The sequence below is a fragment of the Chanodichthys erythropterus genome, chromosome 11 (genome assembly GCF_024489055.1).
Source record: "Chanodichthys erythropterus isolate Z2021 chromosome 11, ASM2448905v1, whole genome shotgun sequence".
Taxonomy (NCBI): Eukaryota; Metazoa; Chordata; class Actinopteri; order Cypriniformes; family Xenocyprididae; genus Chanodichthys; species Chanodichthys erythropterus.
Window position 1 is genome coordinate 9201639 of NC_090231.1, and position 144179 is coordinate 9345817.

Genomic DNA, 144179 nt, shown 5'->3' on the forward strand with positions numbered 1-144179 from the left:
TGAGGGACTCAAACACAACTATTAAAAAAGGTTCAAACATTCACTGATGCTCCAGAAGGAAATACGATGCATTAAGAGTCGGGGGTGAAAACTTTTGCACAGGATGAAGATGTCCAAATTTTTCTTATTTTGTTAGATTTTTTTTTTCCTTTTCTTTTTTTCATTTAGTACTGCCCTTCGGAAGAAACAGAAGACACTTAAATGTTTGCCAGAAGACAAAGTAAGTACAATTTACCTTGATCTTCAAATTCAAAAGGTTTTCACCCCCTGACCGTGGAAAGTGTTCAGATCCCCTTAAATTTTTCACTCTTTGGTATATTGCAGCCATTTGCTAAAATCATTTAAGTTCTTTTTTTCCCTCTAATGTACACACAGCGGAAAGTGCAGCAGAATTTTTTTTGTAACCTTGGCCAGATCTGTGCCTTGCCACAATTCTGTCTCTGAGCTCTTCAGGCATTTCCTTTGACCTCATGATTCTCATTTGCTCTGACATGCACTGTGAGCTGTAAGGTCTTATATAGACAGGTGTGTGGCTTTCCTAATCAAGTCCAATCAGTATAATCAAACACAGCTGGACTCAAATGAAGGTGTAGAACCATCTCAAGGATGATCAGAAGAAATGGACAGCACCTGAGTTAAATATATAAGTGTCACAGCAAAGGGTCTGAATACTTAGGACCATGTGATATTTCAGTTTTTCTTTTTTAATAAATCTGCAAAAATGTCAACAATTCTGGGTTTTTTTGTCAATATGGGGTGCTGTGTGTACATTAATGAAGAAAAAAATGAACAAATGATTTTAGCAAATGGCTACAATATAACAAAGAGTGAAAAATTTAAGGGGGGTCTGAATACTTTCCATACCCACTGTATATAATGTATCTGCAGTATCAGATGTAGTGAACATTAATTCAAATAAATTACATTCTTTTGAACTTTCATTTAAGAAGTTTTCTTGAGCAGCAAATCAGCATATTAACATGATTTCTGAAGGATCATGTGACTGAAGACTGGAGTAATGATGCTGAAAATTCAGCTTTTCCACAGGAATAAATTCCATTTTAATATATATTAAAATAGAAAAGTTACAAGTCGTAACAATATATCTGGCTTTTTTGCAAATACAGTCACTTTGAGTCATAAAAGTCAAACACTTACAGCTTGTTAGATGCTGGATTTGTGTTAGAGAAACAGATCCACATCAACAGTGGAAGCACAATCTTTGCTCATTGAGCAAAAAATTTATTTCAAAATATATCTTGAACAACTGACAGGCACAAAGTATAAAAGTAAGGAATCTCGATGCAAATAAGCAGCTGCAGAATAGAAAATTGAGAAATTGAGTCAGATACTAGTCCTGACTGTGTAGATGAATATTAATAGATGTACAGAATAGGCAGCCAAGATAAAATCTGTTAAAAATGTCCTTTATTAAGAAACCGGTGAGCGCGAGCGTTAATTCCATTTATTCACAAGGCATTCATTCATGGTTCAGGTTAGAGGCTTGCAACCATAAATTTTCTTCACAAATACAGACAACAAAACAGAGACTGAGACAGAAAGTAAGAATAAAAGAACTTACAAAAACCGACCCAAGCAAAAATGGCAAGAAGAAATATAACATACCAGATCAGCACAAACAACCACTGATAAATCATAAAAGTAACAGATATACACAGAATCCGTCCATCACTACGACAACGACTGCTTACAAAAAAAAAAACAGCACCATATTTAATAGAACTTCGCAAACGTTACATGGAACTGTGAAACTTTCCCAGGCATGTCAGATACAAAAACATGCAAGAAAACAGGTACAAATTAAAAAGCGATCAAAAGAAAATGGAGTTAAATCCATCACATCTCTTGGTCCTAGGTTGAGCATCTCAATGCAAGCGTACAAAAGACAGTTCAGGAGAGACTGGTATCATAAGATCATCGACTTCAACCAGTGCTGTGTGGTTCATGGAGCTCACGGGGAAACCAAAGGCAGTTGCAGATGAAACGTCAATGGTGAGGGTGTTTGATTCGGGTTTAGTTACTGATTAAAGGTTTCACCGACAACCGATACAAGCGTTCTAGCAGACTTGAGAGAGTTGGTGTACAAGCACATCCAGACATGTCTGATTCTTTTCCCCCAATGATACATATTTTAAAAAAAATAGTGACTGCACACTAAGTGGCTACGCTCAAATAATTCATACAGAAGTGAAAAATCACATGTCGTCTCTGCGTCAAATCACACATGGTGACCTTCAGAAGAGTAGAACAAAGGGTTAAATAATCTAAACCACATTTAGTTACTTAGTAACTAATGAAATCAAATTGAATGCCTAGCCAAATAGTACAGGAATCACCTTAAATGTCATGATGGGAATAGCAAAGACCAATTTAACCTTTTATTAAACAAAGATTTGCTGTAAAGTTGGGGGAAAGGACCACCAGATTGAAGTTGTTGCTGTACATCCTTTTCCACACATTATAACCAGCTCCACGTACACTGTTTGGACAACTTCAAAAACAGAAGATTCACAAAGAAACATTGGTTGATTTTGCAGTTTCTGAGTCCACTGTCAAAAAGTGCTACAAAGAAATAATCAGGTGGTTCCTGTTGCAGTGAAACTCGTGCAATAAATTCAACAGAAATTACATTGACAGACGCAAAAACAACACAACACGGCACTATACAATTTTGACCAGGTATTTAAAACGTGCGTTCATTAAAAACCCTGCATTATGGGCCGTGAGGCAGGCATGAAGTGCAATTTCAAGAGGCCAGAGAAGAGCAAACAAAAGAACCGCACATCAGGTCATCCAAAATGACCTCGAGAGCAATGATCTTCCTGCTTGGGATTTAACAGGGCTTCAATCTGATGAGATGGATAAAAAAGTGAAACAAAACAAAAAATAACCAACAACTCAGGAATGAAAATGGACTTTATTTATGTCAATGAAAGGCAGACAAAAAGTTAAAGAAACAAAAAAGTTAAACACAATCCCACAATTTCTGCTTTTAATTTTCACCATGCTGAATAAACTCCTTATGGTCTGCATAAATAAATTACAAAACATACAGTGAGGAAATCAGCATAAACATGGAGGTTCTCTTTTTTCTTTTTTTTTGGCATTTTATGATAAATAGATAGAAAAAGTTGCTGCTTTGCTCCCCTGGGCTGATATACGGGGATGATGGCACTTTTACTGTGTACGTACTTCGAAATATACTGCATATAATTCTGTAACAGAAAAATAAGGATAAAAGATGCTAATGTGAATGTAGCAGACAAAAAAAAAAAAAAGTAATTAAAGCGCCAGGACAGCTCCATGACTACACAATGGTGAAAGGGAACCTGAACACCAAGCATCCCCACTACAGATGTGTGGTTCACGCTGACACATCCGTTTCTGAAAGGCCGCTGCTGAGCCGAGTTTTCCAGGCCAACTAATGAGATGAGCCAAGACGTATAAAATCAGGCTAAGTAGTTCACAAGTACTCTTGATTTGGCTGCTCTTCAGTTTGGCTGAGTGCTTTAAAATAAAGGATGAATGTAGAGTGGGGAGTTCAATACACTCAGACATTTGCTTTTTGTGCACAACAGTCCCATAAACACCAAACAAAAGACTCGGGTCACAATCTAGCAGCTGTTTATGTGAAAGACACACAATTACCACAAGGGGGAGCTGTGAGAACAAGAACGTGCTCTTTCTTCATAGCAGTGACCTTAAATAAAAATAAAATGTTTCTTTACTTAGTTAAACCAAGTATTTAAAAAAAAAAAAAAAGTCTTTGGTGGGTCTTCAGAAAAGCGTTCATGACTCAAAGCTGATTGGGAAAAAAAAAAAAAAAAAAAAAAAAAAAAACACCAGGCCTACAGGTTATCCAAAAGCAATATTATCACAGGTTGCCAAATAAACTTGAATTTTAAGATGCATTCTTCACCAGAGGCAGGGCTGCTAATGCATGCAGAGCTTTTAATTATATTTTAAAAAAGACAAAATATGGCCGAAAGAAAAAAATTGGAAAAGCTGTGCTAAGCAACCTGTGCCAAGGACCAGAAACTGGAGATTACCATGGAAACCCTGACTCATGAATGATAGAACCTTAGCACATCTTGAGATCTTGTGCTCCTCCTTGAAGCTCACAATCATACATTCACTCTCTCGCTCACGTACACACACACACACACACACGCAAAGCCTCCGGTGACGGGATAATAGAATAGATCCTAATTAAACAGCATCGCACCTCAATGCCCCGTTACCTTGCAAACCCAGCGAGAGTATCAACAGAGCCTGCATATAAAAAGCATTCAGTCTGAACCAGCTGGACCCTCTGACAGCACTCAAAGGAGAATAAACTCACAAGCTTGTTAAGAGTCGCTCAATAAGGAATTAGTAACCCACTCACACACAGAAATAAGCAAGCAGAGAAACATGGTGTACATTGTTTCTACAAAAAGAGGGCAGGCATTCACACAGCACGCATTACAGCAACCTGTGCTGTCTTTAGCAACACACACAAACAATGACCACACTTGAACTGCTGAAAAAAGGGATAGTTCACCAAAGAAATGAAACTTCTGCCATCGTACTCACCCTTATTTCATTCCAAACCTAATGACCTTCTCACAAAAGAAGATATTTTGAAGAATGTTGGTATTGACTATCATTGTATGAGCCAAAAAAAAAAAAAAAAAAAAAGTAAAAAAATTAGATGCATTAATAAATGCATACAGATTTGAAACGACATGAGGGTGAGTAAATGATGACAGAATATACATTTTTGGGTGGACTACCCTTTTAAATTTGCTGAACCTGGTTTAAATACATGGCAAAAGGAGGCGTGTCTTATGTTTATACATCACAAAAAACATTCTGATTGTACACTAACAATGTACACATGACTGACTGTTATAAACATGTCATAACTGCTCTATAACATGTCTTAGAGGTGTAAAAAGGAGTGACTTTTTAACACTACAGAAAACTTTTATATAGTGGATAGTTCCACTGTGTCTGCTAAACATTGCTTAAGAACTACGTTGTTTGGCGGAAGGATTATTATTTATCAATAAATTAAATGATTGCTGCGATGTGTTGATTTTATGAAACCAGCTATATGCAGTAACGGTTTTATAAAAGCAACAAGCCATGTGAATCCATGGTTTACGGTGATTTTAGAACAGCGTTGTTTGAGATTGTAAACCACTGCTTTCACAGGGCTTATTGCTTTAATTTACCATGGCAAAAAACGCAACCACACTCCCGTTCCATCAGTCCATGCAGAATAAAAACTAAACGGTATTATTGAACAAAGCATGAAGAAACAAAGCAGGAATTATGGGATGATGTGAAGGCTGGACTGGAATCCTGCTCTATAAAGGGTTAAAGGGATTTCAGGAGGATCAGAAATGCTTTGGCTGCACAAGCAAAATTAAAGGATACCCTGTTAACAGTACCCCACATTGCACGAAAACAGACTTAAAAGTAGATTTTAGCTATTGATTTTGGTTCCAAAGTTGGCAAACACCGATACGCACGTCATTCAGAGAACGAAACGTGATGTCAGGTGCTGGGTACAGAAGCTAGCTTATGGCATTTTTCGAATCACATATGTATGTAATTTGGCAACATAAAACAGACCATGATTCATGTCATTCTCTGAAATAATAATGAAAATATATATATTTATAACATGCTTTCTATGAAAAAAAAAGATTAAAAAACAAAGGGTTAAACAAAAACCCTTATTAGAAACAGATTTTTCAAAAGGGCCATTCACCCTGTACCCTTCCCCGATGCTTCCGGTCACTCGCTCTCAGGGTGGGTGGTACATGTGGGAGTGGTCTCAAAGTGTGAGATGTAGTCGTAAATACATGATATGTTTGGTTAACACACAGAAGAGCGGGAGCAGATATGTTTATCAGTGTCCTGGAAGTGACAAAACAAGATGGGAGGCCAGTAAGAGGGAGCTCTTCATGTGGCTCACGTAACACCAGTTTGTGTGTGTGTGTGTGTGTGTGTGTGTGTGTGTGTGTGTGTGCGCGCAAGACCACCATCATGTCTGAAACGACAACCCTTAAACCAGTAAAAAAAAAAAAAAAAAAAAAAAAAGACTGACGGGCTATTTTGAACAAAAGCCATCAGTAAGACATGGTAAATGTCAACATTAGCCTACTAAAGTTCTAGATATAAGAGACAAGCTCAATGTTGTATATTATGTTACACATAAATGCATGTGTAAAGTGCTTGGGGGTGCACAACACCTTAAATAAGGGGTCAAATTCTTTCCTTGTTCTGAAATGAGAAGCCAAGGCATTGTGTTAATGAACCATATTTTTTCTTTGGTGACACATGCTGTTTTCCTGAACTAAGCATGGGCATCTTCATAACAGAGCAAAAGATGACAGTACTAGGAAGTCCACTGTGATGGGCTTCAGGTTTAATTAATATTAATTGTGATGTTAAAAAAAAAAGCAGAGTGCTCAGTGCATGGTAATTTAATACCGGCAATAAAATCCACAATTACCATGATGTATCACACTTGCCAGTAGACACAGTGCCCCAGGAAAGAAATGAACTTGAAAAATGAAACACTGTGCGCACGCTCATTTGGTGTGTGTTTGTGTGTGTTGGGTGAGTCGTTTCAGACATTGAGGTAAGCATTCTTGACAAATACATTTCTCTTTATATGCACACTCTTTCTTTTTATCTGGCCCTCCTTTTATCTGGTGGTAGTTGGATCTTCTACTTGCTTGGTGTTCCTCTTAGCCGTCTTGTTTGGCGCTCTGCTGAAGTGTTGCTGCTTACATGAACTGCATCTGTAGACACAAAGAGTTATACAGTAAATGAAGAAAATGGCATCAAATGGCTCAGTAATGACCGTGTGAATGAAGCAGTACTGAATGTCTGTAAATGGAGCATCGGTGTACTTGCCAGAGTCATGGAGCAGGGGGGGGGGGGGTTATAATACCAATGAAAATGGATCATTCTGAATACTACAGTAAAAACTAATACGCTATTTAACAATGCTTAATGTAAACATTTAAATATCAATATAATATTAAGGGATGTCAATCAATTAAAAAATGCATTATATTGCATAGATTTCTGTAATTAACTGCTATTCAATCTCACCTAACATTAAAATTTGTGATAAACATTTTCACATTGAATCTCCAAATTAATATGGAAGCAAACATAAAGATGGTATGTTAAATATTTTAAATATTTGTTTAAAGGTGCAATAGGCAATTCTCTACAGAAACATTTTTTGTTATACTGATTAAAAGTCTCATATCCTGATAGCAATCACTATGTTAAACGGTCTAAAAGTATTTTTATAAATATACATCCTCTGTGGAGGGCGTAGGACCCTAAAATGTTCATTCGATCTTTATATTCGGTCCGAATGAAATGATACAATATCCTACCTGCCTGTCAGCGTATGTTTTCACATACCCTCGCCAACCCTGTTTGCACAGACGTCATACGTCATCAGCGCGTTTCATGCTATGCAGAGTTTATACAAGACCAGAGCACCGCAAACAAAGAGCAGCCACCATTTACAGTTCCAACCAAAACAAAACAACGAGTTTATGCTGCATTCACACCATAACTACCGTAATTGACCCTTCGCAAAGACCCTTAGTTACTTTTGCTTTGTCCGACAAGCCGTGGCGCTGTCACGCCACATGCAGTGAAAAATAAATCGCAGAGCAAAGAGGATACTGACAACACGTCGACAGACAAGACAGAGCAGGTTACTTATGATATTAAACAAAGTCCCAGCTTTCAAACCGTGTAACTGTTTAAGAAATTCAAACGATAAAAACCGTTTTGTAGTTCTTTAATGTGTCGTGACAGATCACTGTAGCGCCTCAGCTCAAGAGGCCCATAAACCGATCATCTCTTCCTACCAGTTAATTTATAGCATCAAATAAACATGAATGAACATGAGAAAGAATGTTGTTTCAAATGCAGAAAGACGTCAGTACACACCATTTTTCAGTCCACTGAGGTTAACCTTCTAACTCCTGACTGCTTTGTCGGACAAATTGGTGGATTCGATCTAACGTTCTGATTGGTTAGATCACTTGTCAATCAAACTCCCGGCAAAGGGTCAATTAAGAAATGGCAACCCGTGACATTCTAAACGGAGCTGTTCACATCCTCATACTCGGAATACGTTTCCATGTCAACGGTATCAACAACGAAACGAATCTGCAGCAGTCAGGTACAAGCTCTCCAAGTTGTTTACGTTCATTATTATTGTAATGTTATGTGCTTTGAGACATGAGGTAGTTTAATGCCATCTCTTGTGACGCTTTGTCGAGAGTAGCTGTGTGTGCGCGCGCCTTCAGTGTTTTGGAGTAGGCGTGGATTTGGACGGCGATTTGCAGGGAGGGTGGGATCGAATGCTTTCAATGCAAGCAGGCTAATGTTAGCATTTCCCAAATCACCTACTGCACCTTTAATGGCATCTTTTTACTAAAGCTGAGCACACATTTAACAAATAGCTAAAGCATTCTAAGACTGTGCTCAACATACAGCGATTGTTTCCTGCGATTGAAGCAGATTTATATACTTATACATGGAATTTGAACACGACTGTAATCGCAGACTGAACGCAACTGGCTCTGAATGGACGCATTTTAGCGCGATCAGTCATAGGTATTAATTTACATTCATAATCGGCCTTACAATCGTTAAGTGTGTGCACGGCTTAAGTACTATAAATGAAGGCCAGTATCACTGATACCAATACCTCTATTAAATGGATTTGTTTTCCATTTCTGTTTATAAAATGAGTTATTACAGACATTCAACATTACAGTATAATTAAAAGCCAGACCTACACTGCAAATTATCAAATTGTTTTCATCAATTACAGAACAATATTAATAAAACTTTTAATTCAAGTGAACTAATCTGCTCTCTCAGTTTCAAGAGTTATCAGTTCATTTTTCTCACATTAAAGTTTGTTTTGCACATTCATTTTCACAATACATAATTAATAAAGACAAATACATAGCATAGCTACTTCAGTTTTATGGATGCGTTAATTGCTATAATCAAAGCTTGACATTAACTTTTTTGCTCCACCCCTGTGGTTTTCCAAAATTACTAGCCACTCAGCATTTTCATTGGCCACAATTTTGCCGTTGGGAAATTACATTTTATATGGTTTTCCAATAATTTTATATGGTTTTCCAAAATCACTAGCCACTCACCATTTTCACTGGCCACAATTTTGTCATTGAGAAATTAGATTTTACATGATTAAAGTTGACTTTGGCATGCTTAAATTATTTGATTGTGAGTCATTTTACTTGATTTAGAAGATTTAAAACCCTTTCAAATGCAGAGTGATCACCCAAATCAAAACTACATTGTATATCAGCTGGTATGTACAGGTGGGCAAGGGGTGGGCAATATGAGCATAGGCTAATATGAGAAATTTTATAAGTTATTTTTGTTAGGCTATATAAAAGAACAAAGAACCAAATTAGCAAAGATACAGTAGGTTTATTTAAAATATTTTGTTTTATTTAACATCTTTACACAAGCTTATAAACATCTTTTGTTGTTTGATTAACATTAATGACAGGTATTTAATTGGGCTGCTGAATGCATGGACACAATATACTGATACACATCCAATTATTACCCACCTGTTTACATCCACTTAAGCCGTAACAGACTATATTCACAAAAGATACGCCACACGTTGGACATTTGCAAGGAGAACTGATCACGCACACGACATAGAGAGCGCTTCTGTTGTGTCTCATTCAACGCGATTCCACCTATCCTGCCTTCACTAACTGCAAGTTAATTGATAAAGAATTGTAATTGAATTTTGTGACACGACGACCTTGGCATTTCATTTGGCTTTAAGCTGAAATTAAATTCAACCCGCCAAAGTGGCAAGTGGGAGTGGCTGTCTTACCCGCCACAGCTGAAATATATCCACATTTAAAAAGTCTTAGTTTCCATTAAAAACAATACAATGAATACTGATTCAATCCTGCTGGAATTGTTTGTTTATTATTGATGACATACTAAATAGACAGTAGAAGGTCTTTTAGGCTTTTCAACATTAAGTTTCAGTCTGTCGTTCAACTGAGAGATAACAAACGATAGTTGAAAGTTTGTTATATTATAGCCCTGATGTATGGATTAAATGCATGGGAGGCCAATGTGTGTTATAAGTGGCTTAACTGGTATGTGTTTGTGTGTGTGTGTGTACCTGGGCTCCGGGGATGGGGGTGAAAGGGTTAGTGGGTCTAAGAACAGGCTGGTTGTACAACATGGGTTGTTGGGTCATCACTGGAACCCCTCCCATCTGTCCCAACTGAGGAGGGACCTAAATCCACCCAAACATTACATTCAGCGTTATTTTCTTTTCAGCTATTAACCATTTAATTAATCTACATAATATCCATGTAACCACTGTGAGGTCACAATGCTCACCATTCCATACACAGGCACTTGAGGTGTTGTCATGGAAAACGCCATGGGAGCAGGAGCCTGTGTGTAAAAAGTCACAAATCATCCATCAATGTGCTGACTGATCAAACAATGGTGCACTGATCAAGCGAACAATGACATACTGATTAAACTACTGTATACTCATTCAATACCTTTGTGCTCACTAATCATGTCTGGTTCATTTAAAGATCTGGTTTACTTAAACTCTTTTGTAGTTTAATTGTACTCTTTTGAACTCTCCTGCACAGTTGCCTGGACTGGTTCATTCAACACATGCAAAACTGGAGTAAAAACAATTAGCTCAAGGATTTGAAACGTGCCTACTAATGGCTTGACGGGTAAATTTTTTGTGTCCAAAGGCCTTAATAATAATAAAAAACAAAGATATGACATCCAAAGTATTTATTGTTTTATTGAATCCCAAAGGTTTTAATTACATTTTGCTACATATAAAGGTATTATGTGTATTTATCTACACAAAGGAAATTATGTGTAGTCATTTTGTTATGAGAAAGAATGTCTGGAAAAATGAATTTCATTGATGTCATTTGGAGTAACCAATATAAAGGGACCATTTTGGATCAAGTCATGCAGTCAATATCATGTGACGGGATGTGCCATCAGTCAGACACCTGCAAAGGACCACATGATCATGAAGCAAAGTAACTTACTCTCTCTTAACTATTTGAAAAATTCATTTTTTCACTTGCTTATATTCATGTCCCGAAACATCAGGTCATTTGGTACAACCAAACATGTCAAATGTTTGCCAAGTCAAACATGGAAAATGTTGTAATATTTTAAAAACTTGTAATAAATATAAAATATTTATCTTTTTTCCAGCTATGTAGCAAGCTAACTAGCTAGCTAGATAGATATCAGCCTGTTAACACTGTTTGAAAATATCGTCATTCGGTATAACTAAAAGTGTAATTCGGTAAAATCTAAATTTTAGTTAAACCGAATGACTTTTTGGTGACGAATTTTGTCCATCTTATAAAAAAAGACAAAAGCAGTGTTAATTGATTATAAAAACCACAATCTCATTTTTAACACTTAATAAAACTTCAAAATTAATTATATCTCTATTATGTTTTTTTTACACTTATAAAAACCTTATTCGTCAATGACCCACATACTATACTCTACATTCAAAAGTTTGGGGTCAGTGTAAAAAATATATATATATAAAAAATAAATAAATAAATAAAAAAAACTTACTGACTCCAAACTTTTGAACGGTAGTGTATGACTTGAATAGTTTTCCCTAAAACACTGACTTACCTGAAAAACTGTCATGCACTTAAAAGCCTAACATCTTATTTGACACCTTATTCTGAACACGGCAAGTATTGATTTTTACTCTTTGGCGCATAGCATGTATTCATCAGTTTTGAATCATAAGCAGGTTACATAAAATGCAGCCCCAAAACACAAACATTTGCACAGGTCTGGTTTGCAAGTCAAAGCTCCAAAAGATGAATGCATCAAATGCTACAGAAAGGGCACAAGAGACCGAACAAACATTTATATGTCACAGGGAAATCAACATATGACATTTTCTGTGTTTATCAGGCATGAAGTGGAAAAAAGAAGGAATTCAGAGTAAAGGCCTATTCACACCAAGTATCAATTTTCAGCCCATTTTTTCTTTGGGTCATACAACCTGGAACCAGAGTTTCAAAGAGACATCAATCTATTGTTTTTTTTTTTTTTTTTTTTTAAATTATTTTTAAGAGAGCATGAAGCATAAAAAGCCACTGTGGTAAACAAGCTCAAGCAAAAAAAAAAGTCATATAATACACATATACATTATGCATGATAGTATTGATGTATTAAACTGACCAAGCACCATATTATAACAGCTTTGCCATAATTATTATTATAGTTAAGGATGCACCAAAAATGCTGTGATAAGGTTTGTCTTATGTCACGCTTTTGCTTTAATCTATACAAAAATGCAAAAGATTTTGTCTAAATATATATAAAAAAACACTAAAAACTAAAAGCTACAAGTGATTTTAGGCATTACATTATAATCTGACAATAGTTTGTATGTTGCTCTTCAAAGCACAGAACAACAGTGTTTTTATTTTCATTCAGATATGCAAGCTTTTCTAAGTAACTGACCATTTTCACCCACTGAATTCATTAGACTTAACAGGTTTAGATTGAAATAAAAAATAAGGCGTGGAGAAGGAGAGTGTGAAAAAGAGGGAAATGTGAGGGAATAAGAAAGATTGTGTGTGAGAGAATCGATCCCTCTTAAATGATACTCAAGATAATAGAACTTTCAGTTATAGGTGGTACTTACATAACTAGTATAGAACATTCCAGTCTGCTGGGTTAAGCACAAGGAAGAAGATAGAGAAAAAGACAGAAACATACAGAGCGAGGAGAGATGAAGACGTTAGACGCGGGAAGAAACAGGCAAGAAGGATGCCGACCACATAAAAGGTGGAGAGAGACAGAAAGAGAGACATTGAAGATTAGTCATTCACAGACTCCTGCTCTCTCTCAACTCAGGCAGTTCAAAAGTCATTCTACACTGAACACCCTGAGTGAGTGAGAGAGAAGAGAGGTCAAAAACACATGTAAACAGCTAAATCATATCATCTGCTTCCTGTCTCTGAAGACACTAACACCTCACCTGCCCGATTGGATCAATACACACAGCTTGAGAACAGGAAGAAAAAACCCTCACACTTATATTTCCTGAAGATACACAGTACAATAGCAAAAAGAAATAGAAACTGCCATCACAATACTACTAAAATCTAAATGAAATCTGGATATTTGCTGTGAATCGAGCTATCCAACAGATGGATTCCTTTGTATTTTTAAGTTTAAGAGTAGTTGAAATTATTTGTGTGTGTTTACATAAGCAAGAAGGCCTGTATATATTAAGTAATGGTTAAATGTACAGTCATCCGGTCTCAGGGTGATCAGGATATCAGGAAGGCCCCTTGTTCTGAAGTGGTTTATTTTGCTATGAGCCTGCTTACATAGTTACATACTAATAATAAATGGAATATTGAGTGGAAATTATTGTGTTATGTGGGAAGAAATAGACAGAAGAGAGACAATTTAACCAGCAGAGATGTAAGAAATCAGTTGCCTCATAAATTATACAGTTTAGTGTCCTTTGTCTAAAACATTCTGAATGCAGAAATAGATTCACTACCATTCAAAAGTCTGTGGTCAGTACAAAGTCAACACTTTCATTTAGAAAGCATGCATTCATTTGATCACATGTGACAGTAAAGACTGTTATAAAAGATTTCTATTTCAAATAAATGCTTTCCACTCATCAAAGAATTCTGAAAAAAAAAAAAAAAAAATGCATCATGGTTTCCACAAAAATACTAAGCAGCACAAATAATTAAAGGGTTAGTTCGCCCAAAAATGAAATTTCTGTCATTAATTACTCACTTTCATGTCATCCACACCCATAAGACCTTTGTTCATCTTCAGAACACAATTTTTTTGATAAAATCCGATGGCTCGGTGAGGTCTCTATTGCCAGCAAGATAATTAACACTTTCAGATGCCCAGAAAGCTACTAAAAACATATTTAAAACAGTTCATGTGACTTCAGTGGTTCAACCTTAATATGACAAAGTGACGAGAATACTTTTTGTGTGCCAAAAAAACTAAATAATGACTTTTCAACAATATCTAGTGATGGCCGATTTCAAAACACTGCTTTATGAAGCTTTACGAATCTTTTGTTTCAAATCAGTGGTTCGGATTGCGTATCAAACTGCCAAAGTCACATGAACTATTGACATTTCAAAACACTTATGACGTAATGTAGCCTCGTTTACTGAAACCACGTGACTTTGGCGCTCCAAACCACTGATTCGAAACAAAAGATTCATAAAGCAGTGTTTTGAATTTTTTTTTGCAGCACAAAAAGTGTTCTCGTTGCTTTATAATATTAAGGTTGAACCACTGTAGTCACATGAACTGTTTTAAATATGTTTTAATAGCTTTCTGGGCATCTGAAAGTGTTAATTATCTTACTGGCAATAGAGACCTCACTGAACCATCGGATTTCATCAGAAATATCTTCCAAAGATGAACGAAGGTCTTACAGGTGAACGACATGAGGGTGAGTAATAAATGACATAGTTTTCATTTTTGGGTGAACTAAACCTTTAATAAGAAATGTTTCTAGAGCACCAAATCAGCATATTAGAGTGATTTCTGAAGGATCATGTGACTGAGTAATGGCTGCTTCAAAATTGTACAATAATTCAAAAAAGAAAATTGTTATTTTAAATCATAATAATATTTCACATTATTACTGTTTTTACTTTATTTTATCAAATAAATACAGAGACTTCTTTCAAAAACAAAAAAATATCTTACTGACCCGAAACTTTTGAACAATAGTGCAACTATATTTAGATGGCTGTATATTAGCGTGTGTGTGTGTTTGTGTTAGTGTATTTGCATGTGCGTGTTCTCACCATGTGTGGCACGGGCATGGCGGCAGGTGGCATGGCAGCAGGTGGCAGGGGGGCGGGGCTCCAGGCAGTGGTGCTGCTCATTGTCTTTGACTGCCAGTTAGTGCCACCAGTCAACTTCTTCTCTCCAGGCTGAGTCCACTGCATATCAGACCTGCATGCAAACACACACAGAGAGTCAGAGAAGCTAGACACTGCCTCTTATTATAGATTGAAGCACACAACCAGAAATGATTCAGAAATAATTAAATGTAAATCCTCACTTTTTGCCTGGTGCTCCCCCAAACTGCAGGTCTAAAAAGAGAGCACGAGAAAGAAACAGACTGTTAGAACAGCCTCACATCAGCGTAATATTGGAAGACTTACAGCAGTGGAGGCATCAGAGACCTATTCATTTCCCCTAAGCTAGGTTTAATTCATCTCTGTTCAACACGCACACACATAGCGTCTAGCACCATATGGCTGCTGACTCTCTGTTCAGTAGAGTAGCACAAATGCAATTTGAAGGTCAGGGACTTCTGACCAAGTAAATAAAGAAAGCTTCACAAACAGACCAATAATGCTGCGAGGGAAAGGGACTCACTGCCTACGAGGTTGGCTAGAGACGAGTCCAGGTCATTGGCCAGCAGTTTACTGTCTGTATGATGTGGCATGACCGGTGCCTGACTGTGAACTGTCACCGTGGGCTTCAACAAGTCTCCTAATGCATCATAACCTGAACAAAAAAAAGACAGATTATTCCATTGATGAATCCACCGAAGTATTATGAGAGTGACAAACCACTTATTTTTGCTGCAGACAGGCACCAAACCAAAAGCGACATGTCAAGCGACCAGCAATAAAAGCTATTAAGGACATTTTGTCATATGTTTGTTTTCCATTTCTGCGGTGTTGAATTTGTAAAATTAATTGGGTATCAGTTAAACTTGACTAAACCAAATTCGTTACTGTGTGTTAGTCGTAGTTGAGACGATTAAGCTCTGAAAAGGATAACATCAAATTTGTACAGCAGTATCAGATCAGTATTCTGAATTGGCAAGTACCAGTTCAGGTATTGGTCTTTACATCACAGCTCAATATAACTGTACACGAAACATCAAATACACTCTTAATGAATGTGATGCTATCAATGTGGACACACAAATTGCTAGTCGCTGGAAACTTGTCGCATTGGGCTGGTTACAACATAAGTGTTATAGAGCAGAGACAGGAGTAAGACGAGAGAAAATGAGCTGAATTCCTGCTGATGTTTATAATAATGCGAGCAGCGGGGATGAGCCTCTGTGAGGCCACACATGGCATGACAAAAAACTCACAGAGATGTAGAGTAGAGCATGAGGTCAGGATGGGGGGAACCACACTGAGATCTTAGAGGAAATAACATGGCAGGGGTCCTTAAAGAAACTGGAAATCTATGTAATCCTCTTTTTGTCTAGTTTTTCTTCTTACCGAGGCATTAAATTCAACATGAAAGCAAAATATTTAATTTCTTAATACATGTTTCTGGTCTTATTGTGCATGATTAATCAGTGCAAGTAATTTCAAAGAGAAAAAAACATTGTCTTTGTAATCTTTCATTAAAATCTCAGAAATTATTTTCCCTTTTTTTGGCTACTGATTAAATGCCAACCAATGGCTATTTAGGCTATGTTTTGGACTTCTGTTGTAGGTAATGAAGCCTGAACTTGACCTTAGGCATCCAATTTTTTTATCCTTTCTACAGTTGACTGCAAACTATCAGCTCTGTCTCCATTCTTGTACAGAATGCCCACTTTTCACAATGCAATTTATCCCAAAAGTCTTGCACTGACTATTTTAATTATTGTTAAAGCTGCAGTCCACAACGTTTGTGTGTTAAAAATGTACAAAAATTATATAATAAGAATATACAACATGAATCCACTTTCCAAACTGTGTTTTTGTCTTATCCTGAATCATTATGGTACACTTATAATAAGTGTTTATATTCGGACTATTTCAGACCGGACTGGTAGGACTCGCCGCAGAGTATCACAGTAACTGCGTGACTCGCCATAGACATACACGGAGAAAAGTAGCTCCGGCTACAATGTTCCTCCGCAAGACGCGTGCAGTTCTGTTTATTAACCGCTAGAGGGCCAAAAATCACGGACAGCAGCTTTACTTAAACTATTATTATTATTATTTCGGTAACTAAAATAAAGCTGAAATAAAATAAAATATGAATATTAGATGATAAAAGTTTAACTTATTACATTTTATTGGAAATAAAAAACTAAATTAAATTTAAAAAGTTTAAACTAAAATACTAAAATTAAAGCTGAATAGAAATATTATAGAATATAAATTGAAAAAAGGAACAAACTTAAATTAAAATAAACTGAAAATATAAAAATAAAAGCTAATTCAAAATAAATATTCTACTATATTAGTATCTATAGCAATACTAAAATAACACTGTTGTGAATTCATCATTTCATGTTGACTTTTAAACAGCTGATTGGTGAAGTTCATTAATTGAAGAGGCCTCTGATGGTTTTCAAATGGTAAATGGCACAGGGAATTTTGCTAATTCTTTCAGTAAATGAGAGAAAGAAAGCAAGAGAGAGTCTGCTGACACATGCCATATTTACACAGTTTTACTTCCTGCTTCGCCAGCAGGAACAAGGAGGCCATGACAAAAAAAAAAGTAGTAAACTCACCACATCAGATCAGCCATCACAACCCAGGAAAGAGAGCAAAAAAAGAGGGAAAAAGGGTGGGTGGAGACAAAAAAAAAAAAAAAGGCAAAAGGTAAGAAAAAGGACGCCAAGGACATAAAAAAGGAGGAAGGAAAAGGGGCGAAGAGAGAGAGAGTATACTGGTGAGTGTGTGTGCGTCTGTTCTGTGTTCAGATAAGGAGTGTAACGACAAGCGATTAACAGATGGAGAAAAATGCCAGTCAGCACCCAGCCTCCACTAACACACACACACACATAGTGGATGGATGAAGGGATGATAACAGACTGTCCACAGCCACAGAGCAGCGAAGTGAGCGAGTAAGTGGGGAGAAAAAGCAGGAGTGATTCCCCAAAGAACATTCCCAATCTCTCCAGAACCGAGTCAGGCGGGCAGGTGCTGCAGCCAGCTGCACAATTTGTTTCAGCGTTCCAGCAGCAAAGCTCCACAAACTCACCATTACAGCAAAACCAGCAGAAGAGTTTTATTTCAGGTGAAGGTTACTAAGTTTTGCAGATATTAAGCGCCACAGCAAGGATCAAACCTTTAAAGATTAATAAGCGCAGTTATTAATAAATCACACTCGTGATTTACCAGGCATTTTACCAGCTGATGGCTTCACATCGCTATTGGAAGATTTAGTCCCAAATACAGCATCAAAATCTACATTCATGGTGGGAATGGAAGCCATGGGATGAAGAGTGCTGCTCTCTAGACCTGAGAGTAACACACACACACACACACACACACACACACACACACACACACACACACACACACACACACACACACACACACAAAACATGTAAAAAGGAAAGATGTCACAACACAATATGATTGTTGCGCTGCAAAATACTGTTCCCTTATATTTTGACCACTAAACTCCCATGACTTTTTCAGGCGTTTGAGATTATTGGATGAAAACTGATAAAGTTGCTCACAAAGAGCAATTCACTATCAAAATTTACATGATATTCTATTGATTTTCATGGCTTTTTCTCAACCTGGGAGAATAAGTCAATTAATCAATCACAACTGCACCAAAATTAAAATTGTTTAAATTCAAGTTCAAATTATTATAAAAAATTATAGTATAGGCAACATGAGCATGTCTCATTTGTATATACTATTGTTGAAAAGTTTGGTGTCAGTGAGGGGTTTTTTTTGGAGAGAAATTCAAACTTTTATTCAGTAACGGTGCATTAATATTAATAGTGGCACATATCTATAGTGATACAAAAGATATTTCAAATAAATGCTGTTTTGAACTTTACTCATCAAAAAATCTGGAAAAAAAGTGCATCACGGTTTTCACAAAAAATTAAGCAGCACAACAAAAAAATAAGAGACATATTAAGGGTTTATACAAATTTTCACCTATACATTTCCATGACTTTTGAGGCAAACATTCAGGACCTAATGTTCCATGAAAGTATATGTATACATGTAAAATAATAATAAAAAAATAAAAAAATCAATGTTCAAATTTATCATAGCGTATTGAACTAAAATTAATGACTATAAATGCTATTTGTTTGCTTGCTATTTGTTTTAATAAAAAGTTGTGACTGTGCCAGACATTACGTGACCGAATGCTAAGTATTGTAATTTGTTTACCCAACATTATCAATTAAAACTCATGGCCAGAATTTTGTTTTGGAAAATAGGAGGGAACTTCCCATTAAGTAACTCTTATGTATTTGTGTTTTTAGAATGGGGTCATTTTGTTGTGCAATAGCTTACACATAAGGAAGCTTGATTTTAAACACTTCACTGAACTTACTAACAGTCAGAAAAATAAGAATAAATAAATTAAATAGTAGTAGCACAAATAAATACAACATAATAAAGCCACAAATTAAAGTATTTAACAGTAAACTGTAAATTAAAAACAGTAAATTCACTGTATATTAAAAACAGATTAATACTTAAAATGAAAGTTACAAATGTTATTCAATCAAGAGCAGTGAGTGATTTTCTCTTTGTTTTGTTCTTTGATTAACATTAATGAAATTAATGACAGACAGCAGCAGGTTTATTATGCTGCTGTCATTTTAAGACAGAATGCACAGATCCAATATACAATATATGTTTTCTTTCTCAACCATTTAACCGACTTAGTTTACGAGGATACTCACCAAGATGGGCATTTTGACAAGACTGTATGTGTATTTGGCCACGGTGCAGATGCTGTGTGCTTAGGGATGGGCAATACCACTTATTTTATTTTCGATACGACGATACAATACTTCTTAAATTTAACATATATTCTATTATACAGATATTTGTGAAACATATTTTCATGGCTTTTCCAAAACTTTCTGGTTTATTTATTTTCCCAAAACTTTTCCAGTCCTGGAAATTGCTATTTTAAAATTCCACGATTTTTCAAGGTTTTTCAAGCCCGTACAAACCCTGCTTATTACTGTTCCCAACCTTTTAAACGGTAGTGTACATGTCCACTTTTCTGGCAATATATCACAGATGATCCATTTAAATTGATTCTAGAGCTGCACAATTCATCAAAATAAATTCTGAGAAATGAACTGGCCTATAAAATCGCTGGCCTTTTAATCTAAAATGGCCTATTAATCTTGTTAGCTTGTAGTTTTTGCACATGCTATTTTAAATGTGATTCTCTCTTTTTACTTGGATATCTAAACAACAGCACAATGAAATGTTAAATGTTCATCATATCACAATTCAAATCGCAATGTGTGTCATAGCCCCAAAATATAATTTTTTGAGGCCAAACCATGCAGTTAAACCTGGACCATTTTACATGTATACTTTTTCCTCTACATTAAAGTTTCTGATACCAGTTTCCATCTATCAGAGAATGTTGTTAAAAGCCATTTTTGGCTGTAAATTTAATTAAACACCATTTTCAGCTGAAGTACTTCAGCCAGCTGAATTTTTTGTGGATTACTATTATTATTGCACAATTTCTAATATAAATAACAATATACAGCTTAAATCTGTGCCTGTTTTTTTTTATCACTCCTCTCCTCATTACTCAGCAGTCTTTCTTTCTTTTCTTTTTTATAAACACCTCATCTCTCCATCTGCCTACATTGGTGTGTCTTTGCACTGTTAGTAGTATATGTGGGTCTCTAGAGGCCTGAATCTAGCTGTGCGTCTGGCTAGCCCTCTGCGCACCTGCCCACTAGCTGTAAAACTCACGCTCCAAGTGCATGCTGTGACCTACAAATCCTGGCATAGTTAAGAGTCTGGCAGTATGTCTACATTCTGTACCTTGTGTCCTCAATTCACACTACCCCAGCAGATGTGCTGAACTGCTGAAATGAACCTCTGACACCAAGCACAGCTCCCAACCACAGCAATAATTCCTCAGCGGAATGGTACCCAAACTTGTCACGCTTCAGAATATCTAGAAAATGTTGTTCTAAACTGACACAATAGGATGGATTGGTACGGAAAATAAAAAAAAAACACAAAACATTGGGTCGGGTTGTAAAACCTAGCCAGCTGCTCATCTAGACAGCCCTGATATATAGTAGTCAACATTTGAAGTGGATCAAAAACCTTTCATCAAGTTGTCCTAAAACCTTCTTTTTGGGATAAATGAATTCTTAGGACAACTTTGATTAACTTTTTTGATCCACTTCAAATGTTGACTACTGTACTTCAACCGAAATCGAAGTTCATTTTGTGAATGTTTTGAGAGTTCAAAACAGCTTGCCAAAATGAACTTTCAGGAAAAGTTTGCTCCGGCTAGTAAACACCTACGAACTACCATTGGTCTGTGGCGATTACGTAATAGCTAGGTGTGCACTGAGGCTCCACCTTCTTTTAGGTGGAAATCTCCTCCAGTTCATTTCTTTTGTTCGGAATATTTGCTAACTGTCGCTGGTCACGTATTTCAAACTTCTTTTTACCCCTAAGCAAATAACGAAAAAGAACTTCACCGTGAGTTTATCGGGGCCTTAAATTATGTACTTGATGTGGACTTCTCTCAAGTGTGTTTGTAAAGTCCAGAAAATTGTTGGGTGTCTCGCAAACACCACTGCAAACTACTACCCAACAGTCTATGCGCTATCACACTACCTGTCAAAAGACGAATAATTAAGAGTTATGTTTTCTCTTACTTGCCAAGTCTGCATTTATTTGATCAAAAATAATACAGTATAAAAAAGGCTATTATTATGAAATTATTGACATTAATATATTTTAAAATGTAATTTATTATTTAAAAAAAAATGCTGTTCATTGAACTTTCTACTCAAAAGAAAAAAAAATAAAAATATTACGCAACAGTGTCAGAGTTAACATTGATAATAATAAGAACCATTATTAATAACTGAGCACCAATAAATTATTGGTAATAACTCATAATAAGCATATTAGAATGATTTCTGCAATAAAGGTTGCTGGAATTCAGCATTGCCATCACAGGAATAAATTAAATTTTAAAATATTCAAATAGAAAACTTACTTTAAATTGTAATATTGCACAATAATATTGTTTTACTGTATCATATAATATACTGATCATATAAATGCAGCCTTGATGAATATAAGAGACTTCTTTCAAAAACATTTAAAAAAAAAAAAAAAAGGCAGCATTTGGGGCAGGGCTTACATTTGGGGCAGGGCTTACAAATAAAGCTTGTGATGATGTGAAACAGACAATGTACATAGGAATGAACTAGCATGTAAACAAACAAATAATTAAATGAACATTTACAGAAAGTTAACAAAGGATTGATCTGTTCTAATGATTTTTTCTGAGACTAAATTGAAGGTCAGCAATCTAAAGTGGTAAAGCGACAGAGGCGGCATTAGTGATGGAGTGTATGTGTGTGGGTGGAGTGGGCCGCACCTCCCCAGGCACTGCTGCTGGTGGAGATAGGAGTGCTCTGCACAGCAGGAATGAAGGCAGGCTGGAGGTCAAACAAGTCACTGGTGAGGTTTGGCATGCTGTGCAAAAAAAAAAAAAAGAGAGACACTTTAGTACAAAAGTAATATATTCAAATACTACCACAGAGATTGTGCATATTTTGTAAATATATTGCAGTATTTTACGCTATTTTACAGAAAAATTTAGTATTGTGTGTGAAAATATTTAAAGGTTTTGAAGTACGTTTAACAAACTTTAATAAGAAAAATCACAAGAATGCAAAATTAAGACACACTGCCTTTCAAAAGTTTGGGGACAATAAGGTTTGTCTTTCTGAATTCTTTCATTCAGAAAGCAAACATTAAACAAATGTGACATTAAAGACATTGTTGATTTCTCTTTTAAATAAATGTTGTTCGTTTGAAGTTTCTATTCAATCAAAGAATCCTGAAAAAAAGTATCCTGATATCCACAAATAATAAGAACCAGTAATAATAAGAATCATTATTAATAATTGAGCACGAGTAATTATTGATAATTACTGAACACCAAATTAGCATGATTTCTGAAGGATCATGTGACACTGAAGACTGGAGTAATGGCTGTTGAAAATTCAGTTGTGCCTTCACGATAATAAAATGTTATAAAACATTAAAATAGAGAACAGTTATTTTTTATAATTACAGTTTTACAGTATTTTTGATAAAATAAATGCAGCCTTAGTGAGTATAAGAAACTTTTTTCAAAAAGGTTTATCAAAAAAAACAAACTTACTGGCCCCAAACCTTTGAATGATTGTATATGTATACAGTGCTCCCCCAGTTTGAGAAATTAGAAACTAGATCATTGTACAATGTCTGGTAGAACTTAGTCAAAAGCAACTAGACTATGGTTTTTATTGGTTTCAAGACATTGCACCACAAGGCTGAGTGGCTTCATCAATTTACTCGAGAGAGGGAGCAAATCGAAACAGCAGGTATTGATGTGTGTGTCCCTTTTCTGTAGAAGTTGACATCTAGTACTCCCTGTTCTCTCACGCATACTGTATAGCACCATCTAAAAATGTTTCTTAATCTTTATATGGTTCTGTAGGGGTGGGGTCCCAAAAAAATGGTTTGATCTTTAGAAGATGTCCCGGTTCTCAAAGATGGTACAAGACTTTTTTTATTCTCACCAATCATGGCACATGGCACATTTGGATTATACCACTGAGAAGAGTCCACAGCCAAAAAAAAAGAGCAAACACCTCCAAAAAGCATTAAAAGTCAGACTGGGTAAAAAGATTGGGTCGTGACCACCTGTCCACATCTTACGACAACCAACTTGCATCATCAGCGAGGCAACTCCTACAACAATCTCGAGATTCATGATGCCAACAGGGGTTTAAAACCAGCAAACAACCCAACAAGAGCCGAATGCATTGAATAAGTTCAACCACACATCTTTTAGTTTATTCAAAATCACTTTTTGGACAATGTGTACATGTATTTTTAATGCGTTCATGCTGTGTGTCATCTGGGGTAGTACATGTTGTAGAGGTATTGGGTTTTGTATGGTAATGTATATCATATGGTAAAATATCTACTGTAGTCATGTCAATATCTACTTATGTCAATGACCTGTTTGTTGAGGGTGGGCTTGTGGTGTTAGTGAACAGGTCCATGCCCGCACTGTGGTTGTTGGCACTGCCCATAGACTGTGTGCTGGGGGAGGTGGAGGGGGTCTGCATGCCAATCTCCTTCAGACGCTGGTTCTATACAAACACAGGAAAAACATTGGTCACTGTAGACAGGGTTCCTACACATTTTCCATTTCAAAATTCCATACTTTTCCAGACTCAAATTTCCAGACCTCCTTCCAAACGTTTTTCTGCCATTGGTTAGTCTCTGTCTCCTTTTCTATGTTTTCTCTGCTTCATGTTTGTAGTAGGGTTCTTACAGACTTTTAGTGATTTTTAAATCAGTGTTTGATTGTTGAAATAAAGTTTTGTATATAGTATTTACGTCTAGGCCCTTCTCTTCTTAAAACTACGTTGCTGTGTGACTTCTGTTGTGGATTAATTTACAAGTACTAATATATTCCCTGTTTAAAAGGGTAGTGACTTTGTTTCCCTTTCTGACCATACCACTCGCTACATAGGCGTAAATATTTAATTTGTTTAACATTCTAATAATTCGACACATTTACTTCATAGACATCCTTCTCTGATTTATCCATTCTGTCCTGTTGTCAGTATTTGTTGGAATCAAAACATTTCTATAGAGTAGCCTACAAAAGCGCAGTATCAGTTTTAGAAATGTTAGAAATATTTTAGAAATTCACAAGTTTATAAACATCTGCAAAGTAAAAAGAGTTGTAAAAGGTGATGTGTAGGGGGGTCTGGGGGCATCCTCCCCCAGGAGAAGATTTTTGTGATTTTAACATGTAAATGAAGCATTCTGGTGCACTCTGACAACAACATAAATGGGAAAACTAACATTTCCTTCAAGTAAAAAAAATAAAAATAATAATAAAATGACAGTATGGCTGAGAATTGACACAAATTTCACAATTGAATGCGATTTTGATTCAGAAGCTTGCTTGATTTTGATTTTGAAAATTTTGATTTTGAAAATTTGATTTTGAAAATTTGATTTTGATTTGATTACCTTCGATTCAATATTGATTCATTTGCGGCCTATCAGGTCAAATACTGTACATGGCAAATTTCCGCAAAGAAAAAAAAATTCAACTAATGCTGTAAATTATACAAGGAACCACAGCTGGTACATCATTATAATAATTGGTTAAAACTGATTTGCAAGCTACTTTCATGTAGGCTAAATTACACATAAGGAAGTTTATATAAATTTTTAATGACAATTATTTTTCTCTTTTTTTTTTATTATTTAGGCCTAAACATTTAAATGGTGGCTGTCATGAAACAGATTTATACATTTAATATCGAAGCACATGTTAAGTACAAATACAATGAATATGCAATAGCCTATAGTGCATATATTTAGAAAAATGCTCCTCTTGAAGTTCATTTTTGTAGCTGAATAATGAGTTTTTGGCCATTGAACGGCTTTTCTGAGGTAGGCTAAATGTGATATTTTTACATGATGACAGTTTTATTGATGCCTTTCTGCAGTTGAAACAATGATTGATCGATTGCATGTGATACAGAATTCAGTAAGTTGTACTTTATCTTTCAACATTCCTTCGGATGTTCAATCATGTTTATTTTGTGCTGTAACTAGTAAAGCAGAAGAGATGGTCGGTTCACGAGCACTACAGCGATCTATCACGCCACAGAGCACCAAGAAAGATCACGACTCACTCCAGTCTATGGGAAAGTAGCCCATTTTCGATTCTTGTGAGAATCCTGAGACACGCACTCGCCCTGAAAAAAACCTCTTCGGATCTACACAATTAACATAAATTATGTATTTTGATTCAAAAGAGCTAATTTCGCTGTAAAGTGTCTAGTTTGCAGGTATAATAAATTAGAAAACTGAATAGAGACAACAGTCTGGAAACACAAATATTTTTCCATACTCTGATTTCTTTTTTCCATACTTTTCCAGACCTGGAAATTACTCAAATCAAATTCCATACTTTTCCATACTTTTCCAAACCGCGTAGGAACCCTGTGTAGAGCAGGACAGCACAGAGCAGCTACCTTCAGCTGAGCTCTGTGAAATCAGACAGATTACAGCAACTCAGGCAGCTGAAGTGCCAGTCAGCTACAGCTCAGAGCTTCTGCCTGTGTAGGTCTGTATAGTGGCTGTATTCACCTTTTTCTTGACAAGCCTACTGCATTTTGAATTATGGGAAGCACTTCCGGTTTGGGGAACTTTCACTCAAAAAGACTAACAAATCATAAGGTTGCACTACAAATAATCATTATCAGTCAGTTTGACTGAATGAGGCATCAATTTATTTCTTTAGCAATAGTAGTTATTTAGCAATAATAATAATAATAGTTATTATTATTAATTATGGTCATATTGACAAAATATTTGGACAAATTGTGCAGCCCTACAAACAAGCACAACAAACCTGTAGCTTTATTTATTTCAAAACTCATTTTTAAATCACAACCTTTAATAAGAAACCAGCGTTTTTTCTTCAAATTGTGCAGCTCTTAATTCTACTTTCTAAAGAGAGAGAAAGTAGGTTGCGACATGTTAAGGTTTTATGCCTTTCGATATGCCTTTTACAACACTGAGAAAATGTGAGAAAAGAAAACAGAAAAAGAAAGCGGTAGCTAGAAAACATGCCCCTCCAGGAGTGCTGAGAACACAATCACAAAGAAGAACCAGTTCAATTTCACACAAAATTATTCGAACATGGGCTGTGTAAATATTTTGATGTTGGACTTTGAAATTGCTCTGAATGTTTGAACTATTCAGATACGGAGCCACGGTGCATCTGGGGATACATTCCACACCACTGACGTTCCTGTCATTCAGTTTGTGTGTGTGTGTGTGTGTGTGTGTGTGAGTGTGTGTGTGTGAGTGTGTGTGTGTGTGTGTGTGTGTGTGTGTGTGTGTGTGTGTGTGTGTGTGTGTGTGTGTGTGTGTGTGTGTGTGTGTGTGTGTGTGTGTGTGTGTGTGTGTGTGTGTGTGTGTGTGTGTGTGTGTGTATTTGTGTCACACAAGGTATGACCTCCTGATGGGGACAAAGAAGTTTGATTAACCTCGCTCACCATTTACTGCTGGAGGCTAATCACTGAATGTACAAGGGCGTATTGTATAAACATGCATGTATGTGTAGGACACAATGTTCTTAGAACAGCATCTCCAATCCTGCCAATGTTGGTTGGGATATGCCTATACTGTATACTCTTTTATACATACGCACACACACACACACACACACACACACACACACACACACACACACACACACACACTATATATATATATATGTGGTTTTAAGTGAGGTGAGGCTTAATTATTTCCATAGCTGTATATATATATATACATATATATAATATATAATATATAAATATATATATATATATATATATATATATATATATATATATATATATATATATATATATATATATATATATATATATATATATATATATATATATATATATACATATATATAATATATAATATATACATATATATACAGCTATGGAAAAAATTAAGAGACCACTTAACATTGATTTTTGAACTTGAAGTGGTCTTTTAATTTTTTGCATAGCTGTATATATATATATTTATACAACAGTTCTGTCTGGTTCTCGAATCTGATTGGCTGATAGCCATGCGATATTTCAGTGATAACAGCACTCCTACTGCCTTTTCACCGTTTGTATCACTCCGCTTGAAGTGACCGTCATGGCGGCCAATCAAATCAACCGTAATTTTTACAAATACTACTTCTTGTACCACGAACTGTAGTTTTAATAGTTTTTTAGGCGAGAATGTAGTTGTTTATACCTGGAATATGTGACTCATATTTAATAACAGCGCCTATTTTACAATTTGTTTTGACGTTTTCGGAGATGCGAACTCGAGTGCGTAAGCGGCCGTTCAGTGCTTCTGTGACCGCCGAGAACAGCTTCATCTCGGCCAGTGCCTCGGGGATTTGCCGCTGGCTCTTATAGTGGTTAAACACGAGACATAATTCAATTTGAGTACATAGAACAGGCAATCTTTGGTCTTATTAATCTATTATTTGTTACAGAGCAAGTCGAATTGTGCTATATTAAATTTGATAATAATAAACGTTACGTTACACCCTTATATAGCACATTGACTACAACTAGACAGGACATATCAGACTCTTCTCCGCTTCAAATATGTAAAACATTAAACTTTATAAACATATGTTTTTTTTTTTGAGTAAAGAAAACGCTTTACAATTTTTTTTTTTCAAACATCATATCTTTATTTACCTTTGCATTGCACAGAGGAGATGTCCAAACTGCATGCGCACTTCATTCAGGAGGTGAGGCAGATTAATGAGGTTTGATTGACAGTTTGAGGATCCAATGGAGTTATGAGGTTTTGTCACAAGCTCTTTAAAATCCTTTTCATTCGTTAAATATTTGTAAAACCCATATACAAGCGTAAATGGTGACCTATTTTTATTTTTTTTTAATAACTAGTGCTTTATGTTTGACTGAACTGTACAATTGTGCTTATTTGTTGTTCAATAAATTTTATTTTATATAAATATGTCCATTAAGTAATATGGATTGAGTTTACATTAATACGCCATTAGATGGCGGCAACACTTTACAGGAGAATTAGTCAGTGAAGCACAAGAGACTTTTAAATTGAAAGGAACTTTTGCAAAAGGAAGTTGTTTTAGCGCTGTGGTGCTATGGAAAATTCCCAAAGCTGTAAAAAAAGATCGCTTTCCTCAGCGGACATTCAAACGGACTTGTATAAAGGATATAATATTATGGACATCGACTTGAAGAATGAATGTAATGCAATATACCAGACACAGGTAATAGCCTACTCTCTCTCTCTCTCTCTGATACTGTAGAAAATTCAATGTGTTTCAATGAAGCGACTCAACGTTCCTTCGTTACTAGTTCTAAAGTGACGTTTTAGAGTTAGCAACGGATGCTTGTTCCAACTGTCAAATTGAGATTTTAATCCGTGGCGGAAGGAAGTAGTGCTGCACAAAAGAGGGTTTTAAAGACACTCTGTTGTTGTTCTTATTTATTTACACACTCGTGCCGTCGAACTGTTGTATAAACGCAATATCACACTCGTAGCCGTGAGATATGGCTGTATATCAGCACACTGTGATTACCTACGGCACTCGGCCTGCGGCCTCGTGCCTACGGACGAATCACAGCGTGCTGATATAACTGTTACAGCCATATCGCACGGCTACTCGTGTGATATTGCTCATATATATATATATATATATATATATATATATATATATATATATATATATATATATATATATATATATATATATATATATATATATATATATATATATATATATATAGTGCTCAGTGCTCAGCTAGAATACAGTAACGTTACACCCCCTTTGAAAAGTAACATTTTAAACAATATCTAAATGAACAATTTCTCAGAATCTCAATTTGGAAACATTTTCCAAAATGTTGACAAGACTAAGTTTAATATAACATCTGTTTAACTTATAACATGAAAGTAAGGTTAATAATATAACTTAGATTACACATTTTTCAGTTTTACTCAAATTAGGGTGATGCAAAAATGAGTACACCTCACAACAAAAACTACTACATCCAGTACTTTGTATGTCCTCCATGATTTTTAATGACAGCACCAAGTCTTGTAGGCATAGAATGAACAAGTTGGCGACATTTTGCAACATCTATCTTTTTCCATTCTTCAAGAATGACCTCTTTTAGAGACTGGATGCTGGACGGAGAGTGATGCTCAACTCGTCTCTTCAGAATTCCCCATAGGTGTTTGATTGGGTTCAGATCAGGAGCCACTGAAGTTTTTCAGTCCATCTTTTTTCAATTTTTGTATCACTTTTGCTACAGTATTCTGACTGGTAAGTAAAGCTTTGCTGATCCTCTTGTAGCCTTCACCTTTCTAGTGTAAAGAAATTATTTTCTTTCTCAGGTCTTGTGACATTTCTCTTCCATGTGGTGCCATTGCTGACAGCATGAAATGGGAAGGGGTTTTAACACGTTTTTATTGTCAACTGTCTGCTGGACACCTGTGTAATGAATAATTAGACTCACCTGTGGTTAAATTCTTGTTAAATTAGATATTTGTAGTCTAAAATTTAGCTTTGCTCCAGAGACTTTCAGTGGGGTGAACTCATTTTTGCATCACCCTAATTTGAGTAAAACTGAAAATTTTGTTCTCTAAGTTATATTATTAACCTTACTTTCATGTTATAAGTTAAACAGATGTTATATAAAACGTAGTCTTGTCAACATTTTGGAAAAAATGAAAATCAGAATAACATCACCTCCTGTCTACAGTCCAAACTGATTAGCAATTAGAACATTTTCATTTACATAATGGGAGAGATTGTGGTCTACCTTGAGTGCTTGCAGACGGGCTTGCTCCTCCTCCAGTGCCTGTTGCTTCTCCTTCTCGTCCATCCTGCTGGATGAGAAGGAGAAGGACATGCCGGTGTTGGACAGGGTCGACACCGCATTGGACAGAGTGTTGGCTCTGCAGACAAAAACACAGATCCACATAGAAGTGAGATTTCATTTCATTTCTTTGAGACCTGATAAATTCAACACTGTTCACAACCCCAAAAATAAGTATGTGGCTATTATAAATCTCTTGCTAATGGTTTGTTGTTGCTGCATCAAGTGCTTCAACATATTGTGCCATAAAGTGCTGTAAGAGGTAGCATATATTAGTAACTTGCATTTGACTACATATTTTTTTTTAAATGATACACCGACATGAGATGAATAAGAAGTCATTAACCTAATTAAAAAATAAATGAATCACATCATAAAAGCATTTTATGTTACACAAAATGGGTCGCTTATGATGCCCACCATATGTTGTTATATGACCAGCCACTCAATTACTCTTGTTCAATCACGTGACTTTATCCACTAATTCGCCATATTTATGATCAGTATCTAGGCAATGTAATGGGTGAATACAAATCACATGATACCAAAAAAACATTTTGACAGTTTAAAAAAATAAATAAATAAATAAATAAAAAAAATTATATATATATATATATATATATATATATATATATATATATATATATATATATATATATATATATATATATATATATATATATATATATATATATATATATATATATATATATATATATATATATATATGTCAGTGAACATTAGATTTGGTAGGGTCTAAGCTAACTAGATCTGTAATATGGATCAAATCCAATGATCAGCATTTATCTTGTTATCTCTGTTCACTACTACTAATTTGTCCCATTTATGGTAATGCAATCCTTTTTTTCCTCATCTATTGATAAATATGATAAACATGGAAGCTCAACTGTGCTTGCTTGATGCGCTAGAATGAACCTCATTGGTTCTCGCCCATCATGTCAGCGCAGTTGAGCATCTGTTTCCCATATTTGATGAGCTCTAAGTGAGTTATGTGAATAAAAGCCTAAATTAAATCCGTTCATCATGTAAAGCAATCATGATTGTTCAGAAGAATTGGATTAAACAGCTCAATTTATATGGATTTATTTTACGAAGTCTTTATTACTTTACAGACACATGCCCAAATGGGGCTTTACAGTGTGACGCTGGATTGTATAGATCTCTAGGGTTTCGCACCTGTTGTCGGCAGAGAGCTCCTTGGTTTTCTTTCCCTCAAGAGAGGCCAGGTGCTGCTCAAGAGCCTCCAGGAGACTGCTGGGAGCCTGCAGGAGAAAGAGACGAGTTAAGAACTTAACAAAAACATATAGCACCAGTTTAAAGAGTACACACTCACACAGTCAAACACACTTAACACACATACACCCACTCAATCCACCCGAGTTTCAGAAAATAATAACAGGAGCATGCTTTAAGGTTTTGTGAAGAGGCGTACAGGCAAAGGATAAACAAGCACAGAAAACAAAAGAGAGGAAGAGTACAAGTATATAAAGAGAGGAAGTGACATGCATACTTGAAGATCCAAACCTCATGACAGACCCGTGAGGTCACTAATATAAAAATCCATAACATTAAACTCTTTACAATGGCTTTTGGAACTAGTACTTAAGGGTTTCTGCGAGACATTTTTGTGTTTTGAGTCGCAAATCTAACTAAAACCTTCCTCTGAGCCCTTTATACCGATCTAGGATTTGTTTCCTTCAAAAATAATTATCTTAACTACAAGCATTACACAGATCCAGATCAGCAAACACAGGATGTGTATGTTTGCACCTAAGAGCACACACACCTCATGCTGCTTCATTCAAATGAGAGCAAATGTTAGCACAAGTCAGAGCTCATGGTTGGTGAAAAGAGCAGGTGCTTTGTGCCAACTTTCCAGAACAGACAAATCATGTATAAACTGCTCTTACAGACTAAGGGTAAGGTAAGCTCTTTGACTGAGCCTAGCTGGCAGCGCTGGCAAACATGTCTGGATCTGATCTAGGTTGGCTTTTTCTCCACATCGCTGAGAGGGCAGTTTGGGCCTAATCCATCCCACAGAAAACAGAAGCCAAAAGAGAGGAAAAAATACATATGCAGCAATCTACAATTCAAATAGAAGTAAAAAAATTCAACTAAGCTGGAAAACGTATTACTTCCACAGAAGTGAGATAAAAAGAAAGATGAAAGTGACAGCTTTTAATTTGCTTCTTTCCTGTCTGATTTGATTCCCTTAGAGAAGAGACGGCGAGAACAGGCTTTTGATTAAATGGCTACATTATAGATGTGCGTGCCGGCTATGCAAAGGACAGTGAGGTTACATGAATACTTCATCACAGTCCTACAAACGAAGGGCCGCTGGGGCAGTTTTCTCACGTAAAGGAGAAACCGGTCATGGGGAAAAACATATAGCTCTCGTTCTGTGCTCAAGAGCTCCACCTCCTACTTTGATGGCCAGGGGGTTTGCAAGCATGAAGCCGTCATGCAACCCAGCAGGAGATTTGCTTTTATGCTGATCTGAGTCAACGATTTGATCAAACCATAAAGAGACAACTGCACGTCTGGCCTCAGATCAGCAGAAAAAGCGATGTACAGCCATGCCTGCAAAGTGACAAGGCAGAAGAAGGCAGTTTGGGCCACATTTAATCAGTTAGCCTGGTTTTAAATGGATGAATCTGCTGATGCAGTCATGAACAAACTAGGGCTGGGAGATATAGCTAAAAAAGTTAACTCAATATTTACTTTTTAATGATATAATAACACATATTTTTATATATATATATATATATATATATATCAGAGGTGGGACAAAGTCATTGTTATGCAAGTCACAAGTAAGTCTCAAGTCTTTGCCCTCGAGTCCCGAGTCAAGTCGAGTCAAAGATGAGGCAAGTCCCAAGTCGAGTCAAAAGTCAAACCCAACAAGTCTCAAGTTGAGTCCAAAGTCCTACCATTTTAGTTTCGAGTCATTTCAAGTCCTCTTACCACAGAAATAAAATTTATACAAATCATGTATGTCTGTAAGATTTGTATTTATTTAAACTTCTTTTTATACAATGACATTAATCAAATACAGTAAAAAAATTTAAAAAAAAAACATAAAATTTTCATTTTCACAAAAAATAGGGGTGCTAGGGGGGCCATGGCAAGCTGGCATGAAAAGTACAGCAAAACAAAATAATTGAATGAATTAAATAACTAAAGTAAACCAAATTAAAACAAAAATAAGCTAAACAATATTCCCATTAGTTAACATTATTATACAAACGAAGTAAAAACGATTGAGCCTATTTTGCCGACGTTGTGCACTGGGTGGGGGTGAGACCAACTTCATGCAGTGATTGACGGGGCGGGACGGGCACATGATCGGCTCAGAATGCATTTTCAAATTGCACATTGAATTTTGCTACATTCATTGCGGGACACTTAATGGAAAGGCAATCAAAAGTGTCTTACCTGTGACTGTGAGTGTAAATACAATTAAGAAAAAAAAAAAATTTAAATTACAATTTTGCTACAGTTTTTGCTTGAACATGTTAATAATTTCTGTGATACATTTTAATTTTAATTTTGCAACTTATAAAGCGTTAAAATTATTATTCAATTTACATATTAAAACTAGTGTATGAAATGGCAAATGTAAATTATATAATTGAATTTTCATTTTCATTTTCCACCACACATTGCACAAATGTATGGGAAAATTCAAATTTAAATACAGAAATGCATTGCCATTTTGCATATTACATTTCAAATTGAATATTGCTACACATAAGCTTCCATACAGTTCAGCTTAGTTGTGATTAACCAAAATTAAATAAACGACCTCAATGAGGCAGCACACCAGCAACTCTGAAACTGAATAATTGAAAGACTAAAACTGGAAGGCCTGTTTTTGTCAAATTGCAACTCGTTTTTTGTCGACTACCTCATAATTGTTATAGCTGTGACAAGAAGGGCGGGCGAGAGCCGTGAGGGAACGGCGCGAGGCCGGTGGCGCGAGTGATAATGAGCATCACGGCGCGCCGGCCTCGAGTCTCTCACGGAGGAGCTCCGGAGGCATAAAAGGAGGAGCGACGTCAGTGAAGGACGAGAGAGGACCAGGCCTGGACTTTATTTTATGTTTTATTATGTTTGTGTGGCCGGCAGATGTCCGCGAGGGTCTGCCGGCATTACTTTCGTTTTGTATTTGTTTATTTTGGTATTAAACTTTTGTTGAACGTTCGCCGGTTCCCACCTCCTCCTCCCCACATTTACGAACTATGTTACAATAGCCAAACGAGACCCTATTGATCATTTTGCCAACTGGCGCGTTGTTGCTTGTTGCGCTTCAGTGGTTGTCTTGCAATGTGCCTGCTTAGATGCTGTCGAATCAAACCAACCTGGGACTACAGTGATTGGATGTCGTGCAGGTAACGCTTGTGCTTTCTGCATGCACATAGGTGGTGCACATTTTTTTTTTCACAGATGCAGACACACTGAGAGCGGCGCGGCCGTATTAACATTTTTTTCCCAGGTTTTCATGGGAAGTAGCAAGTCTTCTCGAGTCAAAAGGCGCAAGTCCAAGTGAAGTCACGAGTCATTGATGTTAAAGTCCAAGTCGAGTTGCAAGTCTTTGTACATTTTTCCGAGTCGAGTCTGAAGTCATCAAATTCATGACTCGAGTCTGAAGTCATCAAATTCATGACTCGAGTCTGACTCGAGTCCAAGTCACATGACTCGAGTCCACACCTCTGATATATATATATATATATATAGCAGTGAGCAGTGAGTTTCTCTTTTGTAGTTAGATTAACATTGAGGACAAAAAAAGCAATAGGAATATTAGGTTGCTGTCACTTTAAGAGCTACACGTATCCAACATACTGTTACACACACGTTTTCTTTCTGAACTGTTTACGTTCAATTAAGACATAACTGACTATGTTTTACAAAGGTCCTGTTTCCACCTGGTATTAAGATGTGTTTTGGTCAATCGGATCACAAGTGGACGATGCTAAATACAGATGTAAACGGGGTGTAAAACGTTTTGAGCTTGTCCACTTTCTAGGGGTGTAACAATGCATTGATATAGATCGATACATCGATCTAATGTCTAACGATCCGATGCATCAATGCAATGCGTAAAAACATCGATACCTGTGGGCTAATTAAGAGGCACCTTTGTTTTAACACTCTCCACATTTTCACACAATATCAGTCTATGCATTATTGCCAACGTGTGTATTCTCATTTAAACTACCTCTCAGAACTTGTGAAAGACACTCGGGACAGTTGATGGAACTGTCACTGAAAGAATATGGTCAATAAACATAGGAGCGCCGCGCGCTGTGACTGTGTTACTTCAAGCACATCATTCTGCACACGGGATGTACGCAAGTGCTTTGTGCCGCTCTGTATTAGAGCCTTTATAATAAATTTGCACAATGAAAGAATATTAATAGCCTGTCTTGTTTTGTCCTACCTATAATATGTTGTTGCCTGCGCTACCTGCGCTATACATTAAAAAGAAATGTCTTTTAATTATGTGTGTGTGTGTGTGTGTGTGTGTGTGTGTGTGTGTGTGTGTGTGTGTGTGTGTGTGTGTGTGTGTGTGTGTGTGTGTGTGTGTATTCATTGTTTATCCGTTTTTTGACATTACACATTTTAGCACAGAACTAAAATACTTTGACTGTTGTCATGTCATAAGCTGTCATTAGATTACTGTGCGAATTTTTTATTTGTGGATGTCCCAATCCGGGTTCAAGATGTGAAATTTTGAAATAAATGTTTGTTATATATTTTGTTGCAGTTGTGAGTTAATAAAAATTTAAAATATCGAAATATAGATCGAATTGAATCGTATCATAACCGTATCATAGAACTTTTTGAGGTTTCGATATTTTCTGATTCGCTGGCTATGAGAATCGATATTGTATCAAATCGTGATGAACTGTGCGATTTACACCCATACCACTTTTGACCACTTCCAGAGATAGTCGAAAACACATTCGACCGGATTGTTTTCGTAGTGAAAATGCTAATGTGGCTGAATGTGTTCGAACAACCACAAAAGATGGCCTACTCTCCACCATAAAACTTTGAGCGGTGTCTGTAAAAAATGGATGTGATTGACAAGCTCACGCGTCTGCGCCACGGCATGCTTAATCCACTCTGCACGCTTTGCAATCAGCTTGTGCACACCAGCTATAGGGTGAATAATTTGTTTAATATTATGTTAATTTGCTAGTTAATTTGTTAATTTAAAAATTTACTTAATAGACATCCTTCTCTGATATCTCCATTATGGTCTATGTTTGCTCTGTTGTTGTGTTTCTTTGTCTGAACGCAAACACTACACAAACTGGCATGGTATCAGAGTACGAGTATGAGTACATGAGCGCAGTATCAGGCCCGATACAGATATCAGTGTATCCCCAATAATAATAATAATAATAATAATAATATGCATTTATATTATATCATTTATATATAAAATAAATTATTCTTGTAATTTCAATAATAGTATGTGGAACAGCACAACCATAATAGTAATAGACAATAATAATTACACATATTTTGCAAAAAAAATGAAGGCATATCAGTTTTAATTTTTATATGCCCCAGGTTTAATTCAAAAGATGGTTTGTTAAAATTTTCAAAAATATGTTTGTTAAAATTTTAACATATTTCTGCTGGGACACACTCAATCTCACACACATTCCTATGGCCAATTTTGCATATCCAATCCACCTAACCTGCAAGTCTTTGGACTGTATGGGGGAAACTGGAGCTGAACCCGGAGGTGACGCAGGAAGATCATGCAAACTCCACACAGAAAGGAATCCTAGCTCGAAATGGGGACCTTGCTACCGACAGTGGTACCCATAAAAACATGAGGTATTTATTCAAACGTACATTAAATATTGAAAAACATAAGTCAAATAAAGTTAAGTAAAATACAATTAATATGCAATATAGTGCATATATTTAGTAAAATGTTCCTCTCTGGAGTTCATTTTTGTGGCTGAATAATGAGTTTTAAATTGCTTTTCTGTGGTAAATGTAACACTGCGTGACAGTTCACAAGCCGTTTTATTGACGTCTTTCTGCGGATGAAACACTGAGCGATGACATGTGACATGATATGGATTTTGGTAAGTTGTACTTTATCTTTCAACATACCTTTTGATGTTCATACATGTTTATTTTGTGCTGTAACTAGTAGTAAAACGGAAGAGATGAATTGCTCACATGCGCTCCGTGCTGCCGCTTCGCTTGAACCGAGGCGCTAAAGGGATATTTTACGCCACATTAAAGAGTACACATTCAAATTGTACAAATTTTGTGATAAAATTTACAGAATCTGAAAGCTGAGACTTTGTTTCATACCATACAAAGCACAAAGCTTATTGCCATTTATTGGATGGGAGACATGCTAAAAACATTTGTTCATTCATCAACTGAAAACAGCATAGACTGAAAGATCGATTCTTGGGATTTAAGAATTTATATTGGTTCTTCAAAATGAAAATCGATTCAAATCGAGTAATCAATATTTTTAACTCACCCCTATAATAAATATCATTACAATATTAATGATGCAAGTTAACAAAATATTGAATATATCACCCAGCACTAGTATTAGCAAAGATTATGTCAAATACAAGCAGTGCATATAACCCACCACCTACAAGGTAAGATCCTCTAGTCGTCTGAAAGGAACAATAAACAATGTGTTACCACAGGAGAATAACCTTTCAATTCAATATAATGCGTTAACCCCACTCTGTAATGTCAACAAATTCAAACACATATCAAATTTACAAAGTGCAGATCCATAAAGCTATACTGAAATAGTGTGATCATCACTAAACAAGCATTTGAGAGGGAACAAACAGAGAGAGAGAGCAGTGTTTGATATTTGATCTAACTAATGTCTAAATAAATAACAGTGAGCATGGGTAAAAAACAGCACATCAGACAACAAGAGAGAGGACGAGGACAGGGGGAACAGAGAGAAAAGAAAGAAGGGAGAGCAGTGGTACGATGGACGACACAGCAGCAGCGTTGTGAGAAAGAAGAGGAAAAACAGAAAGTGGAGATGAAATGTACACTGACCTGAGTGAGATCTGGGATGTCACCCTGATCAATCCCAACTTGCTGTGTCATAAACAAAAAAAAAACAACAAAAAAAAAACAGTAAACAAACAAACAAAGAAACGAGGGGGAGGGGAAAAATAAGAAAAAGAACAAACATAACGGATCATTACCTCATGCAGTGACTAAAAATGAAAGAAATAACAGAGGTGTGGCATGCCAAGAGCCACAGAGGACCAATGGGAACGGACACAGACATTGATAAGGTCTCACACAGCTGACTGTGGTGTGTGGAGTGATTAACATTCAAAAACAATTTTGACAAATGATGACTTTTAAATGAGACCCAATGGGGGTAAAACAGCAAATTAGACAAGCATCTTACATGGTGATGGACACTGTTCTCAGACTCATTTTCAAATCAAATCCCTGAGATATTTGTTGCATCAGAAGAACAGCCAGTCTGGAAATAGACCAGACAGTCTAACGGCTGGCTGAATGGACGGAGGGGGGAATTGTGGGAAAGGAGGAGGCAGCATGGAAATTCATCAGTGTCAGAGAGAGAAGAGGGAGTGAGAGTCCTATTAACACCAAATACAGATCTTCTTCTGGGCCAGAAGGAGAGAGAAACAGGACTCTGAAACTTTAAGGGTCTCAAGCCGCGTGAATCCACAGTACGAACAACAGCCATTAACGACTACAGTATGAATGACAGGAGACAAATGACAAATCTTTCCACACTGTATACAGCAGTCTTAGTGGGGTACAATTCATGTGAAGTTTTCCTGCACTTTTGGACTAATAACTTTCGATAGATTTTAGATAGCTTTTACAGTCATTCATGATTACTGGATAAGGATTATTTTGTATCATTGTAGAGATTGCTGGGGGTAAATTCACATATGCACATTGCCATTATGGGGTTTTTGAAAGTTTCTTATGCTCACCAAATCTGCATTTATCAGATCAAATATACAGTAAAAATAGTTATATTGTGAAATATTACAATATATAATAAACTGCTTGTATTTTAATATATTAAAAAGAAAAACTCCTGAATGTTAATGTATGTCAAGTAATACTCAAACTATTAAAATTTAAACAATTATACCTGGTGTACAAATGTACTTAAATGAGACCCTAAATTGATAGACTGATGCTATATAATGCTGATTTCGGTCTCTTTTTATCTAATGCCCATTTATCCTTGATTCATACGAAGATGAAAAGCAGTGATGACCAAATCACTTTTGGTAGAGAAGGCACATGTATATGCTTATGGGCACAGTCCATGAGGACTGTGCAATGCAGTGCCAGGACACTCAATATGGTCTATCTGCATGCATCTATCCAGTGAATATGAATGCCAGAGCATCATGGGATAGAGAGATATATATGAGAGAGAGAGAGAGAGAGAGCGAGAGAGAGAGAGAGAGAGAGACTGTCAGACCTGTCATATCAAAATACCCTTGATTGTGTGTGTGTGTGTGTGTGTGTGTGTGTGTGTGTGTGTGTGTGTGTGTGTGTGTGTGTGTGTGTGTGTGTGTGTACACACTGTGTGCAGAATTATTAGGCAACACTTCAGCTTGTGATTCTTATTAAGTGGGGGTCATTTTTTAGGATCCTTTACCTAACCTAAGCCTCTGAGATCCTGACACCTTGCACTTCTGGAGACTCCAGGTTGGTTGCAGTTCAGGAAAATGGTGGCACTGGAGACTAAAGCGTTCCTGATGGTTTCACACTTAATTCTTCACCTTAACTCCTTATTCTTTTGCAGTTAACCTTTTTCTTCACCTGTTTTTGTATGACCCTGCTGACCCCATGAGCGTTTTGCTGTCCAGTGGTCATGCTTTAACTTTGCAATTTCTAGTATTGCATTAGTATTGCATCCTTCTCATGAGCATTTAATAGTTTTTGACATTTCAGTCTGTGTTCAATCTTTTTGGCTCATTTCACCTGTAAAAGAAAACCTGTCTAATAATTATGCACACCTAAATAAAAGGGTTTTTTCATTTCCAGCCTTCATGAACAATTATATATCACTTATAAATGATTAAATACAGATTAATAGTAGTTATTAAAATTGATGTGGTATGGATTTGGTCAAATTTGTGTGTATATTTTTTTATATAATATATATATATATATATATATATATATATATATATATATATATATATATTTATATATATATATATATATTTATATATATATATGGGTGTGTGGGTGTGTGTATGGCATTGGTACCTCAGCCACTTTAAGGAACTCTGACAACTTTGTCATCCTGTACAGAAACTTCTTATAGATGTCCAGAGCATCTTTACACTGGTTTTTCTTCATATCAAAGTATTTCTCTGAAAACGGAGGACAGAGAGAGAGAGAGAGAGAGAACAGAGAGAGAGCAGAACGATTAGCAGAGTGACTCAAACAGATAAAGACTGCAATTACCCATCAGAGGACTGTCAAAACACTCCTGGCTGACAGAGACAGGGGCATATAAAAGCTGCTGTAATGGTTTGCTCAAGGACAGCTAGCACTCTAATGCATTTTCAGACCATCAACCTAAATGGCGTATGTTACAACATAAAAAAAAAAAAAAAAAAAAAAAAAAACAATAAAAATAAATGAATAAAGGAAAAATGACTGGCTTAATGACTGAATAATTAGTTTTAAAAAAAAGTTCAGAGTAAAAAGCAGCAGGGACTAAAAGGGAATTATATCTGCTAGACTATTAAGGAGGTCACACACTGGAAGACAAGTGCCACATAGGGTCACAGGCAGGACAAAGCACAAGTATTTCAAATAGAATGCACCATTTTGTTTGTGAAAAAAAGGATCTTCACCCTTTAACAAAAACTTGTGGGTTGGTCTGGAGTGACATATTTTACAGCAGGTTTAGATTAGGGATGCACAGATACCACCTTTTCCAGAACGAAGCCGATACCAAAGCTGTCATTTTTGGTACTCGCTGATACAGATACCTGTATTTTCACTGCATTTGTAATTTTTAAATATAAGTTAGAGAAACCAAAAGAATATGAATCATACTCGTTGATTTAAATTGTTGAGCAAATTTATATTATCTTCAGTTATTTTCATGCTTGATCATGCCTGTTGAAATGTATTGTACAAGCCTCTGTTACTTTCATTGTTCATTTTATTGCTCTAAAATATTTTATCTTTCATTTATTAGTACAGCGCATATTTAGAGCTGCTTCAGCAGGGCTCCATGCCAAGTTTTTTTTTTTTTTTTTTTTACTGGCCTGGCTGGGTAAGTAGTTCAAATATTTAGATATGTACCAGTGAAATATCACAATTCTCTATTACAATTTTGATACTACAGCAAAAGCTACTAGCCTAACTAATGTAAATTTAAAGCACCATGAAGCCCTAAAACACATTTTTTGAGATGTTCAGAGATATGTACATGTTGCACATCAATGAAAAAAACAATAGTACTTATGTTTATTATTAAGTGAAAAGTGGTTATTATTTTTAGTTTTTCCTGAACTATTTCATTCTTCCAATTTAAAAAAACAAAAGTTAAACCAATGTCAGTGAGTTTAATTTAAAGTGCTGATTGGCTGCTGTGGCTGGATAGTACGAATGTACATTAGCAGTTTTTGAGCTTTTCTCCATATTTATTTCATGAGAATGAACTTGTTTAATTCAATCACTACGCTGTATTACGCATCTCAGTGGAGGATTAAAATGTCACGAAAGACCGTTTCAGTGCTGTTCATTACCTCTCCTGTTCAGCTCTGTGCTCGGACACACTTGTCGTAAATGTGTATTTCCTCAGTAACACAAAAGTTTAGTTTGTATTTTCCCCACAATGCTGTCAGAGCTGGAGTTTGACCATCAAACATGTGGAAAATATGACTCTAAAAATATATAAGAACACACGGAGTACACAAGATCGCTTTCTGCATGGAACGCCACGATGAGTTTAACAGCGCTTGCAACGTGGATCATATATTTCATATAGTGTCCGAAGCAAGCGTTTTTGAAGTTTTCTGGACATATTTCATATACTCTAGAGCTCTAAACATGAACCAGCACCGTGTATGTGCACATATTTAATCATATTTGTCTTCTTCAAATGAAAATATATGTGCAAATAAGGACAACAGTATGTCTGATCATGAACGAGATGATATGGTGAATTATTCTGATACCGAAAATACAAAGAAGAATGGACAAAAAAGTAACTATGCCTTTATTCTTTCTGTTAAACTGACTGCAGTGCTTGTAAATGTAATGAAAACTTAGACCTTTTTATTGTTTTGTTTTTTGTTCTGCGTTTCTCTGACGTTCTTGCTCTTGTTTGTTGTCATATAGGGTTATATTTTTAAAATACATCAAGGTGCCCTCAACTCTGTGTTTTTTTTGTGGTCATATTTTAATATTCATTTGTCTGAATAATGAGTGCGTTATAGGTCTGTGTTTTATTGGTTGTCTTCCCCTTTTCCCACCCTCTACACACCCACTTTTTCACAGCTTTACACACCCATTTCACATCCACTTTTTCAACTCTGAGGTGTGAACGGCCAGGCTAAAACGGGGGTTGGTTCATGACACTTTAAAACATTATTAATGACAAGTAAACAGTCAGTAATAAAATAAGAACAAATAATCCACTTACAAATAAATACAACAGAACAAAGACACAAATCAAATAAACAGTGCTTTTTTTAGATGAACACATGAGTCTTTATTAAGTTACTGAAGTCATTTTGTCAAAAGCAGTGAATGATTTCTTGTTAGTGATTAACATTAAAAACATAGCAGCAGGTTTATTAAGCTGTTGTCCCTTTAAGGCCAAATGCATGGATCTAGGGCTGTGCGATATGACGATATATCGTTACCACAAAATAAAATGTCTATCGTTAGAGATTTTGCTATATCGTAGTATGTAGATATATTTCACTATTGACACTTCAGAGTGATGAAATTCATGAATGAGAATATAAAGAGCAGGACATGCTTGATGTTAAAAATTGTTGTAAGCGCAATATATCCTGAAAAGGAACTGAGTGCAGCGCTCGTGCTGACTGGCACACTGCCAAAGTGCACAATAAGTAGGGGTAGGTGATATACTGGTAGACACGATTAGCCGGAAGAAATTAGTCAACTGGTCAAGATTTTGGACTATCGTCTCTCTCAAGGTTACGCTCACGTGAGGTTGCTATGCTGCGCGGTAACAAAAGATTTGTATGAGTTTAAAAAAAAATAAAAAAAATTGTTTTTAAAAACAAGTGGTTTTAAACTGTTTAAGTGCAATTAGCAGCAAAAGACAACTCATTTCAGCATATGCAAGTGCTATCTGAGAGCATAGACGCACGACGAAGCCGCTGTTCATAGAGCATGTGAGGACTGAACTGCGTGCTTTTTGCAGCCTATTTGGGCTTGGAACGGTTAACTACACATAGCTAAAGTGCCCACTATTTGGAAGTAAACAGAGACATTTATGTCTTAAGTGAATGTACAGTTCATTAGCCTCATAGCATAATTGCCCAGATCATATTTCAAAGGCAGATATCACAATTTGGCCAAAAAATTACTTGGGCAATTATGCTATGAGGCTAACGAGTTGAGAAAGTCAAGGTTCGAATTAATGGATAGGTGCAGTCAGCCTTAAAGGGACAGCATCCAAATTTACCTGCTGTCATATTATTAATGCTAATCAAACAACAAAAAAAAGAGAAAATCGCTCACTACTTGCTTTTGTAACTTTAATAAGAATAAATGTATATTTAATGTACACTGTAAAGACTATGCATTGTTTTTTATACCTTTACTTTATACATTTTCTAGTGTTTGAAGTCTTTTCATGTACGTCTATTTCGTCTTCGTTCTATTGTAGTTTGTTTTCTTTGCTCTTTCTTTATCACAGTGTATTTGTCTTCAGTAAGCTTGAGAGTTATTTTAGGTTAGTATTAATTTTTTTTTTTTCATCATATTGAAATTGATGATTAATTATGAAATTTCAATGATATGGAAAAAACCTTATTTAAAGCAAAAATAACTATATCGTGATATATTGTTATCATGATTAGATTTTGGTCATATCGCCCAGCCCTACACGGATCCAATATACTGTTACAGATGCATTTTATTTCTCAACTGTTTATGTTCACTTAAGACATAACCAACTATGTTTACTCACAAAGATGGGCGTTTTTACATAATTTTGTGTGAATTCATCAGTTCAAGTGCAAGAAGATGTGAAAGAGAATTTAATGCAGTATTCAAGCGCTGTCTGAGACGCGGCTTTCTGGGCACGTGTTTCGGAAGTTTGCACACAGTAAACTTCTTGTCCTGTAAACATTCTGTAATAATGTAAGGAACCACTCGTTATACATAAATCACATAAGAGTTCAAGTTTTTACATGCATATAAGATTCAGTTTTAATCAAAATGATGAATGTGTGCAGCATGCAACAGAAGTGTGTGCTCTCTCTTTTTACCATCAGTTAACGTTAGTAATATGTGCCTCGTTTTAACTTCTTTGGTATTGACATATCCGAACGAACTACAAATTTTCCAGCGATGTCTGTGAAAAAGGGATGTGCGCTCGACAAAGTCACGCTTCTGTGCCGCTGATGTGTAACAGATGTGTAATGTATTTGACTAAATATAACTAGTTACTGTACTTAAGTATCGTTTTGGCTATCTGAGTATCAAATATATTAGCAACTTTTACTCTCTGCTTGACTACATTTTTGAACAAGTAAATGTACTTTTTACTCCAATTGTGATGAAAAATGCAATTACACATTACATTTTGCATGGCACCTAACTTTTTCTGCAGCAGTTTATTTCTGCTATAAAGAAGCGATATCGCCATCTAAGGGCATTGAAGATACTGTTGAAGATTGAAAATCTTGTGCGTTTTGCCTTTACTCACCCAAACTTGTTGACAATGCTACTTCACGTGAATGTGAGTGCATTAGCAGGTAGTTTCTGAATCGCAGGTGTTTGATTTGAGGTCATGACTGCAGCGGGTGAAGAGGCTGAAAACCCTTTGTAGATTTTGACTTTCTTTGAATTATTTTATTTATCCACTATATTGATAAGACCTTTTTGATGGATATTGATTGACTTATGGCCTCTTTGTGCACTTGAGCTTAACTGAGACTCGAGAGTTAAGTTTGTAAACGTTCAAGAGGTTGTTGTGTCGACCTTGATTTATTGCAATATTGAGGTGATCAGTTTCATTTTGATTTTAGAAAATAAACATGATTTCTTGTCTAACAATCAACTGTTTCTTATTTTCATCGGCACGTCTCTCAGGTGTTGAGGACTAGTACATCTCTGAGCCTACATTCAGCATGAGTAAAATACTCAAGTACTGTTAAAATCAGATACTTTAAGACTTTTACTCAAGTCGTACTGGAATTGGTTACTTGTAACAGTCATTTTCGACGTAGCGTATCAGTACTTTTACTCAAGTATGGTTTTCAGGTACTCTTTACACCTCCAGACCCCAATTCCATTAATTTGATACATTTACTTCATAGACATCCTTCTCTGATATATCCATTCTGTTCTCTGTTTGCGATGTTCAAAATGGACACATTTTCTATTAACCACAGGATTGATTTCAAAACGTTTATTTGTGCTACAGTGATCCCATTCAGCTTGCTCCTGTAATAAGCAAACTGCAGTTCATTTTGGATAAAAGTATTGCAGATTAGTAATTAATATGTATAATGGACAGGAAGACACAAACTCTTGTGATTCAACTGTACTGTTCTTTCCACAGAAAGCAATAAGACTTAACGCCATAGCAGAGCATGAGAGAAGGATGCTTTCCAGAGTAAGAGGGAGTGGATTACTCTTACCCAGCAGGTTGATGACGCCCTCATTATAGGCAGCAAACAGACGGATGGAGTCTTTGAAGAGCAGCATGAAGGCAGCGTTGATCACTCCGTTAGTGAGCTCATTAGGGTTAGCCTACAGACAAACACCCACACATCCACACAAGAGAGTACACATCATACCAAATAGCTTGGACTGAATCAACTTCAATGTTGTTCTGTTAAAGTAGGTTTTTCCAACCTGGGGCTTAGGGGTCACCAATCTTACTTGAATTTAAGGGAACTGATTATCACTTCAATCACAAGAGCAATCAAATAATCTGTGCTGTAAACACTGGCCCATCTTTCCAAGCAGAGTGAAAAATCACTTTCATTAAAAGAAGGGAATAAGAAGCTTTTCACACTGTACATGTTTATGCATTGTGTCTGCACAGGTTGTAATTGTTTACATATGCACTACTTTTCAAAATTTGGAGTCAGTTAAGACTTTAAAAAATCCCCAATCTTTTGAATTGTAGTGTATGTAATTGTTTTTTTTTTTTTAAATAGGGGTAATGAATCATGATTTAGGCAGTAAAACAAAGACAAGAGAAAATAATTGGGAAGTTTTAAAGAATGCATGCATCACAAACCTGGAAATCCAGCAGCGCATCCAGCTGGTTTTGAATGATAGGCAACGTTTTGATCAGCTTCTCCGTGTTCATGGTGCGCATGACTCCATCAATACTGCACCACAAACAGATAAACAATCAGAACTCGCCACTTACTCGCAATCTTAATTAGTGCTTAAAAAATTAAGCTACTTAATCAGCTTTTAAAAACAACTTAATTATCGGCATAATGAGCTAGCATGATTAGATTGTGTCCTGCTGAGGCAATGTGTTTGACTCTAGGCAGACCATTTTATGGAGGCAGAACTGAGGTGTACCTACCCTCTCTTCATCTTGGTGAAGTCCACAGCCACTAGCCTATAGGAAAGAGCTTTCTCGTTGAGATATCTGCTGTACCGCCTGATGAATGTGGACATGTCATAACCTGAGGGACAGAACGAGGGGTTTATCATCAGTGTTTATGCGTACAATGCTTTAGAGAGAGTAAAGGTGTTTCTTACATACCTTGTAATGCACCTTTATCAAGGAAATTGTTCAGATTGAAGAGTGTGTTTCTTGAGGCCAGATACTGAATGAAACGCTGCAGGTACAGAGAAGAGATGACACAAAAGTGTAAAGTTATATACTAGATGTGATTCTGCAGCTCTTAATCTGTCAGTTTGCGGGAGCGACTTCATCCCTGACATGCGGAAATCCCCCACTGCTGAATTTGCAGTACACTTTGTGAAATCTAGACCTGTGTACAAGACCAGACTCCTCTGAGCTCTCTTTGAGCTGCCAAGTATGTCTGCTGCAGATCCCTTCCTCCGTCCAGCCCAATCCCACCAGCTCACACAGCTGTGGGTTGAGAAAGAGAGCAAAGAGAAGCACACAGCATTCTGGATGCTGTTGTGAACGGACATGATGGGAGTTTTGGGAATGCAGGAGATTTGCACCAAGATATGATGCGTTCCAACGTCATTCATGCATGTAGTGGACATGACGGATAAACAGAAAGTAAAACAGACTCTTGAACGTTCGTTGTACCCTAACACAGACCTCAAAACCATCTGGTATAAAGATTGTTTGGATTTGATCACAAGTAGTTAGTGATGAATAGAAGAATAATCATGTTCTATCAGGGAAATCATATTGTAATATAGCTGTCAATCAACCACTTTACTAAAACAAGGGTTTAAAGTCGTGATGTAACGGAAGTTGCGGCAGATCTTTTCTGCCGTATTGTGACATCCATATGAGTGAAACAGATTACAGAAAAAAAAGTGTAGGATGAGGACTTTGTTCTTTTCCATCGGTTGTTGATTGGATGGAGGGATATCTGAAGTTGATTGTGAGAAAGGGTTTAAGCTGAGAATTCCAACATAAGTCACCAGAGAGAAACATGACAAGAGTATCAAGTTACAGGAATATCAGGTTAAAAAGTTAAAATTAAAAATTAGAAGGTCAAAACAAAATAAAGTGTATGCATGGATGAGTAGTACACAATAAGATCAATAAGTGATTTTTCATTTAATGCTGACTTTAACCTTTACTTATTGTGCATCTTGAACACAGATTTTATTAACCGGGGCATATGAATAAAACAAATAGTTTCTCCTATACTGCATTCGTCAATGTCATTTTTGGGACACTAAAAAGTTATCAGCCACCAATGCAGTAAGTGTAACCTTGATCTTGTTTTGTAAATCAGTGCACCAGTGAAATAGGAAGGAAACATACTAGTTTTTACGTAGGGGGATGGTGCCTTAGGCTTGTTTCACCTCAGGGGAGAACCAGCATGAGGACCTGGTGACAGGCCCTCCAGTCAGGCAAAATCTGCTTGGTACAGAGGAATAAAATGGTCCTGGCAGGGGCCATTTCTGCCTGTGGCAAAAGTATTCAAAGGTCGAGAGTCACTGAAATCACTGAAGGTTCCTAAAATGCCTCTGAAGGAAAGCGAGGTTTAAAAAAAACGCTGCATTCCTAGGGCTCTGCTTAAGTTGGCAGATAAAGATTGGACAGTTATGTGTGCAAATAGAGGGAAAGAGGCCACCCACCCTTTGAAAAAACCAATGATCTCTGATCTCAAAGGAGCTCATGGTGCCTGGGGTGGCCCTGGTCATGTGATTATGGCTTTGAGTGAGGTTCCTCAATCTCAGCCTGTAAAAATTCAGCTGCATTTTACCAACATACTAATGTTAAAAAAGGACAATGGGGGATATACTGATGTAACACTTGGCGTGCATGGAAAATATCAGCAAAAGAAAGGTTAAAAAAAACTGCAAATGTAATATAAATGTCGTTTATAATGATATCAGCCATAGTTTTAACAGCAGAAAATGAATAGAAATCTGCATTAAATAGAAATCCATTTAAATTTTGCAAACAAAATGTCATAAAATGTCACTATTTTACACAGGATAACATTTCCTTTATAAAAGAAAATATATAGTGTACCTGTCAATCATTTTGGAAGGGAGTCTCTCATTAGCATCTAACATTTTGAAAATCCCTGATCTAGCAGTGTGTTCCCAATCATTCTCAAAGAAAGCTACTGACATACTTCTGCTTTACACCCGACCCATTCCTCAAATGCTGGTCTACCCATAGGGATAAGATGAGAAGCGGAGTGAGGCAGACCACATTCAGACCATGAAGAAAATCCCCAGGAAAGCAGCTGTGCAGAGCTCATGCTCTAGCTCTCTCTGGCACCATGGCTTAACCTTGGAGAGAAACCTCTTGGAAAATGCATGGCCGAGCCAGCACCAAAATGCAGAGAATATTGCTCCATTCCGGAGAGTAGATCAATATGGATTACTAATTCAGTGGAGTCTGCAAATCCACGCTCGCCTGCACCTCTGCATGAAAGCCTCAATCTCTTCTTTTTTTACATTGCTTAGGTAATTCAAAATGGATGTCAGAAGTAAGGATGACAAATATAGATTGATAGGCCAGGAAGGTTCCTGCATTCTCTTCTTAGCAAATAATTAATGTGAGAACAAACCTCAAGTAGTGTCAGAGTGAAGCATCATTTATTATTAAGGCAGGAGGCACTTCGGCAGGGAGCTTTCTCTCCCAAACAGAGCAGCTTCTATTAACACAGCAGCTGAGGGAAGATATCAGCAATCTGGCAACAGGGATTGCTCATGTTTTAGCCACTGATTTTGCATGTGCGGTCGGGAACTGATCCAGAAGCAGCGCTGGAACTGCTGTTTGAAAACTGTATGTGTGCGTGTTTCTGTGCGAGAGAACTAACCCTGCAGGGAACATGTGTAAATAGGCTGTACGACGATGCCCTGATAATGTGCCGGCTGCTGGTCTTCGCTCTCTCGATCCATACGTGTTCTGAGGTTTCTATGGATACGGGCTGAGCAATTACTACAGTTAGAAAAAATAAAAGCTTTAAAAAAAACAGCGAGCACAAAAAGATGATGACAGGATGTGAAAGGAATCGCTTAGTTCAATAGCGATTATTTTCAAACACAAAACCCATTTTGTTTGTAAAGTTAAGAGATGGAATTGCATCTGATTCACAATGAATGACTGAACTAGAATGCAAAGTGGAAAAGGGTGACCAAAAAAAAACAAAAAAACCACCAAACTTTATGCACCATACAAAGCTATGTATTGCTATGTTTCACAATCAAAAAAAGTAAGTTATGTAAACCATTAAAATGAAGAAATAAAATTGACCCTCCCACACACTAATGTGGGCAACAGTTTCTTATAGCAATGAAGGAAAGTGACAAAGCATCATGGACAACTGTGCGTAGGAGCCCAATGTCATTGCCACTATGTCTACTACCACAGGAAAAAAAAAAAATGTTAATGGTCCAATCCAAAAAAGGGAGTAATCAATTCCCACACATACTTTATTCATACTCCCTACTTATGAATTACTGATTACTAAGAAGCAGCTGTTTGTTTTCAGCCAGATTTGCCATTCCTGCCTGCAGGGAAGAGAAGGAAAAAGACATCAGGGGAGGGAGAGGGTGTTTCATAAAGGTAATAATTACCTTACCTAGCGCACATCACTCACAAACAGTGTCCATTATGCAAACAGATCCCACACAGGAGAGACCTGAACTCCGAGTCAGCACATGACCAGAATGCTAATCAGCCCAATTCACAGCTACGTCAGAAAAGCCTTGAAAGTCAACAGCATTTGTAGTCCATTTTACTTTAATAATGAGACACATTTTCAAATTTGTATGTATGTGTGTGTGTGTGTGCGCACTTGTTTTATAAATAAATTTGTATAATGACATGCGTATTACACTGGTATTACAACGTAAATATGAAATAGGAGTCCTCATATTTAAAATAGCTTTAAAAACATACTAAATGTTTTATTTTAAATTCAGAATGTTTCTGTGATGGGTAGGTTTAGGGGTAGGGGGATAGAATGTACAGTATAAAAACCATTACGCCTATGGAAATGTCCTCACTAAAATAGCTAAACAAACCATTGTGTGTGTACATGTGTTAATACTTGGTCAAGTGATAAAACAGATGCAATGTCTTACACCCAATTACAAGCACTTTTGAATTATGAAGCTAAGCAAGATCTTGCAACTTCCCTAACTCCATGGATTATACATTGCACAACTGGTACTGCATTATATACAGCAACAAATTCATTTAAACCATCACACACAGCAAGGCTGAACTGCACCTTTTTTCTGCATTTGAAAGCACACTATGAATCAGAGACTGTTCTCTATAATTCTTCAGAAAAATGCACCAGATGTCAGACACAGAATCCCAGAACACGAGCTGAGCACCTGTGTTCACGCTCGCAGAGCATTTTCAAGACTGACATTTACATGGATTTATTAAAAATAGCTCTTTAAATGCTGAAACTTGTGTTGACATTAATCTTCTGTTAACTATCAGCAAGATTTCAGAAAGGCTGCATTAATTACAGCAATAGCCTAAAACAATGCCTACAGCTATTTGGCTATTGATTAACATTATCCAGGAGCCCGTGCAACCTATGTGACATGAGCTGTACAAGAAAGGCGTTTCAGATGTGGAAGTTAATTAAATTTCGATGTAAGATAAGAAGACTATTTTTCTCCCTTCTCTGGACTAATGCGCACTTTATAATGAGAACAGTAAATAAAATGGAGTCAATTTTGATTTTCTATAGACACAGCTGCATGAACAGTGATGAGACAACAACAGTGAACAGATCAACCAATCGCACATTGCCTAATGTTTTTTTTAATGAAGCAAAATTATTAACTGTAAGTGATAAATGTCTGATGTTTGACAATGTTTATAGCACATTCATTAATTCCATTCAATCTTCTGCTCAGTATTTGTGTATTTCCATTTATTAACAAGTTTTTGTTTTGTCTATGGGGAAATTTGTCTATTCCACACAAATAATCAATGAGGAAAACATGGACAGAATCAAGGAATCCAGTCATAAAAATGTACAGTATAATGCGAAATGTCATCAAATTTGGCAAATTTTGATAAATAAATCAAAAGTAGGAATGCACATTCAAATCACGATATGGACTATAGTTTCTGTGAATATTAAAGTGCAAAATGGCTGCTTTTTAAATCTGAAGTCTGCATGTTCCCTGCTGAATGAGTGGCGCAGTTTCGTCAACTACACATACTGAAACAGGTGTGACGCTCGTTGTGTTTTCAGCATCTGCTGTCTCACTATAGGAAGACACTCCCCAGAGCTGAATTTCCACAGCTTAAAAAAAAAATTATACTGTAAATGTTTTATGATTTCAATTGATTAGAAACGTTTTTTTGAAATTGAATTTGGGAAAAAGCAGAATTTGGTGGGTGGGTGGGGGGTGGGGGGGATAAAATTAATTTCATAGGGCTGTAATTTTTTTTATTTTTGTTTAACTTTTAATACATTGTTGTTAAAGTCAAGTCACCTTTATTTATATAGTGCTTTTTTTACAATGCACATTTTCAATGCAGCTTCATAGTGATAGCAGGAAACATAATTTTGGCTGCATAGCAGCTCTAGAAAAAAAAAATAGTCATTGTCCCGCTTCAGAAAGTTCATTACTGATTCATTTTCATCGTAAAAAAAAAAATCATTAGTTATTAATTTAGTTCATTTATCTGTATAGCAGCTCAGGAGACAGTGATGTACAGTGATGTCATCATCCGGCTCAGTTCAGTTCACATACAATTGTGTCAATGCAGGTAGAGCAGTAATGTTGTTGAATATTAGGTGTCCTTGACTAAGCAAGCCAAAGGCGACAGTGGCTTTTAGACATAGGTGGCATACAATTGTGTACGTTTTATTATTTCAATTAATTAGACATGCTTTTTGAATGCTACAATTTAATTTAAACATTTAATTTAAACAGAATCCAGCTTAAATGAAAAAAAAAGAAATCCACAAAAATTAAAACTGAAAAAAACATAATATTCTGTCAATACTTTTTTTATAGGGGAAAAAAAACATAATATTCTCTGTTAATACTATTTTTATAGGGCCCAAAAATAGTATTGACAGAGAAGTTAATGATGAAACCAAAGAGACAAAAAGTTCTCAGAGAACTGAGGCAGGTCTCATTAAATACAATCTAGGGCTGGGCGATATGACGATATTATCGTATATCGACGATGTCTTGCAAGTATCACGACGTCGATATTAAAAGTCAGTTACAGACGATAATCGCCAATTATCGAGAAAAAAAAAATAACAGTCCTGTAGTTACCATTCACATATTTATTCACATTGCATAAATGAAATATTTAGTAGCCTATAGTAGCTAGCTAATTAATTAGGAATAAAAAATCTATTCTGGAATCACATTTACTTATAAGGCCAGGAATCGAACAGGCCTAGGCTACTCTTTATAAAAGTAACATTTTAATTTTTCTTATTAACAATGCAGTTTTATTTTTAAAACATTCAAGCATTCCCGTAAACACAGTTTTGTCACGCATGTGTGTGTAACAGACTATACTGGATTTGTGTATTATCAATACCCACGGCACCAATAATGTACATTTCTGTTTAAACCGACAAGATTGTTAAATTCAAATTAAAAGGCTAAATTAAATTACAAATTAGGATGCATATCCTAAATGTCTATGACTCGTTAAAAATAACCACATTCGTTTTCCAGTGGTTTCGTTTTACACACGCAAACGACAGAAAAGGAGGATTCACATCTGCAGTGCAAAATAAACTCATTTAGCCTAAATAAAACGAATAAATACACAAAATATATTTACTTAACGAAACAAAACGAAAGAAAAAAAATGAAACCATATGCTGTTTTAATTTATTTATTTTTTTGCTACGCTTTCCACACAAACACGTTCAAAAGGAAACTAAGATGGAAGAAAGTGGTAGGCATTTTTTTTTTATTGTATAAAAACAAAATGTTTTGTTTTTGTTGTGAGTGTACACAGATTTGATTGAACTCTTTACAGTTTATGTATGACCAAAAATTTGTATTTTAAGTTGTTTTCACTGGTGGAAGGAAGCAGTTCAAGTGATCACGCCGGTGCCTCGCGCACACACTTCAGTAGCACTGCTTGACATCGCAGCCTGTTTATTATCAAAATAAATGAAACATAAAATTTACAAACAACATTTGTAATTATTTATTTTCCAAATAAAATAATTTAAATCAATTAAATGTAGCCTATCATCATGATATGTGTCTGATGTTTCTCTTCCAAAAATGAAAGAGAAACATCGGACCTTAAGAAAAAATTGGCAAGACACATTTGACATCAACATGCATCATTCTTACAATCACCACCAGAATGTCCACCTTCACAATGAACTCCGTTAAACTCAATTCAACAGTTCTCTTCACGAAACGAAATTAATTTCAAACACTTGATAAGAGCAGTGTGGAAATGATTAACAACACTAACATAACAACAAAGCTAATGTTTTATATTAAAGAACAAAGAAAGAGAAGAAAAACAAACCTTTAACCTTTAATTAAATTAAGTTTATGTCTACTGATTTGCAGGCTATTATCAGATCAAGTGCAAACAAACTGATGTGTGTTTACAGTACTTGTCGGCTATGTTGTCTCCGACGAGGACGGGGCGGACGGGGCAGGGCTCGGGTAGGCGATATTATCGGATATCGCAATAATTTTTAAGGCAATTATCTATAAAATATTTTTTACATATCGCCCAGCCCTAATACAATCTTTATTAAATTAACCCTTATTTGCACCTCCAGCTTTAACCAGATCCACTAAACTTCCCTCACACACACAACTCTCTCAAGTATTAGCTCACTCGCACACCCAGTCTTCCTTCGGTATCCAAAACCAGCCATTCTAGATGGACAGCAGTGGCAGTGGTGTCCCCATACAAGGTCAAGCAATTTGTCTACTGTGTGACCCCACATGAACCGGCTGATTAAAATTTCACCCGCATCTCTCGCTGTCCCTTGCCTTACTCTCTTTCGCTTAAAGTTCCTTATCCATAAAGTTATCTTAACCTAGATGTTTTTTCAAACCCCCCTTCTCTCCTATCTCTACTCTAGACAAGATGCACTCCCAGTGACATCAGTCACGCCACTATAGCGAATTTTGCGTTCGGTATCTGGGCCATCGGTGAGTGACATCGCCCCTTTTCTCTCCTATTTCGCACAAATGCATGTGCAAACGCCCTTATCAACACCACCTTATCTGTGGCCCTTCCTGTGCCCTCTTACAGGGATACTGCTGACAAACAAATGTCCTCCAAATGTCTCAGTTCCTCGACAGGACGTGATTACCATGTTATGGTATTAAAAACACACGGTTGGTTAAGGATTAAGACCAGTCCTGACCTGGACCAGACGTTCAGCTCCGATAACAAAAACTACCCCTGTCTGATTAGTGCCCCGTCATGCAGTAGAACAGGGTGTGCTGAAGGACAGTCCTGCGTGTTCGCTATCTCTGACACTGGCGAGCACAAGACGTATAGTGAAGGGCTTTTTATTTTATAGTCCAAGTGAATGAACAAGGACACATATGAGAGTCACTAGCACTGCCATTGTTTTTGTGTGAGTGTGTGTGCCATTGTTTCCTGCAGAATCTATAGTGCCAGAAAAAGCAATTATATCCATCCCAAGGTGTGAGCTTGCAGTCTAAATTGAATGTGATGAGATAAAAAGGACAGTGTACTGCGAAATAATGCCAGGGCAATACAATAGATGGCTTTTCTTTACTGGCTGCATTTAAAAACAAACATATAGAGCGACTAGTGTAGAACAATTCACAAAGAAACTTCTGATTCACGGAATCCCACAAGTCCTCTAAACCTGACAAACCCTCCCTTTCAGGAAATTTAAAAAGTAAAGGTGAAAATCAAGAGCCAAAAATGTGTTCTTTTAATACTAAAATGACAAAATTTGCATTTTGATGTAGTGTAGTAGTAGAAAAATTTCATTATTTACTCACCCTCATGCTGTTCCAAACCTGTATGCCTTTTTTTTTTTTTCTTTTGTGGAACATAGAAGATATTCTTCTATTCTTTTTTTTCATACAATGGAAGTCAATTGTCACCAAAACTGTTTGGTTGCCAACTTCTGTTCCACAAAAGAAAGACATATACATTTGGAAAGACATGAGTGTGGGTAAATGATCAGAATTTTCATTTTGGGGTTTAACTAAACCTTTAAAGGTCTGTAATAATTACAATGAGCTTTAAATAAAAAGAGAACAAGTATCCTCATACTGTAGCTAGGTAAATGTGTGCATTTCTAGAGGATCTTATGTACTAGCAATGCATTAAGTATGCGATGTGCACATCTAGGTCGCGTTCTACTGTATATATCATTAATGTGTGTGTGTGTATGTGTGTGATGTTCTCACCTACCCGCTGTTCATCATTAGTGGACTACATGTTTGTGCCTGTATGCAAGTATCTATTTCTATCCAACTGTTGTTGCTGTTCATAAACTGTGCACTTTTAAAGACTACACTTAAAGAACTTTAATGATGTCTTTGTTACCTTTCTGGGCTTTGAAATTTGGAATGACATTGTTACGTATAAGGAGATCAGAAACCTCTCGGATTTCATCAAAAATATCTTAATTTGTGTTCTAAAGATGAGCAAAGGTCTTACGGGTTTGAAACGACACAAGGGTAAGTAATTAATGACAGAAATTTCATTTTTCGGGTAACTAACCCTTAAATACCCATCCCTAATGGCAACATTGATAATGACAAGAAATGCTTCAAATCAGCATATTAAAATGATTTCTGAAAGATTAAAAAAAAAAAAAAATACTAATTATTTGGTGGGATCTCTCAAATAGATAGAATAAAAGGATTTCTGAAGGATCAAGTGACACTGAAGACTGGAGACTTCGGCTACAGAAAATTCAGCTTCGCCATCCCAAGAATAAATCACATCTTAAAATTCATTAATGTAGAAAACAGTTATTTTAGATTGTAATAGTATTTCACAGTATTACCGTTTTTACCATATTTTTGATCAATTAAATTACTTTTCAAAAACATCTTACCAACCCCAAACTTTTAAACGGTAGTAGAAAATATTAAAATATTGATGTACATAAGGTGTCAAATGGTCAAAATTGCTTTAAACTAAGAAAAAGTAATGCTATGAAAAAAAAGTAAGTCCATTTACGTTTAAATTCTAATAATTTCAATCATTTCATATAATTTAGGCTGGATAAGGCTTCAGCTGTACTTAGGAGGGACACTCATTTAGTCTTTCATGCTGTTTCAGGTCACTTTGACATTTAAAACACATTTACTGCAACTTGACGCCAACTTTTCAGGATGGCAATGTAAAATGCTTCCACCGTCACCATGTCTCACACACACACACAGTTACAAACAGCACATTGTGACTGCTGAGCTATGATTTGTCATGTAGGATCAATTTGACCAAGCTACGCTGGATCTTCAATAGCCGCTTTTCCACTGTTGGGCCAGTGCGAGCCAGTGCTAACAACGTGCTGTGCTGGGCCAATAGCCTCGAACCTCAAGCACCGAGGCCAAAATCATGTTGCGTTTCCACTGCCGGGCCAGTAGCTCCACAGCACTTCCCACAACCCACCCCTAACACGCCTCCACAGAACACGTCACACGACCTCACAGTTTCACCAGCTGACTGAAAACTAGTGAGATCGAAAAATGAACATGACAAATACGAATGTTCGGCCTTTACTTAAAGGCTTAAGATTCCAACGTTGATATTTGACCAAACTTTTACAATAAAAAAATGCTACAGTGACAATCATTTATTAATTTGTGTCAGGAGTTCACATCAATCATGCTGAATCAAACTAGTATTTACCATTTAATGTAAAAAGAGAACCTATTTGATTGCATCTGCGTTTTATTTACGATCACAAGAATGCACAAAACAACTCCATTAAGGCTTTTAAATCCAAAGGCTTACACATTTAGAAAAATATTGATAAAATATCATATGTTTACATCACATTTCTGAAAATTTCTATAAATTTTCCTCTAAATTATGAGATGATTGTGATCTGAGGAGGTTTGAGCAATCTCTCAGTCTCTCTATACTGTTATCCTTTCAGCCAGAGCAACAGAGGGAGCTCATGAGAAGAAAACAAGAGTTATGAGTTATTCGAATTTACCAGAGTGAGTGACAGATATACGGATGCATAAGTCTGGTATCAACAAAGGCACAGGAATGAGACAGATAAAGCATTAACCCAAATAAAAGCACAATTATAATCATTTATGAGTTGTCTACATTCCTTCCATAAGTTTCTGGTAATTTCCATAAACGTGTGTATTTATTATCGCAATGATTAGCATAAGTAGCCTTTAGCATTACATATACGTATATTTCTGACTCATACGGTGATCAGAATCCCATCAGATCACAAGGAAGCTATTTCAAACACTCACTGATGTCTGAACTGAATGCTTGAGCTCATAATTGTTTTAGGGATGTGCACAAACAGTCGAATATTCAAATATTCGTTCTGTAATTAATATTCGAAAAATAAAAATGCTATTCAAATTTTATTATGTTGCTTTCCTGGCCGTAAATGCAGTGAATCTATGATAAATCCTAAGCACTAAAACTCGCAGTTATAACTAAATGCACCAGGTGGCGCTGTGGAGCGTGTTTAATACGTTTATTTTATTTGATCGTCACATAATGTTGTCGTCTGCCTCGCAAAGTTTGGAATTACTTGGACGAAAATGATCTTACAAAATGGAATTACTTTTGATCAAATTAATTAATGAAACCGATTTATCATAATATCACCATAATGAGAAAGCACATGAAATCTAAATACCCGTTGAGTGAGGAAAGACAGCTGTCCATCACTGCATTCACGACAGGTAAGCGCAGTTGCAAGTTATCCCCGAGTGAGCAAAGATGATAACTTATCTGATAGCAAAATGATTTTGAGACATATGCTTCCTTTAAGTTTCATCGAGGGAGATATATTTACGAACACAAAACAAAGTGCTACTGTTAGAAATTTAGCTTAGCACACAGTTATGTATTATTATCTTTGTGTCTCTGCAACGTCTGTCAGCACGGCTCGTTTTCTCACCGGAGCATGTGGATATTGTTTTTCTCAACGTGAACATGTGAAACAATATAAACACGATAACCATATACTGACTCGAGTGTATTATGTACGTTTTGTACAATAACTGGTGGCGCTGTCTGCTTTATTAGTATTTTTCCCGCTCGCGCTGCTTGAGATTAAATGCTTTGTTCTTAATATTTTCTGTTACATATTGTTTAATGCTTTGAACTAAAAGAAAACCTTAAGATATAATGTAAGCTTGTTGTGTATATTGCATAATCGTAAGCTCGTTCAGAAATGGTTACACAATCTTGATTAACGTCCTTCTAGATTAACCTCATTTAAATAAACGAATATACAAATATTCGTTTTTTACGAGCCCAAATATTAGAATATAATATTTTGGGAAAATGCCCATCCCTAAATTGTTTAAGATGTCTTAAAGGTCCTGTCTTCGTGATCCCATGTTTCAAACTTTAGTTAGTGTGTAATGTTTTTGTTAGAGTATAAATAATATCTGTAAAATTTTAAAGCTCAAAGTTCAATGCCAAGCGAGATATTTTATTTAACAGAAGTCGCCTACATCGAACGGCCAGTTTGGACTACATCCCTCTACTTCCTTCTTTAATGACGTCACTAAAACAGTTTTTTGACTAACCTCCGCCCACAGGAATACACAAAAAAGGGGGCGTGGTCTTGTTGCGCTCCCACGGAGAAGAGCAAGAGTTGCGTTTGTAGAGTGTGTTTGTCGCCATGCCGTCGAAACGGTGTTATTTTCATCCCGCAGTCCATTCACCTTTGTTTAGCATTCCCAGGGACGCTGTACTTAGAGATCAATGGTTACAATTTATGTTTAACTCTGTTCCCGAAAATTATAATTGTGGTATCCTTACTGCAATAGTTAATGTTGGACTGCAGTGCACATAATGGCCACAAGAGGGGACTATGTTTATGTATATGGCTGTTTTCCGTATGAGGTACTCTTCTGAGTGAGTGCTAACGTACATTTTCTGTTGCTGCTTGTGGAGAATAAAGAGTTCAGTCTCTCGGGAATTATTGTCTTTTGTGTTCATTCGGCACAACCCCACAATAATCCACATGTAAAACTATGTGCAGCACACGTTATGGTAAGAGGCGTGACCTTTCCGGGCAAGGAGCGCTAAGCTGCTGTCGAATCACAACACAGGAACCGCTGGCACAATCAGAACTCGTAAGGTATTTCTGAAGGAGGGACTTCATAGAACAAGGCAGTCATCAGCCCGTTTTTATGACCGTGGAAACAGCGGTAAATTATGTGAAAAATACTGTGTTTTTTTACACGCGAAACATGAACACGTTATATTGCACACTATAAATACAATCAAAGCTTCAAAAAACTACGAAAAACGGGACCTTTAAATGTTGAAGTTAGCTGTTAGCCTGATAAAATAATATGGGAAATGAACAGCATCTCCTAATTCTAAGGTAAACTCCGCCTCTGTTCATGACCACTCCTCAAGCCACACTTGGCCCGCTCTGGATCAAGGTATTCGACGGGCCAAAAAACCCTGGCCGTTGGCCCCGAGGAAGCCCCAACGAGGCCCGATCAAGCCCCGGAAGTGACAGTGGAAACTCAACTGGCCCTGGCACGCACTAGCATGCGACAGTGGAAATGTGGCTAATGGTAACTGCATAGAAGGGTGTCTGATATGGGCACATTTAAAAAAAATAAAAAATAAAAAATAAAAAAATAAAAAAGTATGAAGTTCATTTGCAGAATCTCTTACCTCGTTTCCATACATCATTAGGTGGTGTGTGGTGATGAGCGCTTTGAAGACCACAACCCAGCTACTGTTGGTGGTTCTCTCAAACAGAGTGTCGGCCAGCTGGGGCACGTTCACATTCATCTCATTGGTGCAGTGGATCAAATCTGAAAACACACAACACACAAGTTAGAGCAACACACATCAATGATTCACATTTCGAATGATTCGAAGACCCTGCACAAGATGGTCCAATAAACACAGCAGATAGCAGGGCCCTCACATTGAATGAAACATATGTATCTGCAGTGGGCGCTAATGGAAGCAAATCTCAGCAGACTCTCATAACATCTCTCAGTATTCTACAGCGAGAATTTATCACAGTCATTCTGTTATGCAACACACACAGACAAGCAGAGAAGAACCAAAGAGCGTCACGTCTTAAAATATGCAGCAGCAGCCCAGTTTTGCTTTGCGTACTTGCATCTGAAAGCAGCATCTCTTGAACGCCATCAGATGCTCGAAAACTCGTTTCTAGTCTGTCCTGTTTGCATAATGAAGACATTCCTCCTACAACCCAGTATTTTTTTGTTCTTCAAAGGCAAATCTCTTTTCTCCCTTCCCTTGAGAAAAACATCTTTTCAAACACAGAGCAGGTAATGAGGGAGACGACTCCTCCGTATCTGTCGGATTTTGGCCCTGTGGGCCTGTCTGTTGTTCTAATAGGGAGTTCTAGTAGTAAGTAGTGCAGCTCCCAATTGGAGTCTGATGATGAATCACAAGGATCTGGCAAAAGAGACAGCACACTAGTATGCAGTGCGCTATACATCTACAAAACACACTTACAGGATGCCAGTAAGGTACAAATGGCCTATAAACTGAGGATGTAATGCACTACAGTGTGGAAGCAAGAGTGTGTGTAGATAAGTCTCTGCCCTGTTTTGTAAAATGTCATATTGGTATAATTCTATAAAACAGTTTTGCACAAGAAATGCAATTTAATGTTTACTTCAGTTGGCATAACAGCAGTTATTTGTTGAGATGATTATTATGTCTGTTAAATAAATAGAAATTAAATATCATTCCTGTAGCTCAAACGATAAAGCATGGTGCTAGCAACTCTAAGCTCAAGGGATTCCCAGGGAATGCATGTGAAATGTAGCTATACCTTGGTAAATTGGTTTATGTACTAATATATCAACACATAAAAATTAGGCCTATAGATTGTTCTATATTGGATTTTGCTCATTTGTTCATAATGTATGTGGGTCAAAGACAAAACAGGGTTTCATGCATCAAAAAATAAATGTGTAATAAAGCTGTACATTAGAATATGCCCTGTTTAACTTTATAAAAGTATTATGACACTCATACATTTTTTACCATAATTTACAGAAGACACCCACTAAAATGTAATTCATTTGATGTCCTATTAAAAGACTCTATAAAAGGGATCACAGTGCAGCCTTCAAATACTAATTAATTGTACATTTTAAAATCTCTATACTTTGCTAATATCCTTCCACCACTAGGTTTTACCCATTTGCCAGCAAGAAAATGTTGTAAGGAAGTGATCTAAAATATAATAAAATTTAGTGTCATCACATATTCTTTTATATAATTTAATAATTACAGGTCAGAATAAGTATGTCATTTAATTTTCACATAAATATATCCATTACACTGAATGACCATGGTTTGTTACTCTGAATGACATTTTGCCAAAAAGGGAGAGAAATTTGCCATTAATCAAATTTTTAATTGTGATTACAATTACGAATGCCACAATTACATAATCGTTCAAAGGCGCAATTACAAAAAAAAATTCACTTACATTATTCTATTTGCTTAAGATGCGTTTTCTACAGGTTATCTTGAGGTTGTTTTTTTTTTCCATAGTCTTAATTTTAGTTTTAGTATAACATTATGATGCCATGCATATTGTTACTTTTTTATATAAAGAAACCAAACCAATGTATAGTTGGCATTTGAGACTTTATACTATAGAAAAGCAATACAAGTTTTTCAGGAAGAGTGTTTTCAGTTTATTTTCAAATGAAAATTAGTTTATTTTCAAATGAAAATATGGCATGAAGTTGCTTCAAACAATGGTATGAAGCTATTCAAACCATGATTCAATTTAAATTGTGATAATCGTAATTAATAATCGCAATTACATGTGTTTTTTGTCATAATTGTGCAGCCCTGCATTGTTCCCATAATTGCAATGTTTTTAGTATTAGTGTGTATCATTAAATTAGTTTTAATAATATTCCTGAGTAAATGACGGCAGAAGCAGATGTTGAAAAATGATAAGCATTTTATTCTACTGTGATTACAAGCAAGTCAGAAACAAAGTGACAAGCTAAGCAAGCATGGCAGGAGCATTTCTGATGCCTGCTTAGCTTGTCACTTTGTTTCTGACTTGCTCGGCCCCAAAAATGACTTCTTGCAGCTATATTTATGAATACTTTTTGTTTACTTACATAAATGACATTATCAGGATGAGTATTTTGGGTGGAAAATCCCCTCAATGGTCTCTCTTAAACTTGTGACATACCGCAGTGAGGAGGGACTCTCTGTTCAGAAACAATGGTAAGCTATTATTCTGACAATCACAATCCTGCATACCTTTCTCTGTTCCTTGCTGAAGGCGTGTTCAAACCAAGCATGATAACTATAATATTCATTATAATTATAAAAATATAGTTTAAAAAAAATCATTATAAATATAAAAGAATAGTAGAGTCCACAACTATAAAGATAACGGCACAGAGAAACGATATCGTGGAATCACTTTCAGTGCGTTTTTTTTCCAGCTAATAAACGATAAAAACACTGACAGCCAATCAGTATCCATCCTGCTTTAAAGAGCTTCAGCATTTTGTGGCAGATGACAAAACTGCAGTACATGCTTAGAATGAACAGTGTTATAGTTCATTGGTGTGGACGCTAATATAGTTCTTGTTATAATTATTTTTAGTTCTTGGTGTGAATGGGCTTTAAGAGTGCCACAATAGCTATTAGGTCTGCATTTACGTTTTGGCATTTTACAGAGCCTTTAAACTCTCTCTGTTCATGGGCATCTTAAATGAATCAATAACACAAATGAAACAATCTAACAATGCATTAAAATATTAATATTTATCAAGTTTAACATATTTGTCAGTGCTAAATACCAAAATGGCGACGTCTTGTCTTTGACCCATTTAAAGAAAGGCAATAAACAGATTATTGTGCCGACAATATAAATATATATATATAAAGAATTGATGTGTTAAATAATGTTTTAGTCTTTCCTTTCTGTGACAATAGACCAATAGCATTTAGAAGTTTAAAGGTGCCGTAGAACGCGTTTTCACAAGATGTAATATAAGTCTAAGGTGTCCCCTGAATGTGTCTGTGAAGTTTCAGCTCAAAATACCCCATAGATTTTTGTTAATTAATTTTGGGCATCATTAAGTATGCATCAATTCAGGCTTCGTCCCCTTTAATTCCTCTTGCTCCCCGCCCCTGGAGCTTGTGACTGCCTTAAACAGCATAAACACAGTTCACACACCTAATATAACCCTCAAAATGGATCTTTACAAAGTGTTCGTCATGCAGCATGTCTAATCGCGTAAAAACAGTGTTTATTTGGATGTTTACATTTGATTCTGAATGAGTTTGAAGCTGTGCTCCGTGGCTAAAGCTAACATTACACACCGTTGGAGAGATTTATAAAGAATGAAGTTGTGTTTATGAATTATACAGACTGCAAGTGTTTAATAATGAAAACAACGACAGCTCTCGTCACCGTGAATACAGTAAGAAACGATGGTAACTTTAACCACATTTAACAGTACATTAACAACATGCTAATGAAACATTTAGAAAGACAATTTACAAATATCACTAAAAAAAAATCTCATGATATCATGGATCATGTCAGTTATTATTGCTCCATCTGCCATTTTTCGCTATTGTCCTTGCTTGCTTACCTAGTCTGATGATTCTGCTGTGCACAGATCCAGACGTTAATACTGGCTTGTGTAATGCCTTGAACATGGGCTGGCATATGCAAATATTGGGGCGTACATATTGTTACGTAACAGTCGGTGTTATGTTGAGATTCGCCTTGATGGGATGTCTTTTAAACAAATGAGATTTACATAAGAAGGAGGAAACAATGGAGTTTGAGACTCACTGTATGTCATTTCCATGTACTGAACTCTTGTTATTCAACTATGCCGAGGTAAATTCAATTTTCCATTCTACGGCACCTTTAATAAACACAGTCCGGATCGTGAAATTTAAAACCTCTTATAAAATGATAGTTAAGACCAATAAACATTTAGATATAAGACTTTCTATGGCCTTAAATTTGATCAAAATGAATTTAAGACATATTAAGATTTTTAAGGAGCTGCAGGGACCCTGTAACAGTATCTGCCAAATACATAAATGAGAGTTAACAGCATAGTTTGAGCTGTGTGACTCTCTTTTCTGGAACAGAAAGATATTTTGAAGAATGAATTGACACAAACTGTTAAAACGATGAAATGAAAGTCAAAACAATTTGAGCCTATACTGACTTTTACTAAAAAAAAATAAATAAATAAATAATAGACATTTTTCTAAAATATATCTTCAGAAGACAGAAAACCTTACAGGTATGGAATGAGAGGAGGGTGAGTAAATGACAGAATTTTTATTCTTGGGTGAACTATGCCTTTAACTGAGAAAGAATTTCTTTTATACAAAAAAAAAAAAAAAGAATGTGGAGATACTGTAGCAGTACCCAGCCCTAGTTGCTAGGGTGTTGTGGGTGGTTGCTAGGTGGTTACTAGATTATTCTGGGTGGCTGTTTACTGGCCCAAGTCCAAAGATTCCATACCAAAGTCTAATGATATTCAAGTCTCTAGATAACATATAGGTCCCTCCTTACAGTCATGTCTGTGGTATCACCCACCAGGGGAAAAAACTGATCACTTAGAAAAGTAATAGCACACGGGGGCACGTTTTGAGGTACCATTCATGCCTGTAGCACAAACGAGTTATGTGCCAAAGTTTAGCACTTAGGTTGAGCAATAGTAATTGTATTGCAAGGAGCATTAATAAATCTCTGCGATCCTGAAGATTCAAGTCAACTCCACTTGAGCTATTCAGCATCTCTTCCCAAGATTAATGCATATTCACATACTGTGACTACTATTAAAAACACACTGAAGCCTGTTGGGGGATGAGTAACGAGATGGCTGCCTGTTCAACAGTGTTTTCACCCATTTCTCTCTCTCTCTCTCTCTCCAGTACTGAACTGCACCATGGCTTTTGCTCAGAGCTCAGTCTCCTTTCCTGTCTTGCTTGTTTTCTGATGGTCAGAAGGAGAGCCTGAGAGCTGATTGGCTCCTTTGGGAGAGAGGGGGAGGGAAAGAGAACGAGAGTGAAAAACTCCTAAGTGAGAATATGTGCTGATTTAATCAGATAAAACAGAACACATTTGGTGGTATTGATCACAAAGTCCACTGTCTTAAACGGAGAAAGACTGAGAGAGGCACAAATAACAGAGTTAATGCGAGCAAGAAACTCCCACTCTGACAATCTGAAGCACAGGGAATGCATGTGGTTGTATGGTTGATTACACCTTGGATCAGAGCTTTCAGACATTGCATATCAGGGATGTTTTCTTGCAATATCGCATCAATACTTTAAATCCATGTATCAGTATTTTTGATTAAGTGTACTTTCACTAAGCCAAAAAAGCAGGTTGCCTAAATAAGCATTAGCTATTAAACAGGAATTTCCCAGTCTGGTTAGAGCTACTACTTTGGTCAGGTAAGCATCTACATATTTTTGTGCAGACACATTTATATAATTAATTCATTCATATAATTTCCCTCAGCACTCGACTGCAAAAGTTGTAAACCTATAAAACGCCTTCCACCATGTTATCACACAAAACAAAACATATGCTGCACCTGCGTGAGAATGTTGCTAATTTTGCTTAATGCAATTCAGCGTAATTAATGATAATTAAAATATGAAACTGTAAAAGCAAGCGTCAGGAATTTTATTGTGGTTTATCGTCAAACTGGTAACCGTTTCATCCCTATTTCAATTCCAATCAAACTAAACTGCGATGCAAAGCAATGTACTGAACTGAATCATGACATATTGTATGATACGCCGTGTATTGTATCATGAGGTAGTTAGCGATAGCACATGATTCTAATCTCCAATTATCTCCTTTACAATACTTCTGAGTGTCACACACTAAGTTCACAAAAGTAGATTCCCAGAGAGACGGAGAACAGGCAGCGTTTCACACCAGAGCCTTTAAATAGAGCTTCTGACAGTCTTTCACTAAAACAGACAATCACATTTCCATGTTATCCCTTACAAACACACACACCTGCACGGTTCCGTGCTGAGATGTGTGCACCAGAGCACGAAATGATGTGCAATGGCGAGAATCGAATCAGAGAAAGGCGGTGAAAGGAAGCGGTGGCCCAATGATGTCACTGCAATGCAGCAAATGATGAGTCTTTGAGCGATGAGGTCACACACTTTCTGTCTGCCTGTGTCAAAGTCGTATTGTTAGACTGAAAGACAACAAAACTCTTTGGAAATGTTGATACCGGGCTGCGCCTGCCACCAGTCAGAGTTGACAGAGGTTCAAAACATCTTTGAGTTTCCAAAGCACACATTGCTGCCATAATTGGCCGGTGGACTGGAGACTGGTTTGGATTTAAAACCAGCTCTATGCAAAAGTGAAAAAAATGAACAAAATTACAAATTAAAGCACTTTTGATTCAAAGCATGATTATTCTCCACAGTGCCCAGGCTTACAAATTAATCAGGATTGAGCCTTGATGAGGCACAGGAAGTTTGGCAGGAAGCCTCTCGTGTGTGTGAGTGTGTACACGAGGAAGTAAATTGACCAGGTGGCCCGACAGTCTGTCCAGCTGTCAGCCAGAAGACCGTAGCTGGTGCTCACCTCTGAACCGCCACAGCTGCCATGCTAATTACCTGTTCCAAGTGTACTAATCACTGACTCTAGGTCAGTTCTCCATGACCCTCTGCTGCCCATTATGCACTGGAGGTGGAGTGGGAATTGACATTTCAAAGTATTGCAATATGTTATTGCACAATATTCTCAGACAACAAAAAAAAAAAAAAAAAAAATCAATGGGTCTCATTCACTAAGCTTGCGCACACACAAATTTGTGAAATCTGCATAGAAATGTTTTCACAAACAAATCATGATTCACCAAAAACATTTGTACTGACATTTACCCAAAATTTAACGAAAAAAAAATTTAGGAACACCCAAAACCACACTCTGTGCAGCCTTATAATTTTGTTAAGAAGTTATATTTAATTTTTAATAATAAAATTAGTAATACATAAGAAAAGCTGCATTATAGCTTCAGCTGCAAGGTTTCTCTGAATAACACAGATTTACGAGTATGCACAGCTGGCTAATGAGAGGTCTGTAGTCTGGGTCTGTATAAAAGGTTTATTGTGTTTGAACTGGTTTTGAGAAAGATACATTGATCGAGGATCTGGCGAGAGCGCCATGTTTGACGAGAGTGACGAAAGACTGTAAAGGTTGTGTGGAAAGCCCTTATATGGAGATGGTTTGGGCATGTTTTATGCAAATGACTAACCTCATGCACGTGACTGCGAATTTAGAATACTACAAATTCACTAATATTAGAACGAGATCAAATTTATGTGCGCACAAATACGAAATAATCCACACAATTATTAGTAAATGAGAGCCAATATACCTGGTTACATAAGTTTTTTTGCTACAATAAACGTGGTACCATGGTTCACGCAAAGCAGTGAAGTTCAATGAAGATGAATGAGAAATTAGTTCAAAGTTATATTTAATTTTTTTTATTAAATTTTTATTTAATTTTTACAGTTCTAATCACAATAAATACAAAAATAAAATACTACTGTATCGTGACCCCGCCATCAATATAATATTTGTATTGCCAATATTTGTGCCGTGTGCAGCCATGTTTAAAGACTAGATGGACCTCCAACGCAAGAGCATGAAGAGATTTATTACAATAATAATTTCACTAAATATCAAAAAGATTGTGATTTCCTTCATGGCAAAGCTGATCACTAAGATTAAAGGACCTCCAAACCTTTTCAGATTTTTCTCTATTCTCACATTTACATTTACATTTACATTTATGCATTTGGCAGACGCTTTTATCCAAAGCGACTTACATTGCATTATACTATACATTTGTATCTGAGTATGTGCAATCCCTGGGATCGAACCCATGACCTTGGCATTGCTAGTGCCATGCTCTAACCACTGAGCTACAGGAATGCATATTCTCAAAAACAAATGCTAACCTCTCTAACCTGCAGATAAGAACAGCAAACCGTTTTGAATTTAATGAGCACAGAGAGTCTTTTATCGGCTAACTGCTTCAGCTAGCTTGAAGGAGAACAGCAAGGAGAATTTTTCTCCAAATAAACGTCAGTTCTCCCTCTGTCTGGGGAACCTGGGACCTCTATTAAATGTAGCTGGGTTCCTTTTTGTAAGCTTGTTTGCTCTGCCTCCGTTTCCTTCCAGATGCATGTTGATGGCCTTGTTGCTGTGATTGCAAAGTGCTAGAAAAGCAAATTATGTTTATCTGGTGGATGGTCCTCTAACATTCAGGCTGAAATGAGGTGAGACAAGGTCGGTCTTCGATCAGCGCTCAGGGAACATAAATGTGATGATGGGGACATTTTTGTAAAAGGCCTATATGGGATTCCTGAACAGTGAGTTCAGTGACACAGTTCTGTGGAATACCGCAGCCATTCCTCACATGTCATTCCCATATTTCTCCTTCTCTCCCTCTCTTTTCTTTTTCACCAGGAGAGCTTTGTAACTAATCAGCAACTTGGGAGCTCAGCTTGTAGAATTCTATAGAGCTCCAGACTATAATAAAAAGGACAAAAGAAAGCCATACAATCATATATAAGATCAGCTGCCCTTTATTTCTCGCAATGCCCAAGAAATGTCATTTCAGGCAAGGAAAACTAAAAAAAAAATAGAAAAATCAAATGCAAGTCTTTAAGCATGAATGTTGACGCATTAATGTCTAATGTCCGAAATAGCATCTTGTTGGATAGTGAAAGCAAGTACTATTCAGATATAATCTGATTTATTATCCTATCTAAAGGATTAGTCCACTTTTAAATACACTTTTCCTGATAAATTTACTCACCCCCATGTCATCCAAGTTGTTCATGTCTTTCTTTCATAAGTCGAAAAGAAATTAAGGTTTTTGATGAAAATGACATTCCAGGATATTTCTCCATATAGTGGATTTCAACGGCTACCAACAGGTTGAAGTTCCAAATTGCAGTTTCAGTGCAGCTTCAAAGGGCTTTAAGCGATACCAGATGAGTAATAAGGGTCTTATCTAGCGAAACGATCTGTAATTTTCAAAAAAAAAATTCTACTCATATTCTACTTACGGAAAAAAAATGAAACTGGCGCCGTGTTCGTTCCGTAAGTAGAATAGGGAAGGCGTAGAACATTCAGCGTAAGCGTTATGAAGAATGCGGAAACGGAAAGTACGTTCAAGGCGATATTTTGTTTATAAAGCATAAACGGTTGTATTTTTTTCGAAACCGATTGTTTCGTTAGATAAGACTCTTATTCCTCATCTGGTATCATTTAAAGCCCTTTGAAGCTGCACTAAAACTGTCACTTGGACCTTGAACCATTTGGTGCACAGTGAAATCCACTATATGGAGAAAAATCCTGGAATCTTTTCATCAAAAAAACCTTAATTTCTTTTCGACTGACGAAAGAAAGACATGAACATCTCGGATGACATGGGGGTGAGTAAATTTATCAGGAAAGTGTATTTAAAAGTGGACTAACCTTTAAAGCATAAATGCAAATTATATATACATAATAACTAATAACTAATAATTATATATATATATTATATATATATATTAAATTATATATATAACTTGTATGACTTAAAAGTCTATACTTTTAATTTGTGCACCTATATTTGCCACCAAAGAACCATTTTTTTCCTCCAACAAATTTACTGTCTTTAACATTAAAAAAAAAAATCTCTGACTTAAGACTTTCAGCTATTATTATGCTTCTTTGCTTTGTCTGTTTTTTTGTGAGGATAGTGTGATATTCCAGTGCAATAAAAGGTTATAGTTATGTATCTGAATGTGAAAATATGTAGTTTTGCACATACTATATAGGCATGAGAGAAAAAAAAAAAAGCTCTGAGAATTCTCTCCTCTGAGATGCATCATAAATAAAGTCCCAGGTTTTGCAGAGGAGATGTCAGAAGAGGAGCCAAGGGCTCTTATAAGGTACAAAACAAGCTATCAAACAGAGCCAAAGGCCCTCAGCAGCTATAAATAGGCCATATCAGCACTATGAGCGTGAAGGGAACAGAAGCAATGTGTCATGCAGCATGTGTAAGCTCTCTTAAAGTGGTGTAGTTGTGTCCTCACACTGAATGAAGCTCAACAAACATTGATCAACTGCTTCTCTTCCTAAAAAACTCCATTACTGAATCTGTGCTTCAAAGGCATCCTCTTTTATCAGTCAAAGTACCGTAACTTCCATTTCTCCTTGCTTGCTTCTCAAGTAATACAACATCCATCATCCACAAAATTACAATAGTAAATTACAATAAGTAAAAGCTACTTATCTGTGGAGCAGTTTACTCGTGCGGAGCTGATGGCTGCAAACAGTGGACAAAGCATCCCGAAGGGTAATCTGTAAACTGAAAGGCTGGGTGGTATTTTCCAAGACATGTTTGAGAATGGCTGTTTTGTCTTTGCTGCACAGCATCATTTCAGCTGTCTTGTTCAAAATCAGCAGCACTTCACCTTTAACCCTGACAGACTCCAGATTCAGACTGCTGCTAGTTGGATAGTCTTACGACTACAGTGCTTCCCACAGGTTTGAAATATACTTGCGGTGGTAGCCGGGCGAAGAATCCTCCTATTACCCACGGCACAAAAATGGTCTACTACATGTGACAAACAAATAATGTGTGATTTTTAACAGTATTTTTATTTATTGAAATTAATTTTAATTACATAGCATATTACATTTAAACTAATATTATGCATTATTATGCATTGTAAATTATGCAAAATTACAGCATTTAAATGGTTCACATTTTCCTATGTTCTCCTTGCTGTCATATAGTGTCTCTCTCAGTGAATGGGACACAGATTTTACTAGTCAAATTTATAAATTGAATAATATATGTCAAATAATTTTCTTAGTCTTTTCTTCCTGTGGGGTTGACTACAATAATTTACTATGAATTAAATGGAAATCAAATTAAATACAATTTATTGTGTAACCAAAATACCAATAATGCCCAAAGGAAAAAGAAAAAACTTAGCGTGTGACTTAATTATAAACAAGCCCGAAATACACCGGGACTCTTACTTTGAAATGTCTGTACTATTGCAGGCTGATCGTTCAGATTCTTACAACCGTATAAAACATTTTATATAAAGGCCATACAGTATTGTCATAATACTGTCAAATTGAGTTCATTAGAAATCGCTTGGCATAAATCTGGGAATGTTAGCAGGAGTAAACAGTTCTGACGCACATGTAACGAGCAGGTACAAAATGACTAGTTAATCTATCGCGGATGGTTTCATTATCTTGGACGGTTTTAAAAGTGTAAGAGGATTAGCAGCTTATTATGAAATTCAAAAAACAAATACCGTTTTGGCGCTGTTTAATGTGACGTGACAGATCGCTGTAGTGCCTCAGTTAAAGAGAAGTGGCAGCACGGAGCGCATGTGAACTTATCCTCTCCACTTTAATACCAGTTACAGCGTGAAATAAACATGAATAAACATCTAAAAAGGTATGTTAAAAGATACAGTACAACTTACCGAAATCCATATCATGTCACATTAAATCGCTCAGTGTTTCAACCAAGGAAAGACGTCAATAAAACAGCTTGTATACAATGTCACGCAATGTCACATTTACCTCAGAAAAACCATATTCAGTGACCAACTCATTAGTTATCTAGAAAAGTGAACTCTAGAGAGCAGCATTCTGATAAATATATGCACCGTTACATATTCATTATAATTTTTAATGTTCTTCAATATTTAATTCATGTTTGAATAAATCATGACAACCACGATTTAAATGTTTAGATTTAAAAAACAAATTAGAGTAGAAATATTTGATTATGTAATTCTAAACTTTATGATATAAAAACATTGAGTGCAAGTTAAGTGTTTGTATATAAATAAGTTAAATTTTAACCTTCAAAATTATAGTAATGTAGAACAAACTGACTCCCATGTGTAGTTTACAGCATTAGTTGATTTTTTTTTTTTCTCTAGAAAATTTCCCATGTATTGTATCTGATATACATTCAAAATAATCTGTATCGAATCACAAGCATGTGAATAGAAATCGAATCGAATCGAATCGTGAAAATTGTGTCAATACCCAGCCCTATCAGAAACCTCTCGGATTTCAGCAAAAATATCTTAATTTGTGTTCTGAAGATGAATGAACATCTTACATGTTTGGGACAGCATGAGGGTGAGTACTTAATGACAAATTTCCTTTTTGGGTGAACTAAACATTTAAGAATCTTAATCAAATGTTCTGCTTTTTAAGACCTGCACAAATCAAATTAATACTATTTGGGCAGGGTAGAACAATGTCTATGGTAACACCCTAAACCATAAATCAACAGTAAAAAAAAAAAAAAAAAGATATCCTGTGAATCAAAAGGGGGCGGGAAAACATGTCAGATGGCAACTTATACTGTGTGTGAAGAAAATGTCCCAGGCAAGCGTGAAGCTCAACTTCCATAGAAATGAACTGAAAATGCTCGCTCTGCTCCGCTCGCTCCATGCCAGTGGATACGCACCATAAGAGATCCATGATGGCTGAGCGAGAAATCTGACCGGTACTCTGCATTAAAAGCTAGAGAATGGAAGCACTTTGGCTCCTATGAAGTTGAATGGGAAAAGGACCTGGGCTGCATTCCTCAAAAGCATCGGAAGCCTAAATTGATCATAGAGACCATTGGTGGCAATCGTTCTTCGATCAACTTAGGCTTACAATGCTTTTGGGAAATGCAACCCTGGACAAGCCACAATATGCAAGTTGTGTTATTGCTATATTATTAATATTTTATTGCACATAACAGGAGGATGTTGGTTAGAAGTCTATTATTTAATGCTAGTGACTCAGAATATGCTGAAGTCTGTATTATTTTACAAGTATGCTGCTTCCTTTCCTGTTGGTACTTTGCAATGCTGGGACATATGCTGGCAAATGTAACCTTCCTGTTGACTTGCCAAATCACTTCCATTTGCTTTATTAATAAAAGATATTGGGAGCAATTAATTATGGATCATTACAAATACTTTAAAAGTACCAAGTAGTCACACAGTGACAAAAAATAAAATCTGTATAGGAAAAAAAAAAGAAAAGAAGATGCAGCGATAATCGTTTTATCATTACATCGCAGCCCTCATATATATATATATTATATATATATATAAAATCTTTGAAAACTTGTCATGAAGACAAGCGTTTATGAAAACGTCCTTATTTGCAACTGAGTTGTATAGAAATATTTTATTACTTTGTATACAAACATTTGAGTTTAGACATTTTTATTTGAGTGTAATATTATATCTGAAAATAAATAAATAAATAATAGCAATTGAAAATAATAGTTTGAGCTCTGTTGTTAATTGATGTGGCGGGGATAGGAACTCGACAACGCCGGCAATATGTGAGAAGAGCTGGTACGCAAGAAAAAGTGAGGGTATGCTACAGATTAAAATATAGAAGTACTGCCTACCGGCCCAATTTAAAGTACTAATATATATATATATATATATAAAATAAGGTACAATTTCCAACTAGTCGAGAAGTTTTAGATTTTTTTAATATATATATATATTAAAAAAATCTAAAACTTCTCGACTAGTTGGAAATTGTACCTTATTTTGGTCAAAGTCCACCCACCACAGGAAGGGGCTATCTGGCATTAGCTAAAATTAATGCTTTTTTTTTTATTTAGCATTTAACTCTTAAAAAATATATATTGAATAGTTCTCAAAATATGATGCTACAAAGCTTGCAAAGTATTAATTCTTCCTTCATAATAACAGCTTAGTAATTTGTAAACAACATTGTTTCCCAGTGGACTGATAAAATCCAATGCAACCTGACACCCCAAAATTGCATTAAAACAAGTCAATCAGAGAAATATGAAGCTGAGACTTGTAGCTAGGGCTGGGCAATATATCGAATGATAAGCCACGCAATATCGCGTTCAATATCGATATGAATCGCCGTTGATATTGAACGCGATATTGCGTGGCTTATCAATGAACTACGGCTCTGTCTATTAAATACTGCTCCATTTGAAAGCAGGTGATGGCGATTTAGCGGTAATCAGGGAACCGGCTTTACTGACGAAATGCGCGTGACAAAAGCATTCGATATATCGCCCAGCCCTACTTGTAGCTGTATAATATTTGTTCCAATCTGGGAACAATTCTCCAGTTAGCTACTTGGTTAGAATGTAAGACTGAGCACAGATCTCAGTTCAGTACAATAAGCTCAAGTTCTACCAAAAGCTAGTGACCCACTCACTGCTTCCGAAGAGGTCAGAGATCAAAATCTGTTTGTTGACTCAGTAAAAATTTTACTGCTGTTTGCACAGAACAGGAAAGTGAATGCAAACTGGACAAAACTAAATAATAAAACACAGAATCTTCAAAAGAGAGAGAGGGAAAAAAAGGCAGATTAACGTCTTTGTCAGCTATATAAATTTCCAATCTCACAGACTGCTTTTCAGAATGAAAAAGCAATAAATAAACATAACCAATAGGGATGCAATAAAATTACAATTCTGGCCGATACACATAAGCCAATAATTCTTTTAAAGTTATGGCTAATAATAACCAATAAACAGTTGATACATTAAAATTGTACTATTTACTATATTCTTTGAGATTTGCATAAAGATTTAATTTAACAGTGTTATTCAGTTGTGTTTTTAAAGGATAAGTTCACCCCTACTTTGCACGTTTGCTTTGTAAACACCGGATCAGTACTTTGCCTAAGTCATGCGTGACCTTTCCAACGTGATTACATAATGCGTGGCACATTGCAGAGCAGTGCAAGATATATATATTTATTAGGGGTGTGACGAGACAAGACAGGTAGCTCACGAGACAAGACGAGACACGAGATTGAGTTACGAGATTTTTACACACTATTTTTAAGAAATCCTCAAACATGATTAGAAAAATAATCTGCAGGTGCATTTGAAATGTTTTAACTAATCATCCTGTAATTAATGTAAGTTCAGTTCAGTTCTACTTTCTTGGTATGAACTATCATATGCAGTAAAAGACAACAGTACTCAAGCACTGTAAAACGTTTTGACACAAACTCAACTGACTGACTTCTCTTCTGTATGATTTCAGTCTCTTTAGACCTTACATGATTTATGAGCTTCTACAACTTTTGACCTCCTAACTGAACTCCTTTCCACAAATTGTTTATAGAAACAAAAAGAGTATAAATAAAAATGGTAAAACTTTACAATAAGGTCTCATTTATTAACATTAATGTATTAACCAACATCAACAATGAGCAATATATTTGCTACAGTATTTATTAATCTTTGTTAATGTTAGTTAAATATAAAAATAGTCATTCATGGTTAGTTCATGATAGTGCATTAAATAATGTTAACAAATACAACTTTTGATTTTAACAATGTATTAGTAAATTTTGAAATTAACTAACTAAAATAGTGTATTAGTATTGTTCTTCCTTAGTTCATGTAAAGTTAACTAATGTTATCTAATGAAACCTTATTGTAAAGTGTTACCATAAAAAAAAAAGTTTTCTTTTAGTCTTAAGTGTAATCAATAAGTGCAACCATAATCAAAGCACTCTCTCAATATTCAAAGTGCAAATAGAGACCAAATTTTTCTTTAAGCATTATACAGAGCTGAGAGATGCTTACAACTACACAGCCCAGCCTAAGATAGCTTTCATATTGGAGGAAATTTGCATGCATCAGGGAGCCGCTTTCAAATGCGGTGTATTGACATCGCGTTTGAATACGCGCTCGCATTTATTTTCACTTTCGCGATCGCGCATAGGCCTACTCTGTGAATAGGGAGCGGCAGCGACCGTTATCCAACTGAATTAAATGTTTTTTTTTTATGTCTATAAAAAGCAAAACAACAGTGGAAGCATAATGTAAACAAAGCGATGGCATATTATATCCTAATTTCACCCTCACACTATCACGATACTGCTTTTCGCCACAATTTAGTCTTGCGAGATCTCGTGTCATGATATATATATATATATATATATATATATATATATATTTATTTTATTTTATTTATTTATTTTATTTTTTTTGGAAAATGACCGATCGTTTCGCTAGATAAGACCCGTATTCCTCGGCTGGGATCGTGTAGTTGAAACTGCAATTTAGACCTTCAACTCGCTGAACCCCAGTGAAATCCACTATATGGAGAAAAATCCTGGAATGTTTTCCTCAAAAAACTTAATTTCGTTTCAACTGAGGAAAGAAAGACATTTAAACATCTTGGATGACATGGGAGTGAGTAAAGAGTTAGATGATGGCAAAAGTAATGCAAATGTAAAAAGTGGGGAAGTGAACTGTCACAAATTACCAAAATCAACCAATATCCATAAATTTAAAAGAAAATCACCAATAACCAATTTGCCAATATACCAGTGCATCCTAATAAATTATGACGTACATGGTCTTTATGATACAACAGAAAAACAACATATGACAGGCTTCACAAATTCCCCAATTCTAAGAACCGGTTTAAACAAGTCATGTGGAAATGTTTCTGGATATAATACTTCTCTGCTTTGAGCAAAAAGAGGAAGTAAGCAACACTCAACCTTCAGTAATTCTGCGTTGAGTCACAGTTACGACAAATACAGTGTTGTGTTATGCAGTGTTTGCAGATTAAAACAGAAGCGATGAAGCTGGCAGATCGGCACAGTCTACCATACTGGGCCGCATAACAGGTGGCTGACACAGGAAACAAATCCAGACCAAACATGAAGCTGTGTTCTGCAAACACTGATGAATCAAAGACAAAAACACAAAAACAAACCAATCAGGCTTTTTCGTTTTCATGGCTGCAAGAACGTCTGTGGTTTAACAGCACGAAAGGTGCCGAAGCAGCCAGCCTCACCTCATTCCATCAGGGAATCTCAGATAAAGGTCTAAAAAGAAATCCCTTGATGAAAAGCATTTTGCACCTAGCTGCGTTTAAAACGTCAGAAACAAGTCGTACAAATACTTCAGCTCACTGACTATGCGAAAATGAAACGGACATGCTGCATTCTGCATTAACTCTGCTTTTATCAAAAGAATCAATGACTCAATGCTTCACTGCACACACGCCTGTATTGACCTTCATCGCTCCCACACCGTCTCGATGATGACTGTTAAAAGAGGGATCACACAAGACCTGAAGACATTACACACACCACCTGACTTCAAACACAATGCATCAGAATCCCTGACAGCTACATTCACTGATTCAAGCAGAAGTGGCTGCTCATTATGAAGCACATATTAATAGACTGAAGCTGATTGTAAGATGACAAGCCGCTTCAACATTGCAGCAATAACGCATACATCATTACAGAAAAATAAAATGGGCCACAAAGTCAGTAAATGACCATATACCTCCACGTTACACACGCTGAACTGACGGCATCCAAAGACAGATCAGCATTCCCATCACGAGCATGTTCTAATTCATCACTAGCGTCCAGACAGCTGAGGATGTGCAAGGCTAGTGGAACTGCATGCCAGGCATGCAGTAAGACTTTGAGCTTTTAAAAGAGCACCCAAGAACACCTGCAGAGACTGTGCAAATACAATTACAAGAATTTTTTTTTTGGCATACTCACAATCGAGGTGTTTCTTTTTGGGTCCACTGACTTCATGCGTTGTGGCCTTGCAGACGGCTTTGCTGATGGCTGATCCAGTCATGCTGTGCTGAGCTGCAGCAATGCGATCCGTGATGGACTGACCTGACATTTTTATTCAGCTCTGATATATGAAAAACGAGCACTAAACTTGACCTGATCTCACTGCAGACGTGTGTATTTCCACTAAGATCGAGTATAGGACAATTTTACAAAAATACAGACTCGATACAAACTGTTGAGTTTGATATGTTTGAACCAGCCACCAAGTCAACTGGCACTAGTTTATACACTTGCAATAAAAAAAGGAAGGAAAAGTTGACCTAACTAGTAAAAATGTCACAACTAGATATGCCGTAACTAATTTGGAGGGGCGATCTGAACTTTTGTTAGCTAATATTACTCATACAGCATTGGCAGCAAGAGCAGATACTGGTATTATTGAAGTCTGAAGATACAAAACAACTGTTGGAAAATGTCATAGCTATCAGTCAGGCCAGCTCAGAGGATTCAGGCAGAAAATATCACCTGTCAGCCAGCTTGAGCCTCACCAATAAAGACCTTTTAACTTGATTCTGGGAAACACCAGCAGACTATACTGAGATCAGATAAGCAAAACTGTTCTGTGGGTTTTCTTGCCTTTATAAACCTGCTATTACACTGGCACCAAGACTCAAGAACTCTGTTTGCGAGAAATATGCATAGACACACAAACCAAACCCTATGAGAGACGTAGCAAAGAGGCGGTAAGAAATATGGATTAACGCAACAATGTAACTATACAGGTAACAAAACAAAAGTATTATGTAACCAAACTATTTAAGCGATCAACAATCTAAACTATCTACCCAGCCAGCTGAGTAGATAAATCACATCTGAGCTTGAACTACTGCTCCAGCTTTCTTATATTAGACAACTACTAACAAAAACAATCCTGCGCGAGCCTAAGCTATTCCTAAATAGCACATAGTCTTCAAAAAGAATGAAAAATATCATTAAAAAGAAGTCCAGCGTGCATCCCGACGAAGACAGCTGAAAGTGTCCGGCTCAAGTTGGACTCCAGCCCGGTGAGCCAGCGCGTCTAACCGGATGCCTGGTTCTCTGCCCTTCCGTCCCGCTTAAAGTCCCCGTTTAGTCCGCGTATACGACACGGTTCCGTCCGTGGTGACACCTAGAGACGTCGAGTTGTTCGGGACTAAAGGAGGGGTGGTGTAGCGATAACCCCCCTGTCTGTCGCTGTCTCTATGGCTGCGGTTCGAACTGTCAGCTCTGTTATTCCGGTTTTGGTGAAGAATGCGCTGGCGGAGCCGTTCAGGACAAAATGGCTTCGCTGTGATCAGGTGAACGAAGAGCTAGAGTTTGATTGGTCGAGAGCAAGCGGCGTTCACTCGATCGTGGGAAACAGCGTTGCCACTCTCAACTTAAACTCTTGTTGTGATTCTTTTTTGACAGTTGTTCCTTAAACGAAATAACCTGGAGATTGCTTTTGAAAATCATTTGAATAAATATAACGAATAAGACATTAAATTACATAATTATATATATATATATGGGATGTCAACTGGAAATACCAAAGTAAATAAAAAAGTTCATAGTTAAAAAAAAAAAAAAAAAAAATATATATATATATATATATATATATATATATATATATATATATATATATATATATATATATATATATATATATATTTTTTTTTTTTTTTAACTATGAACTTTTTTATTTACTTTGGTATTTCCAGTTGACATCCTAATCTCACGGATTTACTGCAGTTCAATCATTAGCCGCTAGGGACTCATGAATCCAGCTTGGAAATCAATAGTTCATGAATGACATGGCTTTTCGTAGAATAAAAACTATTTTAAGTTTTCATAGTATATAAAGGCTATTTTATTTACATTTAATGTTATGTAATTTAAGTAGAATGTTTTGTGCAAGGATCTTGTTTGCATTCAAAGTATTTGGAAATCAACCAATCAGAGAAGTGGCTGAGCTACTCGTGGTGTGAAGGCTGTGTAGGCAATGTTGCCTACCTCTGTCGAAATATTCTTACATTTTGTGGGTAAGAATCTATTTGCAAATAATCATATTTCGAAACAGGTGTTATTATTATTTCTGTGTGGGTGTGGGTGTGTGCGTGCGCGCGTTTTTGTGACATATCAGGACACAAATGTGTATAATGACATGGGTATGACATAGGTATTACAAAAATAAGTGACTTATTAGGACATTACCTCATGTCCCCACTTTTAAAAAGGCTTATAAATAATACAGAATGAGTTTTTGTGAGAAAGTAAAAATGTGCAGTTTCCTGTGATGGGTAGGGGTAAAAAATACAGTTTGTACAGTATAAAAACCATTACACCTAAGGAATATCCCCGCAATTCACAAAAACGAACGTGTGTTTTGACTATACTTGTGAGGACCAAATGTCCTCACTTATATTGTGAAATACTTTCACAACCCACTAGTGAGGACATTGACTGGTCCTCACTAGTTTTATCTCAGCTAAAAGAGGTTTTTATTTCAATCTAATGAAGTGCACATGTTTCTGTGATGGGTAGGTTTCGGAGTAGGGGTAGTAAAATATCATTGACCTGATATAAAATCAATTGAAGTCTATGCAATGTCCTCACTAAGATAACAATACAAACCTGTGTGTGTGGCAAAGAACTATAAACATTGCATTCAAAGATCAATTTTATATATATATATATATATATATATATATATATATATATATATATATATATAATTTTTTTTTTATTTACTCGATTCAATCAATTCAATGAAAACCATTGCCACAGATAATCAGACGATATTTATTTATTTATTTGTTAACTTTTTTTTTTTTGGCAATCTATAAATCAAAATGTATTGCATTTATGAAGAAAAGGTTCAGCACCCAAGACTCTATCGCTATTGCCTCAATGGTGTACAGTGTCTTTGGATGGATTAGGACTGTTTGTGGTTTGGTCATTGACTTAGGAGTCCTCTTGACTATTCCTAATGTTTCACAGATTTAGGAGCTAGTTTTAGTGCTAAAATGCTTTGTGAAATACTTTTAGAGCAAAAATTTTGGACTCGTAAAATTAGGACTGACACACCCAATATTTTTAAAAGTTACTCCTAAATCAGCAAGTTAGCCTTAGGATGTTTTGTGAATACGGCCCCAGAAGTTTAAGCTCAAAAATATGTTAAAAATCATAGGTGCAAACTCCTCACCTTTCAGTGACAACTCACCTTTTTGAGATCAAAATAGGTCACTTATGGGATTTGCATAGATCCAATGAGAAAGTGTTTTTTTGGGGGTGGGGGGTGTTACAAGGGTACTTGGTTGTTTCAATAAGTACTGTACATTGTTTCCTTTACTCTGACTTTAAAAACTAATGTCTTTAAAGGGGAATATTTTATGTATTTGAGGTCTGAGATGTGGGAACGGTGAAGAGAGAAGGCAAACAGTTTGCAGTTTAGCTCAGTATTGCCATCTAATCAGCCAATATTGTCTTAAATATCCTGCATTACAGTTTGTGATATATATACGGTATTAAAAATAAATAAAAAATCCCTTAAAGTAACTACAAATGAGCATGTAAATCAAATATATTTTTATAAAAAACATATCGTGTGAAGCATGCCCCCGCTCCACACAATGTTCTCACCTTTTTCCCCCCTTACCTGTTTGCATCCCTGAAAATGCCTTATAGAAAATCTCATGACCTTATGATTTAACCTGTTTTTATGCGCGTATGTCTGTCATTCTGAAAACTACATCCAGCTGTGTCAGAAGCACATTACAGCTTCAGCTTCACGTCTTTTTGCCCTTGTCTGTTCACGTGTAAATGACTGACATGAATTTCTTGTGCTTTTCACCATATTATGACACCCATCAACATGAAATGAATATCAGAAAGTGTGTTTTCTTTGTTTGCCTACTTGCAGAGCAGCGAGAACATATAGGCTATTTTTTAGTTTAAAATACCACAAATAATATATTATCTGTTAATGAAACACTAACTAGGCAATTAAATCATTAAAAGACATTATAAATAAAATAACTCAACACTCAAATGCCATCATGTGCCCAAGTAATAAGATACTAGATAAATAAACAATTGACAAATTTTGCTTGAACTTTTATTAGATTTATAAATACTATAGTGAACAAATGAATAGTGGTCAAAAACAATGACCTGTGACCTCTAAAGCATTAAAACACAGTGTCAGAGTCAAACATGGGGTAAGCAAAGGAAATGTTTCTGAGGGGAAGTACAGCAATCAACATACCTTTCTGTATGAGGAAGTGGTTTAAAGAGCAAAACCACAATGGTATCAACCTGCGACTTCATTTGGGAGGAGCATGAGAACATGTATTGTTTTGAGAGAAACGTTTTATTTATAAATAGCTAGTTCATTTGAACTAGTCAAATATGGCCATGTATAGTCTACTTTAAAAAAAAAATGATGACACTGTATAAATAAACCTGGTTTTTAATAGCTGTTTTGTACATCACTGCAAAATTACGATTAATACAAAATACTATAAAATTACTAAAAATCTATTCACGCTGTGGTATTCATGTGCATTTGCAAAGAACATAATGTGTTTACACTAGAACACACACAGAACATTGTGATCTACACAGTGATCTACAAAAGTATTTCTACAAGATGTAATCCAGCATTTTTTTGAATAGGCCTAGATAGGCATTCTGAACAGATGATGTGACAGCCCCATCTAGAGGTAAGCAGATGCAATTATTTCCATGGCAACTAGATCCAGCAGTAGCCCTTGGCAACTGATCACTTCCCCAGGGAACATCCTACTTAATGAAACGAGAGATGTTGACATGTAAATAACATATTATGGTTGAAATTCTGCCAATATGTTTAATAGCACTGCATGACTGCATGGACCGCTTTATCCTTAATAAAAAACAAAATTCTGGATCACTTTAAAGAGTACTTAAAATACATTAATTATGTGGACAAAACATTTTTTTCACATAAATGGTTCCATATTTGTTTGACCTTGTTTTTAAAAAGCTCTTTACATTCATTGAAAGTATACAGGGGTTACTGTATGGAGGACTGTGTCATACCATTGCAAACAGGGTTTGTGAAAAGGACTTCTCTTGATTGACAGAGCATCCAACGCCTGGTAAAATGGTTTACCCCTCCCTCTCATTCAGTCAGCCCTTGCATCATCCATATAATCACATGTCTGACTAGGCTAAATGAATGCTTTTACTGCCAACATACAGGCTGTAAAATTAGTAATCATTTAGCAGATGCGTTTATGTAAAGTGACTAACAAATGAGGAACGTCACAAGAAATGTATTATACAAATTCTATCTTACAATAACATTCTGATGTCCTTCAAATGAATGAAAAAAAAATATGATTTGTTGTTGCCACAAGCTAACCAACACAGTCATGAAGACAGACACACTTTTTAACAATAGCTGCTATCACACAACTCCTGACATGCTCTCATCTTCAGGTCCAACAACTACAGGCTGGCAGCAGCCAGTACAAATGTACCGCAGCACACAGAGGTAAACACTGCCGGACAGTCCCACGGTTAGAGCCAACAGGATCAGACTCAAGTATGACGGCCCAGACTGGTATGCATATTCGGCGAGCACATCACTGTCCATTACTGCAGGTAGTTCAGAGTTCTGCGCTGGTGAATTGAAAAGAGATGAGCTGTTAGTTTTATTTAGCAATTCATTTATTTAAAAAAATCATATCATCATGGTCTATTAACAAAATTTGATGTGAAATCTCAGTTTGTATATTGTATTCTATACTGCACATTGTAATATTTTGCTTAATGAACACACTGTAAAACCCAATAAGTTCAGAATACTCAAAACATTTGAGGAAACTTGTTACCTCAAAACATTTAAAGGTGCTAAAGAGGATGTTTTGTTGTATACATTTTTGCAATATTACTTGAAACTGTCTTTACTAACTGATAAAAGCCTATTTATTAGGTGCACTGAAAGGAATAATATTAATATACATCATCTGTGCACGAGGTAGGGCCTTAAAAACATCAGCCAATCGTTTACGCGATCATCGCATAAACGATTGGCCCTCTGGCTTGTCAATCACTGCCGTGACGTTCCTTGTGAGAGACGAGCGCGGCTGCGCGCTCCAGTAACTTTCCACACTCCACAGGCGCCGCATGCAATGTTTTTGTCAGGAAACAGGAGTAACAACTGCAGATTATGAGTCACTAACACGACACAGCGAATGCCGGTGATAAACACTCGTGTTCCAATACTCGTGCACGAGTTTTGGGAGGCGTTCCCTAGAAAGGAGGGGGGGTTGTTCTTACGCGTGCGCTCATTTCAAAAACTCACTAACAGTCTTTGGTTTCTCAGTCGACGAAAATATCCTCTTTAGCACCTTTAAGTAAACTAACTCATTTTTTTAAAGTTGGTAGAATTTAAACTTTTTGTGACAAGTGGGGCGGGGCTGAGAGCCATGGAAGCGGATCAAGGCCAGTGTGGTGCACGGGTGTCTCTCACTAACAATCCCATCACCAGCATCCCTTTCCCAACTCATCATAATGTTAATTACATACAGTTTATTTACATAAACATCACATTCAGATCTTGGTTAAATGTCACATAGCAAATAACACATAACTATCAGAGAGACATTATCAGAGAGTCATTATACTTGCATATATGTAATCAAACAACATATGTGGTCTTAAATGTTTTGCAGCTCATCCTAAACCTAACCACAGGCTCTACTCTTCACCACACCCCCCTGAATCCCAACATAACACAACATTAAACATTAACTTATATCTCCATATGTTAATCTTGTGCAAAAACACACAAAATAACACTTAATTTCAACAGTTATGTGCATATGGTCTGACGCAAAGCATGCTGGGAATTAGAAATCTGCTGCAGCTCAACTCAATCATATTAAGTTCAGCTTACCACTATGAAATTTTGAGTTCATGCAACTTTTTTCTATTAAGTACAATGAACTTTCATTATTATTTGAGTGAAACAAACTCGTTTAATTTAATTAATTTCACTGTTCGGTTTTACAGTGCATAGTGTATAATTTTAAAAATTGCACTGACAAAAATGTCCACCAGCCCAGTCATGTCATTAAAGTATCTAATTATTAATATATATTAAAAGGCCAATTTCATTTGTACATTGTATTGCATGTATTCATTTTAATAATCTAGGGCTTATGTAATAATGAAGAAGATCATTTTATGTTTTAATTTTGAAGTTTGTTATTTCAGGTTGTTTTGTGCCTTTTTCTAACCCTGAAACTATACTATATAACAGAACAGACACTCAGTTAGACATAGAGCATATACAGCTAATTAAAAAAAAAAAAAAAAAAGGGTTACAAGATGCTACTAATTATTCATTATTCATAAATAAATGATGAACAAGACGGCTAGCTGTCTGATGGGATAAAAAAGCAATAATAAAAACACAACTGATAAACTATATAAACTATATTTTTAAGTAAAAACAGTATCCTACCTGAATTCAGTGGGAAAATAAAAAGCAGCAGCAATTCTGTCCCCATCCACAGCATTATGTCGAGTTATCTGCTCTGCTGATATCATCCTTGAGGCAGCAAAACAATATTTTCAATTTGATTTATGTCTGAAAATTACAATTTACTTTTGATGAATCACTTCTGACTGGCTTCTTTTTGAGAGGAGGTCATAATGCCATCATGATACCATCACTCCCCAGCGTGCTTACCAAAATATCTGCTCAAACCTGATTAGAGGAAAACATCTACCACCGCTTCTCTTCCATTTTTTTTTTTTTTTCAAAGGTAATTTGGTCCAAATAGTCGTTAACCTTTCGACATCCCCTACGACCTGTAACAGTTTCCTGACCACTTTTACGGAATTCCCTTTGATCAGTCCGTAATAACAACGCGCCGTGACACTATCTCATCCTTCGGCTGGAGTGTCGGAGCGCCCCTATTCACGTTTTCCTCTCTACAGCATACCTGTAAAGCGAGCAATAGCCTACACATCCTCCGGGAATGCTCCCAGACCTATAATTATTGCCCAAGGCTGGAAATACAACACTTTTCACAGCACTGTAGGTGCGAGTTGCTATATCATTAGCGCGTGCAATTCACTCATACTGTTCCAAACGATATCATGAGCAATTACCTCTCAAAAACATAGAGCATCATCTGCACTCTTCAAATGCACAATTAATAACGCTTTAAAGAAATCACGCCTCACTTGTTCTTAAGCATTGGATTTGTTATGTAATGATCTCAATTTGTCCCTGGGGTATTCTTAAGTGACATTTATACTGGATTATTCCACGAAAGGGGATTATTTTCCATTTTATGGAAAATTCCAAATGTGTTTTTTAAAAGATTTTAAACATTGCATCACACGGTGTCCGTGAGTGTTTATAAATTATGTAATTCATATCATGCAATCCAGATATCCAGTTTCCAATCATTAGTTTTTACTACAAAATCATTAAGTCTCCTGCTTACGAACAGAATGATCATGTGCGATATGAGAGGCAGTTCCGCTTTTGTAAAGACTTATAAATTGGCATACAATTATTCATCATCATGTCTACTGAATAAAAAGCAGGCTTAGTAAAGGTCACTGTTAGACACGCTCCATGTGGCAGACTCTTATGTGGCAAAGAGGCAGTCCAACAAGCAGAAAGATTTTTTATTTTTTTTTACTGTTTTGTGAGATGATAAATACCTTTTAGCTACAAGATGCAATTATACAGATAGAGTTACACAGTTCAAAACAATAATGAGGAAAAAGTGAAGCCTATTTAGCAAGATAGCTGTGGGGATCCATAATTATGGCAAGTCAGACATAGCAGACAGGGTAAACAGACAGTGAAAAATTACTACTGTGAGCAGACAGTAAGCATATGGGTCATGACATAAAAACATTCAAACATCCAGTGACACATTAAAACACTAGGCACGTGCCTTCTCAGTGTCAGCCGAGACACTTGAGCGCAATTACTTGTCTGAAGCAATTGCTTTCCATTTTTTTGCATATGTATGCATACACAAATCACTGTTTGAATTCCAGTACTGCTTTTCACAGTAATGGAATTTATTATATGCTGGCACATGACTGCTTATTTTTGAATTTTATATCACTTTCATTTCATTCACATAATTTCTTACATCATCCTTGATTCCATAAACCAATGCAAGACACAAACCAATATAAAAGATACCTTAAAAACCATAAATAATAATTGGTTGCACTTTATTTTACAGCACGTGTACTTACCTAAGAAAATACTGGGTGATATAAGGTAACTGCAGGTTTTAAGGTGGTTCAGGGTTGCTATTACTGTAATAGGTACATGATATGTACATGGGCAACCGGACTGTAAAATAAAGTGCTACCTAACAATTTTATATTCTGAAATACTGTCATATGTGCAGGTATGCACTACAAACAGTACTTGGTCGAGCTGTTGCTGTTGTTGGTTCAGACAGGCTTTCCATCTGTGGTCTGCATCTGATCTAAAATTCCAAAAATATCTCAGGATGATAAGCAGCAATGGACTAGTTACTTAAAGTTGTCATGTTGAGATACACTTCTTCCCTATTGTGACGTATAACCACGTGAAATGGCGGGACTTGGTTTTGTCAATGGACCCTTTTCACATTTCTGGGGTTCTCAGTAGTGGAAGTCGTTCTAGTTGGGTAAACTTCTAGCGGTGAATGGGAGACAACAATAAAAATAATTTCTGTATTTAAAAAAAAGAAAAGAAAAAAGTCTATGATGGAGTTTACACAATTTTCCAAAAAAGGTAAAAAATATAAAGAGATTGATTATGTTGGTAAGAAGAGAGAAATATTTTTGTCAATTACTGACAAGCCAATTAAAAAAACATATAGTGTTGTAAATGTGTATTAAATTTTTTTAATTAAAAATATGAAAAACTTTACTAGATTTGCAATGTTGATAACTGTGGATACATGTCATCACAGTCTGTGAAAAGGCTCCATTGGGATTGGATTGTTGGATGGTTGTGGTTTGCTATTGCTATGATGTCATGTGAGTGACAGGTTGTCCCGTCCTCACGTCAGTAAACACATCATCAGAGAAGAGAAGACGTCACTGCAAGAGGGAGGGCTAGTTATTTTAATTAAAGATTACAAGGGCACATGAATTTTAAAAAAAAGTAAAGATGTGCACGGATAAATCATTTATAATAAATACTGCAATATCCCATTAAAAAAAACAGAATTGTCCATTTTGATTTCATGGTGACATTAACTGTGTTTTTAAAGCCTCAAGTATCTGTTGAGTGTACATGAGCTTGTTGTATGCTGCATTTAAAACAGCATGCAGAATTTAAGTCAGAGGCTTTAATAGACAAAAAGTAGAGGCGGATGTGCCTGTGCTGCAAGAGCCTTGTTTAGTTGTGAGTCTATAACATTAAGTATTTATCAGTGAAAACTCTATGTAAACGCTGCATGTTTTATTGATGACATTGTTGTTTTTGGCATGTGTAAATGTTAAGTGCATATAAGTGTTAAAGCTTCATGGTCTTGTCTTTCCCACAAAGGCTTACTTTAGCACAATTTGAAGGCCCAACAAAGCAGTTGACTGCTCTTTCACTCTCTCTCTCTCTCTCTCTCTCTCTGTGTAATTTTCGATCCCACTCTGTTCTCTTTTCTTTTCACCATCTTACGCTATAATTTACTGTATGGTTTTCAGCTGGACTGGAATTTTGGGCAGACAGAACATCTAGAGTCACTGCGCTCTTTTAGGTTATAATCAAAAGCAGGCAGGATCAGTACGCTGGGGTCTGATTCCACAGGAACATCCTCCACATCAATGGCCATTATATTTTGCACAAGACACATGATGGCTGCCTCAATGTTTGTGTTGTCCTGTTAAAAAGAGGAAGGAACAATATGAGTAGAAATGTTTTTTCAGATGTGCAGCTACTGCAGAGGTTAATATATACTGTGGGTACGGAAAGTATTCACCCTCTTTGTTATATTGCAGCCATTTGCTAAAATGTTCATTTTGATGTAAAGTTCTTTTTTTTCCCCTCATTAATGTACCACAGCACCTCATATTGACAGAAAAAGTATTCAGACCCTTTGCTCAGTATTTAGTAGAAGCACCCTTTTGATCTAATACAGCCATGAGTCTTTTTGGGAAAGATGCAACAAGTTTTTCACACCTGGATTTGGGGATCCTCTGCCATTACTCCTTGCAGATCCTCTCCAGTCCTGTCAGGTTGGATGGTAAACGTTGGTGGACAGCCATTTTTAAGTCTCTCCAGAGATGCTCAATTGGGTTTAAGTCAGGTCTTTGGCTGGGCCATTCAAGAACAGTCACGGAGTTGTTGTGAAGCCATTCCTTTGTTATTTTAGCTGTGTGCTTAGGGTCATTGTCTTGTTGGAAGGTAAACCTTCGGCCCAGTCTGAGGTCCTGAGCACTCTGGAGAAGGTTTTCATCCAGGATATCCCTGTACTTGGCCGCATTCATCTTTCCCCAGTCGTCCTGTCCCTGCAGCTGAAAAACACCCCCACAGCATGATGCTGCCACCACCATGCTTCACTGTTAGGACTGTATTGGACAGGTGATGAGCAGTGCCTGGTTTTCTCCACACACACCGCTTAGAATTAAGGCCAAAAAGTTCTTGCCATCTTGGCAAACTCCATGCGGGCTTTCATGTGTCTTGCACTGAGGAGAGGCTTCCGTCGGGCCACTCTGACATAAAGCCCCATACTGGTGGAGGGCAGCAGTGATGGTTGATTTTCTACAACTTTCTCCCATCTCCCGACTGCATCTCTGGAGCTCAGCCACAGTGATCTTTGGGTTCTTCTTTACCTCTCTCACCAAGGCTCTTCTCCCCCGATAGCTCAATTTGGCCGGACGGCCAGCTCTAGGAAGGGTTCTGTTCATCCCAAACGTCGGAGGCCACTGTGCTCTTAGGAACCTTAAAGGAACACTCCACTTTTTTTGAAAATAGGCTAATTTTACAACACCCTAGAGTTAAACAGTTGAGTTTTACCGTTTTCGAATCCATTCAGCCGATCTCCGGGTCTGGCGGTACCACTTTTAGCATAGCTTAGCATAGTTCATTGAATCTGATTAGACCGTTAGCATCGCGCTTAAAAATGACCAAAGAGTTTCGATATTTTTCCTATTTAAAACTTGACTCTTCTGTAGTTAAATCGTGTACAAAGACCGACAGAAAATAAAAAGTTGTGATTTTCTAAGCTGATATGGCTAGGAACTATACTCTCATTCAGGCGTAATAATCAAGGAACTTTGCTGCCGTTCCATGGCTGCAGCAGTACAATGATATTACGCAGCGCCTGTGAGCCCCTGCTTGCACAGGGAACGTGCCTTGCAACCATGGAGACGTATGTGAGAGACGCTGCGTAATATCATTGCACTGCTGCAGCCATGATACGGCAGCAAAGTTCCTTGATTATTACGTCTGAATGAGAGTATAGTTATAGTTTATTTTCAAAAAAAGTGGAGTGTTCCTTTAAGTGCAGCATTTTTTTTTAACCTTGGCCAGATCTGTGCCTTGCCACAATTCTGTCTCTGAGCTCTTCAGGCAGTTCCTTTGACCTCATGATTCTCATTTGCTCTGACATGCACTGTAAGCTGTAAGGTCTTATATAGACAGTTGTGTGGCTTTCCTAATCAAGTCCAATCAGTATAATCAAACACAGCTGGACTCAAATGAAGGTGTAGAACCATCTCAAGGATGATCAGAAGAAATGGACAGCACCTGAGTTAAATATATAAGTGTCACAGCAAAGGGTCTGAATACTTAGGACCATTTTTTAATAAATCTGCAAAAATGTCAACAATTCTGTGTTTTTCTGTCAATATGGGGTGCTGTGTGTACATTAATGAGGAAAAAAATGAACTTAAATGAGTTTAGCAAATGGCTGCAATATAACAGAGTGAAAAATTTAAGGGGGTCTGAATACTTTCCGTACCCACTGTATATATAAAAAAATAGCCTATAATCTGTACCTTCGCAGACGTCTCATACCAACCCACAAATCCATGGTCTCTAGAGAAGTTGTCGAGTTTGGGCAGTTTGGAGCACAAACCATGTTTCTGTTGGTCACACTTGTTGGCCAGCAGGACAGCTGGCAGGGGACGCCCATTGCCAAGGGCAACTTTAGAATCAAGATCTTTTTTCCATTTCAACACAGCTTGGAAAGTGGAGGCACGGGTCATGTCGAAAACCACAAGCGCCCCTACGGCCTCTCTGTAATACACACGTGTCATGTTGCCATACCTCTCTTGTCCTGAGAATAAAGAAGAAATAAGTGTGAGATAGTTTCTATGTAGTCTTTTTTCTTGTTTTGAAGTGCTATTTCACAATATTTTTTCTTTTCTTAGACTGGCTAAACTTCAGAAATGTGCATAGTTTCCTTGACTACAGACAACATAAACATCTTCCCATATCACAAATGACACGAGAAAAGCAGAATCTTTAATCGCTTTTATAAAATCTGTCAAAATGTGCATTTTCATTTGAGAGCAGTTCACCATTTTTTCGCCAGATTTCTCAGCATAGGGTACAACGGGGCTAAACGCCTCTAAACCACTAGATGGTACAAAAACATGCCGCAACACTTTCCTAAATATCCGCTTTCCAAAATGCAAGTGCAAATTTGTCTAATCCTTGACGCGATCGCGGGCAGCAACGCAAAGTTGATTCTGAGGTAGTTTGATCTAATATTAAAGATTTTCAGTTTTGTTCAAGGTAATTCAAGTACCAGTTTTTCAATAACGGAAGAATATGTTAAAGTATGGTATTTGGGGTAAAAGGCACCCTGCTGTTGGGGCAAAAGACACAATAATTAACATGATAATGAATAGCTGACTGACTTTTCTATATCAAATTGGGTATCCATCTTAGAGACAATACCCATATTTAATGAAACAATCATATTTAAAAAAATATATAATATTATCATTTGATAATAAAATATAATTTATTGTTACTACTGTAAATCTATATTAAATATTATGGGATCTCCTTCAATGATTTCAGAATCTTTACTTTTTAAAGTAATTTTGTTCGTATTTTTATATTAACATAGGCCTATTTTAATGACAGTATATTTATTGAACACAAATATCAAATGTGTGGGGTAAAAGGCCCCCTCACCAACTCATACATTTATAAGATTTTATACAAAATTAACCACTTTTATGATTTATTTTCACACAAAATCTGTTACTCCAACAATGTTCAATACAAACATATATATTTTCCTTGCAATAATACATTTTGAGAGTAGTGAAAAGCATAATTTTTCTTAGGTTGTGCCTTTAGCCCCGTTGTACCCTACTTACTGTGCTCAACTGTGCTGGTTTTAATAATCTAAATAAACTTATTTCCACTAGGTTCCTTGGATGTTAAAGGTTCTTCACAGAATGAAACATGCCAATAAACAACCTTCATTTTTAAGTATTTTTCTACATATATTCAATATTATGTCAATAAATGTCTTTGTAGCTAGTCTGGGAACTTTTACATTTCTATATAACCACTCTAATCCTGATTTCACAGCACCACAAGGAAGACATTGTGAACATGTCTGGATACCAGCACGGTTTCACAACAAGAACCATTCAGCCCAATGGTGTTTATAAGGACCTAGCCTGTATTAATGCATTATCATGCAGAAAATCAAGGCAAACCAAGGCCAGTTAGACTGTCACAACTAATGTGCATGGTTTGCAGTTGAAATTTGATCTTATGAGGTCCTTCTCATAAATTACTATATTCAATCAGGGATGAGAATGTCATGCAATCTTCCATGTTAAGTCTATGCTCAGGGGCACAGCCATCCCTAATACATGCTTTCACAGTCAATAAACTATGCTGACAGAAATCTTTATCTAAATCTTTTCAGTTTTTGTGAACATCATATTGTAAACATGAAAAATAAAACCATAACTCAATTTTTAGAGTTTTGTAAACATATCTCTGAGTCTGTCAGCCATGTTGAATTGTTTCAGCGATGGAAAGGAGTTTTTAGTGTTTTGTGCCAGTAGGTGATGTGAGGGCTGTCACATGAGACCAATATGAGCACGAGACCAGACCAGTGAATATAAACACGAGACACAAATTCCTGTCCCTGTGCTTTAGTTTAATCTGAGCATAAACACAGAGAGTGATTCATAACACTGTGAGGTCACTCACAACAGCTGAGAGAGGGGGGAAAAAATCCCAAACAAGGCATGCTTTGGACTGTATGTAATGCGTCCAAGCCAAGTGGTAAAGGCATCACTCCAGTAATATTATTCATCTCTTTCTGTGTGTTATTAAGATCAAATATTATGTTGTAATGGTGCAAGTTTAACTGTGGACAGTGAATAAATCATCACTGCTAGGAAATTGGGTTTTAGAAAGAACCCACAATTTTGTTTCCATTTAATTATCACAGAGTTTTCTTCAACAGTAATTTAATTCAAAGTGTACAATGAATTTATCGCTGCATAATGTTTTAGCACTTTGATTTTATATACATAAATATAGTCTACTGGTATCAGACAGATAACACAAAAATGACCTTTTCTTATAATATCAAGCTTAAAATTAATTTATAAACGTGAAATTAATTAAACGTCCTAAAAACTGCATGGATAATGTAAGTAGCCTATACAAGATTTAAATATTTTGTTGAATGGTTTCACGTGAGGTATTGCATGTCATATTGTAGGACACTGCTGTCACTCCCTGAAATCTACTCTCAATTACCCATATGCTCATTTATTTACATAGGCCTATTGATTTTTTGATAAGGTAGCCTGTGACTTTACTTAGTGAAAATCATTAAGAATGCAGGCAAAGGCAGGGAATACATAACATCAGTAACTGACCTGCAATGTCCCACAACTGCAGTCGAATGACAGTCCGGTGATCCCAATTCAGGACTTTCAGAGCAAAATCCACACCTATAGTTGCTCGGTAATGTTGAGAAAAAACCTGATGCACATAACGCTTAATGATGGAAGTCTTGCCCACACCTAAATCTCCAATGACAAGTACTTTGAGTAACCGCTCCTGCTGCATTTCAACAGTCTAAACTACATGACATAAATAATCAGAAGAAAGCAAGCTTTTATTTTATTTTCTGTAAAATAAAAGCCGTGTTAGAGGTCCAGGTCTCTACAAAACAGAAGAAGAAAAAAATCAACTGCGTGTTAAGGCGCCTGACAGCTGTCAATAGGCTAGAGTGCGTTTAAATGCGTTTCTTCAGCAGTGAGAAGTTTCACACTTCATTTGCCTGTCGACAACTTTTCTTCGCGCGGTGGATCCACTATCGAGCCTTTCCAACCAAATATCTATTGTGCTGACCGACCTATTCAAGAAGCTCATCCCAGTGTGCCTAACTGAACTTTAAGACCTAACTGAACTTTAAGACTAGGAGGAGATTTTGATCCAGCGTTTAGTACCAAGAATCGCCTATAAACTACATTTCCCGTCATGCTGATTATCTGGTTTGTTTTCTCGTAAAACCTGAAATAGATGGTGCACATAAAAACGCACTTGGCCTACGCTTCTAAACCTAAAGCAAGATTTATTGTAGACTTAAGACGGAGCCTGCTACTTTTTGTGATGTTTCAACCCTCCTAAATGTAAATGTATCAAAATGATATTTAATATTAGTATTTAAAATAAATTTCACTGTGATGACATACCTTTCTTTTTGACATTTTTTTAGATTAAGTGGTATAAATCAACATAAAAGTGGTACAGTTGTGCATTTATAAGACAATTTTTGCTGTATTTTAAATAAAAAAATAAACAGTTAAAAAGTTATTTTTAATCAAAAGCAAGGTTGTTGACAAACATTCAAAAATTAGAATTGAAAACCCATATTCATCATCAACATGGTGGTGATTGATGGTGCAATTTCCAATGTGTTCCCCAATAAGCTGAAAATTATGTATGAAACAATATACACTGAACAAAATTAAAAACGCAACACTTTTGTTTTTGCCCCCATTTTTCATGAGCTGAACTCAAAGATCTAAGACTTCTTCTATGTACACAAAAGGCCTTTTTCTCTCAAATATTGTTCACAAATCTGTGTTGGTGAGCACTTCTCCTTTGCCGAGATAATCCATCCACCTCACAGGTGTGGCATATCAAGATGCTGATTAGACGGCATGATTATTGCACAGGTGCGCCTTAGGCTGGCCACTAGGGCTGGGCGATATATCGAATGCTTTTTTCACGCGCATTTCGTCAGTAAAGCCGGTTCCCTGATTACCACTAAATCACCATCACCTGCTTTCAAATGGAGTGCCATTTAATAGACAGAGCCATAGTTCACTGATAAGCCACGCAATATCGCGTTCATTATCAATATGAATTGCCGTCGATAATGAACGCGATATTGCGTGGCTTATCAGTGAACTACGGCTCTGTCTATTAAATGGCACTCCATTTGAAAGCAGGTGATGGCGATTTAGTGGTAATCAGGGAACCGGCTTTACTGACGAAATGCGCGTGACAAAAGCATTCGATATATCGCCCAGCCAACACTACTGGCCACAATAAAAGGCCAATCTAAAATGTGCAGTTTTATCACACATCACAATGCCACAGATGTCCCAAGTTTTGAGGGAGCGTGCAATTGGCATGCTGACTGCAGAAATGTCCACCAGTTACCACATGTAACCGAACCAGCCCAGGACCTCCACATCCAGCATCTTCACCTCCAAGACCGTCTGAGACCAGCCACCCGGACAGATGCTGCAACAATCGGTTTGCATAACCAAAGAATTTCTGCACAAACTGTCAGAAACCGTCTCAGGGAAGCTCATCTGCGTGCTCGTCGTCCTCATCGGGGTCTCGACCTGACTGCAGTTCGTCATCGTAACCGACTTGAGTGGGCAAATGCTTACATTCGATGCCGTCTGGCACTTTGGAGAGGTGTTCTCTTCACGGATGAATCCCGGTTTTCACTGTACAGGGCAGATGGCAGACCGCATGTATGGCGTTGTGTGGGTGAGCGATTTGCTGATGTCAGCGTTATGGATGGAGTGGCCCATGGTGGAGGTGTGGTTATGGTATGGGCAGATGTATGTTATGGACAATGAATACAGGTGCATTTTATTGATGGCATTTTGAATGCACACAGATACCGTGATGAGATCCTGAGGCCCATTGTTGTGCCATTCATCCACGACCATCACCTCATGTTGCAGCATGATAACGCACGGCCCCATGTTGCAAGGATCTGTCCACAATTCCTGGAAGCTGAAAACATCCAGTTCTTGCATGGCCAGCATATTCACCAGACATGTCACCCATTGAGCATGCTCTGGATCAGCGTATACAACAGCGTGTTCCAGTTCCTGCCAATATCCAGCAACTTCGCACAGCCATTGAAGAGGAGTGGACCAACATTCCACAGGAACAATCAACAACCTGATCAACTCTATGTGAAGGAGATGTGTTGCACTGCATGAGGCAAATGGTGGTCACACCAGATACTGCTATTGCTATGCTATTGGATTCATTTTTAAAAACACCATTTTCATTTTAAGGTGAATTTCCAATGTGAAAATTATGTATGAAACAATATAAATAGTATGTCAAAGTTAAGAGGGAATCATTAATGTATGTGGCGATGACACGCGTTTGTCTTTCGCTACTATTAGGAGGTTTGTGGTACTGGTGCTGATGCGGAATGAGTCAGGCTATATGATGCTTCTGCTGTCGCTTCCATTTCATCAGCCCAAAACATCCAAACATTTCTCCATCTTCCAAGCGTGGATCAAAACATGACAAGCGTAAATCATCTTTGACTTTTACGCGACTTTGATCCAGGCAGGGACCATTTTAACAACACGCGACTCATCTTTAGCCACATCCAAGCAAAACAGACCGCCTACGCGGCGCAGTTAGGTTTGCACCTGTTTGTTTTTTTCTGTAGAGACGAATGTTTTGTCAATTATTCGGTATATTGTGTGAATAGTTTATGTCTGTCATTTCATCCAGAGGTTCCTAAAGAGGCTTCAATCCTTTAAAGATTATGGGATCTGCCGTTTGGTAGCTTTGAAACGACCAAAAAAACAAAACAAAAACAACGTAAGTAAAGAGCACCGAATAAGGGATCTTCTACACAAATGCTTCTACACAAAGACATCGCTTGTTAAACATTTGAATGTTTCGGAGATTTAGAACAAGAAGCAATCGTTATTATGACAAGGCCAGCGATAGCCAGCTATCTGGCGAGCCTCAATGAAATCTCAGTCATTTAACAGACTTCACATTTTGTCAATAGGTCATGATAAGAGTATTGAGTTACTTGCATATGGCTAAGGACCTAAAAACTCAAATTTCTAAAAATTACTTAGTAATTTCAGGTATTGATGCAGGTTAAAGACTAATAATTTATATCATAATGTGTATATTCTTCCATTACAGAAAAAAAAAAAAATCATTACATTCATCCTAAAATAGTATATGGAGCCAGTTATCCCACTTTACTTGTATTCATCTTATATTTTACAAAAATATCACGTTAAGATGAACTTAGGGAAAGTTTAAACCACCAGACGCTATCATTAATGTACACCTTAAAACCAAACACTAAAAGGATGATTTTGCGCCTCAACTACCTTCTCACGAAGAGCAAGGATGTAGCTGACTAAAATGATTGTCAGGCCATGATCATGTAATTGCTGTAATATTTATAACTACAACACATTCCCAGAAGAGGTTATAGAAACGCTTTAAAGAGAACTTTACTGTATTTCCTCCTTTTAGAAAGCTGGTAAAGCAGGTTGACACGTGGGTGAATAAATTAAAGAATGTTTCTCTTTTCTATTTTGTCTTTTGGAACCATTTTGGGAGCATCTAATGCAATTTCACTTCTCTCCTTTTTGCTTTGACAGACCTGAATAGACATGGAAGCAATTTGGCTTTACCAATTTCGACTGATTGTCATCGGGGACTCCACTGTTGGAAAATCATGTTTAATCAGGCGATTCACAGAAGGCCGCTTTGCGCAGGTGTCAGACCCAACAGTCGGGGTGGACTTCTTCTCCCGCCTGGTGGAAATCGAACCTGGGAAACGCATTAAACTGCAGATTTGGGACACTGCAGGCCAGGAACGCTTCAGGTATTGTAAATCTCTATCTTGGATTGTGTTACATGAGACCTTTCTCATGATTCTGCATCTCTGTAAATAATTGTCCATAAAGATGTATGTCTACATACATAATATTATTGATTATTAGTTCAGAAAGATTTGTATGCTAATGGACACATTATTTTACATATTTAACTATTGTACAGTGTCAAATAGTTGCTTACACATCAAAATAAACCTCCACCTTATTAAGTTTCAATAAGATAAATCATCAAGCTTATCTGATCAGGAGACCTTATCCATTCGCATGATTGGTGTTTCCATGGTATCCATGCTTATTTCACCCAGACTTGATGACAGGCTGATTCACACGTCACTAATACTTTTTTTCCACCTTATGCGATTCAGAGACACCGTCTATATTTATTTATTAATAAATGTAGCTCAAATGCCTTTTTACCAACAAAAGATTTTGTAGAACTCCTACAGGAAATAGAAATATTGATGAATCACTGCCGTCTTCAATGTCACGAATGTCTTAAAACTTAACTCCAGAGGCCCCTCAGAATCCTTCACAGCTCAGTGTGTTCCCAGCGGTGCTCCTCACAAGCTCAGACCTCTTTTATAGTCTCACTCTGATGCCTTTTTACACAGTTTTTTCATCATGTCATTCCAATCCCACAAGATATTTTTGATGAAATCCGTGAGCTTGTTGGCCTCCGATAGACTGCAATGTTATTACCAAGGCCCAGAAAGGTTACTTACAGACATCGTTAAAATAGTCCATGTGACTACAGTGGTTCAACCTTAATGTTAAGTGACGAGAATACTTTTTGTGCACAAAAAACATACAAAAATAATGACATTATTCAACAATTTCTTCTCTTGTTGACGTAGTAAACACAGTGCGGGCGCTTCTGGGTTCTACGTTAGAACACCGGCTCATTATAGTCCAGCTCCTGTTTCAGCATCATGTGCATGCATTGCACCCTCACAAAATCACGCATAAAAGTAGCTTCTATAGATTTTTGTCTGTATATCCATGAAATATTAAGTTATGTGTCACCACAACATCCCAGCATAAACACTCCCAATAAAATATTTGTTATTAAAGCATCAACATTCACAAACCAGTTAGTTTTAACCAAAAAGTAAGCTGCATGCATGCATGGTTTGGTATGGCGATCTCATAAAGCTCTGTTATAACACAATAAATATATATAACAATGAATCTTGCATAATATTTACACTTCGTGTGTTTTAAAAATAGGATTTGTGAGCATGCAAATTTCAGCACTGCATAAAAACTCTGGCGTTTTGAGTGGTGAGAGGATTCTAACAAACACCTAATTGTGTTGTATCTCCATTGCGTCTCAGAAATCAACAGATATGTCTGTGATTGGCTACATTGCTCAACACTGCAAACACAAGTTATATATAGAATCTCGCATATGCTTGCGACTGTAAATCGTTTTTATTTTGTATTAGTTGTTCTTGTTGCTTTTTTGCTATATATGAATACAAATGATTAGTTTTTATTTATTTTATGTTTTGATATTTCTATTTTGCGGGAGTCACTTGATTCTCCCACAACCTGCACACGAGTAGTGTCTCACCTTCCGCACCCATCAAATCTTGTCCCGCGCCGCACTCTGTTGCGTTGGGTCCCGCAGATCCCACGGGAGTGCAGGTCTCTATACTGAGCTGGCATTCTGATGTAGAACCTGTAAGCACCTGCACTGTGTTTACTACATGAACAGCGTAGGAAACTAACATGGAAGAGAAGAAATTGTTGAATAAAGTCATTACTTTTGTTTTTTGCGCATAAAACTATTCTTGTTGCTTCAACCACTGTAGTCACATGGACTATTTTAACTTTGTCTTTACTACTTTTCTGGGCCTTGAAATTGGTAATAATGTTGCAGTCTATCGGAGACCAGAAAGCTCACGGATTTCATCAAAAACATCTTAATATGTGTTCCAAAGATGAACAGATGTCTTATGGGTTTGGGAAGACATGAGGGTGAATAATTAATGACAGAATTTTCATTTTTGGATGAAGTAGCTTAAGTAGCTTTTTTAAACATGCAACATTACTTGTTTGCATCTTATGACAAAACACTGACAGTGATATATTTTAAGAGTGCAAGTTGCTTTCAGTTAAAAGAGCTCAAACATGCATTTAGGCTTAAAGGGTTAGTTCACCCAAAAATGGTGAAAAAAAAAAAAATTCTGTCATTTATTACTTACCCTCATGTCGTTTCACACCCCTAAGACCTTCGTAAATCTTCGGAATACAAATTAAGATATTTTAGTTGAAATCCGATGGCTCCGTGAGGCCTCCATATCCAGCAATGTCACTTCCTCCCTCAAGATCCATAAAGGTACTAAAAACATATTTAAATCAGTTCATGTGAGTACAGTGGTTCAATATTAATATTATAAAGCGACGAAAATACTTTTGGTGCGGCAAAAAAAAAAAAAAAAAAAAAAGACTTATTTAGTGATGGCCGATTTCAAAACAATGCTTCAGGAAGCATCGGAGCATAATGAATCAGTGTATCGAATCTGCTGTTCGGAGCGCCAAAGTCACGTGATTTCAGCAGTTTGGCGGTTTGACACGCGATCCGATTCATGATTCGATACACTGATTCATTTATGCTCCGATGCTTCCTGAAGCAGTGTTTTGAAATGGGCCATCACTAAATAAGTCGTTACTTTTGTTTTTTTGCCGCACCAAAAATATTCTCGTCGCTTTATAATATTAATATTGAACCACTGTACCCACATGAACTGATTTAAATATGTTTTTAGTACCTTTATGGATCTTGAGAGAGGAAATGTCCATTGCTCCCTATGGAGGCCTGTAAGCACCTGCACTGTGTTTACTACATGAACAGCGTAGGAAACTAACATGGAAGAGAAGAAATTGTTGAATAAAGTCATTACTTTTGTTTTTTGCGCATAAAACTATTCTTGTTGCTTCAACCACTGTAGTCACATGGACTATTTTAACTTTGTCTTTACTACTTTTCTGGGCCTTGAAATTGGTAATAATGTTGCAGTCTATCGGAGACCAGAAAGCTCACGGATTTCATCAAAAACATCTTAATATGTGTTCCAAAGATGAACAGATGTCTTATGGGTTTGGGAAGACATGAGGGTGAATAATTAATGACAGAATTTTCATTTTTGGATGAAGTAGCTTAAGTAGCTTTTTTAAACATGCAACATTACTTGTTTGCATCTTATGACAAAACACTGACAGTGATATATTTTAAGAGTGCAAGTTGCTTTCAGTTAAAAGAGCTCAAACATGCATTTAGGCTTAAAGGGTTAGTTCACCCAAAAATGGTGAAAAAAAAAAAATTCTGTCATTTATTACTTACCCTCATGTCGTTTCACACCCCTAAGACCTTCGTAAATCTTCGGAATACAAATTAAGATATTTTAGTTGAAATCCGATGGCTCCGTGAGGCCTCCATATCCAGCAATGTCACTTCCTCCCTCAAGATCCATAAAGGTACTAAAAACATATTTAAATCAGTTCATGTGAGTACAGTGGTTCAATATTAATATTATAAAGCGACGAAAATACTTTTGGTGCGGCAAAAAAAACAAAAAAAAAAACGACTTATTTAGTGATGGCCGATTTCAAAACAATGCTTCAGGAAGCATCGGAGCATTGTGAATCTGTGTGTCGAATCTGCTGTTCGGAGCGCCAAAGTCACGTGATTTCAGCAGTTTGGCGGTTTGACACGCGATCCGATTCATGATTCGATACACTGATTCAATACACTGATTCATTTATGCTCCGATGCTTCCTGAAGCAGTGTTTTGAAATGGGCCATCACTAAATAAGTCGTTACTTTTGTTTTTTTGCCGCACCAAAAATATTCTCGTCGCTTTATAATATTAATATTGAACCACTGTACCCACATGAACTGATTTAAATATGTTTTTAGTACCTTTATGGATCTTGAGAGAGGAAATGTCCATTGCTCCCTATGGAGGCCTCACGGAGCCATCGTATTTCAACTAAAATATCTTAATTTGTGTTCCAAAGATTAACGAAGGTCTTACGGGTGTGAAACGACATGAGGGTGAGTAATAAATGACAGAATTTTCATTTTTGGGTGAACTAACCATTTAAGCCTTGTCTGTGAGGCCTGGGGTTTTTAAAATACTTTTTTTTTTTTATAAGGTCTCTTAAATCTTTTCTCAAAACTTTAAAAGATGAGGCTTTGTGAAGACATTTAAAGTCTACATTGTTACAAAATCTGTTTTTCTAGTTGAAAGTACAGGTATAGGAATTTCAGTTCATTTTAAAATCACAACGTAACGCAAGTTAACGATAAATCTTTTTTTCCATTTTGCGACGTACATCCGAGCGAAAAGAAAAACTAACAAAAAGAAGAAAAAAAAAGTAGGACGGGGTCTTGTTTCAATCAATTGGTTGTTGATTGGATAGAGTCAGATCTGAATGCAAGCTTCCAGTCATTTGTAAGAAAGACGTGGAGTTTAAGTGGACTAAATGACTGGACAAGTCCGGTCCACCAGAAGATCCAGTTATGACATTTTGACTAAAAATAATGAGGTCAAACAAAACAAACTCATTTGAATTCATCGATACGATCAACAACATGCATTTAGTAAATAGATGGGGTGAATTTACATTTTACCCCAATTTAATGCTACCTTACATTTAAACAGTATTTTATCTCAATTCAAATTCAGGAACATTATTTTATTCTGTAATGCTTTCTTCAGGTCTATTACCAGAGCATACTACCGTAACTCTGTGGGAGGTCTGCTGCTCTTCGACATAACCAACCGTCGCTCCTTCCAGAACGTTCACGAGTGGCTAGAGGAGGCACGCAGCCACGTGCAGCCCCACAGCATTGTCTTCCTGCTGGTCGGCCACAAATGTGATCTGGAACCACAGCGTCAGGTGAGCCGACAAGAGGCTGAGAAGCTAGCGGCTGCGTACGGCATGCGCTATGTGGAGACTTCAGCACGTGACGCCATAAATGTGGAGAGGGCTTTTACGGAGCTTACACGGGATATATTCGAGCTGGTAAAGAGCGGGGAGATTACCATCCAGGAGGGCTGGGAGGGAGTGAAAAGCGGGTTTGTACCAAACGTGGTGCATTCGTCAGAAGAAGTTACAAAGGGTGATCGTCGATGTTTCTGTTGAGTCAGCAATCACCACCATGGTACCTATCAAACCTTTGGGCCCTAGCAGACGAAAGAACCGCTTCCTCCAATCACAGGGTCAGTCTTCAGCTCCCTGATGACACCATCAACCCCTTCCTGCCTGCTGAATGCCTAATTGAGTCCCACCATGCCCTGTTGCTTCACTTTTCTATACTACTTGCTCATTTCCCTAATCACACAATCTTGTATATGGCCAAACTGAACTCTGTTGACTGCTGAGAATGTAAGGTTAGTAAATAACCTATTGCAGACCCCATACTGGCCAGTCAGAACTATATCTGCACTTTAACTGTATCTGCACATCTGCCATTCGTTCTATTGAGCCACAAAAGTTAAACTTCCCAAATGAAGATGGGAGCTTTGGGAATTTCCCATATCCAGGACTAAAGCTTGTTCCAGGTATCTTCTACTGGTTTTATCATGGGATAGATAAATGACTAACAGAAGTTTAACTTCCTTACATCACAGACGAATGCTGGGATACCCATTTCTGTTGACTAAAAGAAAATGTGATTGCTGGAGGTATGATGTGTCTGATTATTGACTTTTAGCAACATGAAAGACAAAAGGAAGGTGAAATACTGCAATATACTACATGAATTCAAAGACTGAAAAAACGTCATCTCTAATGTTTCTGAACAATTCCCTTATCAACGAAAACTAGATTTTCAATTGTAATTGAAGTGGTGTGAGATAAGTAGGTCACTCAGATGGTATGACAGTCCATCATATCACCCAAGAGGTTCACTTTAATGATCTAATGCGAAGATTCAAAAGGGACTACTGAAAGTACATCCATGAGCTCCAGATGGATTATTCAATTTGTGCATTATTTTACAATTAATAACATTTCACTTATCACGCATTACCACAAGAGGCCTCTGGTGCTCGCCAGAATTACAAATAAACCTTAATCTGTTGTACTTAGGTACATCTTCTACACCTTTTATCCCAAAGAGTGTTTCTGACGTTACAGCTTGTGATTGTACCATCTAATGTGAAAAAAGCAAGCTCTTCCTTTAGGTTTCCTAACTGCCCACTGAGGGCCTTTGACCTTGTACACACTCACATAATCTATATCCATGGAGCGTGCATCACCATGTATTTAACCATTACTTTATTTATCTATAACATCTTTACTTTTTGAAATGACTTGCTCTTCACTTTCACTCTCATCCCTAATGAAATAAATCCATTCCCGCTTTCTCAAATCTGATTGGAGATGATGTGTCAATACTGTCCATAACTGTGCAAATCGGTCACATTATTGGATAAACATGAAGCCATTTCTGAACATGGCTGAAACAGGGTCTCAGGGAAGGACCAAAAGATTTTGATCTGTGTTGACCACTCGCTCGCTCTGTAAGTTTTTTGATGCTGATGTGGATTTGCAAGGACTGGCTGTACAAACACTACTGACTCTGTACCTCTTTATCAAGGGAATTTGAAATGTACTACAGATTAAAGTAACATGTTAAAAATGTTCTTGTTGAATATTATGCAATCTACACTCCACCCACTATTTTGGGGTCATTTTACAGTTTAATGAGGATATTATCACTTCAGTAGTTGTGCTGCTCCAAAAGAATGCAATTGAAAGGCAATAGAAGTTTAAGACAAAATTGGTAATTTCAGTAATGCACAAGTGATTGCCAAAGATTGAAAGAAAGGGACAGAATTGCAGGCACATATTTAATTAGTTGCAGCTTATTCATCTCGCTCACTGCCAGAACCTCAATCAGACGAGGAATTATAAAAAGCTACGCAAATTAAAAACAAAGACCAGCTCATCGATTTTGTGCCTTCACAAAACGCTTCATTATTAGTTCCTTGTTCAGTGTTTAATGGCTACAATGTGACAAATGAGCACAGGACAAGAGATGAAAAAACAGACATCAGAGAAGGCAAAGTAAAGGGAAGTGGAGAAGAAAGGAGGCTGATGAAACAAGATGTCCCCCTGATATTCTGTATGCTGCATTTTGACAATGATCTCACCAAGATAAGGCAAGAAAAAATCCACAGAAAGAAATAGGACCATAGGAGTTTAGCATTACAGTTTAGCTTTAACAGAACTGAAAATGTTTACCAAACAACAAATGAAAAGGAAAAAGGGCACAGAGGAAGACAAATCTGTAGACCCTGTGGAGAGAACCCCAATCTGATAGAGCTAATAATTCATCATAAAAAAGAAAACAAGAAAACTACCATTATTACTTTTGTTTGATGTTTTTCACCTTTTTACTTGAAAAAATACTTTAAAAAGTAATAAATCAATAGATAACAGTTGGTGTTGGTGCAAACAGATATATGGGGGTGAATTTTCTGATGAGGAAGGAATTCGGGTGGGGTGTGACCAAACTAGGCCTCCTTTTCTAGGACCGCTCAGCAGATTTGAGGAGGTTATCTTTGCTCCTTCTCTTGACATCCCAATTGTAAACACGTGCCATATCTGTGAATAGTGGTTAAGGTGTATCTGAAAATTTTGGAAAGTTATCTCTGCATTTTTCCTCGCTCTGCAACCAGGAGGAACGTGTTAGACTAAGATGACACAAGAGTCAACACATCTTTCACATAACAGATTCTAACAGGTGGTGAGAACAGGTGGCACGTATGGTCTGTATCTGATTTGCCTGAAAGAGTTCTTTCATGAAAGATATCTCCAGATGTCATTCCATTTAAAAAAAAAACATTAACAGTTTGCTGAGGCAGAGAATGTGATGTGGAATATTCCTAAGCAAAATTCATATAATTCACTCAATGATCACTTAACCAACACTACATGTACATACATATATGCATTGATAAATATTAACATTACAACACGACAAACACAATTACCCCTTTTCCACCAATAGTGTTGGAGCCAGTGCATCTGTCCATGGCTATCCAAAGTTGCGAATTTAACTTGTGTGCAAAACTGCATAATTCATTAATGTTTTATGCGACATTCCACTGTTTCCATTCCATGTGTTCAAGAGAACAAAACCATCACTTCCTGGGAAATTGGTGCAAAATATCTGTATTAAAAATGGAAGTTGCTGCAATCAGGGAAACCATGGAAGCTCTTTTCTCCTACATCATAAATGACTTGCATCTCAGAGTGCACATAAACTCTGTCATGTTATTTTGCATTCGGATGCCTGGTGCTTGGGATCACAATCATGCAATCAGATGTTTCTGGGAGGGAATTAAACCAAATAATTTTGATGACAGACTTTGGCTCAGGCATTTGATCAGAATGATCATTTTAGATGCTGTGCAATTAAACCGATCCACTGGTTAGTCCAGTTATCCAATCACATCCACTGTTGAGGCAAAGTCATGTGAGTGTTTTTGTTGCACATCAAGGGATTTATTCAGTAAATGTGTTTCCATTGTAGTTTTTGTGCATGTCTTATCAGATCAAAAAATGTATCCGCCACAATTGAGTGCATACTTTATGCACATTTTTAGAATTTATGCACATCTTAGAGTTTCCATTCAGCATTTATGCGATATGCTAAAATGCACCAAAAATAGGTGGATGGGAACATAGCTCATCTCTCTCACAACTGGCCTGCATTTCCACTTACTTGAGAGCCCAATGATGATGTAATTGACAAGACTGTAAAGTCACTCATAGCTTTGAGAACATTTTTCCAACTGAAGTAATTAATTCAGCATCTTTATGCAATCACAAGCTGGCTTTTGAGGTAACAGTTTGAATGTATAAACAAACATGTTACATATATGATATTTATAAATAAAATGCTTTTGGTGGTAATGTATAAAATGGACCAGGTTGTGCATAAACCAGAACTAGCATCATTGTCTAAAAAAAGTTGCACATGGGGACTATGAGAACACAGCTACATCTCATTCATTTCAACCTCAATGATAAATCTGAACAAGATTCACTATTACAAAGTCAATAATAAGCAATAAAGCGAAGTGTCTCAATGCTATCCACATCAAATACTGGTAACAATATAAAAACTGGACTCTTGCGGATACATGCATAGACTACAGTAGAGCTGCACGATTAATCATTAAAAGATTGTGATCTCGAGTCATTCCAAAATGACAACAATACACCTGTCTATCAAACATTTGACAAAATCACACTGGAACATTCGAATCTACGTTTGTGCTGCCGCTGACCCGGAGAGAGCAGTTATCATGTAAAGGTATGCAACAGCAGTCTTTTTAACCACACTATCATTTTTGTGTTACAAATATTATCATCATAGAAGTACTAGTATAAAAAATGTATCATTTGTATATAAACACTGATGTATATGGTACAGATCAAAATAGAGCAAATCTCCTTTTGAAAGTAGCTTGGCACTTCAACTAACGATTGTATTGATTATGTTGTTATGACACCAAGTGGCAACAAGTGAACGTTAAAAAGAGTATTTGTCATTGAATCATTCTTTTAAGAGATGTGTTCAAAAGCACTGATCGTAAAGTGAACATTAAAAAGGGTATTTGTCATCGAATCATTCATTCAAACTGTTTAAAATGTTTCAATCAATCTGAATAAATTTAATAGACTGGAGCGATTAACATTTTGTCGGAACCTCCGGTTCAGAAACGTGGGATAATCATCTCTGTTTCAAACTAAAAAAAATCGTGATCATGCAGCTCTACACTACAGTTCAAAAGTTTTTTTGTTTTTTTAGCACATTTTTAACCGGTTTTCTCCATATTCTCGTTGCTCTACTAAAGTATTCAAGACTTTTCCATTTTAAATAGCAATTATTTAAAATGAAAAACACAAAATAATAAAACATTTCTGTCAGTGAAGATTAGTTTGTTCCATTACTTGATATTGCTTCTACCATTTACCTATCAATTATTCAAAACAGCTTCTCGGGCTTCAAAAATGACTACAAAAACAAAGTAACATAAACAAGTATAATTTAAGTAAAGGAATAATCAAACAATATGGAAAACAAACAAACCTGATTCTGTATATTTGCCATTGTTTAAGGATACTGACTTCAGTGGTTGTGAACTGGTCTCTGAGGAAATCCAGGTCCTCTTCCAGAGAGTCCAAATTACGGGAAGCTGTAGCCAGGTTTTTTTCCAACAATGCCTGAGCCTCATCAATATCATACTCCAACATGACATTAGCCTAATGCACAAAAACAATAACCATGGCTATAAGCAAGTTTTCATAATAACTAAATTACTAAATTAACTATTAACTAAATTAAAGACATGTTTCTACAGTCATTGTCAACATGAAAGTTTTTCATGTCTAAAGTTACTTGAGTGTTTGTCATTTAGCAGAAATATTTTATTGAAGCAGTTGGGTATACATTTCAAATGTTCAAATATAGGCAGGTATATTACGGTCAACATTATATGGTGTTCACAGCTCACTTCACTTCTATTATGTGATGCAGTGACAGTGTAATTAAGCAGCGCTTGATTTTATCAGTCGGTAAATGATTGGACATATTTAAATATCAATTTTTGATTTCATATTGACTATAAATACAATGAAATACAGCAGTCAAAACTTACCCCAAGCCACAAACACACTTTATCTGTGGGTGGGACAGAGGCCTTGCAATAGACATTATCCGCCAACAGAAAATGTGTCTCCATGGGATCAGTAGTGTCCTGTGATGGGACATACATAATTCAGATCAGAAAAACTTACAAAGTGATGAGAGACAGTGCAAGAGTGATTGAAAGTGACAAAGAACAAAACACTTGCTGCATCCCATTAACATTATATCCATCCTAAATAGTATTTGAAATTAGAATTAGTGTGTCCCTACTCCCTAATCAGTATGTGGAAAGGAGTATCCCAAAAGTACACAGATCGTGACTGAAGATTCAAAGTTTAGATTCATGCATACTTTAACAGTTAATATTAACCACAACCCATTGTGCTTCAGACACGAAAAAAAAAAAAAAAAAACTGACGGTTAAGTAGAGGTTTAAATAAAAGAGTTTGAGTTGTTCATTTCTAACCTGATGAAAATGTTTAATTCATCTGTAAAAACATTGTGAAATCTGCATGCAAAACCCATGACTGGGAGATCAATGTGCTACTTCTTTTCTCTCCAATACAGCAGGAAGAACTGAGTTGCATAAATCAAATGAACTGAAATGTGGAATGTGTGTATGAGGATATTAAAATCACAATACATCGAAAGTAGCGGCAGATCACAATAAGATCTATAATGTCCATTAAGGAAAAAAAGGTGAATTTTCATTTCATGCCGACTTTAACTGTGACAAGATAATTGACAGGCCAGTTTATGGTGGCAGGATGATACTCTTCTGCTACACACTCTTTTCTTAACAAAAAAAAAAAACACTTTTAGGGTATAGTCCAAGTAAGTGAATTGGGATGGGGCAACTTGTTTAGAAGCAATGTTTTTAGGAATAGGTTGTTTACAATCACGTGGTTTTGATGACATGCAAAATACCGGTGGAGGGCAAGCAGTGAAAATTAGAATGGAAGAGATGGAGAAAAGTACTTTCTGTATGGAAGAGGATTAGGGCCAAGCAATAATAAAAAATTTAGAGAACGAGTCGAGATAAAATGTTGAGAATAAACTCATTAAATTATGAGAATAAAGTCATTAAATTACAAGAAAAAAGTCGTAATTTAACGAATTTGTTCTCGTAATTTAATGACTTTTTTCTCATAATTTAATGAGTTTATTCTCAACATTTTATCTCCACTTTTTTCTCGAAATTTAACGACATTTTTCCTCATATTTTAATGAATTTGTTCTCGTAATTTAACAAGTTTCTCTCGAAATTTAACAACTTTAATCTCGAGATGGTTTTAATTTTTTATTATTGCTTGGCCCTAATCCTCTTCCGTATTTCTGTGCTGGTTTAGAAAGGTAAAAAAAGAAAATCACAACATATGTTGGACGTGATCTTTATGTTATGAAGATGAGCGACTTTTTCACTGAATTGAAAGACTTTCCTCCCATCGAGGAGGTAGATATAGAGTATGTAAAGCTGCCGTCATGCCGCGTTCAGTTCTAGTCTGGGTTTGTTTATATCGCACTGCCTTTCTGCTACTGAAGTTAGGGCAGTATTTTGAGTTTCTGTCCTGATTGTGAAAAATGTCGCCATTGTAGGTAATTTATGCTGAATCGAGAATTGCAACAGGAGCTCACATCATCGTTCAAAGAAAAAACTGGAAGGTGTAATACAATTGTTGCCTTTTATACGTGTAAAAACAAACTAAGGGAGGCAGGCTGAGGAGGTGACGGGAAGACGCAGTATATCAAATCTAATAATGTCACTGATTTAACCCACTCCCTATTAGGGTTGTCACGATACCATAAAAATGTCTTACGATACTATACCAGCTAAAGTATCACGATACCAAGTAGTATCGCGATACCATGCAGTTTACAAAATGAACCAAACTTTCATAAAAACATGAAAACAGACCAGATTTTTCTCTGAATACTTCATTAATGAGAATGAATAACAGGCTTTTATTACCAATCAAATGAATCATTGTAAATAAAATTCAACTTAGCACTGCACAGAAGCTGTATGAACTGACATTATGATGTAGCATTTATGCATTTACACTTCAATTACAATTGCATAAATAATGTTATGATATTAATGTTTCAAATATAAAAATCTGAATATAGAAATAAAAATGATAGACCTACTTTTAGATGGTAAAAAATGATAGAATAGGCCTACTTTTAGATGGGAGACTAAAGTCGCCAGTAGGTGGCAGCAAGTGTTAATGATTAAGTCAATGAATCATTCAACCGATTCGTTCAAAACGGCTGATTCATTCAAGAACGAAGCAAATGACTGTCTTAATGAATGGATTAGTGAGTCAGTGACTCGCCCAATTTGTTCAATAACAGATTCATTTAGAAACGAAACAAAAACAGCGCTGTTGCTCGTGTCACGAACTATCAGGAGCATTTTTGCCAGCCTATCTTGAAATATCTAAACCTGACTGGAGAGCAGTATGTATATTAAAACATATAATACATTTATAATTATAAAATCACGATTGATATGACTGATAAGAACCGAGTGCAAACCCGCTATAACTTATTGATGAATGGAATTGCATTTGTCTGTTCGCAAAGATGTTTCTAGAAACAAATTATTTAATCTTTTCCAGAAGTGGTCAAATGAGCATTGGAAAAACTGAATAAAACTGAAAAAAGAATTCAGTCTTATATAAAGATTTTATGATGTTAATTAAGTGAATTTCAGACCCTTTCTCCAGATAAAATGCACTGCGAACAACAACGTACAAGCGCAACTTTATCTCATTGCAAAATTAACTGAAGCATCAGGAAACAATAAGGCGCTAATTTTATAGAGCATTTACTACACAGGGCACAGCAGACAGTCAACGGCAGTCTCTTGTAATGTTTTTGCAGGCATGCATGTTCAATTGAAGTGTACCTGCCACACATACAACATTCCTTACGGTACTGACGATACTACCGTTTAAAAAATACAATGGCATGGCCAGTATTTTGAAGCTTTAGTATCGCGATACTACCGTAGTACCGGTACACCGTGCAACCCTACTCCCTATCACTCAATAAAATAATCACATAGCTGAGTGTTTTTGAAAGTGTTGTCTTTGTTGTTGAATCGACTTCTGTCAGCTTGTTAAACATTTATTTATTTGGACATTTTCTACCATATGATGGCTGAAGCAGCAGCAGCAGCATGACACTGTTCTCATGGTAACCAGATCAACAATGTGAACGGAATACTACAAAACTGAAGTGAAAACACCAAATTATCATTCAGTTGGATAAAATATCTTCTCTTCCCTGCAAACGATAGCATAAAGAATGTGGATATTTAACCAAGTCAAAAACAAATAAGGTAATCAGGTATCCATATTCATTTCAGTATCAGCAGACGCAAAACGCTATTAAAGGCGACAACTATAAAAAGTTAAAAAACGATAAGTAAAACGGTATAAGTTATGTAAACGATATAAACACCTTCTGGGTTCTCGATTTTATCGATTTGAGCAACCATAAACGACGCAAAACATATGCGTTTTTGATAGGACTCCTATATAGAAAAATCACTCCTTGCCCTCCAGACTCATTCGCGCCGCTGCTGTGACGTCATGTGCAAACAACCTATTAGAAAGCTGACCTTTCATTTGCATCCCTCCATCTATTCACATGTATGGAGATATGGGAGTTAAAACGGATCGTAAAAGAGTGATGGGCTTACCTTCTTTTTCTGCATGTGCCGTAGAATTTCTAACGTCTGTTTGATTTGTGGAATCTGGCTTTTCAACCTGAGAAAGACAAAAAAGGCAGCTTCTAGTAGAATCAGCAACAATATTTTATGCTTACTTTGTGCAATAAATCAGATTTATTAAATGCAGTAGTAAATCACTGTTTATTTGTTCCTTCTAACAAAAGGACAACAGCAGCCAACAGCAATGCAAGGAAACCAATTATACAGTCTGTACAGCAAAGCATCCTTTAGAATAGGGTGACCAGACATCCCCGTTTTCTGGGGACAGTCCCGGTTTTTGGTGCTCCGTCCCCGACTGGAGCAGTCCCCAGAAATGTCCCCGTTTTATAGCTCGTTCAAAATAATCCGCAAATGCACTGCAAAAAATCCCGACCAACACACAGCAGCCTGTTGGTTATCGGAGCAATCGTGTAGTGATTACCAAGAGTGTGCAGCTACACTGTCACTGCTACACTTGGTCGCGTGAGCGCCGCTACTTCATGAAGAACGTAACCTGGACCAGAGCAGAGCACCATTATCATCAGTTATCAAAAGAAACATTGTTATTGGTTTCAACTTTTAAGGGAGTAACATACTAACTGTTAGGGTTGCAAAGGGGTGGAAAGTTTCCGGTAAATTTCCTGAAACTTTCCGGAAACTTTCCACAGGAACTTAACCAGGGGAATTTTGGAAATATTCCAATTTGGAAACTTAACAAGAATTTACAGGAATTTATGGGAATTAATTGGAAGTTTATATAAACTTATAATATTTATATAAAATGTATCATATACAAACATAAAAATAAACATCTTGTTTGGTCATAACATGAAATTTCTTTTTCGCATTCAATTAATTCTAATTTAGTAAATATGTAAAATAAATATTTTAATTGCAGCAGTTGTTTCAAAATAGAAATCTTTTCTAACAATATCACTTTAATATCTCTTTCATCAATTTCACACATCCTTGCTGAATAAAAGTATTAATTTCTTTCAAAAACAAAAAAAGGAAAAAATTACTGACCCCAACATATTGTTTCAAAATATTTCCATTTTAAATAAATGATGTTCTTTACATTTTTATTCATCAAACAATCCTGAAAAAAGTATCACAGGTTATAAAAAAATATTAAGCAGCACAAATGTTTCCCACATTGATAATTGAGTATCAAATTAGCATATTAGAATGATTTCTGAAGGATCATGTGACACTGAAGACTGGAGTAATGATGCTGAAAATTCAGCTTTGCCTCACAGAAATAAATTATATTTTAATGTATATTAAAATAGAAAACCATTATTTTGAATTGTAGTTATACTTCACAATTTTACCGTTTTTTCTGTATTTTTGATCAAATGTGCATGTTATGGACTGGGGCAATGCACAGTGCATGCAGGGGGTGTGGCCTCAATAGGCCTGCAGCAAGTAGTGTGCTGTGTGAATGTCAGGGTAAAAATTCAACTGAAATTGGATTAAATCTGGTTGTTTTAACCAAAATTATGCTGCAAGATGTTTTTTTCAACTACATTTAAGTACCATGTTATAGGCTAAGCTGCAATTTTACAAATTCCCTGTTTATTCCCATAAATTCCTGTTAATTCCCATATATTCCCGTTAATTCCCATATATCCCCGTTAATTCCCATGGAAAGTTTCCAGCTTTGATAATTCCCGGAATTTTGCAACCCTACTAACTGTTCATGTTAAATTAAATTAATACGGTTATGTGTTTTATAACAGGGCTTCAAAAGGGTGCTGGATTGTTTTGGACTATTTAAACGTTTTCAGTCACAAAGCAGCAATTTCCACACACGTCTTAACTGTATCACGAGGTGAAGGTACACTCAGATATGAATAAATAAAACAATTATAATAAAATAATAATACACTTGCAACTTACTAAGTGCTTAAAATGAGTCTAAAATGCAAAATAATAGTTAAACATTTCTGTACAGCTCATGAAAATGAAAATATTAAATTCAATAATAAATGTTAAAAATATTTGTTAAATGCCATTTTATTTATCTTATCTCATATTTATGTTGTTTTAATTTTGTAATGTGATTTTTCAAAATAGTGTAATACCTTTTTTTAGTTAGGCCTGGTTAATAGTGTAATAGTTTTTGGTGAATTGTATTAAAACCAGACCAAAAATCCTAATAATAAAATTAAATCATAATAATTATTAATGTAATGATATAGGGAGCCCATATTTACCTTTTAAGTTATCTGTACTTAAACATTTAAGTTAATTCAATGAAAAGACCACATTAGGTCAACTCAATTAAATTGAGTTGTCAATTACCCCATTACTCAATTGAACTGTGGGAATCACTCCTCAAATCATTTGAGTAGTCTCAACTTATTAGGGTTTACAGTGAACAATTAAAAAACAAAAACCTTCAAAAACGTATTGTCCCCGTTTTTTATTAATAGTTAATAACAAATGAGATTTCGGTGATATTTTGACCACTCAAATAGGAAATGTCCCCGGTTTCCATTTCAGAAATCTGGTCACCATACTTTAGAATTGACACAGAAACCAATCCTTCCCCATTACTGTACTATGTAAAATGAATTATAATCAAACCTGAGTTTCTTCTGAGCCAGATTGAGCTCCATATATTTATATTTCTGATATTGTTCATCCAGCTTCCTCAGCACGGCGTCTGCTGTGTCATTGCCCGGCTGCTTCATGAAGGCATCCACATCTTCCTACAGAAACAGTTATAGTTCACATCTCATTATAACGACATCTTATGGGCTTCCTTAATGAATTTATCCTATCAATTATATAAATACTTGTTAGTCATGTGTTATGTGTCACTTAAAGCTCACGGCACCTTCAAGACATAACCAAGCAATGACTGCAGCCTTATAAGGAGAAGAACAGGGCGCTTTCTACTTAAGAAAGCCGTTTAAACACCAACACAATGACACAGAGATTTCACGAGAAACTATCGACAGTACGGACATGAAAAGGAACTATATGTCATATTCCCACTGACCACAAATATTGCTTCGGGGATTCCGAGATGTTTTTTCTTATTTGCAGCTCCTGCATTGCCACTCTCTATGGTCGCCGCCATTTTGGAGAGACATTCGGCTCTTCCTCTTGACGCACGCGCCCGTTGCTCTTACGCACGAGCGCTGCCTGCATAATAAAAGTAACGAATCTCCCTTTAACGGTGAGCGGGTGGTGTATTTTAAGGGTCAATCTATGTTTTATTGTCTGGTGATTTTCTCATTAAACGTGTTTGGAAGTGTTCTTTATGTTCAAATCCAGTACCTTATTCAAATTCAGTGAGCGAGTTTTTGTGCGCTTCGACACTTCACAAATCAACCGCCAGATGCCAGTGTTGCCCTAACGACCCCGAGAAAGAGCACGAGGCGCTGGCTGTGACGTATGCAGTTGGCGGTAAGCCAGAGGTTTGATCAAATACATTTGGTGTGAAAAGAATATCAATAAATACAATGGCCATTTAACTTCAATTTTATTTAATTGATATTGAGTCGGTCCTCTGCATACTAGATGTCTCGCAGATCGACAGACACGAGTGTTTGTTACTGCCATTGATATTGAGTCGGTCCTCTGCATACTAGATGTCTCGCAGATCGACAGACACGAGTGTTTGTTACTGCCTTCCTGTGTGTGTGTGTGTGTGTGCGTGCGTTTGTGAGTGTGTTTGTGAGTGGAAATCTGTGTTTTTTTAATTATTGAATATACATTAACATTATACATGCACTTTCGATCAAATGCAAATATTCAATATAATACATTTATGCATATAAATAAAACATAAAAAAACAATAATAAGACAAAAACGACTACAAAAAAATAAATAAATTGGGGAATAATGTAGAAAAAGCGTAAAATCGGTTATAAAAATATAAATTAAAGGTGCCATAGAATTTAAATTGAATTTACCTTGGCATAGTTGAATAACAAGAGTTGGAAATGACATACAGTGTTCCATTGTTTCATTCTTGTTATGTAAATCTCATTTGTTTAAAAGACCTCAGAAGAACAGGCGAATCTCAACATAACACCGACTGTTATGTAACAGTCAGGATCATTAATATGTACGCCCCCAATATTTGCATATGCCAGCTCATGTTCAAGGCATTAGACAAGGGCAGGCAATATTAACGTCTGGATCTGAGCACTGCTGAATCATCAGACTAGGTAAGCAAGCAAAGAGAATAGCGAAAATGGCAGATGGAGCAATAATAACTGACATGATCCATGATATTTTTAGTGATATTTGTAAATTGTCTTTCTAAATGTTTCGTTAGCATTTTGCTAATGTACTGTTAAATGTGGTTAAAGTTACCATCGTTTTTTACTGTATTCACGGAGATAATACTGCATGACGAACACTTTGTAAAGATCCATTTTGAGGGTTATATTAGCTGTGTGAACTTTGTTTATGCAATGTATTATAGAGTCGCGAGCTTGGGGGCGGGGATGCGTTGAATCGGCGCATATTTAATGATGCCCCAAAATAGGCAGTTAAAAAAATGAATAAAAAAAATATATGGGGTATTTTGAGCTGAAACTTCACAGACAAATTCAGGGGACACCTTAGACTTATATCACATCTTGTGAAAAAGCATTCTATGGCACCTTTAAATACTCTGTAAAGCTCACAAATATTTAAATGCTTTTGTAACCCCTCTACCCAGGTCCTACTCACCCCACTTTGCGCGGGCCTCAAACCTCGGTCTCTGGCACTAGAGGTTGCAGCATTTAGCTTCCTTGTTAGAGCATCCGACTCCCATGCCGGAGACCCAGGTTTTTTTCAGCGTGCTGCCCCTTTAATTTGTGTGCTCCCTGCCAAACGAGCTCTCAACTATATTACAGTGCATTTACAAAGTTCACACAGCTAATATAACCCTCAAATGGATCTTTACAAGATGTTTGTCATGCATGCTGTATGCATGCTTCGAATTATGTGAGTAAAGTATGTATTTTGATGTTTACATTTGATTCTCTATGAGTTTGAGGCTATGCTCTGTGGCTAACGGCTAATGCTACACTGTTGGAGAGATTTATAAAGAATGAAGTTGTGTTTATGAATTATACAGACTGCAAGTGTTTAAAAATGAAAATAGCGACGGCTCTCTTGTCTACGTGAATACAGTAATAAACGATGGTAACTTTAACCACATTTAACAGTACATTAGCAACATGCTAACAAAACATTTAGATAGACAATTTACAAATATCACTAAAAATATCATGCTATCATGGATCATATCAGTTATTATTGCTCCATCTGCCATTTTTCGCTGTTGTTCTTGCTTGCTTACTTTGTTTTAATGCATCGAACATGGGCTGGCATATATGCAAATATTAGGGGCGTACATATTAATGATCCCGACTGTTACGTAACAGTCGGTGTTTTGTCAAAATCTGCGTGTTTTCCGGATGTCTTTTAAACAAATGAGATTTACATAAGAAAGAGAAAGCAATGGAGTTTGAAACTAAATGTATGTCATTTGCCATGTACTGAACTCTTGTTATACAACTATGCTGAGGTAAATTCAAATTTTGATTCTAGGGCACCTTTAATAACTTCCGCAATAATATAAGCCAACTTGAAAACTTCCGGTGAGATGTTATTTGCTGGTGTGTTGAGCATCAGTAGTGTAATACTTAGTTTATAATCAGAATATAGTCACTTAAATAGTCAGGCATAGCATTAATTTAGTTATTTAAATGTAAGACAGCATAAAAAACAAATAAATAAAGACGTACCTCAGTGTTCCTCTTCGGCTAAATTGAGTTCGACCATCAGTTTTCACACTTTTATGTGAAAAAAAGCTTCAAAAATTAAATATTTATTGTGTACTTTAGTTAGATTAATTGAATAAAATGTGTGTTTTTACAAGTGTGCTGAAATCATTGATCTTGCGCTGCACTGACTGATAGCTGCTGTGATTACAAAGAGAGCGGTGCTCGCTTTCTGTGTCATTCATTCACAAGAAAAGTTATTGTTTTTCATGAGATTTTTTGAGTATTTCATACTTCACATTGACAAAATGTATTTTTAAACCTAGTTATTTTATAATGTTTAATATTTAGTCAAAAATGATTAGAGGAAATGGCTGATATATGCGCAAATAAATGCTACTTTCCCGCCACCTACTGGTTAAGTGGTAATTATTGTCTTTTTTATTTTTAAATAAGTGTTTTCTATCAAATGTTGAATTTCCCACATTTTGAATCGTTCGGTTGTACAATGGGGACAATCTCAGAAGGATGACCAAATAATGTTTGTGGTCATCACATTAAAAATAACATTTGAAGTGCTGGGGGAAAAATTTACAGACTAATTACAGACAAGGCGTTTTTAAATAGCTTCCCTTTATTGCAATCAATAAATTTGGTTTATTGGCAAATTAGGTAAATGTGATAACTGCATTAAAATATGAATACAACATTAAAAAGTCAACCATTGATGGTTTTGTGTCGATGTACAGCAAAACAACAGCTAACAAAAGCCTGAGCTGGCTTAACGACAACCAGGAAGTAATCATAGCCTATTACTACGGTGACCGGGAGGTGACATGTTCGGTTCATTTAGTTTTGTTGTGGCCAATCTGGCCACAACATGTTCGTGGGAACGTAATAATATGTCGAGATTATTTTATCGAGGTAACGACATCCTTATGTCGTGGCCTCGAGATCATATGGAGCAATTCGCGTACGTATACAGAAATAAAATAAAATCATAAATAAAGCTTTCATAGGTCATACAAATAATGAACAAAATATTCTAAAATAGTAACACATTTTTTAAACTTAAACTCTGAATTAATTTGAATGCTGTCACAGGCACGAGGGGCTACAAGTGAAAACAGACGCTCATTTAAGCTACAGAAATACAGTCATAAAGTCAAAACTGTATAGGCATGAACGGGCATTTACAGTAGGCTATTTAACCTACAGAATGCAAACTTTCAGTAACATAAAGTACAGAATATTAATTAGATAAAGAAATATGGGAAATGAAGAGGAAAATAATGCAAATAAATGTACAAATGTAACTAATAATAACATAAAAATATTAAATAAAAGATAAACGATAAGTGAATGGATTTATAAGACTTGGATGGGGTGTACAACGTTTAAACATTTACTGATAAACTTCATTCGAATGCTGTCTAAGTAACAGCGCGTAATACAATGTAATATGCACTATGTTAATATAATAATTTCTTAATTCCGTTCTTTTTCTTAATTAAAAATAAATGTTATTAGTCTCATCCATTTCTGATAGTTCCAGGTTGCCATGGTCACGCAGGTTGTTTACACATTTAACTCGTGGCCATGAGAAATAGATGTCGTTTCCTCAACATAATGAAGTCGTGGCCACGAGAAAAATATATCGTTCCCTCACCATATGATCTCGAGGCCACGACATAAGGATGTCGTTACCTCGACAAAATGATCTCGTGGCCATGAGTTATTATCACGTTCCCACGAGTTTACATGTTGTGGCCACGACAAAACTAAATGAACTGAACATGTCCCCTCCCGGTCACCGTATATTACAGCTTGTAAGATGGGAATTTTCTGAGAGCTCCTACTTGAACCTACTGCTGTACCACCTGACCGCTGCAGATTAATTTCAGTGTTGATAGTGTTGCCATAGAAACGTATAATTCCCAGCCCGAGGACGTGGACAGCTCCCAATAGAACGTGTTGTCATCTCAAGGCTATGGCGTTTACACAGCATCTGTCTGGCCTTGTTTGTGTTTGATAGACTCACCTTCTTGTTATGATCGTTTTTTTTTATTTCATGCCTGCAGACTGAGATAATAGATTATGTTTCTAGTTGATTACCTGAGATACTACCTGTTTTCCTCGTTTTTTGGATGTCTTTGAGGACAAGGATATCCTGAGTTTTCCTGTTGGCCTATCTTTGAAAACACTTTACTTACTGTACCTGGTGTATCCCCACACTCTAAAAAATGCTGGGTTAAAAACAACCCAAGTTAGGTTGAAAATGGACAAACCCAGCGGTTGGGTTAAATGTTTGCCCAACCTGCTGGGTAGTTTTATTTAAACCAACTGTTGTTTAAATATTGCTATATGGCTAGCTTAAAATGAACCCAAAATAGTTGGGAAATTAAAAACCAGATGCAATTAGAGACAACAATAATAGACAAAAGGTGAATGTTTATTAATAAGCTTTAATATTGTATTAATATAAATTTAATAGTTTAATAGTTTATTAATATAAATTTATTAATAAGCAATTTAATAAATGTTTATTGTTTAATAATTATTCATTGAACATTAATAAATGTTCATTTCCAACATACTTTGGGTTAATTTTAATTAAGCAATACAGTAATTTTTAAACAATAGTTGAGTTAAATAAAACTACCCAGCAGGTTGGGCAAACATTTAACCCTACCGCTGGGTTAAAACAACCCAATTGCTGGGTTTGTCCATTTTCAACCCAACTTGGGTTGTTTTTAACCCAGAATTTTTTAGAGTGCATGTTTGAATAAACTCCCACAGTTGGGTTAACCCTAAATGTGTCGTGGTGAATCGTTACAATTACAATGGTCAAAAAGAGAATTTGAATTAGAAACAGCCTTGCATTAATTTGTTTTTGTTTTTGTTTTGTTTTTTCCATTTACTAAAAAGGAGGCCAGGGATGGTTGTAACACTTTTTGTCAACAAGTGGTTGTTTGTGCTAGATGTCTCAAATTTTGATAGCCTACATGGTAGCCACATTTGTCTACTACATAATCACAGATTAGGCTCATGTCATGTGAGTAATTGTCAAATACAAAGAGTTCTGTTGTTACAATCTACCCCATTACTGGGCTGAGTTGTATCACTAGCTGGGGATAGAAATAACACGGAGAGGTAATTTGCTGAAATAACATCCACACTACCCATTTTTTGCATAAACATAATTGCACTGTAAACCCTAGTGCTCAAAATAATTAACTGGTTTGAGTAGGACAAACTTAAATTAAACAAATTAGTTCAGTCAAATTAACTTTTATGAGTATTTAGCACTTTCTTTTTCTTTCAAGTTCACAGAACTGATATATTTTAAAGGGTTAGTTCACCCAAAAATTACTCACCCTCATGCCGTTCTACACCCGTAAGACGTTCGTTCATCTTTGGAACACAAATTAAGATATTTTTGTTGAAATACAATGGCGCCTGCATAGCCAGCAATGACATTTCCTCTCTCAAAATCCATTAATGTACTAAAATCATATTTAAATCAGTTCATGTGAGTACAGTGGTTCAATATTAATATTATAAAGCGACGAGAATATTTTTGGTGCGCCAAAAAAACAATATAACAACTTATTTAGTGATGGCCGATTTCAAAACACTGCTTCATTAAGCTTAGGAGCATTAAACCGCCAAACTGCTGAAATCATGTGACTTTGGCGCTCTGAATTACTGATTCATAACGCTCCAAAGCTTCATGAAGCAGTGTTTTGAAATTGGCCATCACTATATAAGTCATTATTTTGTTTTTTTTGGTGCACAAAAAAAATTCTCGTCGCTTTATAATATTAATATTGAACCACTGAACTCACATGAACTGATTTAAATATGTTTTTAGTACATTAATGGATTTTGAGAGAGGAAGTGTCATTGCTGGCTATCACTGAGTCATCGGATTTCAACTAAAATATCTTAATTTGCGTTCAGAAGATTAACAAAGTTTTTACGGGTGTGGAACGGCATCAAGGTGAGTAATAAATGACAGAATTTTCATTTTTGGGTGAACTAACCCTTTAAGTAAAAAAAATAAAAAAATTTAAGCAAAATATATGAACTCATATATTTGAATTTTTCTTAACTTGAAATATTTGAGTATTGCCAGCTCTGCTTACTTAAAATTTAAATTTCTTAACTTAGTCTTGCCAACTAATTCAGGTTTACAGTGTGAAATACGAACAGTTTTGGACAACGTGACTGATTTAAACGGACAAAAAAACATTATATTGTATCTTTTTTAGAACTTTAAAATACACTGTTAGCCCGGATAAGTTGAATTTACTTAAAAAATTTGAGGAAACATGGTTGCCCTAAAAAAATGAAGTAATGATTAAGTAATGTGAAGTTAATAATTTGAGTTTATGTAACTTAAAATGTTTTGTAATATGAATTACTTTGTAGTTATTACACATAGTATATTTAAGTTTAATGTACTAAGCAAGTTAAATTGCCACCAATCAATCTGTCACCAATCTGTGACTTTTTAGTAGCTTGTTTTCTACTGTTCAGAGTTGATCTGTTTATCAGAATATGTTGCTTGTCACCATTGTTGAGATTCATATGCTGATTCTTGATGTCTGTGTGTGCCTAAAATATATATTTTTGTGATAAGGACAACTTTAAAAAAAAAAAAAATTGTATTGTAAAAGTTGATCTTGTGCTGTAGAATCACAGTGCATCTGTAATCAATAATGTAAATCTAAATCAGAGATTGGGCTCTAAATGAGTTCAGTGATTAAGATCAAATAATGATTATGTGAAAACATAACCAACACCACCTGATCATCTTTTAACTTTGCTTGTCTGGTTGGTTTTAATGCAGTTAAAACAGCCCAAACAAAATCTAATATTAAAAAGTCAAGGGTCAAGAGCTCAACTAAAACAAACCCTGACCTCGATGATGGTAACTTAAAAATTGAGATTTTCTCCTTTGGTGAAAAACTATAAAAAGGTATATGTTTGGGAAAAATGTCTGTAGAACAGCCAAAACAAATGTTCCAACTGCTCATCAATGTTACAGATCCCTTGTTTCCCTGGACTCCATTTCCCAGAATCCTCCTGTTCTCCTCACCTGCACACACTTCCCTCGTCAGTTCCTCATCATCACGGATCACCTGCACCTGGACTCTATTGTTAGCACTCCTATATATTGCACTCACTCCCTTCACTCCTTGTCCGTTCTCTGTTTATGTTAGCGTATGTTGGATGTACTCTGCCTTTGTGTTCATTAAAGTATTGTATGTATTGTGGAAATCCGTATCAGCCTCATCTCTACACCAGCATCCGTAACAGAAGAACGGACCTTTACCAACTGGATTTCCACAGAAAAAAAAAAATGGAGACTTTCCCCAGCTCCCTGGATCCAGCTCCTCCATCGCCTCTCACCCTAACAGCCAGCGAACGCCTTATCGGGCTCCTGCAGGTAGGACGTTCGCTGGAGAGGTATGTGGAGGAGTTCGTTGAGCTTGCTTACTTGACTAACTGGCCCGACGCTCAGTTGATTTCCCTGTTTTTGGATGGATTGGATGACGACACTATCCGTTTTGATGAACCTGTTTTTTGTTTCTCCTTAAGCGAAACTATCAATTTAATTTTGTGGTTGAATGGCTCCAAATTCTTTGTGGAAGAGGTTCAGGATCAGTGTTGTCGTCCAGTCCATCCAGAAACACGGTTGGCCGGGCCAGTCAGTCAACCTCCGGCTTCCTCCGCACACCTTTCCAGCGAACTCCCTGCCTGCCCCAGGCTGGACCCATATTCCTCTACTGGGCCTAGTAAGCGGAGGAGGAGGAAGAAAGCGGCCCCAGTATCTCCAGAGCCGGCTCCAGTATCTCCAGAGCCGGCTCCAGTATCTCCAGAGCCGGCTCCAGTGTCTCCAGAGCCGGCTCCAGTGTCTCCAGAGCCGGCTCCAGTGTCTCCAGAGCCCGCTCCAGTGTCTCCAGAGCCCGCTCCAGTGTCTCCAGAGCCCGCTCCAGTGTCTCCAGAGCCCGCTCCAGTGTCTCCAGAGCCCGCTCCAGTGTCTCCAGAGCCCGCTCCAGTGTCTCCAGAGCCCGCTCCAGTGTCTCCAGAGCCCGCTCCAGTGTCTCCAGAGCCCGCTCCAGTATCTCCAGAGCCAGCTCCAGTCCCCACAGAGCCAGCTCCAGTGCCTGTGGGGATTTTAATTGTATTTGAGGGGATGAAATGGCCCTCAACCCCAGTCTCCTCCGAGCCAAGTTCTCCAGTCTCCGCCGAGCCAAGTTCTCCAGTCTCCGCCGAGCCAAGTTCTCCAGTCTCCGCCGAGCCAAGTTCTCCAGTCTCCGCCGAGCCAAGTTCTCCAGTCTCCGCCGCCGAGCCAAGTTCTCCAGTCTCCGCCGCCGAGCCAAGTTCTCCAGTCTCCGCCGCCGAGCCAAGTTCTCCAGTCTCCGCCGCCGAGCCAAGTTCTCCAGTCTCCGCCGCCGAGCCAAGCAGCGCCAGTCTCCGCCGCCGAGCAAGCAGCGCCAGTCTCCGCCGCCGAGCAAGCAGCGCCAGTCTCCGCCGCCGAGCCCTCAGCGCCAGTCTCCGCCGCCGAGCCCTCAGCGCCAGTCTCCGCCGCCGAGCCCTCAGCGCCAGTCTCCGCCGCCGAGCCCTCAGCGCCAGTCTCCGCCGCCGAGCCCTCAGCGCCAGTCTCCGCCGCCGAGCCCTCAGCGCCAGTCTCCGCCGCCGAGCCCTCAGCGCCAGTCTCCGCCGCCGAGCCCTCAGCGCCAGTCTCCGCCGCCGAGCAAACAAAATCTAATATTAAAAAGTCAAGGGTCAAGAGCTCAACTAAAACAAACCCTGACCTCGATGATGGTAACTTAAAAATTGAGATTTTCTCCTTTGGTGAAAAACTATAAAAAGGTATATGTTTGGGAAAAATGTCTGTAGAACAGCCAAAACAAATGTTCCAACTGCTCATCAATGTTACAGATCCCTTGTTTCCCTGGACTCCATTTCCCAGAATCCTCCTGTTCTCCTCACCTGCACACACTTCCCTCGTCAGTTCCTCATCATCACGGATCACCTGCACCTGGACTCTATTGTTAGCACTCCTATATATTGCACTCACTCCCTTCACTCCTTGTCCGTTCTCTGTTTATGTTAGCGTATGTTGGATGTACTCTGCCTTTGTGTTCATTAAAGTATTGTATGTATTGTGGAAATCCGTATCAGCCTCATCTCTACACCAGCATCCGTAACAGAAGAACGGACCTTTACCAACTGGATTTCCACAGAAAAAAAAAAATGGAGACTTTCCCCAGCTCCCTGGATCCAGCTCCTCCATCGCCTCTCACCCTAACAGCCAGCGAACGCCTTATCGGGCTCCTGCAGGTAGGACGTTCGCTGGAGAGGTATGTGGAGGAGTTCGTTGAGCTTGCTTACTTGACTAACTGGCCCGACGCTCAGTTGATTTCCCTGTTTTTGGATGGATTGGATGACGACACTATCCGTTTTGATGAACCTGTTTTTTGTTTCTCCTTAAGCGAAACTATCAATTTAATTTTGTGGTTGAATGGCTCCAAATTCTTTGTGGAAGAGGTTCAGGATCAGTGTTGTCGTCCAGTCCATCCAGAAACACGGTTGGCCGGGCCAGTCAGTCAACCTCCGGCTTCCTCCGCACACCTTTCCAGCGAACTCCCTGCCTGCCCCAGGCTGGACCCATATTCCTCTACTGGGCCTAGTAAGCGGAGGAGGAGGAAGAAAGCGGCCCCAGTATCTCCAGAGCCGGCTCCAGTATCTCCAGAGCTGGCTCCAGTATCTCCAGAGCCGGCTCCAGTGTCTCCAGAGCCGGCTCCAGTGTCTCCAGAGCCGGCTCCAGTGTCTCCAGAGCCGGCTCCAGTGTCTCCAGAGCCGGCTCCAGTGTCTCCAGAGCCCGCTCCAGTGTCTCCAGAGCCCGCTCCAGTGTCTCCAGAGCCCGCTCCAGTGTCTCCAGAGCCCGCTCCAGTGTCTCCAGAGCCCGCTCCAGTGTCTCCAGAGCCCGCTCCAGTGTCTCCAGAGCCCGCTCCAGTGTCTCCAGAGCCCGCTCCAGTGTCTCCAGAGCCCGCTCCAGTGTCTCCAGAGCCCGCTCCAGTATCTCCAGAGCCAGCTCCAGTCCCCACAGAGCCAGCTCCAGTGCCTGTGGGGATTTTAATTGTATTTGAGGGGATGAAATGGCCCTCAACCCCAGTCTCCTCCGAGCCAAGTTCTCCAGTCTCCGCCGAGCCAAGTTCTCCAGTCTCCGCCGAGCCAAGTTCTCCAGTCTCCGCCGAGCCAAGTTCTCCAGTCTCCGCCGAGCCAAGTTCTCCAGTCTCCGCCGCCGAGCCAAGTTCTCCAGTCTCCGCCGCCGAGCCAAGTTCTCCAGTCTCCGCCGCCGAGCCAAGTTCTCCAGTCTCCGCCGCCGAGCCAAGTTCTCCAGTCTCCGCCGCCGAGCAAGCAGCGCCAGTCTCCGCCGCCGAGCAAGCAGCGCCAGTCTCCGCCGCCGAGCAAACAGCGCCAGTCTCCGCCGCCGAGCCCTCAGCGCGCCAGTCTCCGCCGCCGAGCCCTCAGCGCTCAGTCCCCGCCGCCGACCCCACCGCGCCAGTCTCCGCCGCCGAGCCATCAGCGCCAGTCTCCGCCGCCGAGCCCTCAGCGCCAGTCTCCGCCGCCGAGCCCTCAGCGCCAGTCTCCGCCGCCGAGCCCTCAGCGCCAGTCTCCGCCGCCGAGCCCACAGCGCCAGTCACCGCCGCCGAGCCCTCAGCGCCAGTCTCCGCCGCCGAGCCCACAGCGCCAGTCTCCCGCCGCCGAGCCCTCAGCGCCAGTCTCCGCCGCCGAGCCCTCAGCGCAGGTCTCCGCCGCCGAGCCCTCAGCGCCAGTCGCCGCCGCCGGGCCAACTACTCCTGTGAACTGTGTTATTGAACCCTCCAGCCCAAAGACTGTTTCCCCTCCCTGCCTCCCTCTCCCGCCTCCGTCCATTTGTCTTTACACTGAACCTCCACCTCAAGCCCCCTCGCCCAGATCTCCACCTCGGACCTCTGGGCGATTACCTACACCCCGGCTCCAACCTCCCTCTGCTCCACCGTTGTCCAGCAGTCCACCAGTGTCACCAGCCTCCATCCTGCCCCCGTTCACACCTTGTTCCTTCGTCGGCCTGCCCTCACTTCTGGACTGCACTCCTCCGTCTTCACTCTGTCACTCCGTCCCTCAGCTCCAGTCGGCCTCCTCACTCTCCCCAGTGTTCACTTTGTTGTATGTCGTCTGTCTTACACTGCGGCCTTCTGGAGCACCGGCTGCGCTTCGGTCGGCGGAGCCGCTGGTTCCGCCATCTCCCGCCGGTCCTTCAGCGCCGCCTGGGCACTACGGCATGAAGCCTTCGGTCCCTGACCCGCCATGGCGGCCTGCTGCACCTGACCCGCCATGTCTGCCCGCTGCACCTGACCCGCCATGTCTGCCCGCTGCATGTCTGCCCGCTGCACCTGACCCGCCATGTCTGCCCGCTGCATGTCTGCCCGCTGCACCTGACCCGCCATGGCTGCCCGCTGCACCTGACCCGCCATGGCTGCCTTCAGCCCCTGACCCGCCATGGCTGCCTTCAGCCCCTGACCCACCATGGCTGCCTTCAGCCCCTGACCCGCCATGGCCGCCCACGGCTCCTGACCCGCCATGGCTGCCCACGGCTCCTGACCCACCATGGGTTTTGGACCTGCCCTGGAGACCTCCACTCCAGTCTACTCCTCCCCCTGCTCCAGTTTGAGGTCTCCAGGGCGCCCGCCCCCCTCCCGGTTGTTACATCTACGGCGCGAGGACGCGCCTACCGGGAGGGGGAGGTACTGTTACAGATCCCTTGTTTCCCTGGACTCCATTTCCCAGAATCCTCCTGTTCTCCTCACCTGCACACACTTCCCTCGTCAGTTCCTCATCATCACGGATCACCTGCACCTGGACTCTATTGTTAGCACTCCTATATATTGCACTCACTCCCTTCACTCCTTGTCCGTTCTCTGTTTATGTTAGCGTATGTTGGATGTACTCTGCCTTTGTGTTCATTAAAGTATTGTATGTATTGTGGAAATCCGTATCAGCCTCATCTCTACACCAGCATCCGTAACAATCAACAGCTCCTTGAATTCACACACACCACGACAAAATGTCGCCATTACCTGCCGCAAACCAGTGATTAGTCAGGAGAAAAACTTCATAATTTAAGTGCATTTAACTTACATTTATTAACACATTCAAATACACCCACAAATTAGTAGAATATACTTATATTTTAAAAGTAATGCAACCAAACTTAAATATTTTAAGTATATTGTAATTATATTTTTAAGTAAATATAAAATCCGGGCTAAGAGTGTATAGCGCAAAATAGTTTTTGCGTGTTTGTGTGAGTGTCACACAAGGGTTCAGTTAATATGTTTCCATGATCCACCTATTTTATGTGAGATAGGCAGATCATTTTTATCTGGTAAAAAATATGTGCATAAACATCAATGGAAACACATGTACTAATAATATGTTTAATTTATATAGCGCCTTTCTCAAGCTCAAGGACGCTTTACAAAAACAGTAACATAATTGTCACGATCACGTCTGTTACTGTCAGTTCCCGGACTACACTTCCCACAATCCTACCTGCCAGTCACATGTTCACTCTACACCAATCACCTGTCGCCACATACAGCCATGCACACACTCCTCACTAATCACCACACCCAGCTGCAGTACGTTAACAGGACTATAAAGGACTCACACTCACACCACCAGTTTGCGAAGTCTTGATTCCTTGTGACAATTCTGAGCGTTTCCTTGTTTTCTGTCTGCCTGTTATTGATCTTGCCTGTTCCTGTTTTTTGACCCGTTGCTGCCTGTCCTGACCCTTGCCTTGTATACTGTTCTGCGAATGATATCCGCCTGTCCTGACCATTGCCTGCACCCTGATTACGATTCTGCCTGTCCCTTGCTGTTCTCGTCTGATCCTGATTGACCCTGACTGTACGACATTCTTAATAAAGCTTGCATTTGGATCTTACCATGACTCCCGCTTCGTTACAATAATACACAGTCAATTCACATGAACAAAAACAGTCGTATCACAATCAATTAATCAGTTAAGTTGCCCAGTCCAGGGATAGAAATTAATGCAGTTGCATATTATGGTACAATTACACACATAAAACAGAGATACAGAGAGGCACAAAGTCACTCTCCAGGACATTCTCATTCACTGCTCCATGCTGGTGGAACGATTTTCCTGACTTCATCCGGAATGCAACCAGGAAGTAATCATGCATATAGGAATCCCTGGCAACATTCAAAAGACAGCTGAAAACTCATCTCTTTCGAGAGCCCTTGACCTCATCTTAAAAAAAAAGAACCTATCCTTTCATTACCTATCCTTTCATTTCCTTTAATCCCTCTCTATTGTAGCTTATGATACTCTGAGCAATGTCTGAAACTTGTATGGTGAGCACTTTGTGTGTCTATTTGCCTCTTTATGATGACTTGCTTGTTGTATTTCTCACTTGTAAGTCTCTTTGTATAAAAGCATCTGCCAAATGAATAAATGTAAATGTCTCCATATTAATGCTACAATGTGTATTAATTAAAAAAAATTAAATATGAAAAACCTACTAGATTTGCAATGTTGATAACTGTGGAAACTCATCATTACAGTCTGTGAATAGGGTGGAGGTTCTATTGGAACTGAATGTTTACTTATACAGTTGTGCTCTCAGAGAAAAGCATGTTATTCCACTCCAATGTGGCTGTTGCTGAAATCAGTGTTCATCTACAATCAAGAGTATTTACAAGATGGCTTCATTTGGTTCTCAACATTTAGACTTTTTTGACTTGTTTTAAGAATATGTTCTTCAATAAAAACATTGAGGAGACAAGATGCATTTCTTAATAAAATAAGAAATATGATGTTGGTTTACATTTTGAATCATTTCAAGTTAAATTATTTAATATAATAATTTAAGTCACCACCACAAATGCTGAAAAAGGTGATCAAATAGAAGAGTTATGTGAGTATATGTTGACTGATATACTGATTATATTAAATAAAACTCCAAACTGATTAAGAAAGATGTGAAGGTGACACCATCAAGCAGATTTTCATTGATGAGCATGAATATTCAACACACAAGACATGTAGATGACAGGGACGTTACCAATTCCAAACTAAATTAGGGCCTAAAAGATGTCAGACCATACATTTCTGGCAAAAGAACAAAATAAAAACCAAGTCCTCGACCAGTTGCAACCAGAGATGTTTAGGATATCTAAATTATATTTATTGAGGCATAGACCTACTGCTCTATTATCCATGTTATTTGATCAAATGTAGCTTTTACTGTAGGAAACATAAAATGAAATTGTGTCAGCTCAGTTCTCCCCGTTAATAGACCCACAACGAAGACCATTTCACCTGTACCTCTTCAGATAGGCTACGTTTAAAAAAAAAACACACACACAGAATGATTAACAGGCCTAAACAGTGCGCAGGGCAGAGATTTCAGGCACTGTGTTCGTCAGAACTGCGTCAGAACCGATAAACTCACTAGAGGGGAGGGGAATGGGGAGGCGTCGCTTTTCAGGCACACTCATAGCGCAGCGAGTATCAGCACTGGGTGGGTGTGAGAAACCTCTGGGAAAGGAGGAAATTCTTGCTTATTCTGTTTTGTTACAACAATAAACAGGCGTAAATTTTTAATTTACTACAACCATTAAATTATTCAGTCTTGTGTCCCTCTCCGCCTGAAGCGAAAGACGGGCGAGCGTAACGTGCGGTGAAAATCGTGAGAGGCAGCGCGAGCTGAAGCATCTCTTCAGGACCTTGGACAGAGCGCGCACATACAATGGCACCATTGACGACAGAAGAAGAACATTTCGGTGAGTAAATTGTTGTTATTTATCATTGTCGGTGAATGCATCGTATTTGTGCATGGTTAAATATCTCATATTACATTTTTGGAAACGTGGCTCAGTAATGATTTCTCTGATGCGCGGGCACAGACATAAATAGGCGCGTGCTCTATTAGTAGCCCATGACATCACTGGTATATGAAAATGTTTGAAACGCGTCGAGATGCTTTCAAAGATTACTTAATAGTCACAGAAGAGTTTGTTTTCTGAGGGAAAGACAAAAGGCTGACAGAGCACCTTAGCTAATACAAGGGAGAGGTGCTGCACCCACCTTGAAAACGGACATTTCCATATTCACAGAGACTAGCTACTGCATACCATATGATTGTGACTTCTTTCATAGCCAAAACGAAATTTATAAATGGTATGATTTATAAAGCCTCCTGAGACCTCGTTCGGTGAGAAAAAGTGGCATTATTTTTCTTTTGTATTGTTTTGCTAAAGCTGTGAACATCAACATATGTCAGTGTTTGTGTTGATGCAAATAATTTTATATAATCTCCGTATTCCGGTTGAATGTGTTTCAGTATTTCACGGCAACAATCTGTATATATCTATAAAAAAGAATAGATGAATAGATTATTGGTATTTTTTTTCTCAATTTCCTGTTTTATACATAGCGGAGGTTCCTGTGAGTGTGGCAGTGGTGAGTGTGTTTGGCCTGGTCTTCAGCGTCTCCATCTTTGCATGGATTTGCTGCCAGCGCAAAGCCAACAAGACCAATAACAAGACCCCACCCTATAAGTTTGTCCACATGCTGAAGGGGGTTGACATCTATCCTGAGAGCCTGAATGGAAAGAAGAAGTTTGGAGGAGAAAAGACACCAGAAGCCCATGGAAAACAGACCCTCAGTCCCACTGCTGGGCGGCCAGAGCTCCATCTGGACCTGGAGAAACGAGATCTTAATGGAAACTTTACCTCCAAGCCACCAACCCTCCAACTGAAAGTGCGTAGCTCCCCAGACTTGGACATCCCGTCTCTTCAAGCAGGCTTTGGGCCGGGTGGCAATCAGGAGGCTTGTACTCCAGAAAGCATCCTATCCAGTCAGACACCAACACCAGCCGTGGAAAAATCTCAGGACAAGGAGGGTGGCCTGGGGACTCTCTTCTTTTCAGTTGAGTACAACTTTGAGAAGAAGGCTTTCATGGTTCACATCAAGGAGGCACATGGATTGTCCCCCACGGATGAACAGTCGTTGACCTCTGACCCCTATATTAAGCTGACCTTGCTGCCTGAGAAGAAGCACAAGGTGAAGACACGTGTACTGAGGAAGACTCTGGACCCGGCCTTCGACGAGACCTTCAGCTTCTACGGAATCCAATATGCACGAGTTTCCCAGCTGGCTTTGCACTTCATGGTGCTGAGTTTCGACCGCTTTTCACGTGATGAAGTGATCGGAGAGACCCTCGTTCCTCTGGCTGACATTGACTTGTCCGAGGGGCGGGTCCTCATGAGCCGGGACATTATCAAAAGGAACGTCAGGGTAAGAATAGCTTTATTTTGTGTTTATTTGTCTTTATTTATAGTGTGTGTGTGTAAACTGTGCTATAAATGTTCAAGTTAATATCTATTTATATATTTTACATGGACATGCTCGCATAGATTGCACAGCCAAGTATAATATGAAAGCACATACATGTACCTTTGGAAGAGGAGAGAGAATTTGAATATTTTTTTTAAGGTCAACATACCAGTCCCAGCTCATGTCGAGACAGTCAATGGTTTCAATGGTCTTGATTAATGCGGACAGTCAATGACACACCCAAGCCCGGAAAGAGAAAACAATTAACGGTGTCTGTTTTTCCAGTTGGGTTAATAAATAGTCATTGCCATCCATCTTAAGACCCACAGGTTGTACATTTTTAATTGACCCACTAATGGACCACACATGACTCATTTCTGCCTTTACAGACTGACTAAGTATTTATGCTTATAATAAATGTACTAACGTGTTCACAAAGAATCTACACCAATTTTCTTGTAACATTTAATGCACTGCTTCATGCATAAAAGTCTTTAATGGGGATTGGAAGGCAACGCACCTAATTTAAAAAACAGTGAACAGTGCAGAAGTCATCATCTTTGATTAAATCTTGTTTTGGCAACACAATTTTACTGTTATGCACATAAGAATTCACTCCATTTGAGATGAAAGAAAGGCTGTTATGTTTCATTGGTGACTTTGACTGCATATAGTTAAACACATAATTATGCTTCATCGGTTGAGAGACATTCTAAGTCATCGTCGTGGCAGCAGCAGAACCCTGCTGATGTGTTGTTGCCAAGGCAACATGCTGCCATGTTCACACATAATTGGAGGCATACATTGGTGTTGTGCCAAGGGAATGATTCACAGTCAGTTTCTTGTAACTGTTTAGAAGTTGTCCTCTCTAACCTGCTAAGGGTTAGTTGCCCAAACATGAAATTAGGGAGAGGTTTGTGATGCTGATTGTGTCCATACCAGACAAAAACATGTAAATAAATGTCTTTTTTCTTCTCTGTAGAGGAGTGCTGGTCGAGGAGAGCTACTTCTGTCCCTGTGTTATCAGTCTACCACCAGTACTCTGACTGTGGTGGTACTGAAAGCCCGACACCTGCCCAAGGCTGACACCAACGGACCATCAGGTGAGGTCAGAGTGTGTGGGACAGATAGCAGTGGACATTAGCAGAAGCATCATGCTTAATATGGTGCAATTTAGATAGATAGATAGATAGATAGATAGATAGATAGATAGATAGATAGATAGATAGATAGATAGATAGATAGATAGATAGATAGATAGATAGATAGATAGAACATTTCATGTACATTTTTTGATGGATCGCCTCTATTAGTACCAGTGTTATTTTATTAGCTTTGAGATACTATAATATTTTTTTTCTTAATATTTTGAATTAGTTTTTATTTTTACATTTTACATTTTCTTTTTTTTTTCTTTTTTTATTCGTTTTCATTCATATAGTTTTTATTATTTTTTATTTCAGTTTTAGTTATTTTAGTACATCAAGTTAAACTTGTCAGCTAGCTGAAATAAAATAGCTTAGGTTAGGTTTTTTATATTTCAATTTACATTTGTTTTTTTTTCCCCCAAGCAGTGAAAATATTTATTTATTTATAATGATTTTAGTCATAATAACCCTGATTAGTGCATCATTGTGTCGGCCACTTATAAAACACTTTGTACAGCGGGGATGTGATCTCCCAGTGCACAAAGTATAATTTCCTGTGCATCGACTGAAGTATTGATTTCTGTCTCACTGTTTATTTCTCTTACTCCCATCTTTTTTAGACCCTTACGTGAAGGTGAACTTGTTCCAGGGGAAGAAGCGAGTGTGTAAGAAGAAGACGCACGTGAAAAAGTGTGCCCCCAACCCCGTCTTCAACGAGCTCTTCGTTTTCGACCTGCCCTCGGAAGATGGCCTGCGAGACACCAGCGTGGAGCTGCTCCTGCTGGACTCCGACAGAACGTCCCGTACACCTGTCATCGGCCGGCTCCTCCTCGGCACCTCCTCCCCCGGCACCGCCGGCGAGCACTGGCGTGAGATCTGCGACCACCCGCGCCGACAGATCGCTAAGTGGCACGCGCTGTCCGAAGACTAGATCTGCTGGTTGCCATGCTGACAGATGCCCAGGAACTGTCATTGGAATTCATGGTTGAGTGCGCAGGATTTGAACTGTGGACTTGTCGCGAGTAATGTCTGTCAATCAACTGATTTCAGTCATCTAAGTCATATCAATGGGGTGGGGCTTCTTCTAAAGGGGGAGGCGCCAGCTGAACCCGGCCAATTAATGATTCCAAAGACTGTCTCAGATGCCCAATGCCGCTTTTTCTTCATGCTTCATACGAAACCTGATCGATCACCATCTTGTGCAGTACCGAATGTCATGTTGCTATTGCTGTTCTTCTCTACTCACTGTTATTAATACTCCATTATGCGATACAATTAAAGAAAATCCTGGTAATGTGATGATGATGATGATGATGATGTAAATTAACTGAATTATCTGTTTATTTTTTAAAAGATGCTTTTATCTTTTCTTTATTCAAATGTTGAAATTAATTTAATCTCTTCCCTTTTATACTTGATTTCTCGACTTTGGTTTGTTTTTGCATATTTTGCCTGATGTTTTTGTAAGTTAACATGGTGTGGAAGCAGCCTAAATTAGGCACTGATGTATTAAAGCAGGACGACTGCACGAACTGAACAGGACCGCATGCGGTGTGCGTGTACATGTGTGAATGTGAGCGTGTGTGTGTGTGTGTGTGTATCTGTGTGTGTATTGTATATAAATGTGTATGTGTGTGTTAGTTCAGTTCCAGTGGAGTGCGAGACAGAGTGTTGTTCTCTTCACTGTGAGCACAACGGTGGAAGTGATGTATATGTGTATTGCTATAAAACATCAAGTTCTGAAAAAGAAATATAGTATGTCTCATTTAGTTAATCTAAATTCATTCCATCTGATCATTTTAATGTTATTTACTGTGATGACTAAGAAGTCTGAGTCAGTGGTTTTTGCGTCACAATCCAATCAATAATAGTGATAAGCATTAGAGAGAAAGAGAGAGATGATGTAATGTGAATAAATTAATACTTTTATTCAGCAAGGATGCATTAAATTGATCAAAAAGACAGTAAAGACAGTTATAATGTAAAAAAAAAAAAATTCTATTTCAAGCAAATTGTGTTCTTTTGAACTTTCTATTCATCAAACAATCCCGAATTTTGTGTTTCCACAAAAATATTAAGCAACACAACTGTTTTTCACATTGACAATAATAAGAATTGCTTCTTGAGCAAGCATATTAGAAGGATTGGGTTGCCAAGGCTTAGAATATCAAGAAGGGCCTGAATGTTCTGTTTTCTCCTTGGATCTGTGACAAAATGAGCTAAAGCACTATTACTAGCCATCGACGTCAGTCTATTGAGTACAGTACTGATGTGTCAGCGCTCCAGGTTTCTAAAAACATGTGTTAGCAAACGCGTGAGCACCCATGCTTACCATAAATAGCAAATTACCTCATAAGACGTTCACACAAACTTGTGAGACTCTAGAGCATCAAGAAAAAGAGAAGCTGAGAGACAGTTACTCAAAATGACACACATAAGCACACACACGGGCGGTCATGTTTATTGATTTCAGTCAAATTTATTTACATGACATTGCATATACTGAAGATTGATAAAGGAAAATAGTGTGATAAAAGGGAGATCACATATAGAGAGGCTTGTGTGCATGACAGGTAAAGAAAAGATCATTTCATGTCAGATTTGTAGATCTCACAACAGAGTGATGCTGAGAAGAGGAGAGAAACGTTAAAAGAGAGAGGAAATTTACTCTGTAAACCCCAACGATCAAAATAAGGAATTGGTTTGAGATTCTACTAAAGAATTCAGTCAAATTAACCTTGAGTATGTAGCACTTTCTTTTTCTGTCAAGTTCACAGAACTGACATTTTAAGTAAACTGAACTGTTTCATTGTTTTGAGTTTTATGAACTAATTTCTTTTAATTTGGACAAACTTATGTTTAACTGAAACTGGACTGGGATTTCTATTTCCCAGCATGCAAGATAATTTTAAGTTAAATGTATGAATTAGTTTACTCAAATATTTCAATTTAAAGGTTCCCTCGAATGAAAAATGAATTTATCTTGGCATAGTCAAATAACATGAGTTCAGTACATGGAAATGACATACAGTGAGTCTCAAACTCCATTGTTTCCTCCTTCTTATATAAATCTCATTTGTTTACGTAACAGTCTGGATCATTAATATGTACACCCCCAATATTTGCATATGCCATGCCATGTTCCCAACATTATGAAAGGCATTAGACAAGGGCTGTACATCTGGATCTGCACAGCTGAATCATCAGACTAGGTAAGCAAGCAAGAACAACAGTGAAAAATGGCAGATGGAGCAATAATAACTGACATGATCCATGATATCATGATATTTTTAGTGATATTTGTAAATTGTCTTTCTAAATGTTTCGTTAGCATGTTGCTAATGTACTGTTAAATGTGGTTAAAGTTACCATCATTTCTTACTGTATTCACAAGAGCCGTCGCTATTTTCATTATTAAACACTTGCAGTCTGTTTAATTCATAAACACAACTTTATTCTTTATAAATCTCTCCAACAGTGTAGCATTAGCCGTTAGCCACAGAGCACAGCCTCAAATTCATTCAGAATCAAATGTAAACAATATAAAAGTATTAGCTGTGTGAACTTTGTTTATGCACTGTTCAAGACAAGCGCGAGCTTCGTGGGTGTGGAGCACGAGAATTAAAGGGCCAGTAGCCCAAAAATAGGCAGTTAAAAAAATGAATTAAAAAAATCTATGGGGTATTTTGAGCTGAAACTTCACAGACACATTCAGGGGACACCTTAGACTTATATTACATCTTTTTAAAAAAAGTTCTAGTGCACCTTTGAGAACAATTAAAATGCATGAGTACAAAATAAAAAAAGTTACAGAAATAGTGAAAAAGGTGTGTGTGTGTGTGTGTGTGTGTGTGTGTGTGTGTGTGTGTGTGTGTGTGTGTGTGTGTGTGTCTTATGGAGGCAAGTAAAAGAATGAGATGACTGAGGTTCTGACGTGCTAGGCAACGCAATGATACATCAGAGAATAGGTCAGCTTAAAGAGCACTGGGCAATGGTCAAACCACACACACACACACACACACACACACACACACACACACACACACACACACACACACACACACACACACACACACACACACACACACACACACACACACACACACACATAACAAACTATCAGAGAGATCTGCCTCCACACCTGTCTGGCCAAAAAAAAGGAGAGAATAATGTCAAAAGAGAGCTCAGACTCTATCATCAGTTTCTGCACACCTGAGAAACTGATCCTCTCAGTCACTGGAACTGCTGTGCAGGGGTGCCGCTAGCAATTTTTTTGTGCTCTATGAAAGAATAGACCCTTTTCACAGACTGTTTGATCAATATCATAAATCCTGCAAAGTTTTTTTTATATTTTCATTTTTTAAAAAAACAACAAAAAAACTTATGCACATTAATAACACTATACTTAGTATTATATTTCCTTTGCATCAAATTACAAAAAAAACTAGTCAACGCTACTGCAGCTATGGGAGTGACAGTAAAAATGACATCTTTCTCTCTATTGACTGCTGTTATCAATTGCTCTCTATTTTTTTCCTCTTTTAGAAAGTTGTGAAAACACTATTGCTATTTGAGCAAATGGAAACAGAAAAATTAAATTTAATGTATTCTCTCATTCACTGCTATAGAATTTTACCCAACTATGACGACTTCCGCTTCTGAGAAACCCTGTATGTTTGGCACCCATTCCGCGCCAAACATACAAGTCAACCTAGCTATCCAAAATCTTTGTCTGCAATTTAATATTGCTTTTGACCAGGTATCAGTGTTTAGTCAGAGACCTCCCATGGCTGGAGTTAGCACTAGCAGATGATTTATTATGCAAGTATAAATGTAATAGAAAAACAGTACAGTAATCAAATATTCATACATTCTTAAACAAAACCAATTGTTTAGTCAAAAATTCAAGAAGGTCCCTATTTTAAAGCTCTTTCTAACTTGTACTTGGCCTTAAAATAGCATATTTCTTTTAATTGTATAGCATTTGTTACAATAAGGATATAATTACAGGTAAAACCACGTTTTCTTTCTTTCTTTTAGTATTTGTTATGAAAACTAGCAACACAGTTAGAAACTATAGCAACATGCCACAGTTGTAATATAAATCTTTAATGAAAATCTATTCCCTTAACAGATTATCTATTATAAATTCTACAACCAGCCTAGTTAAAATTTGCCACAATAAATACAATGATCAATTCTAATAAATGTGGTCCTTGTGAGTTTAAAAAGCTTGCAAGATGATGTTTTCCCCTTTTTTCATCAGTCATTTTAATGGCTGTTTTAGATCATGTTCGACTTTCACCATAGCGTTTTACTATCCTCAACACAATCCAAATGGATTGCACATTTTATCATCAGCGCTGTATAGGAATGGCTCGTGCATATCTTAACACTTCTGGAGTGCACTGGTGAACGCGCTGACGGTGATTCGAGCACCACTCATGCAAAATTAAACAATTAAGCTTCAGTTACAGTCACAGTCAATTGCACAGACAATTGATCCGTTCAGTTCGTACAGCTTATAAAAGCTCAGAACGCACAATGTATACAATTAATTAATAGTCTGATGATTCTATGTTTCGTGTGGGCGTTCAGAGTACTACTACTACTAATAAATAAAAATACTAATAAAACTGATCTCTGGGGGCCCCAAAAGAGTGTGGGCCCTTAGAATCGTCCTAACTTTCCCCCCCTTAGCGGCAGCCCTGCGTCTGTGATGTAGCTGTTATGACAGACATACAGACAGACAGATAGATAGATAGATAGATAGATAGATAGATAGATAGATAGATAGATAGATAGATAGATAGATAGATAGTCCTTAAAAGTACCCTAGAACTTCTTTTTAAATTTTATTATATTTAATTTTGTGCTACTTAATATTTTGTGGAAACCGCAATACATTTAATTTAATTAAAGGTGCCATCGAACATTTTTTTACAAGATGTGATATACGTCTAAGGTGTCCCCTGAATGTGTCTGTGAAGTTTCAGCTCAAAATACTCCATAGATTTTTTTTTTATTCATTTTTTTAACTGCCTATTTCGGGGCATCATTAACTATGCACTGATATATAGGTTGTGGCCCCTTTAAATCTCCCGCTCCCCCGGCCCAGAGCTCGCTCTTGCCTTGATCAGCATAAAAACAGTTCACACACCTAATATAATCCTCAAAATGGATCTTTACAAGATGTTCGTTATGCATGCTGCATGCATACATCGGATCATGTGAGTATAGTATTTATTTGGATGTTTACATTGATTCTGAATGAGTTTGAGGCTATGCTCTGTGGCTAACGGCTAATGCTACACTGTTGGAGAGATTTATAAAGAATGTTGTGTTTATGAATTATACAGACTGCAAGTGTTTAAAAATGAAAATAGCCACGGCTCTCTTGTCTCCGTGAATACAGTAATAAAGATGGTAACTTTAACCACATTAAACAGTACATTAGCAACATGCTAACAAAATATTTAGACAATTCACAAACATCACTAAAAATCTCATGTCAGTTATTATTGCTCCATCTGCCATTTTTCGCTATTGTTCTTGTTTGCTTATCTAGTCTGATGATTCAGCTGTGCACATCCAGACGTCCTGCACTTGTGTAATGCCTTGAACATGGGCTGGCATATGCAAATATTGGTGGCGTACACCCCGACTGTTACATAACAGTTGGTGTTATGTTGAGATTCGCCTGTTCTTCTGAGGTCTTTTAAACAAATGAGATTTATATAAGAAGGAGGAAACAATGGAGTTTGAGACTCACTGTATGTCTTTTCCATGTACAACTATGCCAATATAAATTCAATATTTAATTCTAGGCCACCTATAAGACACTAACAGTTTACAGACGGGAGACAATTGACCCTTCACCGGGAGTTTGATTGACAAGCGATCTAACCAATCATAATGCCGATTCTGCCACTTTCATCTGAGAAAGCATTCAGGAGTTAGGAGATTAACCTCGGTGGACTTGAAAATGGTGTGTATTTACGTCTTTCGGCAGTTGAAACAACATTCCTTCCCTTGTTCATTCATGTTTATTTGATGCTATAAATTAACTAGTAGGAAGAGATGATCGGTTCACGAGTCGCTTGAACTGAGGCGCTACAGTGATCTGTCAGGACACATCAAAGAGCTACAAAACGGTTTTTATTGTTCGAATTTCTTACAAAATTACACAATTTGAAAGCTGGGACTTTGTTTAATAGCATAAGTAACCTGCTTTGTCTTGTCTGTCGATGTGTTGTCAATGTCTTCTTTTCTCCGTGACAGTAACTAAGGGGGGCGGGTCTTTGCGAAGGGTCATTTAAGGTCACATTTACAAGACATTAAAGAGACCTTTCTACTGACTTTAAAAAACACTGGAAGAAAGATGCTCAGGGTCCCTGATCACCTGTCTGAATATGTCATAGTCCTGCTGCAGGAAAACATGAGGACTGCAGATGTGGCCAGAGCAAAAAACTGCAATGTCTGTAATATAAGATGCCAAAGACTCATTAGGTTTTGGAACAAAGCTAATATCTGAAAAGACCAGCCATGTCCACGTTAGAGATCACCTCCTGCGGTCAGACACAAATCCCCACCCTGTCCAGTTCAGCTCTGCAGGAGCTGTAACATCAAGCTGTGACTCAGCTCAGACGTTTATGTGTGTGTGTGTGTGTCTCTGTGTGCGCACTGGGAATTTTTTATAGTGCTCAGATGTAATGGAAATGCATTTTAAATGAGGCAGTGTTTCATGAAACGACAAATGAAGGATTGCTGTCTCCTGGCTGAGAGAGAGGGCGAGTGAAAGAGGTAAGGAGGTTATTGTCTAAACCGTTACATCTTTGACGATACAAAAGTGCTTTACTTTTTTATTGCCAATAAAGCATAAAATGAAACTGGGGAGTGAGGAACTTAAAAGTGTGAGAGAACATTAAAGAAATAGATGAAGTGATACAAAGTACAAATGGAAGAAGGTGGTTTTCTGGCTGGAGAACTGTTGGAAATGAAATAGTTGTAAACTGATAGACAGAAACAAGGTGAGTGGGAGAGATAAAGGCAAAGGGAAAGAATTTGAAAGAGATTATTGAGTATGGCAAGCAGTGTGTCTGATGGAGGAAGCAGATGAAATATTAGGGTGATGTGAAGCACGTGAGGTTGGGTCTCTGACTTTTTGGTATTCAGAGCAGCCGATGTCTGTCTCGTCAAACAATAAATTATTAAATAGATGAAAATAAGATTAAACCACAGAAAAGAAGAGGCCCACTATGATACAGGCTGAATATGATGATATGATAAGAACACACACACACATAGCAGTGCCTTAAGTTATTAGTAAAAGTCGTGTTGCATATGTGCACAAAATCTACCAGTTCTTTCTCATGTTCTATTTTTGCTACAGAAAATCTGCGGGGGCACCTGAAAAGGGCTGTGCACAAGAGATGCCCTCATAACCTGGAACATTTTTGCAAAGAAGAGTGGGAAATATTCCCAAGTCAAGATATATCAAAAGTAATAAAATCAAAAGGTGCTTTCAACTAAGTTTTAGTTCAGGGGTGTGTACACTTATGCAGGTATTTCAAGTTTTTTAATTATTTTTTTTCTCTGAAATGTGCCACTTTGGTTTTCAGTGGCTTTGCATGTGTTGAAATTTTTACATTAAAGGTTCAAAAGTTCTGATATGATTTTAATCATGACAACTTTCTGAATAGTTTTAGCTCACTCAAAAATGAAAATAATGTCATTTATTACTCAACCTCATGTCGTTCCACACCCGTTAGACCTTCGTTCATCTATGGAACACAAATTAAAGGTGCCGTAGAACGTCTCTTTAAAAGATGTAATATAAGTCTAAGGTGTCCCCTGAATGTGTCTGTGAAGTTTCAGCTCAAAATACCCCATAGATTTTTTAAATTCATTTTTTAA

General features: G+C 37.3%; 5 protein-coding genes across 13 annotated transcripts; 2 read left to right on the forward strand and 3 right to left on the reverse strand.

The window, feature by feature from the left end:
• Window positions 1–3280: 3280 nt before the first annotated feature.
• On the reverse strand, window positions 3281–80701 carry si:ch211-200p22.4 (phosphatidylinositol-binding clathrin assembly protein). Of its 7 annotated transcripts, none has more exons than XM_067401462.1 (20): window positions 79345–80699; window positions 61371–61513; window positions 47619–47694; window positions 47436–47538; window positions 47136–47229; window positions 46528–46639; window positions 40928–41034; window positions 38702–38743; window positions 38275–38295; window positions 31799–31884; window positions 30545–30680; window positions 24144–24277; window positions 22507–22604; window positions 18270–18380; window positions 15550–15681; window positions 15230–15260; window positions 14970–15120; window positions 10477–10533; window positions 10253–10369; window positions 3281–6821 (listed from the first exon to the last, which is right to left on the reverse strand). In XM_067401462.1, the coding sequence occupies exons 1-20, from the start codon at window positions 79472–79474 to the stop codon at window positions 6807–6809; spliced, it is 1896 nt and encodes a 631-aa protein (XP_067257563.1). In that variant the 5' UTR covers window positions 79475–80699; the 3' UTR covers window positions 3281–6806. The 7 variants fall into 7 exon arrangements, with proteins under 7 accessions (XP_067257563.1, XP_067257562.1, XP_067257568.1 ...); XM_067401461.1 differs by having other exon boundaries at window positions 18258–18380; window positions 79345–80697; XM_067401467.1 differs by having other exon boundaries at window positions 18258–18380; window positions 79118–79479.
• Window positions 80702–88076: 7375 nt separating this feature from the next.
• On the reverse strand, window positions 88077–96661 carry zgc:162171 (uncharacterized protein LOC565931 homolog). Its single transcript, XM_067401470.1, has 3 exons — window positions 95278–96661; window positions 92407–92687; window positions 88077–90287 (listed from the first exon to the last, which is right to left on the reverse strand). The coding sequence occupies exons 1-3, from the start codon at window positions 95468–95470 to the stop codon at window positions 90108–90110; spliced, it is 654 nt and encodes a 217-aa protein (XP_067257571.1). The 5' UTR covers window positions 95471–96661; the 3' UTR covers window positions 88077–90107.
• A 280-nt stretch (window positions 96662–96941) lies between these two features.
• On the forward strand, window positions 96942–106056 carry rab39bb (RAB39B, member RAS oncogene family b). 3 transcript variants are annotated; one of them, XM_067401473.1, is made up of 3 exons: window positions 96942–98500; window positions 99310–99536; window positions 104277–106056. In XM_067401473.1, exons 2-3 carry the CDS (start codon window positions 99322–99324, stop codon window positions 104701–104703), a joined length of 642 nt encoding a protein of 213 aa, XP_067257574.1. In that variant the 5' UTR covers window positions 96942–98500; window positions 99310–99321; the 3' UTR covers window positions 104704–106056. The 3 variants fall into 3 exon arrangements, with proteins under 3 accessions (XP_067257574.1, XP_067257573.1, XP_067257575.1); XM_067401474.1 differs by having other exon boundaries at window positions 98285–98317; XM_067401472.1 differs by having other exon boundaries at window positions 96942–99536.
• A 324-nt stretch (window positions 106057–106380) lies between these two features.
• Window positions 106381–117111, reverse strand: vbp1 (von Hippel-Lindau binding protein 1). The gene is made up of 6 exons (XM_067401475.1): window positions 116956–117111; window positions 116538–116662; window positions 113937–114003; window positions 110238–110336; window positions 109704–109842; window positions 106381–107172 (listed from the first exon to the last, which is right to left on the reverse strand). Exons 1-6 carry the CDS (start codon window positions 117034–117036, stop codon window positions 107096–107098), a joined length of 588 nt encoding a protein of 195 aa, XP_067257576.1. The 5' UTR covers window positions 117037–117111; the 3' UTR covers window positions 106381–107095.
• Window positions 117112–132311: 15200 nt separating this feature from the next.
• syt4 (synaptotagmin IV) lies at window positions 132312–136914 on the forward strand. The gene is made up of 4 exons (XM_067400749.1): window positions 132312–132560; window positions 133214–134076; window positions 135098–135218; window positions 135884–136914. Exons 1-4 carry the CDS (start codon window positions 132527–132529, stop codon window positions 136192–136194), a joined length of 1329 nt encoding a protein of 442 aa, XP_067256850.1. The 5' UTR covers window positions 132312–132526; the 3' UTR covers window positions 136195–136914.
• Window positions 136915–144179: the final 7265 nt, after the last annotated feature.

Bases quoted from the DNA above. Each gene is read 5' to 3' on its own strand.
- si:ch211-200p22.4 (XM_067401461.1), bottom strand. From the start codon at position 79,474: ATGTCAGGTCAGTCCATCACGGATCGCATTGCTGCAGCTCAGCACAGC. The intron at 61,514-79,344 runs GTGAGTATGCCA...GTGTGTTTTCAG, and splicing joins CAAAAAGAAACACCTCGATT to ATTTGATCCACTGCACCAAT. The intron at 15,261-15,549 runs GTGAGTCCCTTT...CTCTCTTTTTAG, and splicing joins TCTAGCCAACCTCGTAGGCA to ACCTGCAGTTTGGGGGAGCA.
- zgc:162171 (XM_067401470.1), bottom strand. From the start codon at position 95,470: ATGCAGCAGGAGCGGTTACTCAAAGTACTTGTCATTGGAGATTTAGGT. The intron at 92,688-95,277 runs GTCAGTTACTGA...CTTTATTCTCAG, and splicing joins GCAGTTGTGGGACATTGCAG to GACAAGAGAGGTATGGCAAC. The intron at 90,288-92,406 runs GTACAGATTATA...TCTTTTTAACAG, and splicing joins GGTATGAGACGTCTGCGAAG to GACAACACAAACATTGAGGC.
- rab39bb (XM_067401472.1), top strand. From the start codon at position 99,322: ATGGAAGCAATTTGGCTTTACCAATTTCGACTGATTGTCATCGGGGAC. The intron at 99,537-104,276 runs GTATTGTAAATC...TGCTTTCTTCAG, and splicing joins GCAGGCCAGGAACGCTTCAG to GTCTATTACCAGAGCATACT.
- vbp1 (XM_067401475.1), bottom strand. From the start codon at position 117,036: ATGGCGGCGACCATAGAGAGTGGCAATGCAGGAGCTGCAAATAAGAAA. The intron at 109,843-110,237 runs GTAAGTTTTGAC...TTTGTGCATTAG, and splicing joins AAGTGTGTTTGTGGCTTGGG to GCTAATGTCATGTTGGAGTA. The intron at 107,173-109,703 runs GTATCCTTAAAC...CACTATTCACAG, and splicing joins GTTCACAACCACTGAAGTCA to ATATGGCACGTGTTTACAAT.
- syt4 (XM_067400749.1), top strand. From the start codon at position 132,527: ATGGCACCATTGACGACAGAAGAAGAACATTTCG. The intron at 132,561-133,213 runs GTGAGTAAATTG...TTTTATACATAG, and splicing joins GACAGAAGAAGAACATTTCG to CGGAGGTTCCTGTGAGTGTG. The intron at 135,219-135,883 runs GTGAGGTCAGAG...CATCTTTTTTAG, and splicing joins TGACACCAACGGACCATCAG to ACCCTTACGTGAAGGTGAAC.